This window comes from Felis catus, chromosome F2, assembly GCF_018350175.1.
Source record: "Felis catus isolate Fca126 chromosome F2, F.catus_Fca126_mat1.0, whole genome shotgun sequence".
In the NCBI taxonomy this organism is placed as follows: Eukaryota; Metazoa; Chordata; class Mammalia; order Carnivora; family Felidae; genus Felis; species Felis catus.
This window is the reverse complement of record NC_058385.1, coordinates 46,928,778-47,068,632: the sequence shown is the minus strand read 5'-3', so window position 1 is coordinate 47,068,632 and position 139,855 is coordinate 46,928,778. Positions and strand designations below refer to the sequence as shown.

Here is a 139,855-nt window from a genome sequence, read left to right as displayed (position 1 = left end):
CCGCCATGGCCTCAGATGTCTACCCTCCTATCATAGTCTCGATAGAAAAAAAAAGAAGCAATTAACAAAGCATCTTTCAGTATCTGCATTCTGCATGTCAGAGGGTTTGTCCTGCTTCATCCGTCTCCTGCTGGTCCTCTTCTTCCTTTCTTTTTATTTATTTATTTATTTATTTATTTATTTATTTATTTTTGAGAGAGAGAAAGATCAGGGGAACGGCAGAGGGAGGGAGGGAGAGACAGAGAGAGAGAGACAGAGAGAAGATCTCCAGCTGTCAGCTCAGAGCCCAATTCCAGGCTCGAACTCACAAAATGTGAGATCATGACCTGAGCCGACCTTGGCTGAAAACAAGAGTCCGATGATTAAGCGACGGAGCCACCCAGGCGCCCCCTCACCCCTATCCCTGCTCGTCCTTCTTATTCTGATCACTGTTGCGGAGGGCTGGGGTACAAGCCACTCCAGTGACCGGGAGTCTTGATCGACAACACACCAGACGCATTTGGGATGAGACAGCAATTCCCTCAAAGATCTAAGAGGATCGACCAGGGGAAAATTGTATGTATCATCTAATTAAATCAAACTGGTTACACGTCATCTTGGTTGATACAATTAATTGTCAGCATGTTTTCTTCAGCCATTTTCCCTAATGGATAGGATTTGGGCTTGATGGGGTCTTTTCTTCAGGTGTCTTAGCCACCGCAAGTGACAGGTTATTGCATCGCTGGGACAATGCCTGGCTGGTCTCTTGGCTGCCTGGACGGGGATTACAGGTTCTTCATTCCCCGGAGCTGCTTATTCACTGACTCCTTGTCCCGCCCACAGATGACTGATCTCATGGGTCACCTCTTGAATTCACTCCAGGATGATCTTCTAGCAACACTGTCACCCATAGGTACTGACTACACGGTATTTCGATTCAAACTGAAACCCAAATTTCCATTTCCTCCAACTTTTGACCTCTCTTTTCCTTTACTCACTTATCTTCAGGTTGAGGAGCTCTTGTGGGAAGGCACTTTTTTTTTTAATTTAAAAAGAAATTATTTTTAAATGTTTTATTTATTTTTGAGACAGGGACAGACAGAGCATGAGCAGGGGAGGAGCAGAGAGAAGAGAGAGAGACACACAGAATCCGAAGCAGGCTCCAGGCTCTGAGCTGTCAGCACAGAGCCCGACGCGGGGCCCGAACTCACAAACCGTGAGATCATGACCTGAGCCGAAGTCGGACGCTTAACCGACTGAGCCACCCAGGCGCCCCCACTTTTTTTTTTTTTAAACGAAAGATGATTGGAGGGACACATGGAATCCTCACTGGTGCTTATCCACTTGTTCTGAATAGCACTTACCATATTCCCTTTTCTAAACTGGACATCATTGGGAACAACAGGACACGTTCCCAGCCTTCCAGAAAGCGGAGGATTTTTTTTTTTTTTAATCAGCCTGGGTGTGGTGTATCTGAGGAGAGAAAGCACAGTAAATACCTGCACATAATTAGCATCAGTGCCGACCTAATCAAACATCCCCAGCCATGCCTATCTGCATCCCCGAGGGTCTCCAGCGACTGTGGTTGATTTCTGCCGCCCTGCTGTTGCACATTTGCCGAATTCAGCTTTCCTTTAGGTTTCACAAGGTTTTGGTTACACACCGAGCTGTTAATTTTGATAGCCGTGTTTCCCAACCAGCTAAAGTCATTGCTGCAACGTGACAGATGGACGACGGAGAAGTGGCTGCAAGGTGGATGCAAGGGGAGTGATGGACAGAGGGCCTCTGCCATTGTGCGCTGCCTCTGGGGGCTTTTCTTATAAAGGAAATCTTGATCTCTTGACACCTCACTACTTAGTATGTAGATACGTGTTACGAAACCGTTCTCTTCCTGTTCTCACTGGCAGAGTTTCAGATGAAGTGAAAAGGGCCCCCCAAAGGGCTTGGCTCCACCACTAGATGGAGGAGCACCTTCACCCCTGCAGCCCTGGAGACAAGGGCCCAGGGAACAGGAAAAAGATCTGCTGCTACCCTCCCCCCACCCTCCTGGGTTCCTCCCAGCACCGGGCAGGAAGCCACCTGCTGCAGCAGCAACGGTCACCGGTGGGGTCACACTCATCGTGCGCTTTACATTTTGAGATCTGATTCCTGCGTGAAGCCACAGCATCCTCTTTGGTGTTCTTTGAAAGTTCTGTGTTTTTCCAGCTGTTCCACAAACCTTTGTCGGCCAGGACGGCCTTGCACATGGCTTTCCAAAATTACCAAGGCCATCGACATTCTTTCCACCCACAGTATCCGCACTGACCCCTCCACCATTTGTTCATGCAAATCCTTCCCCTTCGAACCAGTGTTGTCTCACTTCCGCGTATCACAAAGGCTGTGCGCACCACTCAGAGCACGAGTGGCACTGGAAAGGGGTCACCGGGCGCAGCCAGGATTAGTTTTCTCTATTCTTGAGTTTCATATAAATAGAATCACACAATATGTCCTTTTTTTGTGTGTGGCTGCTTTTGATCAATACGTCGTCGGTGAGATTCAGCCATGTTAAGCCGAATCCTATCCCATTATATAAATAGACCACAATTTGTCAGTTCCCTTCTTGATGGACATTTGGGTTATTTCCGGTTTTTGACTATTATAAATAGGCTGCTATGAACATTTTTGTCCAAGGCGATTTATGGATGTATGTACTGTACTCCTTTCTCTTGTATATATACACAGGGGTAGATTTGCTGGTCCTTGTAAGTGTGTGCTTAGCTTCATTAGAGACCTCCAGCTTTCCAAAGAGGTTGTTTTCTTAGGTTTAATCTTTGCAACAACCGTAAGTGTTCGTCAGTCAGTACACCGTTGCTTATTGAGCACCTACTACGTGGCAAGCACTGCTCTAGATGCTGGGATATAGCTACGAGTGGATACACAAGGTCTCTGTCATTGAGGCACGTTCTCGCGGGGTGGGGGGTAGTCAGGCAATGTAACAGAAAAAAAACCAAAAAAGGGTAATGTGCTGCAGGCAGTGTTCTAGGCCCTCGAAATGTAGCAGTGACCAAAATAGATGAACAGACTGCTGTCACAGAACAAGAAGAAAAGGGCAACCAGGAGGGTCTGGAGGAGAAAGCAGAGGCCAGGTTAAGGAGGACCGGATAGATCATGGAAATGATTTTATCCCGAAGCAGTGGAAAGTCGCACAAGGGCTGTAAGCAGAGACGTGAAATGATCTAATTGACAGGGATGGGGTCGAGGAGATTCACTAGAAGGCTGTGTGATCCAGGCAGACTCTGGGCCAAAACTCTGTCTGCGACGGTGGAAGCCGTGACAATGACCAGAGTTCAGGATATACTTGGGAGGTTGTGCCGATAGAACTTAATGAACGATTCGTTATGGGGTGAGCGAAAAGAGGAATACAATTTAGATTCTAGATTCTAGCCTGAGAAATGGGGTGGGTGGTGGTACCATGCCCCGGGACTGGGAGGACCAGGGAAGGAAGGAACTTGACGAAGAAAAGCAAGAGTTCCATTTTGCTAAATTCGAGATGCAGACGAACGTTCGAGTGGAAACGTTCAAGAGGCAGGAGTTCGCGGGAAATAGTCTGAAGACCTACCTTTGAGAACCATCAATGTGTAGATGACTTTCAAAGGCCCAAGGCTGAATGACAGCACCTGGGAGGAGAGTATAGGCCACGAAGGAGCCGGCGGAAGAGTCTTGGAATATACTGAGAATGTCCAGTTCCATTTTACAGATGGGGAAACCGAGGCTCAGAGGAGAGAAGCAAATTGCTCGAGGTCACACGGTGTGACAAAGTTGGTCTTATTTTAGAGTCTGCGTACTTACCCACTTCCCTTTAATGCCTGAGGTTTCTCACTTCTGCCGCTTAGATGCCACATGACCTAACGTGAATTAGCCTTTCAGCGCGCCCCCCCCCCCCCGTTAGCTCATCTACAAGGTGGGGATAACAATAATTATGCATACCACATAGGGCGGTGTGAGTATGCAATAAATGAATATCATGAAAGCGCTCAGAACGGCGTTGGCACACATTGGCATCCGCTTGTGTCGTTCCGCGAGCCACCGCTAAGCACACGCAGGCCTCAGAGGCGAGAAGAGGTAACACGTTCCGAATCTGCACGGCCAAGGGGCGCCGGCTCAAGGTGCCGGGGCCAGGAAGGTGTCGGGCTGGGTCTGAGGAAGGTAGGGACTCTTTTATACTTGTTCCAACAATCGGTCCCAGGGGCGAGGGTGGCCCCGGGCCGTCTCCCTGGTGCGGGTGAACCGTGCGACTTTGGGATCAGGTCAGTAACTGCGTGAGGGCGGGGCTGCAGGCAGAGGTCACGGTGATGGCCGCAAGGAGCGAAACCAAGCCTTGGGAATAGCCTTAGCCCCGAAAATGCACAGAAGTGTAGGCAGGAGGCCGGCTTAATGCCTTCTGTTTTATCCTTGCTAGCATCTGATGCCTAACCATGTGGGGTGTAATAAATACATTTCGTCTTTGTCCCCAGTTCTTGGCACAAAGATCTTTAAGACTCTTGGGATTTCCTGAGTGACAGGAGTATCTTTGGGGGCCCCCGGGGAGTATACCTGAGGTTATGCTAATGAGGTGATTCAGCTTGGGAATGCCAGGTCGCCTCGGGATGGGGCTGGCCACCAGCAAGGTCCAGCGGTTAGAATGTTGGACCTTCCAGCCCCACCCGTGACCTTTGGGAAAGGGAGGGAAGGGGGTGTTGGTGGCTGCAGGTTAAACTCTATTCAAGCTCTCGAGTAACGAGATTTGACAAGCTTCTAGTGGGTAAACACATCCAGGTGCCAGGTGGGTGGCACACCCCACTTCCATGGGGACAGAAGCTCCTGCGCTCCAGACCCTTCCAGGCCTCACCCTATGGACCTCTCATCTGGCTGTTTATTTATCTCCTTTATAATAAGCTGGTAAATGTAAGTAAATGTTTCTCTGAGTCCTGTGAGCCACTCTAGCAAATTAATCAAACCTGAGGAGGGTGTTGTGGGGGCCCCCCAATTTATGGCCAGTCAGAAGCCCAGGTGACAGCTTGGACTGGCAAGTGACATCTGGCGTGGAGGGTAGTCTTGTGGGAGGGAGCCCTTCACCTGTGGGATCTGATGCCATCTCCGGGGAGTGTCAGAATTGAGCTGAGTTGTAGGCACCCACTCAGTGTCCGCTGAGGATTGTAGAATTGCCTGGTAGTGTGGGAAAACATGCATCAGACCATGACTCAGGGTTCCTCCAATTAGCACCTAGGCTGTAAAAGTTGAATCTGAAGGCAAGGCAAAGGAAGAAAAAGATCTGGTGAATGTTGAATGTGTTTTTTGCACATGGTGCAAACACCTGTTTGTGTGTGTGTGTGTGTGTGTGTGTGTGTGTGTGTGTGTGTGAACAGCGTCCCTTGCCCCTGCTCTTGGTAATGGCAGCCCTCTCTTCCTTGGAGTTACCGTCCCATCCCCCACCCAGTGTCATTCGTGGATCCCATCCCCCTGTCCTCGGTGGTTGCCTAAAGGTGGATGCGTGATCCCAGCCACACCAAATCAGGACAGGGTCCTTTGGCTTTACAGATATTGGGAGAATAACCTTTCTTTCTCGGGGGGGTTGCTGAGCTGCGATGACAGAAGAATGGAACTGTCTGCATCCATACCTCCCTTTGCCTATCAGCCATTAGGAGAGAACACAACCAGAAGAGAGAGAGTTTTTGTGGCTTTAACGGAGCCTCTGGCTCAGGGATGGGAGTCCGTGCGTGAGCTGCTGTTTGCTTAAGCCAGTCGGGGTTCCTCACAACCATAAAGGACCAACTAATTCATGTTAAGTTCCACTGGTGCTAATTTTCACAGTCTTAGCTGAGACCCTCCTGAAAGTAATTCAGCATTGTCATTTGGTTTCATGAATGATGAACCTAGAAGGTCGAAAGTTCCAGCCCAAGGTCTTATGGCATTAAACAAACTGACTTTTGGCACACCTGGGTGGCTCAGTCGGTTAAACATCGGACTTCAGCTCAGGTCATGATCTCATGGTTTGTGAACGCAAGTCCCGTGTCAGCTCTGACAGCATAGAGCCTGCTTCAGATCCTCTGTCTCCCTCTCTCTCTCTCTCTCTCTACCCCTCCCCAGCTTTGTATGCGCACGTGCACGCGCTCTCTCTCTCTCAAATAAACATTTAAAAAAAATCATTTTTAAAAAAGTCCTGTGACTTGGAGTGTATCTAATCTAGTTTTAGTTTATCACCTTCCCTGTAGACCTACCCATTTGCCCATATGAATTCTGAAGTCCTCGGGGGATGTCCATAGGAAAGGAGTGTGATCAGAGTATTTGGGGAAAAGAGGACACCAAATAGGCAATATACATTGCTTAGGGACCTGGGACGTCTGTAGACAAGGCGATTGGGGTAAAGGAGTCAAGTAACTCTGCGTTGAAATCCTACTGGATGGGATCAAAGCAAACCTTTGGATTTGGGTTTCTACAGTTCTGGCCCCAGTAAAAGGGTCCAGTGAATGATGGGTCCCTGAAGGGTTTAGCAGATTTCCAGACTCTTATGGATTCCAATCTTCCTGGAGAGAGTAGACCATTGGGTGGTATTTGCTTCGTTCATACATATTTGTATGTATACATGTATGTGTGAGCATCTGCACGTGTGTATGTATGTATGTGTGTACACACACACACACACACACACACTCACACAGGTTCCAGCCTCACACATTTCCCCAGAAAGGGGGATTTAAGGAAATGGTAAGAAACATCAGAATTCCTTAAAGCCTTCTGGGGAATCATCTTCTGGACTTGGCCCCCTTTCCTGTGAGATTTTCCTTTCAAAGCTCAAAATTCTTTTCACAGCTCCGGAATAGGTGAAAGCCACTGGAAGAACAGTCTTGTATTGTCTTGCTTTCCTTTGGGAGGCAAGGTGGGAGGATTGAGGAGCTGGGAAGGTGGGGGAGGGGTCCATTCCCCCCCCCCCCCCCCCCCCCGGCACCTCCAATCTGGCAGGCCCGGGTTTAAAAAGCTCCAGAAAATGTAGCATTTGAAAATGTAGCCAGGAGGCGAGTAGACCCAGGAGGCCCAGAACTAGAAGCAAATGTGGGTTTTCGGTGTTATTCTTGTCTTTGCTAGGCCAATCACTCCTCCTCCTTGTTCTTGCTGCCTGGAGCAGAGATTTTAAAGGGTAACTCTCTCCTTGCTGAAGCTTTTGTCTGCCCGGGGACTTCCTGCGCGAGGGAGGGAATCGGGAGAGAGGACCACGTTCCCATCCAGCCACCTCCCTACCAGAGCAGAGTCAGGTGGAGTTTGTGCCCTGCGGGTGAGTGGCCCTTTCTCCACCACTGTTTCGCTGGTGGCACAATCAGCCTCTCAGGAGATGCTAATGAGATTCTGGTAGAGAGCTACAGAATCATCTGTGGCAGATGGTAGAAGGTTAGGTTCTGATTTCTCTTGTTCTTGTTGTTTTCCTCTAAAAATGTGCTAACCAATGTGCAGCTTCCTTGGGCTTGATTTTGACAAAGCCACAAATTAATTTTTTCTTCCCTTTCATCCGTCCTTCCTCTAATCCTAAATATCTTTTTAGAAATGAAAGCAAATCATTCCGTTTCTTCCTGCTGCCCTTCCCCTGCAGTCTGCATTTTTTCTTTTTTTTTTTACACCAAAGAAATCACTTAAATTCTCTCTGAACCTACGACGATAATATGCACCCGTGCTATGGATGCCCCCTGGTAATACGTAATTTCATTTTCTCATTGACTGGGGCAAGGTTAGGTTATCGTGTTTTGGTTATTTTACACTTCCTCAATGGAAAGATATAAAAACAAAACAAAACAAAATACCGTAAGAGCCAGCAAAGGGAATGCTACCGTTTATTGAATACCTTCAACATTCCGGGCACCGTGCTGGGTAGTATATGGGCAATATTTTAGCTACTCCTCGCATTAATCCTATACGGAGGCACTATTCTTATCCCCATTTTACGGGAGAGGAGACTGAGACTTGGAGAAAGAGACTTGTCCAAGATGGGGGCCCAGGAAATGGCAGAACTGGAAGCCGAAGCTAGGAAGCCTCACTCCAAAGCCAGTGCTCTCACTACATTCTTGCGTTTTCCTTGATGAATTTCAGTTGCACCAGTGCTGGTGGTCTTTCGGACTCAGGGGCACTTCTCCTGATTTCAACCCTCGTTTGGAGACCGGATGTCAGGAGGTTTATTTACAGTGAGAGAGTCTGACGCTGCTTACGGGGGCATTGGCTCGGCCTCCAAGATGGAAGGCGGACCCACCATTTCGCCAATGAGGAAATGAAGGTCCAGAGAGTATAATGTCTCCGTTATCTATTGCTATGTGACAAACCGCTCTAAAACTGAGCAGTTTAAACCACGAAACGATTTTATTGCTCCCAATTCTGTGGGCCAGGACTTTGGGCAGAGCTCATCTGTGCCGTCTCGGGACTGTCCCATGTGGTGTCAGCCAGGTGGGGCAGACACCCTAGGGGCCTTGAGGCTGACTGCTGGCTCTCTGCCCAGCAGAATAGCCCGCACCTTACCTGGTGGCTCAGGCTCAGGGAACACAAGGCCTCGGCCCAGAACCAGAACAGTATCCCTTCTATCTCCTTCCATTGGTCACAGCCAGTCCCAGGGCCAGCACAGATTCAAGGGGGAGGGCATCACCTCTACCTTTTGATGAGAGGACCAGCACATGCAAATAGAGATGGCCTGTGCGTGGTCGCCTTTACGGACAGCCCCACACATGCTGACTCATCAGTGGCAAATATCCAAGCGTGAGGCCAACATTATGGAAACATCGCACTGTGGCAGCTTTCCTGGAGGGGAAAAGATTCCCTTCAGAATCCGCATTCTACTTGGACTCCTCCAGCCCCAACAGGTAAACGTGGAAGTTATTTTAGAGGGGACGGGGGTGGTGACGCTCATCGAATCCTGTGGGTGGTGATATTCTTGTGGGCCCGTGCTGAGTCCGGTGACCCCATCATGCACTGGGGGGAAGGGAGTGGCACCTCCCCTGATCTGGGCGAAGGAAAGGGGGTGCAGATGTGTATCCTGCCAAGGCCACAGAAGTGATGTGTCCAAAGATGTTGCAGAGGCTGCCAACATGATCAGAGAAGAGAAAGCCCAGAATGATCAGCCCAGTGAGCCTCTAACAAAAAACAGATGGGGGCCCCTGGGTGGCTCAGTCGGTTAAGCGGCCAACTCTTGATTTTGGCTCAGGTCATGATCTCGCAGTTTGTGGGATCGAGCCCCTCGTTGGGCTCTTTGCTGACAGCCCAGAGCCTGCCTGGGATTCTCTCTCTCCCTCTCCCTCTCTCTCTCTCTCTCTCTCTGCCCCTCCCCTGCTTTCACACACACACACACACACACACACACACACACACACCCCTCTTTCAAAATAAACATTAAAAAACAAACAAATAGATGGATGGCCTAACCAAGAAGAACTGATTGAGAAAATAAAGGAATTTCAGGCCTTAACGGGCAGGGCATTTGTAATCATTTTCTAAAGCTCACCCACCAATTTGAGTAAGGAGAAAACACAAAATCAGGGTCAAAGGTAGGAATATGTACCTGGGAAGGAAAAATAAAGTGGATTATGACCGGGTGAAGAAGAATTCAAATTTAGCGGCTGTTAAGAGCAAGAGGGAGCCTAAGAGATCAAAGTTAGTCCAAACCCCATTTTATGCATGAAAAACTTGAGGCCCAGGAGAAACCGAAGTGAAGGGCCTGCCCCAGCTCCAGCAGCTCAGTTATTCGTGCATTGTTAATGAGCACTTAGCAAGCACTGATTAAATGGCAGGCATTTTGCTGGGTGATGGAAGCTCTCACAAAACTGTCCAGGGGAGGAGAAAAGGTCGTGAAAGGCAATGATCACAGAATAATGCAGGGAACACGGCACCAGCAGGGCTCAGGGTGGACCCTGGGTGTCCCACACCTCAGCTCTAGGCTCGTTGCTTGCTTGATGCCCGTGAGCTCTGGGTAGAAGAAAGCTTGTTTTTAAAAATCCGGCCTACTGAGCTGCCCATTGGAGCTACATCAGATCAGAGGCCTGCGCTTTCAAAGAGACTGCAGTTTTCCAATCTCATGTGCATTTAGAAGAGAACATCCTAAATGTGCCTTGTGCTCGGGCAGGTCCTAAGAGAGCATTCGCACGTCTCGGGACTAGCACAACGTCACTGCCCGTGGACGCCACCACCAGTCCCGAGGGAGGCAGTGAGATTTACTCCGGAGCTTCTGACTTCCAACCCCTTTGCTGGACTACCACCTGAGACATATTCTGGCTGGAGTCCACCACAAGCAGGCATGGTGGGCCCTTCACCAAGTCATAAAGTCGGTTCGAAAGGGGTGTTTGACCGAATGGGAGCCCAAGAGGTTTGGGAGGAAATGGCAAGTTGCTGGTGGCTTCTACCCGACCCCCCCCAACCCCCAACCCCCCCCCCCCAGACTTCAGCATCCTCTCCCTTCTACCAGTGGTTCTCAAAGGTCACTGCCCCTTGGAATCGTCTAGGGAGCTTAAAAAATCCCTGTGTGATTTTTTTCCACCTATATGATGGAGCGAGGGGAGCACAGACCTGGGTGTTCCTGGGGAGCAAGCCTCCGGCTGCTCATCTCTCCAAAGGGAGAAATACCAAACACCCTCGGAGGACTGGCTGTGTGTCAGTCGCTAATAAGAGGGCTTTACAGGATCGCCTTTCTTAGTTCTGACAACAATCCTTTGAGTTAGTGATTACAGCTCCATTTTACAGATGAAGAAACTGAGGCTGGAGAGCCTAAGTCACGGTGCCCAAGGTCACATGACTAGCAACAGGCTACAGCCTCGCACAGCCTCCAGGGAAAGCCTGCACACTTAACTCCTCCAAGGGGCAATGGGACAGACAGGCAGCTTCCCAGGTATAGTCATCTTCTCTCCTGGGACCATCCCCTTCCTGTTCTCTCTGTCTCCGGGGATCCTGACCCTTGATGGCCACTGCTCTCCAGCCTTCCGTGACTCACCACCTGCTCAGGTCACTCTTCCTGCTACCATTGCTGTCTGCCTCCAGCGGGACTGTTCTCCCAGGGCCTCAGGCCTCCTCAGGGCTCTCTCATGGGGACCCTCCTTATCCTTCATCCCTCCAACTCAGCCGGCTTCCTTTTCTGCTCCCCATCCCCACCCGACAGTGGAGTTTTGGCTTCAGCCCAGCAGTCGTCCTATGAGGGCAGAGAGCAGGGAAGAGGGAGCCTGGAAGGTTCCTTCCTCTACGTATCATTTCCTGGCTGATTCTGCCATGAGGGCCGATAGAGAGCTTAGCCATCCTCAGAGAGCTGATATTCACTGACAGCTCACTGAGTGCCAGGTGCCTTCCATACATCATCTCATATGAAACTTGCCAGAAACTTGCAAGGTCACTATCACACCCCAATCTTACGCAGAAAGAACTGGGGTCTGTCTTCCTTCACCAAGCTAGGAGAGTGGCAGAGGTGAGATTCCAACCCCTGGCCATCTGCTCCACGGCCCACATCTTCTCCATGACATCACAAGAGAAAGGTAAAGGGACAAGGAGCACTTACAGAAGTGTCCCTCAGCCCTAGATGTACCCCCAGACCAGCAGCCTCAGCATCACTGGGGAGCCTGTTAGAAACGCAGGCTCGCAGGCCCCGCCCCACACCTACTGAATCGAAACCTGCATTTGAACAAGATCCCAGGTGATTTCAATGCCTATTAAAATTTGAGAAGCCTGGGTCTGGGTCCGTGGTCCGCCCTCCGCAGCCCTGGCTGAACACTGGAATCACCTGGGGAACTTTGCAAACACCCACCCGTGGTTCAGACTTCAGGGGGCTGGGGGCAACCTAGGCATCAGAGGGGTTTGCTTCTGTTATGTTTCGCGTTTTAGCTCCCCAGGTGATTCTAAGGGGCAGCAACCTCTGAGACCCCTGTCGGGAAGAAGGGACAGGCTGAAGGCTGTGGAAGGTAGAAGCCACCAGCGACTTGCCGTCCCCTCCCAAAGCACAGCGACGCAGTCGGGGGTGGGAGGCCGGGGAGACCCGGCGCCGGGGCAGTGCCCAGCCGGGTCTCCTTCCCGCCGGTGCGTGCGGCTGGGCAGAGACCGGCTGCGGAAGGACGAGGGCTGGGAGCCTCCTTCTCAAGAACCCCGACTGTCTGGACGCTGGGAGGCCGCTTCGGGTGAGTTCGCGGGGTGCCGGTCTGCACCGAGAGCCCGGCGGGCGCCGGGCGAGCGGGGCGCCGCGAGCAGCGCGCGCAGGCGCAGAGCCGCGAGGCGCGGGACGGGGCGGCGGCTCCGGCCGGGAGGGGGGCGGCTCGGAGGGCGGGGGACGGGGTGCGGCCGGGAGAGCCCGCGGGCCTCCGCGGAGGGCCCCGCCCGCCCGGCAACAGCCGCCCGCCGAGGCCGCCTCCGGGAGGGGGGCGGCGGCAGCCCGGCAGGTGCGGCGCGGCCCCGGGAGGGCGCGTTCGAGCGGTTCTTTGTTTCCTGTCCGGCTCAGCCCCAGGCCCGGGCGCCAGCCGGCCAAAGCTGAGTCACGGCTGACTGCTGGGCGTGTGGCCACACGGCCCCCTCCCGGAAGAATGCGTTTCTTTCCTGAAGCCGGCTCCTCTAATGAGCTAGCAGGGACAAAAGCCAGAGAGGTGGCTTCTCTCCTACAAAGCCCTGCACTCACCCTGGGCAAGTCCAGGACCAAGGTCACCCCCACCCAGCCCCCCACCCTCGCAGCTCTCACACGGCCCTGAGCAGGAGCTGCCGTCCCCGAGGATGCCACCTCCAAGGGGATCATGATCTGGGGGCTCAAGGCAAAGCTTCGCGACAGATCCGCAGCGTCCGTGGTTCGGGCAGGTTTCTCTGGGGCTGCTACACCTGCCCGGGGTGTGGGGTACAGGCTGAATGGGTTGGCTTGGGATCACCTGGAGGACTTGTCAGAAATGCACTTTCCCCCAGCCTTGTTCGCAGAGGATAAGATGAGTAGAACCGGGGGAAGGCGTGGAATCTGCATTTTAACAAGTACCCTAAGTTTTTTTAAAGCACGTGGTCGGTACACTTCACTTGTGAGTCGCTGATTATGTAGAAGTTCCCGGCACCACGGATGCGTCAACCACAAATGGGCGTCGCTGAATAACAAAGTTGAGTTGGCCTGGGGAGATAGAATTAGCAGATAACAATACATTTGGCAGAGGTGGGAGTCAGGCCAGGGTCCCCAGGCCCCCAAGCTTGTCTTTAGTTTATAAGCCCAGGTCAAACTGCCCTGCAGGGATTCCCAGGGAGCTTCTCCAGAACCTCCTTTCTACTTTTGTGGTATTGAATACCACCTGAAATAAAGTGTCAGCTGGCACTTTTACGCCTCTTAGTATTATCGGGATGTCTTTCCAGTTTGGTATGTGGATTTGGGTAGACTGGAGCTTAAGCCCCTATCAGCCACTAACGGTCATTAACCCCAGAAGAATCTGTTCTGTCTAGATAGATGTCAGCTCAGGTGGATTTTTAGATGATCTCTACTTTAAAGCTGCTAGCCTATCACAAAAAGACAAAGAAAAAATTTACTGAAAATTAGGCTTAGGAATACATTTATCCCTTTGGTGGGCAAATGTTATCCTGTTAACAGCCCATAATAGAAAAAAAAATGAACATGTTGTATTTTCTACAATGAAGGCAGATGACCTTGGCTCACATCTCAGCTTTCCCACGTATTGGCTGGTAGCCTTGAGTAAGTTTCTAACTTCTTTGTGCCTCAGTTTCCTTATCTGCAAAATGTAGTTGTGAATATTTATTGCTTCCAGATATAAGCTTTGCAAGTGTCGTTTTGTGTAATTCCTATTTTCCAAATGAGGAAACAGGCTCAGAAAGGGTAGATACCAAAGTCACCCCACCTCGGCATACACCTGTTCCCTCCCCCACTGACCACATCTCTTCACTGCCTCCTCGCTCCTGACTGGCTGTCAGACAATAACTGTGCATATTCTCATGAGTGCACACTAATGGCTAACATTTTTTTTTTAAGCAGTTACTATGTTCCTTAAACTAGTGTAAACACTTAAATTCTTGCCACCCTTCCATGAGATGAGAATTGTCATCATCTCCCTCTCTCAGGACAGGAAACAGAGATATTTGAGATCGCACTGCCAGGAAGGGGCAAAGCCAGAACTTCCGTGCGGCACTCTGGCTTCTGGGCCTGGGTACTAAACTGCTATACTGTGTTGTCAGTTACATGTATTACGTAAGAGGGGAGGGAGGCTCCCCACTCTCCTGATCCACCAATGCAGCAATGCTGAGACTTTTTCCTTCCCACTAGCACTGCACTTCTGGGTGCAAAGACTCCTTCTACCGGAACGCTTGTAACTCTGCTGGGCCTTTGAAAATTGGTGTTTATGTAGGACAGCTTAGAGGGGCTTTGGAAGAGACTTGCGTATAGGCCAGCATTGAACCCCCTGATTGCCTGCAGGCAGGCTTCCACAGAGGCCCACCCAGAGCAAGGGATGGACGCTGATGTGGCTCCCTGCTGAGGGGCTGGTAGTGTTGTCTCAATGCTGATGTGGCTCCCTGCTGAGGGGCTGGTAGTGTTGTCTCAATGCGGGAATATGGTTTGCAGGCTCAGCCTCCACCCATCAGCTGGTCTCCTGCACGGCAGCCAGCCTGACCCTCCCCTATGTGGTCACTCTTATAACACTGAATTTTGGGGTGCGTGCTAGGATGTGGACATTAGGGGCGACTCTGGTGAGGTTTCAGATGTAAATAAGGAACATGTTATTGGGAACTGAAGAAAAGGTGATCCATTTTTTTTTTAAACTGTTTTTATTATTTTTGAAAGAGAGAGAGCATGAGCAGAGGAGGGGCAGAGAGAAAGGGAGACACAGAACCTGAAGCAAGCTCTAGGCTCTGAGCTGTCAGCATAGAGCCTGATGCGGGGCTCGAACTCATAAACTGCTAGATCATGACCTGAGCCGAAGTCGGACGCCTACCCGACTGAGCCACCCAGGTGCCCCAAGGTGATCCTTGTTATAAAGTGTTTTGGGGAAGGTGAAAGTTGTGAACTGTGAAGTTGAACATGCAGCTGAGGAGATCTCTGAGCAAAGTGGTGAGGGAGACGCTTGGTATTACCTGAACCCTCATAGAAAAAGGCAGAAGGGGAGACATGAATTAAAGAAGGAATCGTTAAGCAAAATGGAGCCAGAGCTTGGAGTCTTAGAAAATGTTCAGTCTGCATAACTGCAAAAAAAAAAATGAGAAAGAAAGGTATGGCTGAACAGCCACTTAATAACGCGGGTGTGAGCACAGATCTAATCAGCCGGCTCAGTGGCGGCCGGGAAAATGATGGGGTTATACCAGCAAAGACACGGCCAGTTTGAACCGAAGGGAGCAAGAGAAAGCAGGACAGAGTGAACCTTCTTGTATGCCACAGGACCGGCGTCTGTCAATGTGCACTGTTCTTCAAGGAAAAAGAAGGGCCCTAAAGGCAGTTGAGAGGTGATTAGGCCATCACTTTGCAGGCCAGAAAGTCTTCTTGAGGGAGCCTCCCTCCCCGACGGGACAAAACTGGCAGAGGTGGGACCATTGTCGCAGGGGGTCGGGAAGGCAGAGCACTGAACCCAAGACCTTATTCTCCAGCCTTAAGATCTAGTGGAATTTGCCTTGTTAACCTGTGGGCTTGCCTGAGATCCACTGCCCCTTGCTTCTTTCCTGCTTCTTCCTTTTGAAACGGGAATGCCTATCCTGTGTCTGTCCTACGGGTGTATTTTGGGAGTATGTAACTTCAATGGTTTCGCAGGCTCACAGCTGGAGAAGAATGTGGCCTCAGAATGAACCATACCTTGAGTTGCCTGCATCGATTTAGATGGTATTTCGATGAGACTTGAAACTGGAGATTTTAGAGTCGCTGCTGGAATGAGGCAAGACTGGGATAGAATGGACGTATTTTGCATGAGAGGACACAAATGCTATGGACCGAGTCGCGCCCCTCACCCACCCCGGGCCCCTGTGACAGTAGTTGGAGGTGGGGGCCTTTGGGAGGTAGGTAGGGTTAGACGAGATTCCTGTCCTCGGCCTACTCACCCTGTCTCTGCCGTGTGCGGGCACAACACGCGTGCCGTCTGCAAGGCAGGAAGAGGGTTCTCACCAGACGCTGGCCCCGCCGGCACCCTGATGTTGGGCTCCCAGCCTCCAGAACTGGAAGAAAATAAATCCCTGCTGCTCAAGTCACCCAGTCTACAAGATTTCGCGATGGCAGCCCAACTAAGCCTGCTAAGACAATTCTCGAAGGCCTGTTCTGAACGTTTAAAAACCTTGACTTCTCGAGGCGGCAAGGATGCCTCTAACAGACTTGGGAGAAGCTCTGCGCAAATTGCTGGGGGCAGGGGTGGGGTGTGAAAAGGGAAGAAACAAAGAATACTGTTTCACGGCAGGGCTTGGTCAGGCACTATGCTGAGCTCCACTCTGGGGTAACACCCCCTCTGGCCCACAAACACCTGGGGAGAGCTGTTATTTCTGGCTGGCTGTTGACCAACCAGCTCTCCGGGCAGCTCGGTACTCTATGCTTCTCAAACGTCCCTCCTAGGACACCTCATAAAGCACGATCCAGTGCCCCGCGAGCTGGGAGGACGCCTGTGGCTCAGGACCCACCGTGTGCCTTTGCTTGGGTCTCTGCCGCCTGAGCTCTCCAGCATGAAGCAGACCTACCCGGCCTAAACTCCAGTCGTCCCTCAAGGCTTCTCCCTGCCCATTCCCAAAGTCCGTCCAGCCTCCAGGCAGTGTCGTCAATAAGAGAGAGAACTGATCTGAGTTTTACTTCTTGTGGATAAACAGAAAAATGGCCCAAAGCTGGGCAGCAGCTGGGGGAGGAGGAAGGGAAGGTAACCAACATTCCTGAAGCTTCTGATAGACGCCAGTTGTTCTACCCTCAGGCCGCGGGGACCCCCATGGCACCCTGGGCAAACAGGCAGGGAGAGGTGGAGCCGCTTGCCCAAGATCACCCAGCTAGAAAGGGGCAGAGGCGGGGGTGAGGGGAGCCGCAGTCCATCCTAAACGTACCCCTGTCCCCAACACTACCCTGCCCCCAAGGACCTAGACCGCCAGCATCCACTGCGGGTACCCAGCCACTCGGCGCTCTCCTCCCTGCTGCACCTGCAATGGTCTGGGAGCTCTAGAAGAAACACTGGATGCCCGGGTCTATCCCCCCAGTTCCTCATTTTGCGGTCTGGAGTTCAGCCCGGGATTGGGCTTTTAAAGATTTCCAGTGATTCTAACATGCAGCCAGGACTGAACTCCGCTCTCCTCAGGGAGCCACATTCCCTCCCTCTGTAAAATGGGGCAAATGGTCCCTTCCGAACACGGGGTTGTAAGGCTGAACTGAGAGGCCTAGGCGGGGAGTCCTGGGGAGGGACGGGACACCCTTGACAAGGGCTACGGGAGCCCCTGTCCTGTGCCCCGCGTTATGCCACGGATGGGTTTCCCTGCACATCGACTCAGCTGCCTCCCCTGAATGGATGGTGCGCCACCCTCCTTGCATCCACCCAGCTCCTTACAGCCGGTGGAACCCTTCGCTCCGTGAGACCGTGAGACCGTGAGACCGTGAGACTGAGGCTGCCACATCGTGGTCCTCAACAAAAGCCTGTTAAACAGGCGGATGGATGATGTCCTTTGACCTTCACAACAACTTTGAGAAGTAAACCGGGGAGAGTTCCTTACCTCCCCTGATCACCTACAGGACGTGGGGAATCCAAAGTCAAGTCAAGGCTCTGGCACCGGCTGTATGTCCCAGGGACGCAGTTCAGAGAACTTCTCAAAGCTTTTGTTTCTTGATTTTGTAAACTAGGAATGTCTAATAATTCCTTGGTCGTAAGTCTATTCTGAAGAGCTGCTGAGACAGTATATGGGGAAAACTTTTATATAAACTGTTATTTGATGAGGGAATTGAGGTTTGGGGAGGCTAAGTGATTTGCCCACGGTCACACAGCTAGTAAATAGTGAAGCCAGAACTTGAACCCAGGACCAAAGAATTTCTGGGCTTTTCTCATTCCCCGTATAGAAACACAGGCCCACGTGTACTTTAAAAACAAAAACGAACACTCCAATAAGTACCTGGTCGTAGAGAGAGATCCAAATATTTGGAGTCTTAGGAGGCTCTGGGGATTTGGGGCTCCCAAGTTGCCGTGTTGCAGTGAATTTTGCAGAAAGGCAGGGCTGGGCCTTGGGTAAAGGTTTTTGTTTGTTTGTTTTGAATGTTTTATTCCTTTTTTTTTTTTTTTTTTTTTTTTGAGAGAGAGAAAGAGAGTGAGATAGAGTGAGAGCCGAGGAGGGGCAGAGTGAGAGGGAGGCACAGAACCCAAAGCAGGCTCCAGGCTCCGAGCTGTCAGCACAGAGCCCGACGTGGGACTCGAACCTGTGAACCGTGAGATCATGACCTGAGCTGAAGTTGGACGCTTAGCCGAGGCACCTGGGGTAAAGGGTTTTTTTTTTATAGGAGGACCAGCCTGGAAGAAAATTCAGAGAAATGAGTAAGCAAAGGACTTTGTCCGAGGTGGAGAAGCTGAGAGGAAACCACGGAGAGGAAGAGGCAGGCGTGTGGGGAAAAGCCTTCACCCCCTCGAGGGGGCCTTGCACCCGGAAGAGGGGCTCTAAGCAGCTCGGGGCAGAGCCCCCAGCTCACAGCCCAGGCCCGGCTGAGGAAGGGGATTAGAAGATCTCCCCCATGCCTGGGGGGCTATGGGCCGGTGTTAGCTCACCTGAGTGCAAGCTACTGCCTTGAAATCACACTAGAGAAGGAAGGAACCCGGCCTTACTGACCACCCGTCCTGTCACCTGTGATCACAGTATGGTTAGGTTAGGACCTCATGCCTCTCAGTGAGAGAGGCCTCCTTTACCCCGTGACACAGGTGAGGCTCAGACACACTAGGTCACTGGCTACTTCCCAGGGCCCCTCCGTCCCCACGTGCCCCGGCCACCCCTCTCATGCAAGCCCAGAATCCACGTGTCTGCTCTCCCCTGGGCTCCCAGTGAAGTCTGGGACAGACTGTGCAGGGCAGCCCAGCAGGCAGGCTGGCATTACCTAATTGCTGGCCGGCTTCTTTTGTCACCTCGTTTTTCCAAGCTGCCTGGCTCTGAAAGCCTCCACCTCAGACAGACAAATGAGACTCGAGCCTTGTTCTGCCGGAGCTCCAGCAAAAGGAAGAGATCAGAAGCTGTCGCCTTGATGGAGCAGCAGCCAAGGCGCGTACAAAGCACTGGGGGCAGCGGATGTCTTTAGCAGGCGACAAAGCCCAGGCCAGTGCCCTACTTAACGGCTGTGACTTCCCTTATTGGGCTCTGCCTTCCGCTGTGAGGTGCCTGGGGTCAGCATTCTGGGCTTTGGGACTTGATCTTCATCAGCCAGCCTCCCTAGGGAGAGAGCCCTTGTTCGAGCCGGCCCCTAGCATCCTAAAAGCCTCTCTTACCTCAGCCAGGCAGATGTTTCTGGGGTCAGGGAAGAAGAAAGCAATCAAAGGAATGCACTCAGTTGCACAGCCTCAAACAGGCAGGCCTTCGTGCCTGGGGGGGTTGAAGCCAACTCCCGAAGCTGGTACAGGGTACCCGGCTCAGAAGCACATCGCGCCCCCTCTGGGCTCTGGCCTGAGGCTGCAGCATCTGCCTTGGAGAGGAAAGTCACGGGAGAGGCGGAGGGTAATCGGGCCTCACCCTGTCCTTGTCCTGGCCGGTAGGTGGGGTGGACAGACAGCCCTGCTGCCCTCCCTGGACTTGGGCATCTCAAGGGTAGAAGCCGGGCCCACTGAGCTGGGGGTCTCCCAGCACAGGTTAGCCAAGTACTGTTCTGAGTGCCTTAGGTAATTAGCCCAGTAACCGTCGCGTCGACCCTAGGAGGTTTGATTCCCGTTTTCCAGGTGGAGAAACTGCCAGAGAGATGAGGCTCCTGAAGCTCATAAATCGGGAGTCAGGATTTGAATTCAGGCAGCGGAACTCCAGAGTCTGTGTTCCTAACCGTTACGCGACAGTGACCCTCAGTGAACAAAGAAAGATGAGCGAGTGAGTGAAGCAACCCGTTCGTGGCTGTGCGGAGAGAATGACCAAAAAGCCTTCCGTTCAAAATTGTCTCCTCCACGAGCCGCTGCAGGGCCTGAATCTGCCGTTGAAATACGTTAACTTTTGAGCTTTAGCCTACGATCGTCTTCAAAACCTGGTCCTAAGAAATTGAGGTGATGGCAGTATTGGCCACCGGGAAGTCTAGGCCCGGGAAGAAGTCAACCGAATGTGTGGGGAGAGACACAGGGAGGTGGGGGGTTTCCGCGAAAACACTGTGACATTGTCCGTGTTGTGGTGCAGAGGCCGGCGCATGGGCCGCAAAGCCTTGGAACTGGGTTCAAGTGGCTGTGCCGTCTACTGGCTGTGTGGCCCCCGCCAGGTCCGTGGCCTCTGCGAGCCCCAGTCTGCTCGTCTGTCAGTGGGGTTACCGATACCCGTCTCACGGCTTATGACGAAATAAGTGACTGTAGGTAAGACGGTCAACGAGTGGGAGCTGTTACACAGGTTATAGCTAACAAATGTTAGTAACGATGACTGACCCGTTGGTCACCTGTTCTTCCCTCCCAAACTGGTTTCTCCCCTCCCTGCCCTCTGCCCCGGCCTGGGCCGCCCCCCCCCCCCCCCGCTCCCTGTCACCCGTCCTCACCACAGGATGGGTGGACGAGGCTGTTGGAACGCCCGCCTTTCCCAGTTTCCCCCAGTTTCCCCCTATTTGTCTAGTTCCAGCTCTTTGCCAGTTGGGGTCCCCAGCTGGTCTTCACGCCCCACCCCTTTTTCCTCACTGTCTTCTTGCTGCCCACTCCCTGGCTGGCTCCCTTTCGCTCCGGCTAAGCCCTAATTAGCTTATGCACCAGCGGTAGGTGCATGCCGCTCCTTCTAAGTGTTCATCAAAGTCTTGTGCACAACAGACCCCAGACACGGGACAGAGGGGCCTGGTCCCTGGGCAGCGGGCGGCGGGGGCGGGGAGGGTGTCGTCAGGGCAGGGCAGCAAGAGGATTCCTGACACCAGAGAGGGAGGGTCAGCGGTCTTCTGTGTGTCCTGGGGTAATTCATTTGTCTGTCTGTCCCGCCAGGACAGAAGTCCCCCGCTCTGAACACACAGGAGTGGAGGAGGGCAGTGAGGGTAGCAGATACTTAATGAAGATGCCCGCGAAAGTGCTGGTAACCATCACTCCGCTAAGGACTAATGATGATAACTAGTAATAGGGAAAGAGTCATCGTTGACAAAGCCTCTCCCATAAGCTCTGTCACTTGAACCTCACCGCCACCCCGTGACGTAATGGGTAAACCCATTTTACAGATGAGGAAACTGAGGCCTGGAGAGTTTAAGTGATTTTCCCAGGGCCTCGGCCGCCGGCCTGATGACCTGAAACACTTTCCTATCACTTAGTCCTCGTCCTTTCGCATCCCTCCATCACCGACCCACCAGTTCGTCCTGGCTGGCCCGAGGTACCGAGCATTTTGGAGGAAATCACGCAGCCACGGGGACTGTGGCCAAGGACAGACCCAGCCTCCAACCTCACCCAAGCTCTCGACGCACTCCTTTTCCGGGAGTTGGCCTGCCCTCTCTATGTCCTCCTTAAAAACAGTTCCAGACCGTCCCTTCCCTCCTTCCTCGTCCCCTTCACACTCAGTGGGTGACCTCGTTTCCTGTTACTCCAGAAGGTCATGGCCCTGGGGCAGGAATAACCCTTAGTTCCAGCCCCACGCCTGCCTCTACCCCAGCTTTGTTTTCTCCTCTTAGTCTTAGGGCCACAGATACTCTTCCTGGTTGAGGCCTCCCCTCAGTCAACCCTTGACCCACCTTCCTAGCTCTGTGGCATCCTTCTCCATCAGCAACCAAACTTCCCTTCCGAATTCCTACCCCCTTCCTCTGGACCCATGTCCCTGGCCTAGGAACATGCACCCCTGCATTTCTCACTCTACTTCCCCGTCCCAACTAATTTCGTGAAAGGATAGTCTACACCGGGTCCGTCCACCTCAGCACTACCGACGTTGTGGACCAGATCACTGTGGTGGGGACTGTCCCGTGCAGTTGCTTGGGTTTGCTTGGACTGTAGACTTGGGAGGCTGAAACCTGGAGGTGTATTTCCCCCACTTCCGGAGGCGGGAAGGCTGAGCTCGAGGTCTGGCGGAGTTCGGTTTCTAGTGTGGGCTCTCTCCCTCGCCCACAGATAGCCGTCCATCACCGCATCCTCGGTAGCCCGTCCTCAGAGTGCTCAGAGCGAGGCTACTGGCTCTGGGGTCTCTTCTTATAAGGACACTAGTCCCAACGTGAGGGCCCAGCCCTCCTGAGCTCATCTAACCCTAACTGCCTCCCGATGCCTCCTTTCCAAACTCTACCACTTTGGGGTCAGAGCTTCAACCTGAGGATTTGGGGGGGGGGGACACAAGCACTCAGCCTCTAGCAGCACGGGGGGACACTTAGCAGCATCTACCCACAAGACACGCTTTCCGTTCAGTTTGGGAAGGATGCAAGGACCCCAGCTGCCAGCAGTTGATGATTGTGATGGCGTCCAATTGTGACAGCTGTGAAGAAGCCCCGCTGTGACAACTGAAAGGGTTTCCAGACCTTACCAAACATTTCCTAGAGGAAAAAAGCCTGTCTCCCTGTCCCCTGTTGGGAACTACTGGTCTACACTATCTATTCCCCTTTCTTATCCTCATTCACTTCTCAATTCGCTTGCAATTCCGTTTCTACTTCTCTGCCATCCTACTGAACCTGCTTTCGGAAGCACTCCCTATACCCTGCACGGTGCCATCGCTCGTGTCCGTTGTGCTGGGCTACGTCACTCCACTGGAAACCACCTCTCCTTGCTTCTGAAAGTCTCTACTCTATGGGCTCCAGAGGAAGCCCCTGGTAGTCGCCCTCCTGACTGCCAGCCTTTCTCCGCCCTTCTTGCAGCAAGAGCTCCGCCTCTCCCACGAGACTGCGATGCTAGTTACTCACTATCCAGCCTTTTTCGCGGCTGGGACTGGTTAATGGGGTGTGAGGGAGAGTCTACGTGGGAGAGCTTCACAGGGAACATTTACTTTCTGATACAAGGGGAGGAGGGACACAGAGAGAAAGCCACATTGTTGGCAAAAAAAAAAAAAAAAAAAGAGATGTCTGGAGTTGCTGCAGCCATTTTGCCAACATGAGGGAAAGCCCCAAAAGGCCTGACTTAGCCACGGAACCAGCCTTGGAATTGCCCGCTTACAGACCTCTTGTGAGAGAATGCGCGTTCCTATTACCTGATTCTTCCGCTTTTTTATTCATTCAGTGATTTGATTACTTGCAGCCACAAGTCCCCTGACCGGTCCAGCTCCTGAGACTCTACCCGGGCCTCGTTCTCATACTTCTCTGGCCGATCCTTTGCCACCTCCTCTTAGGTTTCCTCCTCCACCCTCTCCCCAACACGGTGCTGTTTCCAAGGCTCCTGGTCCTCACTCCATCCTCACTCTGTCGCGTTGAGGACATCCTAGGTGCTGATGACCCAAATCTGAGCCTGGTGCTATCTCTTAAGCTTGAAACGCTGATGTCCAGCTGCCCGCTAACGTATCGTCGCTTTGTCGTTTCCTTCTAGCTCTCTTATCTCTGTCCCCCTCTCAATGTTGGGGCTCCCCAGGCCTCATTCCAGTGTCCTTTCCCCTTTTCTAGCTATACTTTCCGCCCAGGTTACCTCATCCGTTCACGCCCCTTTAGATGACATTTGCACATTGCAAACCCTAGGTTATGTCTCGAGCACAGACAGAGCTCTCTGTTGAGGTCTGGATTTGACAGGAATGGCCCACGAAGCTGTCACACCCACATGCCGGGTACTCAGTTCATCCTCCTGAGAAGCTGCTCCTCCACGGTGCGTTCCAGCTCAGTGACGCCCACCTCTGTCCTCCCAGACCGGAACCAGCGGGTTCTCTCATCTTGCAGATTCCAAGAACTGCCAAGTCCCTCTGATTTTACCTCCGAAATCCCCCTCTGCTCCACCCCTTCTGTCCCGGGCTGCCTGATTCTGGCCGCAGGCCAGGCCACAGGTCGTACTGCAGTCCCCTCCCCGTGACCTACCGCCTCCGCCCCGCTTCTCTGCAATCCGGCCTCGGGCCTGCAAGCGGAGCAATAGTTCCAACATGCAAATCTTGCTCTGTCACTTTTCTGCTCAGAATTCTTCAGTAACTCACCATTCCCTTCTTTTTTTTTTTTTTTCCCCCAACGTTTTTTTTATTTATTTTTGGGACAGACAGAGACAGAGCAAGAACGGGGGAGGGGCAGAGAGAGAGGGAGACACAGAATCGGAAACAGGCTCCAGGCTCCGAGCCGTCAGCCCAGAGCCCGACGCGGGGCTCGAACTCACGGACCGCGAGATCGCGACCCGGCTGAAGTCGGACGCTTAACCGACTGCGCCACCCAGGCGCCCCTCACCATTCCCTTCTAGTAGTGATTTTCAAACCATTTTCAGCGGAAGGACTCCAATATACAATAAAGTAAAGCAGAAGAGTAGCAGTTGAAGTTAGGGAGGGACATCTGGAGGCCCTCCTGGCTACTCAGCCTCCCCATCCCTTCCCCCAGTCCAAACCCACACACGCGTGCACGTGTGCACATGCGTGCACGCACACACACCGATTCCTGTGTCACTTTCGTGCCATCCAGTCTGCCTTCCCCGGATGCACAGGAAGCACCACACCACATCCCTGGTAGCATCTAGCATCCGTTGGATACTCTTGAATAATATGCCGCCCCCTACTTTGCATGATCCATTTCAGAACCGTACTTTGAAGCGTCACCAAAGAAAGTCACCCATTTTTGTGACTGGGTGCAATGCAGGGGCCTGTATTCTCTGGCACTTGGTGCAGCGAGGGCTGGTCTCACCTGACTCTGGAGGACTTGGGCTTCCTACTCCAACTCATCCTTGGCTGTAAGCACAAAAGAAACGCTTCCGAGCCCTCATTTGCATCACCCTGACGGTGCTGCCTCAGCGATCAGTTGCTGGAACACGTTTAGCCAGTTGGGACTGAACTGCTGGACGGCGGGACCAGACTAATACGAACAATGGAAACCAGGCCTCTTTTCAGGCTCCTGCTCACTCAGGGGCCCAGGCCGCTCCGCCCCTGTGGAAGGGGTGACACTGGCAGGAGCGCTCCAGGTCCAAACCCCAGCTCATGCCTCTTAAGAGGCATGTACCTGGGCTGGGTAACCACTCCAAGCCTCAGTTTCCATATCTGTGACATGACTGTCATTAGGATGAGGACAATGTCCGTCAAATGCCAAATGTGGTTTCTCAACAAGTGATGGTTTTTAGGGGGCACCATACAACGGTCCTTTCCCATTCCTACGTGGGCTCAGAGGTCGGCGCTTCTGGATTTTCTGAATGACCGACTTCACCCCTTCTTCCTGCTCTGTAAGGTGGGGGTGAGTTTGTGCATTCTTGGTATAGCCCCGCCTGGGCCCTTATTTTAGACACCCACACCCTTGAGGTCAGCTGCCCGGGCAGCCACAGCCTCCACAAGGGAAGGGAGCTCTGCCATTTGGGGGGCAGTTCACTTGGGGCAGGAAGGATTAAGAAACCTCTTGCGGCCGATACGTGTAAGCGCTCGATCCAGAGAAATGTATCTTGTTTGCATCCTGACACCCAGTAATGGCTTTTAGAAAGGCGAGTTCAAGCAACAGGTGAGAGTGTGTACAAAGCCAACGTCAGGCATCCCTGTGGTTCTGAGAACCTTCGATGCTGAGTGTGGTCCTTGTGACATCAGAAGGGCAGGGTTCTGGCGGGCCCACTTGAGCACCTAGGTGGTTGAGAACCGCCACTCACTCTATCGCAAAGGAGCAGGGGGGGGGACCTGAAATGGGCCGAGGACAAAATCGGGCCCTGGCTTCCTCCTGGAAATGCCGTGGGGCCCTGTAGAAGAGGCAGTCAATTCATGTAGAGTACTTCATACACAGCCTGGCACCCGAGTAAGTAAATGCTGGCCTTTGAAGCTCGGTGGAACTTTTCTTGCAAAGAAAAAGGGGATTGTAAGTAGAGCTGAAGCCAACACAAAACATAAATCTGGTCACGGCGTCCCCGTTGCCAGTCCCTTCGGCGTCCTCCAGTGAGGACAGGCCTCGTGCATAGCCCGCAAGCCCGCAGACGCTGGCTCACCTGCCGTCACCCTTGGCCCCTGCTGTCACCCTTGCTTGCTCATGCCAGCCACAGAGCCTCATTTCAGTTCTTCAGGGAAGTGACCTCTGACCTTTCCTGGTTCCCAGATGCTTATTCCCCCTGCACCTGCCTCCCAAGGCCAAAGACAGCAGCCCCCCAACAGGCAGCCCTCCAGGCAGCCTTGCCCCTGGGATTGTCGCTCTCTGGGTAGAGATACTCCGGGAAAGCAGCCCCTGGGAAGAGGAGAAGCCTTAGGAAGGGACAGGGTCTTGCTTGCTTTCCTTGCTCCTGTGTGCCCACACCTACATCCTCAGGGCTCCCTGTGCCCTGTGACCACCTGCCGGAGGGGGAGGGCAGGGGGCCGTGAGGCACAGTACCCTTCCCCGGAGAGGAAAGAGGAGTTGCTCTTTTAAGCCGGACAGCTGCACGGGTGCTCAAGTGTCAGCAGGAGAGGTTAGGCAGCACAGGCACACGCGTCCGAGATTTATGCCTCGCGAGGCCAGAGCTGGTACCCGAGTGGCCTGCCTTTGTGACTCGTCTGTGCCCCCTACACCCGGCGACACGGCTCCGTTTGTTAACTCGGTGTTACTCAGGCTGAGAAGGAGCTGTAGAAACCGTGGGGGGGGGCGAGGGCTGCTGTTGAATGAGACAACCCCTGAGAACGGCTTTGGAAACGGCGTATCAGGGAAGTGCAGTCCCGCTGTCATTGCCACAAAGAGCCGGAAAGAGTGCCCTGGGACTTACAGGTGGACCGGGGAGAAAGGAAACGGCCTGGAGTAGCGCTGCTCACCTGCTCATTTGCAGAAGCCGTGAGGTGAGTGTCTTGAATGATCCCCAGGCTTTCGCCACCTGCAAGATTGGGCAGGAGATAAGAGTGTTTTCTTCGAGAAATAATCATTAGTATCGATGGCAGGGCTGACTTGCTCAGTATTGTGCCAACCACTTCACGTGCCTGACCTCTATAATGCTCACTGCAGCGCCGAGAGAGAGAGGGACCATTATGTAGATAAAGAAACTGAGGTCCAGGGATGCTTCGATAACCTGCCCAAGGTCACACACAGCCAGGATGCAAACCTGGGTCATCTGACTCCTGAGCACGTGTCTCCTGTGTGCCGAAGGACTTGTCCAAAGACAACTTTTCAAGAAGGGGTTGACTCAGCAACCAGGTTCCGTTAACCCTGAGCAACCTTAGTTGTGCTGTACCATCAGGAGGTAAATAGAATAACCAGGCCCCATCTCAGACCCGTGGAGTCAGAATCCTGGGGAGGGGTGGGGTCTAGGTATAAACGTCTTTTTGTTGTTGTTGTTGTTGGTTTTGTTTTTTAACTTTTTTTTAAGTCTATTTATTTTGAGAGAGAGAGAGAAAGGTGGGGAGGGGCAGAGAGAGAGGGAGACAGAATCTCACGCAGGCTCCACACTGTCAGCACGGAGCGGGATGCAGGGCTCAAACTCAGGAACCGGGAGATCATGACCTGAGCCAAAGTCGAGAGTCGACGCTTAACCTACTGAGCCACCCAGACGCCTCTGGGCATGAACGTTTTCTAAAAGCATCTCAGGTGGTTCTAGGATGGCCAAGGTTGGTCAGGAAGGGCACTTCAAGCAAATGGGGGCAAAGGGCTGTCCATTCGGCCCTGCTCCGTCCCTGCCTCTCTGCGCCAGCCCCCTCCTCCCCCAGGACTGCTGAGCACAAGCCAGGAAGTCTGACTTTCGCCCTGACCTTGGCACAGCACTGCCCCTTGGGACTGCTCTGAGGGTCCCTCCCGCCTGCTCTATGATTGACACAATCTACCTGGAGCTGTCCTTAACTAGCACAACCGGTGGGCCCAAGAGGGAAAGGAGCAAAAAGGCTTTTTTTTTTTTTTTTTTTTTTTTTTAATTGGGTCAAGAGAAAACCAGAATTATAAAAAATGCAAGTCACGGTTAGAACACCAGTCGTTTTTCAGGCCGCTGCTGTGCTCTGCACCTCCTACGTGGGAGAGCCGGTGCCCAGGTGAGGGGGGGGTGGCCAGTGTGCGATGCGCGAGCCAGCCACCCTGCTGGCCGTGTCTGTGCCTGATCCTGGCCCGGCCCGGCCCCGAAGACACCCCACGAAGGAGACACTGTTAGGGTCCTATGACGAACGAAGAGGCCGAAGTTCGCTGTGACCAGGTAGCACCGGAGGAGAAGGCAGCCCGGCACCATTTTTCCGGGGCCAGCCTAAATGGCTCCCCTTGGTGGTGTCTCCTGGGGGGTGAGGGGGCCGCCGGGTCCCCCCTGCTCCACTCGCCTCTTTTGTCTCCTCTCCATGGACTCCACAGGCTCATAACATGGGCTCAGGTGACCCCAGACCTACAGATCTGGGGCCATCAGTCAACACTGGCCACCCACAGAGCCACTCCCCATCAAGGCCACCTTGACTGCGGGTTTGCTCTGTGTTCTTGAGAAATCAGGAGAGGACACTCAGCCTCCCGGGCCCTCGCGCAGTGGGTATGAAGTCCCAGGGCCTGGGAGGGATGGTGTGTGAATTCTCTGAGAGTCCTCCATGTGCCAGACACAGCTGGAGCTCAGACTGTCCCCACCCCCCCCCACACACACACACACAGATGACCCCTACGGAGAACTCCCTGTCCTGTCTGGCTCTCTGACCCCACTCTCCCACCAGCCTTCCCACGCCCCCCTCATGCAGACAGGGTGGGAAACGGAGGCCCGCTTCGGGGCTGGGGAGAAATACTTGCAATGTCACACACTGTGCCCGAGTCGTCATTGTCCTTCTTGCAGTAAAGAATATTCGCTCTTCCATTCAGCTCACATTCTTGAGCCCCTCAGCTAAGTTAGGGGCCGGGCCTGCCAAGAGATACAGCCCAGAGCTGGGGGCACTCGCAGTTTTGTGGCGTAAACAGAGAGTTTAGCCCAAGTTGTTGAGCTATGGGATGGTTGCAGTCCCAGAAGCATATCCAAAATCCAGCGTTAGCCCAGAGGAAGGCGTGGGTAACTTTTGAGGGGAGACGTGCCGAGTCAGGGGAGTCCAGAAAGATAGCTTTGAGCGACACATGACCTCTGAGCACACAGGCCAAGGTCTACCTCCTCCCTGGAGTCTGATCTGACCGTTTCGCCATCCCTGGTCTCCCCTTCCGGGAACCAAACAGCACGTCTTTATGTTTTCTTGCCTTTCACAGATAACCTCTTAATTCCACCTTGTTCACGATGGGTTTTGTTTTGTTTTGTTTTGTTTTCTTTTGTTTTCTTTTGTTTTGTTTTGTTTTTGTCCAGGGCCCCCTGTCTCAACTGGGTTTCAAGTTCCTTAGGGCATAGACCATTTCTGGTATTTTCTCTCCTCCAGAGGGTTAAGACAATGCTGGGTACCCTTGAATGCTTAAGAAACATTGATTGAACAGGGTGCCTGGGTGGCTCCGTCCATTAAGCGTCCGACTTCAGCTCAGGTCATGACCTCACGGTTTGTGGGGCTCAGGTCATGATCTCGCGGTCTGTGGGTTCGAGCCCTGCGTCGGGCTCTGTGCTGACAGCTCAGAGCCCGGAGCCTGCTTCGGATTCTATCTCCCTCTCTCTCGGCCCCTCCCCCGCTCACACTCTGTCTCTCCCTCCTTCAAAAATAAATAAAGATTAAAAAAAGAAACATTGATTGAGCTGGTGACTGAATGGCTGTTGGAAAAGTTTCGGAATTTGATAGCCAGTTCCAGGCGAAGTGTGGGAACACAAATGGGGGCACGATCGGCGAGAGGGACTGTGTTGCTGTGATGGGTACTTTCCATCAGAGAACCCGTGAAGCAGACCTTTACTCTGGATCAAGGGCAGGTGGGGAAGGTGGGCAGCTTTTAAATTTCTCGTAAGCTGCCTTTCCATAACGTAATCTATGACCTAAGTGTAGTCAAACAGAGCTGTAAAATTAATTTCAAAGTCAAATATTGGGTCGAGGATTATGGGCTCTTTAGGGGTGATTAAAACTGCTGTTCTGGGGCGCCTGGGTGGCGCAGTCGGTTAAGCGTCCGACTTCAGCCAGGTCACGATCTCGCGGTCCGTGAGTTCAAGCCCCGCGTCGGGCTCTGGGTTGATGGCTCAGAGCCTGGAGCCTGTTTGCGATTCTGTGTCTCCCTCTCTCTCTGCCCCTCCCCCGTTCATGCTCTGTCTCTCTCTGTCCCAAAAATAAATAAACGTTGAAAAAAAAAATTTTAAAACTGCTGTTCTGCTTCATAATAAATAATAGAGGAGAGGAAGGAGTAAGACAGCATATTCTGTTCAAAGAACAAAAAGGCCCAAAGAAGTGATATTTTCCCCACTACGGTTTCTAGTTTTAAGAGGAAAAAGAAAAGGCAAGTAAATAAGCTGATACTGAAATTACCTTTTAACATTAATTTTGATCATGGTAACAAATATACCTTATTTAAGCATACAAAGGTATCGCAGTAGTATTTTTTTTTTTATAATAAAAAGCAGAGGCTCCCTTACCCTCAGCATGTTGCTTCCCTGAGTCCCAGTTTTCAGAGACAGGCATTTTGGACTCTTTCAGACATTTTCTGGTATTTTCCTCCGTAGTTTCAAGTAATATATTTCTTGACTTTTCCCCATTTTAGACCTATATTAACTTCCCACTATAGTAGAGGAGAATTTAATTTTTACATTTTATACACACTTGCACGCATTCACAATCATTCTCCAATATAATATTTCACCTCTTTGGGATTCTTTAATACTCAGAATTTATGTTGATATGCCCCAGTCAATATTGTTAACTGTTATTCACAGATAAGCCTCAGAGTCTGCTATAATTACCTTTCCTTTCATGTACAGTGTTTTCTTTTTCCCCGGAGTTAATCACCCGGGTACATTAGCTCTGATTTTCAGGTGCCTCTCACCAAGTCCTCTGACTCCTTGTTAAACTCTTCCCAATGGAGGCAAGTACGTTAAAAGGCTATCAGATCATTTGTCCTTGTGGTGGCATGAACACAGGTATTCAGTGTCCTCCAACCTGTGGCCCCACCGTGAACTGAGAGCTCTCCAGACCTACTGAACCATGTTGCCCTGGACATGATTGCCTTGGATTAGATGTTACCCGGGTCGCTTTTTTTGGTTTACTCTCTCGTTTTGTTGAAGTACATCCTTGAAGTAGCTTCATGAGAAAGGGTCCATGGAAAATGAATTTGTTGAGATTTTGCCTATCTGAAAAAAAATGTCTTTGGCTTAGCCTCACATCCACACGGAAGTCATTTTCCTTCAGAATTTTAAAAGCATTGCTCCACAGACTTCTAGTTTCTAATGGGATTGGTGAGAAATCGGAATACCATTCTGATTCCTAATTTTTCATATTTTCTAGAAGCCTTTATGATCATCTCTTTGTCCCTGATTTTGTCAAATTTCACCATAACTTATCTATTTTTTTTATTCAGATATTCTGGGCAGTCGGTCTACATTTTTTTGGTGTCTTTTTAAATAATTTCCTCCTCTCCATTTTTTGCTCTGCTTTCTTTCTGGAATGCCAATAAATTTGGTGTTGCATCTCTGGTTCTATCTTTCCTCTCCTATTCTTTTTGTCTTGTTCTATTTCCTGGGAGGCTCCTTCAACCTCACTGTTCAAGCCTTCTATTGAAATATTCATTTCTGTTATAAATGTCTTAATTTCTAGAAGCGTTTCCCTACTCTCCGAATGTTTCTTTTTTATCTGGTCCTCGATCCATGGATGCAACATCTTCTCATTGTTCGAGTTTATAAACTTTAGTTCGAAGCTGGCTTCTGTTTTCTGCATTATTGCAGCTTTAGGACTTTCTGCATTTTTTCCCCTTTTATCTGTTTGCTTAATTAGATCTCTGGCATTTGGGTTAGAGGCTTTCCTCAAAAGTCGAAGCCACTTGTCTTTCTCTTCATATTTAAGAACGGTGACATTTAAAGCTACTTGGGTGCTCTGGGTACATATTTATTATAATTCTTCCTTTTTTTAACTTTGCTTATTTTTGAGAGAGAGAAGGGAGAGAGAGAGGGGGGCAGAGAGAGAGAGGGGGGCAGAAGATTCAAAACTGTCTTCGCACTGACAGCTGCGAGCCTGATGTGGGGCTTGAACCCGTGAACTGGAAGATCATGCCCCGAGCTAAAGTCCGATGCTCAACCAACTGAGTCACCCAGGCGCCCCTTGGTTATAACTCTTAAGAGCTGGGGTTCTGGACTTATGTAAACCTGTGTTCAAATGTTCTTTCTTCTTTAGCTCTGTGACGTTGGGCAACTGCCCTACCATCTGTCCATTTCCTTCTGTGTTAGAGATGGAAATCGCCGTAATGCTCAGGCTAGTGCACCGTGAGGCATTCTCGGGGGTCGGCCTGCCCTTTCGGGACTCTAAAAGTGAGCGCCTCCTTAATTCTTGTGCCCTAGGGTCCCGCTTGCCTCCGCCTTGTCCCAGCCCTCCTGAGGATCCCACAACCTCATGTGGTAGCTTTGAGGATTCAGGCAGGATGTAATGCATCCCATCCTGGGAGGTTGGCCCAGAGCTGGCCTGTGGCAAATGCTCAGCAACTGTGAGCCGTTACTCCACATCAAGCGGTGTAAGATTTCTTGATATGAAACATTTATTCAATAGCCACTGAGCATTTGGTGCTACGGCTGTGAAGTCAGAAGATTACAAGAGAGAAGAAAAAAGGAGAGAGGATTGAGCGAAATGAGGTGAAGAAAGCATTATGATGAGAAAAGCAGAGAAAACAAAAGGAGAATCATCACAACCTAACCAAGAAGGGCTAACCTAGCGGACAGAAAACTGCGGAAAGCAAATTACACAGACGCTGAAGCTTCAGGGGGCAGGGTTTCCAGGGGAAGAGAAATACCTTCATCATAATGAGGAATGAGTTAATAAGAAAAATCTGGGGGCGCCTGGGTGGCGCAGTCGGTTAAGCGTCCGACTTCAGCCAGGTCACGATCTCGCGGTCCGTGAGTTCGAGCCCCGCGTCGGGCTCTGGGCTGATGGCTCGGAGCCTGGAACCTGTTTCCGATTCTGTGTCTCCCTCTCTCTCTGCCCCTCCCCCGTTCATGCTCTGTCTCTCTCTGTCCCCAAAAAATAAATAAAACGTTGAAAAAAAAAAAAGAAAGAAAAATCTGGAATCCCCGTCCCTTCTGAAACACAGAAGTGATTGCTTCTTCAAGGCCTTCCCGAAGGAAGAGAAAGCAGCCTCCGGCCCGGGAGAAGATGATCTTTTACGATTTGTGTCCCCTTGATTTGAATACATGCCACTCACTGCTGCTACTTTTCTGCTTTAATTGATCGTCACGCTTCTGGGCCTCTCGGTGATCTGAGTCAGGGGCAGGGCGAGTGTATAGGTCTGACAAACAAATAAGCAAGCACTGCCGATTCCTTCCCTCCTTGAGAGTGTGGGAAGTAAAATCTTTATGAAATAAAAACCTCTCTCTCCCCCTGCCCCATCCCTGGGCTCCCCCTCTCCCTCCCTCCCTCTCTTTCTCTCTCCAGACACCAGCATGCAGTAGAAAACTAGGGGAAACTTAGAAAAATATGAAAGAGCCCGTGGGTGTTGTTTTCCCCTCCAGACTCTTTGCTCTCCCCCGTTTAAGAACTCTGTGCTACTTGGACTCAGTTTGGCCTGCATGCCTAAGGTGATTATCCGTAAACTTCTGTGGTTGTCCCAGCCCGATACTCCCCCTTGGGCCTAAATGCGGGGGGTGTGGCCTCCCTGGACACGGCTGTGGAACAGAAGCCAGGGGCGCAGGAAAGCCGAGGCATGGTGGAGAGAGGGAGAGACCGGCCACCTCCCAGGCCCGCCTCAGGAAGAACCTGGGAGAAGGGAGAAGGGATGGCCTCAGCACTTCCATCACCAAACACAAAGGAGACGTTTGATCGCAAACCGTTTGACCTTTCTGGAATCCCGTTGTTTCTTTGTGCTTTGCTGGCATCTAGGGAAGGGACTGAAACACCAAATCTTTTTTTTTTTTTTTTAAGTCTATTTATTTTTCAGAGAGAGCGAGAGAGAGGGAGGGAGCGTGCCTGCACGTGTGGGGGAGGGGCAGAGAGAGAGGGAGAAAGAGAATCCCGAGCAGGCTCCGTGCTGTCTATGCAGAGCCCAACATGGGGCTTGATCCCATGAACCTTGGGATCATGACCTGAGCCGAAATCAAGAGTTGGACACTCAACCCATGGAGCCACCCAGGCAATCCCCTGCTCCCACCCCCCCCCACCCCCCGCCCGGCCACATCTACTTTATTTATTTATTTATTTATTTATTTATTTATTTATTTATTCTTTTTCAACGTTTTTATTTATTTTTGGGACAAAGAGAGAGACAGAGCATGAACGGGGGAGGGGCAGAGAGAGAGGGAGACACAGAATCGGAAACAGGCTCCAGGCTCTGAGCCATCAGCCCAGAGCCCGACGCGGGGCCCGAACTCCCGGACCGCGAGATCGTGACCTGGCTGAAGTCGGACGCCCAACCGACTGCGCCCCCCAGGCGCCCCCCACATCTACTTTAAAATAAAAGCCCTACTCTAGGGGGTGAGGGAGGGTTTGTCTGCCCCTCAAACCTTTCCTGAGGGGCTCAGGCATCCTGGGAGGGGCTAGCACTGCTAAGCCTGCGTGCCAGGAGGCGAGTGGGCCCTGTGCCCCGAATGAGGGGGCCCTAATCCGATACGAATGATGTCCTTATAAGACAAGGAAGCGATGCCAACAATGGGAGCACGTAGAGGAAAGGCCATGGAAGACTCAGGGAGAAGGCGGCCATCTATAAGCCAAGGAGAGACGCCTCGGGAGAAACCAACTCTGTCCACGCCTTCATCTCGGGACTCGCGGCCTCCGGAACTGTGGGAAAATCAATGGTGGTTCAGCCACCCCGTCTGTGGTATCCGGTCACGGCCGCCCCCGCACGCCAACACGGAGGGGATGAGAGGAGTCTCCTTAAACGCCCTTCTCATTTCACGATTTCCCAAGTGAAGTCGGAAGCAACGTCGTCAACTGAGACGGAGACGTGGGGGACCGGAGAGCGAGGGGAACGCGTGGAGCTGGGGACGTGGCTGGGTTTTCAGAAAGCACGAAGGGCTCCCTCATATTTGAAGTAACACCAACCGGCCTGCTCCTCATCTTTTTGACTGTTCATGCTCAGTGTTGGGGGGAGGGGGCGGGGGTGGGGGTGGGGTGGGGGCCGGTGTGGCGTTGACAGAAGGCTGAGCTCCACTGGGGCTGTTGGGTGAGTACCACGGTGCAAGGCAGGGGGCTGATGTGCACGTGCGGAGTTACGACCGGCCGTGGAGTTTAAGCTGGGTGAGGGGAACTCGAGAAGATGACGGAGGGGAGGGACACTTGGGATGTGGTGAGATCAGTGTCTTCATAGGCCCTGGTCCGGTTGTGAAGAGGTGGGAATTGGGGTTCTGGAAGAAACGCGCAGAGCTGGGCGACTGGCAGGTGGTTGAAGACGCGGTCACAGAGGCCTTGCAATTCTTGGTTGTTTGTTTTTTGTGTTTTTTTAACATTTATTTTTGAGGCGGGGAGGGGCACAGAGAGAGGGAGGGAGACAGGGGATCCGAATCGGGCTCTGTGCTGAGAGCACAGAGCCCAACGTGGGGCTCGAACTCACGAGCCTGGAGATTATGACCTGAGCTGAAGTCAGACGCTTCACCAGCTGAACCACCCAGGCGCCCCGAGGCTTTGTAATTCTTTTTTTTTTTTTTTAATTTTTTTTTTAATGTTTTTATTTATTTCAGAGACAGAGAGCGACAGAGCATGAGCAGGGGAGGGGCAGAGAGAGAGGGAGACACAGAATCCAAAACAGGCTCCAGGCTCTGAGCTGTCAGCCCAGAGCCTGATGCGGGGCTCGAACTCACAGACCACGAGATCATGACCTGAGCCGAAGTCGGACGCTCTATCGACTGAGCCACCCAGGCGCCCCGGCTTTGCAATTCTTAATGACGGGAAGGTCCAGCAGCTGCGAGGGAGAGGAAATCAAGGGACGAGAAGGGGGGTTAGAAGGACCAAGTCTGTGGAGACTGAAATCAAGGACTGTCATTGAGGAGGCTGAGTGACAGAAGCAGGTGCTGAATGGGAAGAAGTGAGGGGAGTGACCCTAGGCTCGGTGGATGGCCACACCTAGGCGTGGTTCGATGACATCAGCTTCAACTCCTGGGGGGGGGGGGGGGGTCTAAGACCAATAAGTCTCCCAGATGACCCTGATGGGCGTAGCCCGGGGGTCAGAAAGCTCGCGGGTGACTGGCCAGAGTCACACAGCTGCCCCCAAAGCTGGCTGTGGCCCCGGGCATCCACACACTCGCCGCTCATCCAGTCCTTCTCTGAGCCACTCCACCAGCACCTCCTGAGGGTCCAGGACGTGCCCTGCACAGTGCTGGACCCTCTGGAAGGTCGGAGACAGAGATGAAGACGGGGCCCGGAGGAGCGGGGAAGAGGCCGAGCCCTTGCCGCCCACCAGGGCGCTGCCCCCGAGGGATGAGCTGCCTCCCCATCTGGGAAGGCGGGTGTTAAGGAGCCTCTCTCCCCGACCCCGCACGCAAGCGCCTGCTCCCTCTGTCACTGCGTTCCGGCACCCTAGTAAGAGAAGTCTGTTTAGGTTTTGCCCTTGATACTTCCTGGCTTTCAGGAATATGCAGTTGATTTTCCCTTCCACCGTAGGCTTTTGATGACGTGAGTAGAGGGTGCCTGTCACTAAACATCCAACAAAAACTTCATCTGATTGAAACACGAAGAACCCGCCAGCACGCTGACATGTTACAACCTGAGTCAAAGCAGTTGAGGCACACCTATGCCCTTCCCCCCGTCACCTTCCAGACCACCCTGCCGGGATTCTGAGAACCAAGTTCAGCTCCTGGTCCAGCTTCCAAATGTGGCCAGTACCCAGAAGAAGCAGTACCTTTGAGTAAGAAAAGCATAAGGCCATCTCCCTGTCCCAGAGCCACTTGACATGCTCTTTTCTGTGCATTTTCTGCCATCCAGAGACCTCAGCAGGGAGCCTTTCTGCCATCCTGCCCGATCCACTGTCAGTCACACACACACACACACACACACACACACACACACACACACACACCCCTTGCTTCTGCTACCTGGCTTCTTGACATTAGGTGCCTGGCCAACTTGCGGAAGGCCTCACACAATCCCTGACTTCAGGACGGGGCCCAAGGTACAGTGCAGCGTGGCTCTGTGACTCAGAGGGTGGCAGGCCCTCCAGAGCCGAGGCCTCGTCGTGTTAGACATTCTGTGTGTGGCAGCCAGGCTCTCGCTGGGGTGGGCTGCTGCATGAACAGTGACCAGCCACTTAGCAAAGGACTTTCCCAGTCCCAAAGCTTCAGAGGAAGTGCCGCGGAACCCTAACCTTGGATTTAGCCCGCGTTATCTCTGAGAACAAGGCTTGTCACCATGTTATTATGGGGAAAGTCCTCAGTAATGGCTCTAGATTTGGCCGTAGAGTCCTCTTACGCACGGCAGCCTCGACTGCAGCCAGATGCCTCCTGTGACCCAGCGACAGGCCTCCAGAGTTCCCGAGAGGCCCTGGTCACTTCCTGCCAGTTTAGGGCCCCGTGAGAATAGAAAGGTGAGGACAGAAGCGAGATAGTTTGATGGCAGGAGTTTTAGGGTTTGATGATGGATCCCACGTGGGGGAGGGGGCCCATGGGGAGATAGAGTCAAAGTTGGTGACGATAGAGTAAGAGCCCCCCAAAGTTCCCAGGACAGGGCTGCAGTGCGGTGTGGTAAGACACAGGCTGGGAGAAAAGTCTTCTTACCACACAGGACCCGTCTCTAGGAACCGAGTCAAGCTTAGGTTGATTAAGGATTGCCTCCCCCTTCCGCCTCCCACACTTGCTCTCGGGAAATGGCCCCACCACCCCTGCAGTCACTCAGGCCAGAAGGCTGGGAGTTATTCTCAGCTCCTCCACCCTCCCCACCCCCACATCCCATCCACACCCTACCCTCTTCTCCATCGCCGTCGGCCCCAAGCTCGTTCAGCTCCTTTATTCCAGCAATAACTTGCCGGTTGGCTCCATTTTACCTCCCTCTGATCTGTCTGTCTTGTTCCCATCAGAGGGACTTCTACAATGCAAGTCATGCCCTGCCATTCCCGGGCTTACCTCTCCTGTGGCATGTCAATCAAGTGCGGTCTGCCACACCTCAGCACTCCCCTCTCCCCTCCCAGGAATGCTCTCGCCTCCTCTCGTCACCCCCCGAACAGCCAGCTGTCTGTTACAGACACTGGCAGTGTTCTTGGGTGGAGGTGTGGGGAGGGACCGAGCAGGACGTCTAAACTCGGGCCTCAGTACTGGGGCTTCCGTACAATATCTCCGCTTAGGTGATTGCTGGCACGTCGGACTTAGCGTGCCCCAAACCTCACCCTCAGTTCTGTCCTGCACCCCACCCCAAGCCTGCCCTTCCTCTAGGTCAACGGCACCTCCGCTAGGAGGTCACGCGAGAAACCTGGCTGGCTGTCCCTCGTGCTCATTTCTGTCTTCACACCCCGACATCCCGTCCGGCTTTCCTGCCGCACATTTGCCCACTTGTCCCCATCTCCGCGCACTGTCCCCAGCATCCAGGCCAGGGCCTCCAGCCTGGGCACCCGGGTGGCTTCTGGACACTCCCCCCCCCCACTTTCATCTTCCCCCACTCTGACACGGTGGCCAAGGTCTTTTGTTTCTTTACAGCTTTCATTACTCCTCTCCTGAAGGACCCAAACACACACACACACGTCTTTTTCTTAAATGATATATATACTCTACACACGGCTCTGGAATTTCCTCCTCCTCCTCCTCCTCCTCCTCCTCCTCCTCCTCCTCCTCCTCTTCTTCTTCTTCTTCTTCTTCTTCTTCTTCTTCTTCTTCTTGATTTATAGTTGGCATACAATGCGTGAAACTTGCTTTTTAAAATGGACTATCTGTATATTTCAGAAACTGGCCCCCATCAGTACATAAAGAGGTCCCTGATCCCTACAGTTGTCCAGCATTATGCCGTGTGAATGACCACCATTTGCTCAGCCAAGCCCTTATTTGTTGATATTGATGGGTTATCAGTCACTTACCGATATCTAGGGTCTTTTTTTTATCTTTTGTAGTCATACGATGCCAAAACTGAATAATCTAGTATATGATGATTTTCAAGCATTACATATACAGGATAAATTCATGGAAACAAAGTCGCTGAGTCAAAGTAGTGCATTTTTGATTTTGATAAATATTGCCAAGTTGCTCCTCTACAAACGTATAACTCCACCAGCAAGCTATGAGATTGTCTGTTTCCTCACACCTTTGCCAACCCCATGTGTTTTCAAACCTTAATCTTTGCCAATCTGAGAGAATGATTTAAAAAACAAAGAAATCAAATCATCTCACTCTTTTTTTATTTTTATTTTTTTTTAATGTTTATTTATCTTGAGAGAGAGAGAGAGACAGAGTGCGAGCAGGGGAGGGGCAGAGAGAGAGGGAGACACAGAATCCAAAGCAGGCTCCAGGCTCTGAGCTGTCAGCACAGGGCCCGACGTGGGGCTCGAACTCATGAACCATGAGATCATGACCTGAGTCGAAGTCAGATGCTTAACCAACTGAGCCACCCAGGACGCCCCTAGAATTTTTTTTAATGTTTATTGATTTTTGAGAGAGACACAGACAGAATGCGAGTGGGTTAGGGGCAGAGAGAGAGGGAGGCACAGAATCCGAAGCAGGCTCCAGGCTCTGAGCTGTCAGCACAGAGCCCGACGCGGGGCTTGAACCCACGAGCTGTGAGATCATGACCTGAGCCGAAGTCGGACACTCAACAGACTGGGCCACCCAGGCACCCCTCTCACTCTCTTACTTAAAACTCCGTGGTGGCTTTGCACAGTGTCTGTGTGAAATCCCATCCCGGTCCTGGCCCACACCCTACTCTCCAGCCTCATCTCTTGCCTCTGCCGGAGGCATATCTTTGTTCCAGGGCACATCTGCTTCTTTTCAGTTCCTGAAAAGTTCCAAGTCCATCAGCAACTCAGGCCCTTTGCACAAGCTGTTCCTGCATCCTTGCCTGAATCTTCCAGGTCTCCATGGCTACCCCCTTACGGGGGCTCTTTGGCCACCGTTAAAAGTCGACGTCCTTGCTGTTCCTTACTATTGCACACTGTTTCCTCCATGTTATTTATCGCAGTCAGAATTGCTTGTATGTTTACTTTTCTTCCCCACCGGATTTTGAATTTCACAGCGCCTGGCTCATACTGGGTGCTTGCTCACTGAGAACATGTTGAAGGAACGTATGAATAAATAGATGACTGAACGTTTCTCCCTGACTTGCAGTGACACCAGGCTTTCCCCATATTCTGTCTCGTCCCATTGTGTGTCTTAAAGACTTTGTGCTTCTAAAGCTGGAAGGCTCCCCATGCTCAGGTGGCTGTACTTCCCAGGTGTCTTCAGCCAGCTAACTTCATTCTTTCAGAGCCTTCTGAAGGCAAAACGTGACTCACACCTAGGTCACACCTGTCACAGGTGTGCCACGGAAGCAGATTAGAGGCCCCGTCAAAGACTTTCTGTAGTTGCCGCAGCGGCTCTCAGGCCGCAACACGTTCTCTCAGGAAGAGAGACAGATCCCGGGCTCGGGCGGGCTGATCAGATATTTTCAAGTGAAAAATCTGCCTTGTACAGTGTGAGGCCAAGAGTCAAAGCGAGACGCAAACTTCGGAAATCCAAAGTGACACTTTACATGAGAAACAGAAAGCATGTGACATGCAACTTTTGTATGGGGTGAGTTGTACCCCACCCTCAAATCCGTATGCTGAAGTCCCAGCCCCAGAATGCGAAATAGAGTTCTTCCAGAAGTAAGTTGAGGTTATACTAATGCAGCGTGGGCTCCAATCCAGTGTGACTGGTGTCCTTACAAAAAGGGGAAATTTGGAGACAGATGCAGGCAGGTACAATGCCATTGTGAAGACGAAGACGGAGGAACGCAAAAGATGGCGGGCAAGCCGCCAGAAGCTAGAGGAGGATATGACGCAGAGTTTCTTGTGCATCCCCCAGAAGGAACCAACCCTGCCGACGCCTTGATCGCGAACTTCCAGGCCCCAGGACAGTGAAACAATGCATTTCTGTTAAGTCGCTCAGGTTGTGGTACTTTGTTACAGCAGCCCCTGGAAAACTTGTCCAACCGGCGGTCATGTGAGGCTAACTTGGACAGCTGTATTCTGTGTGCCCAAAGTAAATTTATCCACTTCGCCATCTAAATAACCTCAATCACAAGCATTTCCTTGTCTGAGTGGTAGGAAGAGCATGCGGCTTGGGGGTGGGGGGGGGAGGTCCTGGGGTATAGTCCCGGTGCACATTCCCCATTCTGGCTTCAGTAGACGGTAAGGTGAGTGGCTGCACTAAATGATCTCTCCCTTCCCTCCCAGATGAATGCTCCATGGTTCTGTACCTCCCACACCCTTTCCCCCTGTGGGCATGGTTACCACCAAACAGTTTGCAAGGCTTAGGGAGCTCAGGCCAAAAAACCAGCAACTTAGATGTCAGAGGTAGGGCCATGGAGACTCTGCAGTTGGACTGTGGGAGCTATTATCCCGCACGCTTTCCCTTTCTGTCCGTTCCCACTGACAGAAGTGACTTCTCTTTTCCATTTGTGTGGAATTCAGCTTTAAACCATCTCAAGGTGGCTCTGTCTACCTGGAGATCTCACCTGGGGATGTTATTCTTAGGAGCCCCTTGGGAAACTGTGAAGGCATTCTTTGTTATCACCATGACATTGGGGGAGGGGTATCAGATTCATGGACAAAAGCCAGGGGTGCTAAGGGCCCACAGTGTGCAGGGAAAACTTAAAAAATTCTTACAAAAAAATTCTCCCACCCAAATTTCAATGTCTCTGCTGAGAAATGCCCATAGGGTGGTATCCAGGAAAGAATAAGGACCTTGGTGTTAAGCAATGTTTCAGTGACCTATTGCCATGTAACAGATCACCCTAAAACTTCATGACATCACATAATAGTCTTAATTATTCTCTTTCACAGTTCCATGGGTTGACATGCCAGCTGGGTGGTTTCACTTGGCATCTCTCATGCAGTTGTAGTCAGATAGTGACCTGGAGTCAGATGAAGGTTCACATGGGCTGGAGGTCCAAGATGGCAGCTCACTCACACGGTTGGCAGTTGATGGCAGTTGAAGTGCCCACATGGCCTCTCCATGTGGCTTAGGCTTCTCCTAGGATGAGGCTGCTTTCCAAGAGAGAGTGTGCCGGAGGGAATATCCCACAAGACCAAAGCAAGAGCTGCAAATCTTCTAATGATCTAGACTGAGAAGTCACCCAAACTCACTCACGGCATTATATAGGTCAAAGCTGATGCAAGACCTGCCCAGTCTCAAGGGGGTGGAGAAATAGACTCCATCTTTTGGTGGAGGAGTGGAAGAAGAGCATGAGGGATTAGTCCATCTTTGAAAATATAATCCACCACAGAGGACTTGGCTTCAGGTCCTGCCTCTACCACTTACTGTATCAATGACTTCCATTAAATCCTGAGTTTCAGTGTTTTCCTTGAAAGCATAGGATAACATGGTAGCAAACTTGCTAAGGTGTCTTGAAAGCCTATGGACACGATCGCTAGTTGTTACTGTTGGTGTTTTCATATTAGTAGGAATAAACGGTCCCAGTTCCAGAAATTCTCCTAACGCAATGCATATACCTGACACTTTGTCTTTGCTGACTTTATCACTGAGGGATTTGAAGGTGTGCGTTTGTAAAGCCATCATTGGACCAACACAGGTCCAGTCTTCTTTCCTTTTTTGGATTTTTAATTTTTATTTATATTTTATCAAAATACACCATCTGTGAAAGTCCCTTGACCTCCTTCCTATCTCATCTTTCTTTTGTTCCCCAGAGGCAACCACTTGCAACATTCATAGCTTTTTTTTTTTCTTCCTTTTTTGGTATTTACATTCATGTTTTTGGATAACAGGCACACGTAGTTCTCTCTCTCTTGAGTCATTTATTTTAAATATTTTCCACTATAGTAAGTGAACGTTTTAAATCATTCACCCCTCCCCTTCCTGTGCTTTCTCTCCTCCCAACATAATTGTTTATTACTTTTTGGTTCAATCCACACACAGTGTTTTCATTATTATGATTATGTAAAATAAACATTGTTCATTACTGAGCCAAGTAGTGAACGGAGATTTTGTTTTGTTTTTCTCAACGTTTTCTTCTTTCTGGAGTTGATAATTCCTTTTATTTTGCATTTGTTTTGTTTCCTTAAATATCTAAGTCTTTCCATAGTTCCAACAGCTCTGCAAACTGATTCATTATACAAGCCTTTTTAGATCTCAAATCTATCAATAATCAGAATTTCCTAGAGAAATTTTTGTTGGAGTTCTCAATGTTCTTCTCTAATCTAAACTGGTTGGTTCCTAGGCCTGCCCCACCACTGTCATTCTGGGACTTTCCTTCACCCGCATCTTGGAAATTCCCTTTCCCCTCTGCATTGTTGGATCACAAGCCTTCTTCCTCTTTCTTGGTTACTCCCTCATCATGGAGCACCTTTCATTGGCTTCCCAAGAAAGGGTACATCAGATGTAAACTTATTTGTATTTTGCGTGTTTGAAAATGTCCTTGTTTTGTCCTCATACTTATTCAATAGTGTGGCTGGGAATAGAAATCTAGGCTGAAAATAATTTTCCCTTGGGATAACGAAAGTATTTTTCCAATGTCTTCTTACTTCCAATGCTACTATTGAGAAGTCCAATCCTGTTCTGACCCTTGATCTTTTATATGTAACTTTTTAGTTTTCTCTTTGAAAACTCTTAAGGCCTTTTTATCCCTAGATAAATCAAATGCAAAATATAAAGGAATTATCAACCCTAGAGTTCTGCGGTGTCACAATGGGGTATCTTGGTCTAGGTCCGTTTTCAACTCCTGTGCTAGGCGTGTTAGACAAGACTCGTGTCCTTCAGTTCCAGAGCATCTTTTTGTATTATTTCCTTGATAATTTCCTTACCATCACTTTTCTCCATCCTCTTTCTGAAACTACTTTTACTGGGTGTCGACCCTTCTGAATTACTCCTCTAATTCTCTTTCTTACTCATATTACTGTTCTTTTGTTTGCTTTCAGGGAAATTTCTGTAGCTCTATCTTCCAATGCTGGTGCAGAATTTTTGAAATTTTCATTTCGTATTTCTGATTTCCAAACACTCTTTCTTGCTTTGATTATCCCTTTTTCATCACATCCTATGGATGCAGCATTTTCTCCTCTGCCTCTAAAGATATCAAATAGACTTTATTTTCAGTGTCTGCTGCTCATTCATCATTTCTGCTTCCTTCATAGATCCTTTTGTCTTCCTGTTTGATTGTTGTATTCTCTGTCACGTTGGATGCTTTCCTCTGTGGTGATTGTTGACTGCCGCTCGGACTGGATCTAAGGAAGAGGCCCTAAAGAGCTGATGGAAGTTCTGTATACATGGATGGGATTTATTGTAGGGTGCTCAGGTAGGCAATGACTTTTTCACCAGGAGCCTCCAAATGTCAACATGTATAGGTCTTTTTCCTGGGTTGGGTTGGTTTCTGCAGGAAAGAATCTTTCAATCTCCTGCCCTTGTCGGTCTTAGGCAAGGAGGGGGAAGAGGCAGGGGAGAAGGGCTCACTTAGTATGCAAACTTTCACCTGACCCCAGCTTCCCTCTGTATCTGATGTCGGTAGCACAAAGTCTCTCTGATTCAGTTTTTCTGGAAAATAACTCTCCTGTCCCAGGCAGGAGGGGGAGTCGGGGTTGGGACCTGCAAGTCTATCTGTCTCTTACAAATATTTCTAAATAATCTCTCTCTTTTCAGGCCCCACACCATCCCCTTTTATAGGCTTGTCAAGGTTCTATGGAACAGTAGAAACTTACCCCTCTTTGAGCTGTGTTACCCTGCCCCCCGGCACTCCGTTTGGACTTTCCTCCTTCCTGCCAATTCCTTCACCGGTCCAATGTCTTTATACACTGCAGTTCAAGGTTACATTATGTCTCCCATCATGTAAGAAACCTTTTTTTTATATATATATGAAATTTATTGACAAATTGGTTTCCATACAACACCCAGTGCTCATCCCAAAAGGTGCCCTCCTCAATACCCATCACCCACCCTCTCCTCCCTCCCACCCCTCATCAACCCTCAGTTTGTTCTCAGTTTTTAAGAGTCTCTTATGCTTTGGCTCTCTCCCACTCTAACCTGTTTTTTTTTTCCTTCCCCTCCCCCATGGGTTCCTGTTAAGTTTCTCAGGGTCCACATAAGAGTGAAACCATATGGTATCTGTCTTTCTCTGTATGGCTTATTTCACTTAGCATCACACTCTCCAGTTCCATCCACGTTGCTACAAAAGGCCATATTTCATTTTTTCTCATTGCCACCTAATATTCCATTGTGTATATAAACCACAATTTCTTTATCCATTCATCAGTTGATGGACATTTAGGCTCTTTCCATAATTTGGCTATTGTTGAGAGTGCTGCTATGAACATTGCAACCTTTGAGGAGAGGTCGGAACTTGCTCTACCCACCATCTTGAAACTGATGGTCCTGGCAGCCCAGAAGTCACTGCTGGGAAAACCTGCCTTTTGTGTCAATCTCAAATCAACAAGCCTCTGTGCAGCATCTGGAAGGGCTCGAAACTCTAAGGATAGTAACAGCCGCAACAACAACGGCCATTTTTCGTAGGGCTATGTGCCACTTTGCATAACTTACCTTTAATCCTCACTACAACCTACAAAGTGAGTGTGATTATCCCCCATTTACCCAAGAGGAAACTGAGGCCCGGCAAGCTTCAGTAACTTGGCCCATTGTATCCCTTCGATAAGTGGCAGGGTGAGGATTTGAATCCAGTCTGGGTGGCCCCCAGTTGCCTCTCACAACCAAAGCCTTACGAGTCCACCTCAAGTCACCCAGCGAGTGGCCCTTAAATCTTGGGTATCAGCCCCGACCCGCACACTAGTATGCTTCAGCGCTTAAAAGCTGGGGTGCATCGTCTCCTGGTGCAAACAAGTCCCCATGGAATACATGTTCCGTTCAGCCGTTCGCCTCTTGTGTTTGAGGTGAGCCCTTCAGGTGAGCAGACCTTGGATCTGCCGCGTGCAGCCGGGAGCTGATTTGAAAAGCACCCAGTTCAGGGGCGCCTGGGTGGCGCAGTCGGTTAAGCGTCCGACTTCAGCCAGGTCACGATCTCGCGGTCCGTGAGTTCGAGCCCCGCATCAGGCTCTGGGCTGATGGCTCAGAGCCTGGAGCCTGTTTCCGATTCTGTGTCTCCCTCTCTCTCTGCCCCTCCCCCCTTCATGCTCTGTCTCTCTCTGTCCCAAAAATAAATAAACGTTGAAAAAAAAATTAAAAAAAAAAAAAAAAAAAAAGAAAAGCACCCAGTTCAATAGGACGACTAATGAGACCAGCCGCCCTCCCCCTGCTTCGACTCCCGCGGATCTGATCTGATCGCGGAGTTGCCTCGGGAGCTGGCGTCACCATGGTGACGGTGGCGGGTAGCCGGTGGCGGAGGGAGGTGGGCGTGGGGGAGAGGGAGCTGGGAAGAAGCCTCCTGCAGCGGATGGGACCGAAGGGTTCCTCTGAAGAGCTGGGGTGGGGGTGCGGCCGTGGGGGCGGGGCTGCGCCCACCTGCCTCGCCAGCCTCCCCGGGGCTCACGGTCCCACCTCTACCCCTGACTCACCACGCAGGTGACTCACAGCACCTGGGGTGTAAGCCAGGCAGAGGAGGCGCGCAGACGCCCAGGGTGCGCACTGAGCTCCAGGGGGTGGGGGAAGGGCAGCATCTGGAGGAGACCACCCCCAGAGGGACCTGAGCTTCGCTTGGCCAGGGTTGGGAAGGTGACACTGAGCGCCCACTCTGCTGGCCTCCGACCCCACCCTACCTTCGACTCCACCATGTCCTCCCTGGTCCCCGAGCCTGGGGACACTCATACCCACTGACACTGCTTGAACCAGAGGGTGAAGAGGCCTCTGGGCTCTTGGCTTTCCCTGGGCTGGGTGCCCACATACATAGCCAGTGTCCCCTGAACGCCAGTCCCTTCTACGGTCCCTCTACAGGCTTCCCCGCCACCTGCAGCACAAAGACAAGACTGAAAGAGGCTGACACACACAACCTTCCCCTGCAGCCCTGAATCCTGCCTCTGTCCCCCCCACCCCCGCCCTCCACACTCCGCCCTGGGCCACACGGGGCCCCCTTCCATTCCCTGCAGTTTCCTCATCACGCCCTGCCCTCTGTCCGGCCAGACACCCCCCTCCCTGCTTGTGCCCCTTCTGGAGTCCTCTCAAACACCACTTCCTCAGGAACGCCTGGCTTGGCCTCTCAGATCGGTCACTCCTCCCCTGAGGCTCCCGCGAACCTCTTCTTTGCAGCGATGGTCACAGCTGCCATGTCTTCATGGGATGTCTCCCCCTTCCTGCTGGACTGGAAGGGCCAGGGAAGAGCTAACGTTTCCCGCAGGAAAGGAAGCTCTCCTTGAGTACCCGGCCTCAGGGTGGGGTACCCGCCATTCGCCTCACGTTTCGGAGCATTTGCCTTCTTTCCCACAGCCATCAGCCCTGGTTCCTATGTCACTCAGGATCCTGTGCCCCTATGTCACTCAGGATCAAGGGCCCCCCCCCCCCCCCCCCCCCCGCTTGCAAGGGTTTTGTGAGAAAGGCCAGGAGTGGCGTCTGGGGCCAAGCTCCCCTACATGCGGGTGGCAGGGCTCCCAGCTGGGGCAGATGGAGAAGAGTGGAGGTTTAAGAGGCCCTTCTCCGAAGTGGGCAGAGAGGCTGGTACCTCTCAGCCCTGCAGCCCCAGCCCAGATCCGTGCAAAGGGCTCCAGGGAGTGAGTCACTTCTGATAAACCCAGGCAAGAGGGATTTTGATAAGACAGAAGGAAGGGTGTTTACACGTGGCCCTTTGATATCAGGCGAGTCTGTGGTGTGGGAGGCCAAAGAACATCCTTTAGAAAGTGGGAGAAGTCCTGCTAGGAAAGAGAGGGAAGGCAGAGTAACTGGCTGCCTCCAACCCATATGTCCTTGAACTGATTCTAAAAGGGTTCTGAGTCAGTCCTCCTAGAGAAAGGTGTCTGACTGCATAATGTGAATCAAATGCATTCTCAAGCTGTATGACTTTGAGCAAATCATTTTACTTCTCTGCTTGATAAACTGCCTGAAAGCCAACTCAGATGATGATCCACTGAGGACCTTTTGACTCTAATAAATATTTATGGATTCTTTAGCGTCTCCTTTGGCATGTACTTGAATTTGAGCCTCAAGTCTAGCATCCCCTGGTTTTCCACCTCTGTAAAACGGAGCCTAATCACAGGGCTGTGCAGGCCTCCAGCCTGGTGCCCTAATCCTGGGAGGAAGGGGCTGGCTATTTTTTCGTTACTGTTCCTCCCTTTCCTCACCTCCCAAGGAGTGGGGAATGAGCCGCCGCAGGTGTTTGGAGACCGTACGTGACGTTTCTGAAAGGAAGCTCCCGCCTTGTTAAGAATGTTCCAGTGGGGCACCTGGGTGGCTCAGTCGGTTGAGCGTCCGACTTCGCTCAGGTCACGATCTCACGGTCCGTGAGTTCGAGCCCCACGTCAGGCTCTGTGCTGACAGCTCAGAGCCTGGAGCCTGCTTCAGATTCTGTGTCTCCCTCTCTCTCTGGCCCTCCCCCCATTCATGCTCTGTCTCTCTCTCAAAAATAAATGTTAAAAAAAAAAAATTTTAAGAATGTTCCAGAGAGCCAAAAGATTGCTCCTATACTCTTCTGTGAGACCTTGTTCCGGACAAACGGGTACTACTTCGAGAGCCAGCGGAACTGGGGAGCCCATCTGAGCAGAGGAAAGGGAGACAGAGTGGGGGCGGGGTGCCCTGTTCAGAGGCCAGCCCATAAAACCTTCTAGAAGACTAGAAGAGATCTTGGAGGTGGCCTGCCCCACCCTCCTGGTGTGGCATACAAGGAAACAGGTTCACAGAGGTGAGGTGAACCCCCCAGGATCCTCTGGAAAACAGGTGGTAGAGCTGGGTTGAGAGCCCAGTTCTCCTGCCACCGGGGAGAGATTGCCTTTGGACTTTAGTTACCCATTGTAAGTTCTTTTGAAGCCTAGGGCCCTGCTTTCCATCAAGGATTAACAGGGAACTAAGGTATAAAGTCCAGGGGGTTGGAGGTAATTTTCTGAGCAGTGGCTTCCTTTGAGCTTATGAACTGATACACAGAGTACAGCAAAACGTAGTAGCAGATCAACAGTGAAGACTGGCTTATCAGTCATGAAAGGTCATTCCTAACTCTTAAGTTTCTGTTTGATTAGTTGGTTTGTTTTTCATATTAGCCAAAGGTAATCATTCATCTGTGGACCTCTTGAGACTCAGTGTATCAAAGAGCTCACTAAATTGGCAATAGATACCGTGATGAGAAGGAATAGCGTGGTTACTCAGGACCCAGGATGGGGCAGCCCACACATCTGCATCACTGCCTCCCTGCAAAGGCCCAGGGAGAGACCACCACATGTGACTGACGAGGAGTGTTGAGTATAAATCTCCTAGGAACACCCTGAAATAAACCAGTGTCCAATGAAACCGTGGAGGAAGCAGAGTTAGACGGGGCAGAGTTTCTACTTGTTTACCAGAGACTAGAGAAGGACCCGCAGGGTTAGAGTCCTCATCTTCTGGAGTAGGAGCAGGACTCTCTGGGTCTTTCTCGCCCTGTGATAGAAGGAAGTGGAAAAGTTGTATTTGTCGGGTCCTGAAGAATATGATATGGTCTCCCGGGAAACAACCTCCAGCCCAGGGCAGGAGAAAGGGGCCCACTATGCCACCCAACGGTAGCCCTACAGGCTTTGACTTCCAAAACCACAGGTGGTGCCCAGGGCAAGGAGTGGCAAGGAGATAAGGAGGAAGAAGATGGGGTCCTGGGGGCTGGGAGGTCACTGCTGTCATAATGGTTGGAGCTGCAAGTACCTGGCACAGCCTGTCAGAGACAACTGGACATAGGGAGATTCTGTTCAAAAAACTCCAGAGAAAGTCCCAAGTTTCCTTCCAGGCTCTGACGAGGCACGAGGACCATGTTGCCAACAGACCTTGGGGGACGTGGAGCGAAGAGGGAGTGAACCAAACTGTAGAATATAGAGTGTCCAAGTTAAGAGGACACACCCAGGAATAAGGCAGCCCGGTTTGAGTCTCAGCTTGTGCACTTACTAGATGTGTAACAGGCATTGGGTAGATGTCTAAAGCTTGGTTTTCTCAACTGGAAAAAATTGGGACGAGGATACTCACCTAATGTTGATTAAATGGTGGCAGACATAGGAAGTACGTATCACAGCATCTGGTACATTAGAGTAAGTGCTTGTATTGGTTATCTGTTGCTGCATAACAAATTACCCCCAGACTTAGTTACTTCAAACAACAAACATTTTCCTTATTTTATTTTATTTTATTTTATTATTTTAATATTTATTTATTTTTGAGAGAGAAAGAGAAAGAGCACGAGCAGGGGAGGGCCAGAGAGAGAGGGAGACACAGAATCTGAAGCAGGCTCCAGGCTCTGAGCTGTCAGCACAGAGCCTGACTCGGGGCTCGAACTCATGAACCGTGAGATCATGACCTGAGCTGAGGTTGGACGCTTGACTGACGGAGCCACCCAGGCACCCCACAATAAACATTTTCTACCCACAGCTTCTGTGGGTCAGGAAACTGGGCAGAGCTTAGCTGGATGCTTTTGCCTCAGGGTCACTCAAGAGATTATAGTCAAGCGGTTGGCAAAGAGGTCTCATCTGCAGGCTGGGCCGCAGCAGGGAAGGGACACACCCAAGCTCACTAACATGGTCGTTAGCAGGCCTCGGTCCCTCAGCACGTGGTCCTCTACACGGGACTGCCTCATGACATAGCAGCTGGCTTTCTTCGGGCCACCCAACCCAAGAGAAAGCAACAGCAAAGGAGAAAGTGTTCAAGAAAAAAGCCACGGTCTTTGAATAGTCTAATCTCAGAAGGTACCCCATTACTTCAGAGACATTCTACTCATTCTATTCATTAGGTCAATAGATCCAATCCATACTCAAGGAGAGAAGTCGCACAGAGCATAAAGATCAGAAGGCGGAGACTAAAGACCGTCTTAGGAAATGTCTAGCACAGTGTTTAATATTACCTATTTTTATTATTCCTTCTGTATAGCTTAGTCTCCCAATAATTCTCCAGCAATGCCACTACAAGTTTCCACTTCTATGTTTTGTCGCTGCTGTTCTTTCCACCAGAAAGGCCTGCTTCCAAATCTTTACATTTTCCAATCCTACCCATCTTTTAAGGCCAGACTCCAATGGTACTTCCCGGACGCCTTGATTACCGCCACCTTGTCGGAAGTAGTTGTTTTCTTCTCTGAAGTGCGGGGGGGGGGGGGGGAGAGTTTTATGGGAGAAAGTGACAAAGTACAGCTCTTTTGTGCTCCAGATAAATGCAATGACACCTAAATGAGAAGGACCAAGGTAACTCAAACACATTCCGTGTACTTCTCAACAACAGGCCATTGGTTTTGGCATTCTGGGTCAACAAGGCTACCGGCTCTGTTAGACTCTGGCAGAAACTGCTTTCATATTTCTGCTTGTTCTGGGCTGGCTGAGCTCCTACCCGTTTGCTGACCTTTAGGACTAGGCTTTGCTAATAAAGGTGACGTGGGTCAAAAAAAAAATAAAGGGCCTTCTGTAGGTAGGCTCCAGCACTCCAAGCAACATACAAACACAGAGCCTGCTGCCTACCATGGAGATAAATCATTTGGCAAATAAATTGAACCGTGGTGGTCTGTTCTTCTGTGATTTCCCGTGTAGGGTTGAAAACTCCATCTCCCAACAAGGTTCTATTAGGCCTGAACAGAGCCTTATCCCACACCAAAATACTCTTCTCTGATGATCCAGGCATCGCAAAACAGGAGGAGCTGCCATAGGGTTTCCTTGGGGGTCACGGGCTGCTAAGAAAGAGACAAAACCAGTGCAGCGAATGTGGCTTATGTGGAGTCAAGGATCCAAATGGAGCCAAGTCAGCCACAGCCTGGAAAAGAGGGACATCAGGTCAACTCAGGAAAAGGGAAGGAAATTCACATGTATTATCCAACTGTTGTATGCCAGACCGGGCAGTTAATATTCATGGCCTTATTGAATCGTCAGGAAAGCCTGGGGAGGGAGGGGGGTATTTCTCCCCCACTTTACAGGTAAGGAAACTGAGGTTCAGTGAGGTGAATTGGCCCACCCCAGTTTATATCGCCGGTAGAACCCAAGACTGCTGGACTCAATGCCTGTGTTTGTTCCATGATCCCCTCGTACAAATGACAGTGGAAGGACAAAGGGAAAGGCAGGGCTTTAAGACAAGCTAACTAAAGTAACTCTAAAAATAGCTATTATAGACCAAACATAAAGCTGCATTTAGTTCTCCAACCTCCCAAATCAAATTGTAGCAAGGCTTCCCTTGCTCTTCCTGAGTTGGAAAAAAAGCTGTCTTCTCCAGTGACAACCTGGGGGAGAGGGCAGGAAAGAACGCTTAGTATGATTATTAACATTAACCCCCCCCCAGTCCTCTGCCCCCCATTACCAGCCCATCTTTATCAGAAGATACGTATTAAAAGTGATGACACAACCAGAGAGTTAGCAGGATGGAAAATCTAGATCTAATTATCAGCTTGCATTCTTGTGTGAACCCTTCCCTTCTCCCCTTACTCTTTCTTACTCCTACTTTCTGTCCTTTTAAGATTGGGCCCACTGTCCTGTCCCAAAGGAGATGCCTGCCAAAAGGAAGTAGAAGGCTCAAGTCAAGAGAAGACACAGGACTGATTCAAGGCTGTGGGGTAAGAGCAGCCCCAAATGGTTGGTGCCAATCCCTTTCTGCTCACCTCAGCTTGATGACATGGAAAGGTTTAAACGTCTGTTGAGTCTTTCGCGGGATGTGGTTATTGAGAGACTGGGAGCTCTAAAGAGCCCACTCAAGACAAAGAGCATGGGTCCTGTGATCTTCTCAATAAATTAGCACCAATTCTCTGCCAAGCACTGGGCTAATAGGTACAGTGGAACTCAACTGTGTGGAGACTCAGACCCTGTCCTCCAAAGATCTAGAATTCTGCAAGAGAGGTATAATGTGCAAATGTTGCTTAAAAATAAGGCCGCGTGTCATAAATGCCATTAGAAAAATAGAATCAAATTAATATTCCTGAAAAATGAAGGAGATCCGGATACATGCAACTAACTTGAATGAGCCTTAAGGACATTATTCTAAGTGAAATAAGCTAATCGCAAAAAGACAAATACTGTATGATTTCACATATGATTTTCACTTATTTGACTACCTAAAGTAGTCAGATTCATTGAGATGAAAAGTAGAATGGTGGTGGTCAGTGGAACGGGGTGGTGATGCTTAATGGGTACCGAGTTCCAGTTTTGCAAGATGAAAAAGTTCTGGAGATTGGCTGCACACCAATGTAACTACACTTAACAGTATTGAACTGTATGCTGAAAAATGTTTAAGATGGTAAAATTTATGTTATGTGTATTTTGCCATGACTAGATATAAAAAAAAAATAATGGAAAAAAACTGCTAGGGACCTACAGAAAACGAAGCAACTGTATATGTAACTAGAGATACCCAGGAAGTCTTCATGGAGGAGGAGGCATTTGAACTGAGCCCCTTTTAGAACAGAGAGGCTAAAAGCTGGACAGGAATAGGGCATTCCAGGTGAACAGAGCAGCAGGGGCAAAGGCCCACCTTTAAAAAAAATAATAAATCCAGAAATTTCTCTCTTCCATTGCATCCACTCTTAACAGACATTTTTCCAGTGATCAAACTGCTGGAGCCTGTATCTGTGACTCTCTCCTGTGACATCTCAGCAAGGCCAGGCTCTCTTGCTTCTCCCTCCCTTCATCTCTCTCCCTCTTTCTGTGCATGCCTCTTCCTGCCTCTTGTTCTCCCTCTCTCCCTGGTGTCTTTTGAAGCTTCTAAAATGAAATCCTCGACAAAGGTTTGCTTTCAGCCCAGAATTAACCTTCCTTGAGGTCTCTCGACTAACAGAAAATACCCAGAGACTCTCACACCTTTATTAACAGACCTTGTTTTGTTGTTCCTTTTTCTCCCTGGATACCAGAAGCTTGAGAAGAAATTACCTCACCTCCTACAACAGGCTAGGTCTCAATCGTAAGAAGGGTCTTTCTGACAGACATTTCCATTGTCAATTCTCCCTGATTAACGGCAGTTTTATAGAACAGCACTCTGACGGAGGAAAAGGGAAAGATACAGATTTATACTTAATTCGCGAACAGAGTCAAGAGAAGGGTGGGTTCCACCACGAATTTCTTCATCTTTGGAAGGATTATTAAAATCACAGCTTATTATATTCCCCATGTTCATCATGGAGATCTATGGCCGGCATCCTTTCGTGATGAGAATGGTAACCGGGCCCAGGGAAGGCATCGAAGGCTCCGGAAAGAAAGCCCCCCTGCACAGGCCTGGGGATTCAGGACGGGCAGGCAAGAAGGTTCCTTTGCTCGGGGAAGAGTCGTGGAGCTCAGTCTCCCCGTCCCCAAAGGGCAGACTCATGTAGTGGGAGTGCGCAAAACGTGCCTGTGAGAGCGAATCTAGCTGACCTGAAGTGAAACCCCGCTTCACTCTGCCCACTGTGATTTGGAGAAGCTGCCAGGTCTCTGGTTAGAAAACTGCTTGTTTTCGGTTTTCTGTCTTTTCACCCGGTCCCTCATTTTCGATCGTTACCTTTCGTTCTGGTTGAGGAGGACGCGTGCCTTTTTTGGGGGGGTGAATCGAGCCACGGCCTGGGCATATCAGAGGAAGCATCATCGCAGGCCCTGTCTCCTCTCCACGGTGTCTCCACTCTAGAGAATTCACGTTGCGCTTTTTCTCACCCCTTCGGCTCAGTCTAGACAGATGGTTAAGTCATCCAATGCTGGAGAGGGAGCAGAGATCAGTGTGAACATTTACTTTGTGGTGCTTGATCGCTTTGGAGTTGAGGGGGGAAATCCAAGTTAGGGACCACAGTCTTTCCTCGGTGTCTATTCAGTTCCATTAAAAATTATCACAAGCATGGGGCGCCTGGGTGGCGCAGTCGGTTAAGCGTCCGACTTCAGCCAGGTCACGATCTCGCGGTCCGTGAGCTCGAGCCCCGCGTCGGGCTCTGGGCTGACGGCTCAGAGCCTGGAGCCTGTTTCCGATTCTGTGTCTCCCTCTCTCTCTGACCCTCCCTCATTCATGCTCTGTCTCTCTCTGTCCCAAAAATAAATAAACGTTGAAAAAAAAATTATCACAAGCAAATCATGGACTCTCGGCATTGGGTGGAACCTCGGGTATTACCTTAGCCAAGCCACGCATGATGCAAGAATCCTCCGGAAGCATCCTAGCTGGCTGTTGCTGGTTCAAGCAGTCACGCCTTTTCCCTCATGGAGGGCGAGCTCCTTTTAGTCGTGAATTGACTGTTGGAAAACTCTTCCTTAGACTAAGTGAAAACTATAATCTGCTTATTTAATGGCGTCCACCCCCAGACACTAGCACCTGGTATATATGTGTGTGGACTGACCGACGGACAGGCTGACTGACTGAGTCAGTGATTCCACAGGGTAAACTGGCAGCAAGGTGGAGAACAAGGTCAGGAGAGAAGACAATTGCAGTGGTGAGAAGTCACGGGCTGAGTAGAAAAACGAGGAGAAGAGAACGTTCTTCTCTAAGGATTTGTTTTCTCCCTGGCGAGGAACAGAGGAGAAATGATTGTCCCAGCAAATGTTTCCGCTCCCTCGCATCTTCTAAACAAACCAACAGGAAAGCCCCAAGAATCTAATTCATAAGTAAATCACCTTTCACATTTGTGGAGTGAATGAAAGTACTTTTGATTAGTGAAAAGTTGCTCAAGACAAGTATCGCCGGTTTCCCTAAGTTACTTTCTCGTGACTTCTCTCCCTCCCTCTTTCTCTATTTCTCTCTCTCTGTCTCTCTCTCTCTCACACACACACAATGCCATGTGCGTGCGCGCGCGCGCACACGCACACACACGCGCACGCACACACACACACACACACACACACCAGAACTTACAGATCATGGCCTCCCGGCCTCCTCAGAGCAAGCTGGCTAGATAAAGCAGCTAACAGTGACCTTTGCTTTAGCTCTGTCACCCTCCCCCTCTGTCTCTCCTCCTTAAACAGCGGCCTGCCCCTCTGCCTATTAGGAGGGCCGTCCACGGCTCCATGTTCTTGCAGGGCTCTCAGCTAGAGCGGGAGCCTCCTCCCCTGGCAGCAGCCAGGCAGCAAACACGCAATGCATCTTTCCTGCCGCTGTGTGGGAGGGTTGGGGAGAATTCCCAGGGTGCAGGCTGCAAGCGCTCCCCTGAATCTCCAAATGAAGACGGCTCACCCAGGCTCGCACGGCTTCACGTGGTCGTCCTGAACTTGGCCTCCGATAATCTGACATTTTCCCAGCCCGTTTTCCTTCCCACCCCGTCGCATACCCTAGGATTCCCCCTCTCCGGGCACCACACCTCTTCCCTGTAAATGGGAGAGACGTCTTCCTTTGCCAAGATGTCTCCCTACAGGAACCCATCCTCCAGTGTGGTCCCTTCCGGAGGTCGCCGGAATACAGCGCATGGCAGCAAAGGCCGTAGAGGCTGGTACTAAAGCCGCCACTTGTGTTCTGGCTCCTTCCTGGAGAGGTAACCTCCCTTACTGCAGGTCTCTCGCCGTCTGGTATCTGGGATTGGGATGCCGTGGCCATCACAGCCAAGTGAGATGGACGGGAGGCAACCGTACGCCCTTCTCTGGCAGCAAGGACGGCCAATCGGGATAAAACCAGGCAGATCCGGATCCTCCCAGTGTTTGGTGATTGAGCTACAAATAGACCCTCGGCTTTTTGCCTTTCATTTTGCAGATAACTGTAGTTATAACTCATCAAAGGTCTACAAGACAGTCTCTGTGCACTAGTGCTTACAGAATTCTCAATGTGGAAAAGATCCTAGATGTGAATCAAGGTTAGGGAGCTCCTCCTATGCTTCTGACCTTCTGCTGGCAGGTTTACTTCCGTTCACCCAATACAGGATGTCTTTTTCAACCCTTTGAATTGAAATTGGTCATTGCTCTCTGCCCTCTATCGGCACTTTGGTAGACCAGATACTCTAGGAGAAGCTTCATGTGGCCCTGTCCGCAGTTAGTGGGTGAGTGGGTGCCCTGCCTGTCTCTCTACTCAGACTGGGGGCTCCGGGAGGGCGGGTCGCACTCTTCCTGAATCCCTCCTGGCTCCTAGCACAGACTCTCGTACACAGGAGTTTAAAAAGGGCCCATGGAGTAGAGTTCCCATCTTCTGCTTTCCCTTCTCCTGAGCCAAGAAATAGCGACCTATCCTAAGCAATGGGACTCTGGCCTCCATGAGAATGGCTCCCATGTATAGAGGGGTTTTTATTCAAGAATCTGGGGGCACCCTGGGTGGCTCAGTTGGTTAAGCTCTGACCCTTGATCTCAGCTCAGGCCTTGATCTCGGGGTGGTGAGTTGAAGCCCTGTGCTGGGCACGAAGCCTACTTAAAAAAGAAAAGGTGGGGGCGCCTGGGTGGCTCGTGCGGTTAAGCGTCTGACTTCAGCTCAGGTCATGATCTCAACAGTTCGTGGGGGGGAGCCCCGCATCGGGCTCTGTGCTGACAGCTCAGAGCCTGGAGCCTGCTTCGAATTCTGTCTCCCTCTCTCTCTGCCCCTCCCCTGCTTTCTCTCCCTCTCTCTCTCTCTCAAAGATAAATAAACATTAAAGAAAAAAAAGAATCTGGTGAGACCAGAGAGAAGAGTTAGAATGTGCTCCAGATGTCCTGCTAGAATGAGCCCCAACAATATGTAGGGGCCTAAGTAAGCCCAAGTCTTACAGGCTTGTCCTCCTCTGTATGACCTTGGCTTAATGACAGGAGGCCACACGCTTCCTTTGGCCTATGATGCCCCAGAGCAGCGTCTGTCCTCCCATTAAGTGTTGTCAGGATGGTAGCTAAGCCTCTCTGATTTTGCTGGATAATTTCCACTTCAAGTGTTCTGTCCCATCGTTCCCATCCATTCCCGTGTATGCGTCAGACTGTGCCATTTCCGGTTAAGAAAGCAGAGTTTGGACTCCCGCTCTCCAAGAATCCTTCTTTTGGCTCTTCATACATCCACTCTGATCGTTTGGGTTCCCCCTAAAGCGGACACAGGCAAGACACTGAGACAAGAACTCAATCGCAGTGTATTTGGGAGGTGCCAAAAAGAAAAAAAAAAACAAACCGGAAACGGGAAAAAGACAAGAAAAGGAAGGCAGCTCATAAAGGATCTGCGATCTAGCCAGCTACCAGCGTGGGGTCACTTAATCCCGTCAGGGAAACTCTGGGGCTGGTGTCAAATGCAGTGTTGAGAGGTAGCTCGCCTCAAAGGGGTGGAGACCAGGGGGTCCTTCCCCGGTGCTCATCAGTCACTGGTTGCAGGATGCTGCCTTGGGGCTGCTCTCAACCTTCCATCTGTTAGCAGGTGGCGCTCCAGGGCGAGCGGACGTCCCCAGGCAGCAAGAAGATACCGGTGCTGGCGGGTGGAAGCTGGAGGGGTGTGTGGGGATTGCGAATGGCCAGGAGGCATTGTGGGGCACTGGCCAAGTGCGCCTCACCTCCCCCTTCTAGGAGACACAGCTGTAATCCCCCTTGAGGGGCTGTGGCTTGTCATGCGGAGAGCAAAGCCCCTTGAGAACAGGACCCAGGATGTAAATCGGTGGCCAAAGAGACTGAAGAAAAAGACACCGAAAAATGTGGTGGGTAGGCACTAAGGCCGACTCTTCAGGCCTCCCGACTCCGCGTGGTCCAGTCTGGTTAGTCACGTAGGGACTGGAGGCAGAGCACAGAGCTGTTTCTAACAGGTGGGTGGGTGAGCCTGACCCCAGCCAGAGGCCCGAGGGTGTCCGGTTTCACGGGGACTTTAGCAGGAGAAAACAGGAGGAATAAGCAGGGGTGGGACACGTCGGGGACTCATAGCTACTGGGGACCAAATGCCTGCTACAGGGCAGCCCTTCCCATCCATTGGCTTATTCCAGCCTCACAACACCCCCTCCAGATCAGCACATGACCGCTGAGATGGCCACCGGGGGTTGTGCCCGCTCAAAATGGCTTCCTCTTCTTCTGGGCGGGTCTGATTTAGACCACGAGGTAGGGCGAGGGCTGCCAGTCATGGTCTTCCATCGATCTGGCCACAGAGGCTGCTCCAGTTACCGTTCACCCTGGTTTTCTGGATAAGTATGCTAAAGCTCAGAAAGGTTAGGTCACATGCCAGAGCCACATATCTCCCCGGTGCTAGGGCCGGGAGACCCTCCGTGGATGTCTGGCTCCGAGGCCATTGCACTGGGTCCTCAGGTCAGTTTCAGCAACAGCATGTGGGCTAGTGCCAATGGGGAGCCAGAGCTGGCTTTTATTCGCAAGAGACCATCATCCATATTCTGTAATTCTGCAAGCCAGTTACCGTCGTGTTGTTAGCTTGGGGGTATTTACACCACAGAAATTGGCAAATGATACAAAACCGGGGCTTCCTCCCACCTGTTGTTAAATATTAAACACACGCATCTTGGAAATTCATGTCTTCCCTGGGCCCCCAAGGGACATTCTCAATGTCCCTTTGATGTCCCACCAGATGCCTAGTGCCCACCCGATGTCTGAGTCTGGTAAGAAATGTCCCCAGCCGGGGGTGCCTGGGCGGCTCAGTCGGTTGAGCGTTCGACTTCGGCTCCGGTCATGATCTCGCGGCCCGTGGGTTCCAGCCCCGCGTCGGGCTCTGTGCCGATAGCTCGGAGCCTGGAGCCCGCTTCGGATTCTGTGTCTCCTCTCTCTGCCCCTCCCCCACTTGCACTCTGTCTCTGTTTCTCTCTCAAAAATAAATAAACATTAAAAAGTATTAAAGAAAAAAAAAAAGAGATGTCCCCAAAGAGTCATAGGTACCTGGTTGGGCCTTCCCCAGCCTGCCATCAGGGGCAAGTGCAAAGCTTCTTCTGCCTTTGATCTTACACAGTTCAGCTCAGCTTGAGGCTCCCATAGAGTGTGCTGCGGGACTTGGCAATGACGTAATCCCTGCATCCAGGCCTGCCTCACCCGGGAAAGGGAAGAGTTTTAGGGGAGCTCAAGCATGATCACCCCCAGCTTGCTTGTGGAGTCTTCCACAGAGAAAGGAGGAGAGAAGTTTCTTCCTGTGAGATGAGTGGGGAACCCAGAGTGTCATGGGCATGAGCACACCTTCCTCTGGTTTGTCTTCATCACTCTTGGGCTGAGGTAGTCACAGCCCTTATTTCTAAGATCAGACCTTCTTGGGTCAGTTTCGGCTCTGGTCATTGAAAACAGAAGTCAATGACACAGTTTTAGGGAACAGACTATCCTCAAAGATACATCCCAAAATAGATACTCTACCTTGTGTGTGTGTGTGTGTGTGTGTGTGTGTGTGTGTCTAGTTGAGTTTTGAGTTTTGTTTGTTGTTTTTCCCAGACTTGGGAGAGAGCCCTCCAGAAAAGCAAAAGTAGGAGACTTCTGTGGGCTTTGACTAGAAACCAGGATAAAACAAGTCAGAGGGGGCAAAGAGGTCTCCAGTTCCAAAGAGGAAACTGGGGGAGACGGGTTAATTCCTCCGGGTCACGAGGGTCCTTGCAGAAGGAACAATTTCCAAAGCTAACAACATTCCTCTAAATGCCTGCCTGACAGCTTGGCCGAAATCCAGCTCAAAAATGCATTTGAAAATTTTAAGGCAACAACTTAGATAATTGTATTCAGAACTGGAAATAAGTGACCTTGGGCTAAAACTTCTCCAACCCAGTGGAACGATTTAAATGCACGTGTTAGTGCTGATATTTAATCCTCTACCAGCACCCAAGACAGCAGAACAATCCTTCCTTTCAAACTTTTTCAGCCTCCTCCCCTCACAGAACCTTCCAGGGCTAAGCAATTTGGACTTTAAAATGCTAGCTGTTCTTGCTTATTATCTCCCAGTAAAGTGCTACAAGGGTCTGAGTCCCATCTCCTGCCTTCTGCCCTAGCTGCTGCAGATCATGTGGATGACATCAATGTGGCAGGGACTGTATAAGCCCCCCGTGTTAAAATCTAATGTTAAATGGCTGAGCACCACCCTGCCTTTTGACTCAGCTCAAAGAATAGGAGCCTGATGCTTTCTTTAATTTGCAGGCACACTCAGGCTGCAAGGCACCTCTAGAGGAAGGAGCTTCCCCAGGTGTCAGACCTCAGGTACATGAAAACCCCTTGAAATGATGCCACATGGTGGCTCTTGGTCACATCTGAGCCATGGCTCTCCAGCTCTGGGAGGGCTTTCCTCCCTCATCTTTCCTCCCTCATCTGTCCCCAAAATGTGCTTTCCCCTCATCTGTCCAACCACCTGACACTTGGGCCCAGTCTGTCCTCACGACACATGCTAGGGTGATAAACCATCTACTCTGGGGGGACGTAGTCAATATCTGTTACATTTCTCAACCTTTCCTTTGGTTCTGAGTTTTCAGAGGTGTCGTCTGATTTCGTCACAGATGTGAATGCAAAGTTGACACCTTCCAAGCTGACTTCTCACCCTCTGCAACATCTCCATCACGTTTCTTAAGGGGCATTGTTGAGAACCTTTGGACTTTTGAAGTCTTTTACCAAGATAGTTTTTTATAAAAAAAAAAAAATTTCTGTTTCTCATTGCCAACTTGAATAAGTAACACCATTATTTTTACTTTGAATTTTTACTCTATATACAATACATACATATTTTGCTATAAATGTATGTTCCTGCCTAATTTAAGCCTTTAAAAACTCAAATCAAGTCAACTGCTTATTAGTATGTATGATGTGTTCAGGCTATGGACTAGCTAGGGAATTAAAGAAAATATAAGCTCTGTTATTTGGGCTCAAGGAACATAACATCTTGTTGGGGGAATAACAGAGGAGAGTGTAGATACAGCACTGGGGTACATGGACCATAACAGACAGGAACCATCAGCCCAGGCACTAGTTTATAAGCCTGACATCTCCAGAAAAACAGGATCTCCACCACAACACTGGCCCAACATAGAGGATGGGTGACAGCCAGATTCTTAACTAGCGACTCTTTCACAAACAGAACGGGAATGGCCTCTAGAAGGACAAGTGAAAAACCGATAAAGAACCTTGTGGAAAGCATGAACTCATCCTTTTACCGGATCCTACCTGGAGAAACTCTGGCCCCTGCATTTCCAGGATGAGATGAAGGGAGACCCATGTGGCTCACAGAAAAAGCAGAGACTTTACCCATCTTGCGTGTATCCTATCCCCATGGCAGTAAGGCTTTGAACGTCCCTCACCTACGTCAAAGGGGTTCATTTGACCAAAGCTTGCTCAATTCATAAGAAGGTATCAGCTCGCCCCATTCTCGTCCCAATACCACACCAGTCCACATCTGATAGCTGACGGGCAATTACCAGGGAGAGAGGGAAGAGCAAGTTTTGTCCCCAGTTGCAGCTTTCCCTTGGGTCTTCCCCTGTGACCAGAGTCAGTCAATCAGGTGAATCCCAAGTTATACAAATCCAGCTGATGCAATTTAGAGGGAGAGAAAAAGCAAAAACACTTTATGGTAAAGGAGAGAATGTGTTTATCATCTTCCTTAATATATGATAACATTTAGAGTATCTGATGCTGGAAAAAACAGAGGCTTTCAAAATAATTTTGAAGCCCTATCCTTTCCTCTAAATAAGGAGTCCTGAATAAGTCCCTTGTTTTTATCTGAGGTCAACCCCAACCTGGGGCGCCTGGGTGGCTTAGTCGGTTAGGCGTCCGACTGCAGCTCAAGTCATGATTTCACAGTTCGTGAGTCTGAGCCCCCTGTCCGGCTCTGTGCTCAAGCTCAGAGCCTGGAGCCTGCTTCGGATTCTGTGTCTCCCTCTCTCTCTGCCCACCCCCCACTCACACTCTCTCTCTCTCTCTTTCAAAAATAAATGTTTAAAAAAAATTGAAGTCACCCCCAACTTGCTGATTTATGCATCATCTTGATCAGTTGTCTGTTCAGAGTTCTAGTAGTTCTGTCTCTAAACTGCAATGACTTTGGCCAAATTGCTTGACCTCTGTGGTATTGTTTTCTTACCCTAAAAATGAAGCTGTGATCTCTAGGTTCCCTTCTAGTTCTTAAAGTCTACAATTCTGTGACTGGGCTGCACGGAGATAGACTTGCCCTCAAAGAAGTGTTCTTTATTTAGGGAATCATTTCTGTGGGTATTAATCTTCAGCAACCCAAGAAATGCACGGCGCCACAAATAGGCTGGGACAGAATACTTTCCCAGGAAACCTAGAATTTTCCAGAATGACCAGGGTGATCCACTCCCAGCAGCCTTTTCAGTCACACTTGGCCCAGAAAGAACCACACCATCTGCAGGGATGAGTAACTCTAAGAAAGTAGGGCAGTGATGAAAAGTAGGTGCAGCTGGATGGAATTTCAAGAAGCAAAGGCCTGACAAGCCGACAGTACATTACCATGCTATCAGCACGTGATTCTTGCACTGATCGGGTCTCTGGACGCCAATTGTTCTCCACACCTAGGCTTGCCCCTAGCCCGTGAAGAGTTTAAAGATGAGGCTGGGAGGGGAAGCAGAGCGAAGGGAGGGCGAGGTGCATTAACGTGTCACCTCGACACTCACCTGAGCCCTGAATGAGGCGTGGTTCGTGCAAACGTTAACCGGCGCTTCTCCCGTGTGTCACGTACAGTATGGGCTTCCCCCGCCCTGCCCGCTGGGCCCGCAGGGTGCGTCAGATAGCTTGAAACAACTCTGGGATCCGGAAGATGGCTCGCCACCCATCGAACACTGTACCCAGACACTGCCTTGGCCTCAGGCACCGTGGGGGTTCTGCTGTGTCAGGGACCCAGGGCTACAGTCGTTTTGTCTTTCAAATGAGAGACGACAGGCAGCCCAAGAAGGGACAGTGTAGCGTGGGACTGGGGAGGGCTAGACGGCTCCATGGGGAGCCTGTATCCGTGAGGCTGGAAAGTAGAAGATGCCGGCAGCTCTGGGAGTTCCGGCTTGGTGACCTGGCCTCCCTCACGGGCACTTTCATGACTTGCTCTGTCGACATTTCCTAGTCCAGAAGGCAAAGGGAACTTTCTCCATTCAACAGGAGAAACAGGCACTGCTCACCTTGGATGTGGAGATTCTGTCCTGTTGCATGCATTAGAAGATAGTGGCACCTAGGGGATCATACACACACACACACACACACACACGCATATACACACATACACACACACAGACACACACACATATACACACACACACATACACACACACATATGCACTCACACACACAGACACACAGACACACAGGAGTGCCCACTCTGGAGCCAGGCTCCGGCTGTGACTGTGGAGCCCCAGGCTTTCCAGCCCACTGGCGAAACCACACTCTGCTTTCTGTCCTGGGCAACGAGGGGTGGAACCAGAGGGACCAAGTACTGAAGAAAAGGTCCCGGTTTGGCAGGAAAGTCGCTGAAGTTGCTGCTGTACCCACATAGGGGACTTCGGCCTCTGCCAGGGCAGTCGGAGCTCGAAACCCACTCCAGCATCCAAACCCTGTGGGGTCTCTGGGCACGAGTCCCCGGTAACTCCACACCACCCCAGACATTCCTGAACAGGAATGAACTCCATGCCTGTCCTCGGGCTACAGTTGCCCCTGCAGGGAAAGGCAGGTTGGGTGGGGCCCTTGGAGGAGGCTCCCAAAGAACACCTGCTCTGAGAAATGCTGTGAATGACTCACCACATGACGCTCGTCCCTCGAATTCAGCCCAGATTCTGTGCCCAGCCTGCCGGCAGGGCTTGGAGCAGTTGTAGAGTCATAAACCAAGAGGTGAGTCATAAACCAAGAGGCTGACCGTCTACACTCCTGAGGGACCCAAGACTTACTCATAAAAAGGCAGGCAGAACTCAGTTCTATTCACCTTCTCTCCTGCTGGCCTCTCTTGGCCCACGGTGATGATGGCAAGTGCCACGGTACGTGTGAATATGCTTTTCCACTGCTTCCAAACTGTTGTGGAAAATTTCTAGACCACGTTAAGCAAAAAGAGTTAACTTGAGAAGGCTACACGGTCTATCAGCGTAGGTGATCAAATTACGCAGCCAATAATCTAAATCTGCACATTCAATATGGTGGCCACTGGCTACACGCGACAAGTTAAATAAAATGAATTAAAATTTAGAATTCAGTCTCCCAGTTACACCAGCCACGTCTCAAGTGCTCCGCAGCTACTTGTGAGTGCAATAATGAACAGCTCCGTTATATATTCCATCGTCACAGAATTTGTATTGGACAGAGCTGATCTAAATACATAACAAGTATTAGAAATCCACTTAGCCATGCACTTATTTGTTTACTAAGCAAACAGATGGAGGGTCAGCCATAGGTAAGCACCTGTGGGGGGAACAAAGATGAAAAACAGGTGGTCCCTGCACCCCAGGAGTTTGCAACTGATTGGGAATCCATACGTGTAACCAAGCCACAGACTTTTCCATCCAGGGAATGAAACTACGCAGGAGTGAACAGAATTCTTACAAAGAGCCAGCTTTAGGGAGGAAAAGCAGAAGAATGAGTCAACCTGGTTGGACCTGAGCTTATAAATACTTCATCGGCATCTGCAGCAGATATGGGCGCAGTGAGTTAGCTTGGACCTGAGTGAAGGTGTCACAGTCAGAGCAATTAAGCCAAGAAAAGGGAAGCTCAGACCCAACCCCCAGAGCCTTCTGATTCTGCCCTGGAAAGAGGGCAATTTTGCGAATACAGCTGGTCCAAAAGAGGGCCATTTTCTCAGGCACTCACATCCCAACCAAAGGGCTTGTGTAGGTTAATTTTGCCCTTCGCCTCCTGGAATTCTTGAACACTGTGCTTCCCACCACACTTCTGAGAAAGTGGTGAGCAACCAGCTGGCTCTTTCTCCAGCCCAGCTGTTCCTTGTTTGAAGGATTTTCACTGAGTGATTTTTAAATGTGTTTACAAGGTGTTCAAATTGGGCAGCCGCATTTGATATGCATCAAGTAGAGAGTCTGGACAAGCAATCACCAAGCCCCAAGAGTGACCAGTTCTCAAGAACTTCTCAGCAAGGTCATCTTTGGGAGGGAATGCCCAAGGAAGAAAAACATCAGAAAACAAAGGGCAGACACTGGCTTTGTTAAGTAGAGATACTATCTGAAAATGACCATTTGAGTGGGAAGGAAGCACATGGGGAGATGCAGAAACCCAAATCCAAGCCCCCAGAAGGATGGGGGGCGTGGGGTATTTTCAATCTCGAGGGAGTTCTAATAACTTACAGCTGGGTGATGCGGTACCCCTGTCCTCTAAAGACATGTATGAATTTGCTTGGGGGGAATATTTCTTAACATTGAGGGTTCACTGGAGATGGTGTGAGTCATCAGACCAGGCTACAGAAGTCTTCTGAAAGAAAGACTACGGAAACGGGAAACTTATCTTTTTGTAATATTTTGAATAGGGTACACATTCGCAGGATTCAAAATTCAAAAAATATAAAACGGTTCACAGTGAAAAGTCTCCTTTTCACACCTTCCCCCATCTGCCTGGTTTCCAAACCTCTCTCTCTCACCTCTACCTGGGCAAACATTTTGCACCTCACCTAATTCCTTTATGTTTTTACAAGAGAACACAAATACATATTCTCATTTCTCCTCCCCCGTGTTATACACAAAATGCACCAACTATTTATGCAGGCCTACCTTTTTCTTAACTGTCTTGTAGCTATCTTGGATATCTTGGACCCCTTCCCTGTCACGAGCACATCTCTTTCTTTTTCTCAGTTGCATGATATTCTATTGTACGGAATCTGTCATCACCATCTACCCAATGGTACCCGATTGATGGGCACTTAGCGGCTCCCTATATGTCACCATTACAACAGTGCTCTAATTAATAACCCTGAATATGCATTATGTCACATGTGTACAAGTATGTCTCTATAGTCAAATCCCAGAAGTGAAGCTCAAGGTATAAGCGGTTACAAGCTGGGTAGATATCGTCAAATCGCCTTTCACTGAGTTGTGCTAATTTACCTTCTACCAGCAGTGGTTGGTATTGCGACCAGACTGTGTTATCAAATTCTGGGATTTTTGCCCACATAATAGGTAAAAATGGGATCTGTGTAGAGAATTAATTTGCATTTCTCTTATGATGAGTGAGATTGAACATCTTTTGTATGTTAAAGAGCCATTTGTATTTCCTTTTCTGTGAACCAGCTAATCATATCTCTTGCACCTTCTTCTCTGGAGTTATTGGCTATGTTTAAAAGTCAGTTTATTGATTTTTAAAATCAACTTTCTTTATCAATTTCAAGCTCTTTATTTATCAAGGACACTAGCCCTTGGTAACACGAGGAACAGTGAATATAAACACAACTAATCAAGAACTCTCTTGCTGAAAGATGTTTTCATGAGTTCCCATAAAATTCTTGACAAGGCAAGGCGTTCCATCCCCACTCCTCATGCTCTCCCCCAGCCCACCTTATGCATCACCTCAGGTCACCCCAGGTTTCTAGTTGTGCCTCTCTCACTTGATTTTCTTTCTTCTTTGTATTAGTTTTTTCCTCTTCCTGGGATGAAATTTCCCCTTTGTCCTCCTGGTAACTTCCTGCTAAACTTCTCAAGGCCTGTGGCACTTCTCATTGGAAAGAGCAGGTGGAGGGGGAGGCTCCTGGGTGGCCCAGTTGGTTGAGCTTCTGACTCTTAATTTCAGCTCAGGTCATGGTCTTACGTTTCATGGGATCGAGCCCTGGGTTGAGCTCTGTGCTGACAGTGTGGAGCCCACTTGGGATTTCCTCTCTCTCCCTCTTTCTCTGCCTCTTTCTCTCTGTCCCTCCTTCTCTCTCTCTCTGTCTCTCAATATAAATAAATAAACTTTTTTTTTTTTTAAAGAGCAAGTGGGGACAAAAAGGAGTGACGACTTGAAACCGTGAGACTCTTTCCCCAAATCTTAGTGAATTGAGGGGAGAACCAGGCTGGGCAATAGACCACGAAGCAGTGGTAAGTCAGGAAGTGGCAGTCAGTCGGAGACCCTGAGAGAGGCAGAGCAGTGTGAGGCCCAGGGATGGGTGTGGCACAGTCCGCTAAGCGTCCGACTCTTGATATTGGCACAGGTCATGAGCTCACGGTTCGTGAGTTCAAGCCCCACATCGGTCTCTGTGTTGATGGCGTGGAGCCTGCTTGGGATTCTGTCTCTCCTTCTCTCTGCCCCTCCCCTGCTTGTGTGCTCTTTTTCTCTCTCTCAAAATAAACAAATAAACTTAAAAAAATAAAGAACTCAGAGGTACCTTCTGGTAGGGACCTGCCCTAGGAGCAGCAGTTCAGCATATCCCACTCTGAGGCTCCCCCAAACACTCTTTTTCTTATGTTCACTCAATACATGGTTTTTTTTGACACCTACCATGTCCTAGGCACTTTGCTATGAATTGTAATGGTGATTACAACACCAGCCTGTCCCAGTCACTGTAGTCTACCAGGAGAGATGGACACATACAGAAGCCAATGTCATATGTGCTTTGATGGAAGTGACCTCTGGGGTTTGAGGCAGCGCAGAGAGGGGGCTTGGCCCAGGTTTGGGGGTGTCATGAAGGCTTCCTAGCAAAAACGACTCCTACGTCCATTGGGACCCCTCAAAGAATGGCATCCCCATGGGAGGCCCCTGAGAGCATCTGTCCCGGGATAGGGCAGTGAGCTCTCCTGGGGCTTAGAAGGAGCCTCAAAGTGACATACTTGACTTCCAGGTAAAGGAGGAGACTTTAGAGAATCAAACTGAGAGATGCCTGCTTTCTTCCTTCTGATCATTCTGACCCAGACAGTCAAATTCCCGCACAACTTAACGCCTCAAGAAGTAATGTCTATGCAAATTCTAAGCCAAGAACAGAAGCTGTGCTTGTAGAACCCATTCTGCCTCGTTTGTGGCTGACTTTTGTATTCGTTCTTAGCATTTCCTGACGCCATCTTCTGCACGGATCGCCTCCCCCACCCTCCTCCAACTCTTTTAAGGGTCTCAGATCTTCCCAGCAGTCTGACTGAGTATTTATGTAGTCTGGACACGGCGAGGCTACGTTGACCGGCAGTGAGGACTACAGACCATGGGTGCTTGGCTCTCAGGGCTTTCTCTTGGTTGCTGGTCCCCAAATTTGCCCCTCCCCCATGGGTCCTCAGGAGCCCTTGGGGTTGGGGGGGGGAAGGGAAAACTCTTCATTCAGAGTCTTCACTTCCACTGGGCACTAGTACAGACCTGCGAATTTCCTATGCGGCAGAGAAAAGAGCTGTGCTGAGTATGTTCGCTAATTCTTATTTAAAGCCCAGAGAGTCGGTCTTCATCCTCTATTGTGACCAGTTAGCGGAAGCAAGAAGTCAACAAGCCCGTAGGGCCAGTGCATGTAACAGGAAAGTGGATGCGAGTGGCAACTTCTCTTTTTCCCCTTGCAACTTAGAATCCCCAAGGCCTGGCTGCCTGTTTTCTTTCATCAGAGGAAGCAACGACACGGGGGGACCTGTGTGGCTCGTTCTTGCTCTGACAAGCCCACACCTCCACCAGGGTGCTAAATAAGGAAAGCCCCCTTGGACTTGCTTTCGGGACCTTCAATGAGAAATGAAGGCCAGGCCAGAAATCTGTATTGACTTACCTCCAGCACAGAGAGTCTGGGGTAATAGGAAGCTGATTGCTGTGCTGTTGTTTTATCTTCTCAGCCTAGCTACAAAAAGAATGCCGCTACCGTGGCTGCATCCGGACGGAACCTTCTAGGTCAGCTAGCTGTGGGGCAGCATCAGGCAACTTGGTCTTCCTAAAAGGACGAGAGGCTTTTGGCCGCAGAAGCTCCTGTGTCTCTAACATCTTAGAGAAGCAATAGACCAGCATCAAGGGTATAGGTCAGAGTTGATAAATATAGCATAGCTAAACTTCTCTCTCCTTCTTTCTGTCCCTCTCTCCCAAGAGACATTAGAACTAATCAATCACAGGACTTCTTTTCTTCTGAAAGCATGCACCATGCTGAGAGCCATAGTTGCTGATACAGATTCTTGGGCTGCAGAGAAAGTGAAGAGAGGAGTATTGATCTCCTTTCCCGAGAAGGTTAAGTTTTATAGTTAACGGAGTCTAAAGGGATCCTTTGCTGACACTTTATAATTAGGAGCCCAAGTGGATTCTTTTTTTTTTTTTTCTCTTGGGGAGAAAAGCCCTGAGCTACTGGTTCACTGGGAGCATCCTGACAGACAAGAGCAGGGGTGGGCCCAGGAGACCCTTTCGTGTCCCAGGAAGAGCCTACAAGACTGCACTGAGCATGTTGGAGATAGGAATGTAGAGCGGATACATGGTCTCCGAAGTCAATCCCCACCTCCCCCGGCGGCTGGGAGCCAAAAACCGGGGCTGCAGCCCGGCAGAAGGACACAGACGATCCACTGCCCAGGCGTGAAGTTTCTGGTGATTCCTGATACCCAGGAAGGCTGGAGAAGAAAATAACTCCCACCAGCCTCCTCTTACATGGCTTCATTCATTCATTTGTTTATTCACTGAGTCACCGACATTTCCTGTGGCTCTATCTTTGGCCAGGCAGTAGGACTTAGCTGTGGGGGTATTAGCACAGATTCCTGCTTCTGAATCTTCTAACCTTCCCCAGCCATCTCCCCCTCAGTCCTCGGGCATGCATTGCTTTGGGTGTGGACTGATAGAAAGACAGACAACACCACTGAGATTGAAAACCAAGGCCAGGCTTTCCATCTGCCAGAGCCTGGGATGTCAACAACCGAGGTCCTAGCAGGGACTTTTTGGGGTGACGGGTCATTTCTACGTCTCGGTTGTGGGGGTCTTAACATGGTCACATGCTTTGTCAAAACACACAGAAGTGGACCCTAAAAAGAAGGCATTTTGCTTTATGTAAATTGCTACCTTAAGAATAAAGAAAGTATTAATATGCAGTGGAAAAAAGAAAAATGCGTACAATATGACACTCTTTATGTAAAAATCTGTAAATGCATGTAACACTAGAATATACTTTTTACATTTTTATTTTTAGAGAGGGAGAGAGAGAGAGTGCCCGAGTGGAGAGGGGCGCGGGGGGGGGGGGGGAGGGAGAGAATCCTAAGCAGACTCCACCCTCAGCACGGAGCCCACCTGGGATTTGATCCCGCGACTGACGGTGAGATCATAACCTGAGCTGAAATCAAGAGTCGGACGCTCAGCCCACGGAGCCACCCAGGCGCCCCTAGAATATACGTTTTAAGTGCACAAACAAGTTATAACAAAACAGAAATCTCTGAGGGACTGAGGAGCACTAGCTCTGGCATTGTCATTACTTGCAGAAGCTGGGGATAGCGGAGGTATTGGGCTCTATCTATAGCGATGGATTTATTTTGTTTTTAAAAAAGAGGAGGATCTGAAGCAAATATGACAAAATGCTAAGGTCGGTTTGATCTTGGTAGTGGGTACAGAGGTCTCATATTATTTTCTGATCTTTCTGTAGGTTAAAACGCTTTATAAAAAAACTGGAGAGATTTCAGCCACACGCGCGCGCGCGCGCGCGCGCGCGCGCGCGGCCCTAAATGTCTCCGGTTCTAAACAAGAGATTTGGAAGCTAGAGGCAAATAAATAACAGTGAAAATGAAAGCAAGAGAGTTCGTGAGTGGGGTAAATCCTGCGTTAGCAGGCAGTGGTTGTAGGAAGAGACGTGGAGCAAGGGGTATCTGAGCCTCCTTTCCAGGGAAGAAGCCCAGAAGTGGCAAACCTTATAGTCCCCAGGGTCCTTGGAGGACCCGCGAACAGCTGGCAGAATTTCCCACATCCTGCAGCAGAGACAACACAGTACTTCCCACACCCCAACAGGGGCGTGGAAGGAGCTGAGACAAACAAGATCTGAGAGGAAGAGGGTCCCCAGAAGCGGCTGTGTATGCTACCCCCGGAACAGACGCCAAAAATAAATATTTGGGTGAGTTGTAGAAAAATACAGAATTTTTTGGTGACTGGCCCCTTTAAGCTTGTATCCTTAGAACTTGGCTACATTTAGGATGGGTCAGCCGAGCCCCTGCTCTCAGGGGCCCGCAGTCTGTCTGGGAGACAGAGAAGCAAGGAAACCATATCTACTGGGGATATGATGCCTTCGGGGGAAAGGGGTAATGAGTGATACGGAAGCTCCTGGCCCCGAAAACCGTTTTTGTGCGACTCCACGGTCCCTCTCTCCAGTCCCACCTTTGGGATATATATGAGTTACTATTGCTAGGCAACAAATCGCCTCGAAACTAAATGGCTTCAGATAATCAACACTTATCATGTCACAAAGTTGGTGTGGGCTAGGAATTTGGGAATGGCTTGGCCAGGTGGTTTTGGCTCAGGGTCTCTCAGAAGGATGCAGTCAGGACATGATCAGGGCTGCAGTCACTTGAAGGTTTGACTGGGGTGGGAGGGTCCACCGCCACCACAGCTCACTCAGATGCTCCTTGTTGGCAGGCCTTAGTTCCTTACCACGTGATCCTCCCCACGGGGTGCTTGAGCGTCCTCACAGCATGGCGGCCGGCTTCCCCCAGAGTAAGCGATCCAAGAGAAAGAGCAAGGAAGACTACCTCCTGATCCAAAGAAGCTCAGCCCACACTCTAGGGGAGAGAACTAAGCTCCACCTCCAGAAGTGGGGGTGGGGCGAGTATCAAATTATTTATGGACTTAGTTTAAAACCACCAAAGGGCAGGAAGGAAGTCAGATTTCCTGAATTGCCCCACTGTCCCGATCCCCAAAACGTGATGGATTTTACGTGCGTCTAGTGGTAATAACATGAGGAAGCCCACGTGACAAGACTGGAATTGGGGCTCAGACACAGTTGGGAAAGGTTAGGGGTCTAAATACAAGAGCATAGTCAAAACGATCACTGCTGGGATAGGGCTCTCAGGAAGCCAGCACGGGGTGGGGGGCGGGGAGTAGAAGTCAGGCGTGAGCGCCGTCAGCCAAGGTCTGAGCCACAGGATGATAGGATCAAGGAGGCATGGGGCAGAGCCCGAGAGGGACCCAGGAGGGGGCCCCAGGTCCCAGGCCCAGGGCCGGACTGCCCAGTGGGCCCCCTAAACATGAGCTTTGAGACCCTCAGCGAACAAGATTCTTCAGCGAACGAGAATGTTGCAATCTAAATATCCCGAGTAAGTTCGTTATAATTTCAACACTTGTGTAAGTTTGTGAGTCAGTATTGTTGTGAGCTTGTGTTTTATGAGCCAGTATTGTTTTTATTTTAAATTTGATTCTGAATTACATAATGGGGATGGGGGGGGGGGGATCGAGAATCTCTGAAGCGGAATTTGCCGATTGGCGTATCGTAGCGCACCGATAAACTGCTCGTGGGGAGGGCCTCCTCCAGAGCCGTGAAGCTAGTGGCCAGTACAGAGAACCTGCCATAAGGGGTAGCGGTGGGGGCTGACCTCCAGCCTGTGTCCTGTCCACCACGCCTGGCATCCTGGTGCAGGGACGAGCCAGCCTGCAGGGAAGGACACATTTTTGTTATTGCCAGTTTCCGCTAGCTGCTGGCTCGGCCAGTAGGTTATAGACCTGTTGAAATACGGATGCCTTTGGCCCTTGGGGAAGGAGGCCAGGCAGGCTAAGAGAGCACCCTGGAGCACCCAGGCCAGATCCCTTCTACAAGGAGAAGACTGCCCAGTGTCCAAACAGGAAGGAAGGAAGGAAGGAAGGAAGGAAGGAAGGAAGGAAGGAAGGAAGGAAGGAAGGAAGAAGGAAGGAAGAAGGAAGGAAGAAGGAAGGAAGGAAGGAGGAAGGAAGGAGGAAGGAAGGAGGAAGGAAGGAAGGAAGGAAGGAGGGAGGAAGGAAGGAGGAAGGAAGGAAGGAAGGAAGGAAGGAAGGAGGAAGGAAGGAAGGAAGGAAGGAAGGAAGGAAGGAAGGAAGGAAGGAAGGAAGGAGGAAGGAAGGAAGGAGGAAGGAAGGAAGGAAGGAAGGGGGAGAGAAGAAGGAAGGTAGGAAGGGAGGGAGGGAGGGAGGAAGGAAGGCCACCTGAATCCAGTCCTAACTAGGCTACTAACCACTCAAGCATCGGCGCAGTCCCTTGGGCACGGCTGTGCATGCCAGGTGAAGGTTTCCTTACAGTCTCCTGCTAAGTCATCGATCCCCAAGTATGGGTAGCACAGGAGGCCAGAGCGAATCAAGGACGCATGGAAGCAGAGACTGAGAGAAGCAAAGACTCGGGTAGCTACCACCCAGGGTTCGGCCCCCGTGGCCGGCTGGGGAGCGGCGTGCCGAGAAGGCGGAACGGGCGCATTCTCCCAGAGCTTTGGAAGCCGACCGCTGGTGGCAGAATGTCAGCAGCGCTCAGGCCACTCTGCTCCACTCCCTGATCCTTGTGGGGCCGTGCCCGAACCCCCCTCTGAAGTGCCCTTCCCTTTAGAGAGCTCCATTCCGCCAGAGGGGCTCTGAGTCGGTCCAGAGCAGTGAAGGGATCTGCGGCCAGACCCTCTAGCATAATAAAGCCTGAATCTGATAGGAAGAGGTCGTTTGGGACAGCTTTCTTTGTCCGCGGGATTTGGAGTCAGGGGCCTGCGGGCTGGGGTGTGCTGAAGGAAGTGACATATGCAAATGAGTCACATGCCTGCCCTGCGGAGACTGACAGCTTTATCACGAAGTACCCAAATCTCCCAGGGCCCGTGTATAAAGAGGCCTGGAGCCTTCTCTTGTCTTTGGGCAACGAGCCAGCTTGCTCAGGCATGACTTCGCACAGAAATCGGGTTTGGCTTTAAAAACGCTCCTTGTGATGGGAGCTCCGCAGCCAAGACAGGCTCTGTGCTGAATTATTGAGCGGGGCGCCTGCTTGCCTGCCTCGGCCAGAGCCTTTCTTCTCTGTAGCTCCGTGGCCTGACAAGTCAGTTTCAATACGCAGCGACGCAAGGCCCTGTGCTCGCTCGGCCTGATGCTGGGCCAGATTCCAGACGTGCTTGTACAGCCGCCAACACACCCCGGGCACCAGGCTTTACTCCAGGGTCACGGGCCCTACAGATTCAGACAAACGGATATCTCGATGGTCTCCAAGCTATCGTCCTGTAGGAATCCTGTATCAACATATTCTAACACCAATATCGCGAATCAACGCCCCAACCAGCTTCTTCACCTGTTTTCTCTATTTTGATGAACGGTGCCACCATCCACCCAGGTGCCTGAGCCCGGGTCTCGGCTTCACTCTTCATTCCTATCGCCTCCCGTCTCTGCAACATGGCATTGGTCTCCGAGTTTGTCTATGCAGCCTCTCACATATTCCTCAGTGGGGCGCCTGGGTGGCTCCGTTGGTTGAGCGTCCGACTTCGGCTCAGGTCGTGATCTCACGGTCCGTGAGTTCGAGCCCCGCGTCGGGCTCTGTGCCGACAGCTCAGAGCCTGGAGGCTGCTTCAGACTCTGTGTCTCCTTCTCTCTCTGCCCCTCCCCTGCTTGTGCTCTGTCTCTTCCTGTCTCTCTCAAAAATAAATACACATTAAAAAAAAAAAATTAAATATTTTTCAGCGCCTGGGTGGCTCCGTCAGTTGAGTGTCCGACTTCAGCTCAGGTCATGATCTCACGGTCCGCGGGTTCGAGCCCCGCATCCGGCTCTGCACTGACAGTTTAGGGCCTGAGGCCTGCTTTGGATCCTGTGTCTCCCTCTCTCTCTGCCCCTCCCCCCGCTTGTGCTCTGTCTCTCTCACTCTCAAAAACAAACATAACATTTTTTTTTAATTAAAAATAAAAAACAAAATTCTCAAATGTGTTCAATCGTCCCCATTCTCACCACTCCTGACTTGTGGCTGCTATCTCTCCTCTGGGCTCCTGACCTACTCAAGCTCCCCTTCTCCCATCCTTCGGCAACACCATCTAATCCTATCGTTGTCCAACCTTCGTTGGTTCTTATCCATTGCAGGATAAAGTCTAAAGCGCGGTCGTCAGAGAGAGCTCACTTTGAATGTGTTCTGCCACTTGCAACATATGACATTGGTCAAGTCAGCCTGTGAAATGAGAGTAATAGCAATGGTGAGGATTGAGGTAATGTGACATAGTTCAGGATCCAGTGTCTAGAAAGTACCAGAAATGCTAACCTTTGTTGCTATTCACATCCTGGCTTCCCCTGCCCTGTCCCTCTTTATCTCCTGACCAGAGGATCATATCCTACCCAACCACACGCATTCCCTGAGCGTGCCCTGCCATCTCATGTGTTTGCACTTCGGGTATACCATTCTCCTGCCTGGAATGACCTCTATCTCCTTATTTAGCCAACGACTTGCTACTCATTCTTAAAGGCCCATCTCAAATATTACCTTCCTCGAGACGGTCCTGATGCTCCCACCTCAGCATTTTCTTAACTTTTGTGACTCTCTTACAACCTGTTACCTTGAAATAGTCTCATGCGCGCCTGTCTTAGCGCACAGTGAGCGCTCTAGGAACAGAGACAATTATCCATTCAAACGTTCATTCGCCAACAGGCGTGTGGTATTTCTCACGGGCCAGGCATAGTGCTGGGTGCTGCGGACACAAAATGGCATTAAACACTATCTCTATTAATCAGGGCGCTTAATTGCCAACAATAGCATCCACTATTTTATTGTGGAAAGAGTTTTATTCCAGAGAATCGTGTCGCTCACAGAATCGTGGCAAGGGCCAGGGCCGGGCTTGGTGTCTATACAAGTGCCAGCAATGAAGCTGGGAACTGCAGACTAAGAAAAAGCACCAACTCCATTAAGGCAATGTTCTAGTCGGAAACACCATAATTATAGCCATCCTGTGCCGGGGGCCGGATTTTAGAAACTCACCTGTACCTGCCCCCAAAGGATCAGATATCACCACCAAGGTTGCCAGAAGGTCTCTTCGGTTTTTGCTTCTATTTAAAGTCTCATACAGGGGCATCTGGGTGGCTCAGTCGGTTAAGCATCCAACTTCGGCTCAAGTCATGACCTCTCGGTCTGTGGGTTCGAGCCCCGCGCCGGGCTCTGTGCGAACAGCTCAGAGCCTGGAGCCTGCTTCGGATCCCGTGCCTCCGTCTTTCTCTGCCCCTCCCCCACGCTCGCCGTCTGTCGCTCTCTCTCAAAAATGAACAAACGTTTAAAAAAAATAAAGTCTCGTACAGGTATACCTGCTCGGTGGAACTTACATTACCTTTCTATATCCCCGCTGCCAGGCGGTCTCGTAAATGCAATTTTTAGCTTTCTAGCTCCAACAGGAAAATGCGCCACGAAGGGTTTGCAGTGAGCCGGAGTGAGCCAAACTACAATATCCTGGCTCTTAAAGCGCTCTGGCTCGGGGGGGGAGAGTCAGGCAAACCGACAGATGGTACAATGTTATCAGTGTAGCAGGGGGCTGGGCACCAGAACAGCAGTCCCCAAGCCAGGTGAGGGGTTCCGTGTGCAAGAGAAAGCTGCGTATGCCAAGTTTTAAAAGCTTGCATTTTACGCTGAAGGCATGGGGTAGTCACCGAGTGATGGGGTCCTACTTTAGTCCGGGAATGATGAACCTGGATTGGAGAGGAGCAAGTCTAGAGTGAAAAGGCCAGTTAGGAGAGCACCGCAGGCATCTGGGTAAAGTGATGATGATCTGAGCCGAAGAGGCAGCAATAGGGCTGGAGAAGAAGGACAGGGATGGAAAATAGTTTAGCCCCAGCGACAGACTGACCACGAAGGAAGGCCTGGAAGTCGGTGGCCAAATCGCGGTTCGGGTGGTTGGGTAGATTATGGTACCTCTGCTTTTCTTCTGGTCCTTCCTACTAATCTCGTTTTAGGGAAACTCTCCTTTCAGGAAACCATGGGGTCGTGAGGACCTGACCTCCTCACCCCTTACAAGGAGACATTTAGCCAGGCTGTCCGATCAGAGCCCCCCACCCTCAACCACAGGGATGGGTGCAGGTGTGGTCACGTGACCCAACCTGTGCCAGTCAATTAGGAATATACCCAGGCTTGGCCGGACCCATCACAGAGAAGCTGGTGTGTTTCCCTGAGGCTGACGAGTTGATGCATGACACTCTAGAGTGTCCAGGAGCCGTTTTCCCATCAGGTATCTCCAATCGAATACCAAGGTGCAGGATGTTACCGGGAGGTTGACTGGCTAAGGAAGAGGGGACGAGAGTCACCCAGAGTGATGTAATTTGCACCTCCTGCACCAACAGCAACACCTACATGTAGTGAGTGCTCAGTTACGTTTAATGAGTGAGGAAATGAATGAAGCCTTTAAAATGTGTATTTATAAATACAGAATGGTACTCCTGTCACGTCATTTAAAAAGTCAAACCTTGAGGGGCGCCTGGGTGGCTCAGTTGATTAAGCATCTGACTTTGGCTCAGGTCACCGTTGGTGCATTCAAGCCCCGCATCAGGCCCTGTGCTGACAGAAGGGAGCCTGCTTTGGATACCCATCCCCCTCTCTCTGCCCCTCACCCACATATTCTCTCTCTTCTTCAAAAATAAATATTTATTTAAAAAAAAAAAAGTCGAGCGCCTGGGTGGCTCAGTCTGTTGGGCGTCCGACTTCAGCTCAGGTCATGATCTCACAGTTTGTGAGTTTGAGTCCCGCGTCGGGCTCTGTGCTGACAGCTCAGAGCCTGGAGCCCGCTTCCGATTCTGTGTCTCCCTCCCTCTCTGCCCCTCCCCTACTCACTCTCTCTCTCTCTCTCTCTCTCTCTCAAAAATAAATAAACATTAAACAAATTTAAAAAATAAAAAAATAAAAAGTCAAACCTTGAGATTAAAAAAAATCTATCAAATGGATTTATTGGACATGCAGAAATTTAAAAACAGGTAGATTCCTTGTTTTCTTGGGGGCAGGAGGCGAGGATTACACTGGGCATATTGTTTTGTATTGCACGTGATTTCCCTCGAATGGTTGAAGATATAGATGAATAATATTAAACATATCGCATTACTAAATACTGTATTCAACTAGATCCCCAATTCTTTTCCTTTAAATGGTTGATGCCGTAAAAAATAATCCGTGTAACATCAGGACTCACTTTCAAAGTCTTGGAAACCTGTTTTCTAGGGGCTGGTGCACCCAGACAGCGGGTCTTATTGAGTTACAAAAAAAACAAAGGCGATATAAGTTAAATTGCTATTTTAATCAAGTAGGGATCGAACATACGATAAGATATGTAATACATTTTGCTTCACATCGTGTACCGTGATTCATCCACAACTTTTGGTTTGCATGTGTGCTACTGAGCCCAATTAAACATCTAGCCACGGTCCTTCCTCGTCACTCCTTCCTCTGGCTAACAAAGGATACGAGAAATCGGGAGAACTTGCAGACCTGGCCATGGTTAATTCATTTTCTTTCCATTTCTCCACTTATACCAGGAACCAACACATGTTTTGAGCTTTAATTAAACAAATTGCCCGGAAGGTATCAGCAACACGTTTCTCTCAGGCTGGGAATCTGCGGGCGCGGCTGGTAGTTGGGAGTCTGTCCTGGGCTGTTGGGCAATCGAGGGAGAGGAACCCTGAAGAGAGAGGAGAAGAAGGAAAGTGGCACAGCGCTTGCACGTGTCTCCTCCCTAAGTTGTGGCAATAAACAAGCCAGGCAGGAAGGCACCCCTCCCCCGCCCCCCCCCCCATCTCTCTGTGTCCTTTTCTTTGCCTCCAAACAGTCTCTGGCTGTGTTCTTCTTACCAGGGTCACATCTCCCTCGTCCCCTGAGCCTGACGGAGGGAGTGTTTGCAGAAAGGAAGCCCGAGAACTTGGGAGTATGGGAGCACGTCTTCTATCAAAGGATGAAAAAAATAGTCACACACATGCGAGCAGGCAATTTGCAAATCCCCTGGGAAATTCCGCCCGGGGTTATTCAGCTACCCCCCACCCCCCATCGCCTTTGTCTGCAAGGCAGAGTTACCACAGGGGTAATTCGCAGCATCAGGGGCTTGGGCAGAGAGGGGTACCCCGTGGCAGCGGGTATTCTGCTAACCAGATGTCACCGCTCTCTACTCCCCCATCTCCTTTCTGGCCCTGTCTGCTTTCCTCCTCTCAGACACCCTCTTGGTCACACAGTCCTCTGGCTAGCTCATATACCCTTTCCCCCTTGTTCGGGAGAAAACGCTGTATTATTTTATAGTGCCCTTTCCAAGAGCAGACACAAAGGAGGTAAGAACGGGTGTAAGAAAGGACTAGCATACCAGCCAGAACAGGTGCTGAGTTAACATTTGTTGACTGGCTGATACACAGAAAAGCATCTAGATAACTCCTAGAACCAAAGAAGCTTTGAAAGTAATACAGAAAAAAAACCCAGATCGTTCTTTCCCCACTCTTCCATCCGACGCTACCCTGCCACCGGCTTCTCTGGAGTTCCCCCTCCACACAGACATTGTGGACCTCAACATGCTGCCTTAACCTAGCTAAGCCCCCAGATGATTAAATAAACCACGTATCTGGAGGAGTGGAGGGGCCAGTTTAGTAGGTGAGAACCCCGGACCATGTTGAGGTCTGGAGAGCCCCATTATATCTAACAGCACATAAACCACAGCTTATAAGGCTAAAAACGTCCCCACATGGTCTGATCCTTTTTGGTCAACTCAGACTAGAGGTAGCTGTTAGTACTAAAATGAATAATAATGCTATTATCTTTGAGCGGACCTATCATTTGTCAAGCATGTCCTCAAATTCTTTTATTCAATTATACATAACTTTAGTTCTGTCACCCCACCTCACAGCTGGGCACACTGAGGTTCAGGACGATTAGAGGACTCATCTAGATGACACATGGAACACCAGCCGTGCCACGATTTGAACCCGGATCTGTCTCCTTCCCTACGGGGCACTGTGATAAGCCACATGAAGAAGAGAGCACGTTCATGTGCATTGCCTGTCAACAAAGGGTACCAGGTATTCGACTACTGCATTTAAAATTTTTTTTTCAACGTTTTTTATTTATTTTTGGGACAGAGAGAGACAGAGCATGAACGGGGGAGGGGCAGAGAGAGGGGAGACACAGAATCGGAAACAGGCTCCAGGCTCCGAGCCATCAGCCCAGAGCCTGACGCGGGGCTCGAACTCCCGGACCGCGAGATCGTGACGTGGCTGAAGTCGGACGCTTAACCGACTGCGCCACCCAGGCGCCCCTCAACTACTGCATTTTAGAAGTCAAAGCTGACTTTCCTACAGGCCGGCTTTCTTCTTAGGAGAGTCCCATTTTGCCTGTGATGGAGACAGATGTCCCCACAGAAAACCCTGGTGACCCATTAAAATGTTATGAAAACTGCCTCTGGCCAGACCGGTAGGAGCCAAGACGAGAACACAAAGCACATCCTCTGGTGATTTAAGGAGGCGTTGGCCTCACCACCTAGTGGGGCTAATACAGGTGCAAATGCTATTAGGCAAAGCCACAGAAATAACAGACTGAATTAAGCTTTAATCTCTGAACCATTGTAAGGATAATGAGTGCACTTTACAATAATTGCCAGAAGTGAGAGCAGGGAAGAAAACATTGGAAAAGGCCGCGGCTTCAGTCTCTTCCTTTGCAAACCGGGAGTGTAGTACCAGCCAAGCTCCTGAGCCCACAGAAGGCTAGAATAAAAATGCTCCGCGATTAACGAAGAGGAAACAGATTTAGAAAGAGGCCCGCTTTACCAATGGGTCTGCCAGCCTCCAGCTCCTAGCTGACCGTTGACCATGATGACCACAAGCCTGCCCTGAGGCAGGCTCTCCTGTGCATTTTCCCCGTAGGCTGGAAATCCAGCTCGCTTATATAACAGGCTTCGAGGCAGCACTCGTCTTTAAGCAGGAGGGACCCCGGGTTACTCCCCCATTTCTGTGGCTTCCAGGGCAGGCATTCCCAGCTTCCTGGGAATTTGGTGAACCACCCGAATGTGTCTGCCAAGCCTCTCTCTTCTGGGTGTATTTGATTCATTGTTGTCCAGAACCCCCAGTGGGTAACATTCGCCCGTCACGCTGGGTTGTTGTGCCCGGGGAAGCAGAGCACCAATGGGGGTAACTGAGTACGGCTTCTGTCTTTCTCTTGTTTCTGTCCTCACTGTTGCTTTTTCTCAGAGGAAGAGACATTTACCTGTAGAACCACAAGAAAGCCCGCAGAGGGTTCCCAGGAAGACCTAACTGTTCCAGCCGCCGTCAACATTTGTGTACAAATACCTGTTTGGGTATCTGTTTTCAGTTCTTTGGGGTATAGATCCAGGAGTGGAAATTGCGGAGTCTTATGGTTGATTTCCACGTATGCGTTAATGTCCAGAATAAGGAAAAGCATAGAGATAGCAAGCAGATTGATGGTTTCCGAGGGCTGGGAGGGACAGGGCAGTAGGGAATGACTGTTAATGGCTACGGGGTTCCTTTTGAGGGGACACACATGTTTGGGAACTTCACAGAGGTGAGAGTGGCACAACACTGTGAATGTACTAAATGCCCTTCAACCGTACATTTTTAAGATGGCTATAAATTTGTTATGCGAATTTCACCTCAAGAATTATTTATTTATTTATTTTTTAATGTTTCGTTATTTTTGAGAGAGAGAGAGAGAGAGACTGCAAGCAGGGGAGGGGCGGAGAGAGAGGGAAGCACAGAATCTGAAGCGGGCTCCAGGCTCCGAGCTGTCAGCACAGAGCCTGACACTGGTCTCAAACTCAGAGACCAGTTAAGCGTCCGACTTCGGCTCCGGTCATGATCTCGCGGTTCATGAGTTCGAGCCCCATATAGGGCTCTGTGCTGACAGCTCGGAGCCTGGAACCCGCTTCAGGTTCTGTGTCTCCCTCTCTCTCTGCTCCTCTCCTGCTCTCACTCTGTGTGTCTGTCTCTCTCTCAAAAATAAAAATAAACATAAAAAATAATTAAAAAAAGAAAAAAAAGCACCTCCAATACCCGAGACCTGCCTTCCCAGGGAAGTACAATAGGAGAGAAACACAACTGAGAGCTTAGGAGCCTCAGACACCTTGATGCAGTTGTGGTGCAGCCGTGTTTTATGGGGGAAAGGAGTGGTCTGGTAGCTTCAGATTCATGAAAGACAAAAATCTTCATATTGTCATTATTACCATAGGCGTTTCTTAAGATACGGTAAGCTCTTTCCATTGCTTTCGTAAGTAGTATTCATAGTCCTAGCGACAACATTCCAGACGGTTCTTCTTATGAACCTCAAGGCTGAGAACCACTGGCCTAGACTGAAAGAAGGGAAAAAGGCAGGTGTACGATGCACATCTTTGGTCCTTCCAAATATGGCGTCTTGAAGATAAAGAGGGGGAGGGATCAGGCATGGCGACTCATGTTAATAACACCGTATTGCATATTGAAAGCTGCTAAGAGCAAATCTCCGAAGTTCTCGTCTCGTCTCGTCTCGTCACAAGAAAAAAAAAATTCTGTAACTCTGTGCAGTGATGCAATTTAACTAGATTTACTATGGTGATCATTTCACAACATATACAAATACGGAATCATTATGTCGTACACCTGAAACGAATATGTTATACGTCAATTATATCTCAATAAGGAAATGAGCAAAACATTCCAAAAATACACAGCAGAACACATCAACAAATGGGAAAACATACCATCTTTTCTGACAAGATGACACAATGTCATTTTCCTCTCTTGCATCGAGATCCGCTGATCTTCTTAATTCGATTTTTAAATCCAGCATAATGTCAATAAACCGGTGCATAATTTAAAAAAAAGGGTAGGGGGGCGCCTGGGTGGCGCAGTCGGTTAAGCGTCCGACTTCAGCCAGGTCACGATCTCGCGGTCCGGGAGTTCGAGCCCCGCATCGGGCTCTGGGCTGATGGCTCAGAGCCTGGAGCCTGTTTCTGATTCTGTGTCTCCCTCTCTCTCTGCCCCTCCCCCGTTCATGCTCTGTTTCTCTGTCCCAAAAATAAATAAACGTTGAAAAACAAAAAATTTTAAAAAAAGGGTAGGAAATTTTGAGAATGTTCCTACTCGTTTGTAGGGTTTAGTTCCATTCTGTGTACATATTAAAACTCTAGAGTGTTAATACATGTTAATAGATTTTGTGTTATGATGTCATCTCATTTGGGGGAGAGTTGAGAGAGGTTGGGCTCCATTAAAGCATAATTATTTTTAATTAAAGAGGTAAAATCATGATTCTCATATAGATATAGAATGATCGCATGTCAAGGATTTTATTCCACTCATTAATTGACAAGGGAGAACTTGATTAGCTGCCACCCAGGCCATAGTCTCTATTCTTTCACATGGGTGCTGTCCTTCTCCACTCAGCTCAGCCTGGCAGACCCTTCCAGACCCCAGCTGGGCCGGGACCGTTGTTCCTTTTCTGACATTTCTTAGCCTCAGATGCTTCCTCTCCATGAACCCTACTGGGCTGGTGGATGGGATGGCCCCTGAATGGGGTGAAATTACAATCATCAGTTTGAAACAAAGAGAATGATACTACAGACCCAATAGGACCTATCGGTCTCCATGCTAAAAGGCAGCTTTTCTCTGAGCTGGAAAGTTCGAGGTCTGGAGGGAGATCAAAGGGAGAGAGAAGGAGCATGGGGCTGAACACCCCCACCCTTGAGAAGGCTGCTATCCAGGCTGGGAAAGTGGAGGCCACTCTGTATTAGTCAGGAATCTCCAGAGAAACAGAATCAATAGAACATGCACATATATAGAAAGAGAGATTTATTTTAAGAAATTAGCTCATATGATTACGGATGCTTGGCAAGTCCAGAATCTGCAGGATGGGCCAGCAGGCTGGAGACATAGGGGTGAGTCAATGTTGTGGTTCAAGTCCAAAGGCCATCTGCTGCAGAATTTACTCTTGCTCAGGGGAGGCCAGCCTTTTGTTCCATTCAGGCCTCCACCTGATTGCATGAGGCCTACCCACATATGAGGAGCAATCTGCCTTATTCAAAAATCCACTAATGTAAATATAAAGTTCATCTCAAAACAGCCCCGTAGACACATCTACAGCGATGTTAGACTAAATATCTGGTCACCCTAGCAGAAAGTTGACACGAGCTGACACGCAAAGACCATTACACATTCCCAGGACCGTAGCCTGGGTCTTTGGAGCCCATGGGTCAGTGGTCCGGGTGCTGAAGACTGCTGAAGAACAAGGCAGGTGCTAGGAGAAGGGGAAGGGAAATATGGCTTCAGAGTGGCCAAACAGAAGGAGGTTAGGAAAAACCCAGCCCAACCTTATTACTCCCCTGTCCAGCCCTCTACCTCCTGCCCCCTGTCCCCTAGAGAAGATTTGCTACCTGTCCAACCTCCAGGCTTATCAAGGCATTTCTACTGAGCTCGTGAAATGAGCCACGATCGCTCGTCATGGCCTCGTTCAGCTGGACCATTCTTGTGAAGGCCCAGCAAGCAGCCTGGGAAATATGAACATTCTTCACTTAATTCCTGGGGTGCCCTGTGATGGCTTCACAGATTTACGGTCACCCGTGGTTGCAGGGGGGGGAGTGCTGGGACCTGGCAGTAACCTGCTGTGTGACACCATAGAGGAAGATTAGCCACCCTGGAACCAATGGTTTCTCTTGATCTCTGTTGAGGCTTTGGGCCCTTGACAGTGTGTTGAATAATGCCCCCCCTGCCCTGCCCCCCAAAGGTATGCTCATGCCCTAATCCCTGGAACCTTTGAATATGACCTTATGTGGAAAAGGGGCCTTTTGGGTTATAATTAACTTTAGGATCTTGGGATGAGATCATCTTGATTGTGTAGGCGGGCCTAGTTCCAATAACAGTTTTCCTTGTAAGAGAAGGGCAGGGGGGCACTGGAGTTCGAGAAAGAGGCCACACGAAGACGAAGGCAGAGACTGGTATTGGGGGTCACAGGCCAGGGTGTGCCTGGAACCACGGGAAGCCGGAAGAGGACAAGAAGGTTACTCCCCCAGAGCCTTCAGACACCTGTGTCAATTTTCTGGCCTCTAGAACTGGGAGAGAATTAATTGCTGCCGTTTTAAACTGCCACGTTTGTGGTGACTTGTGATAGATTAGCCCCAGGAAACTAATAGACCCTCTTGGTGGCCCTTAGAAGTTGTCTGAGGCACTGTGGATCCAGATAACAAACACTGGCAGGCTGCCTGAGATGAGGCAGAGGAAGTGTCCTGGCCACAGAGAAGCTGTGATAACATGCACGTGTGTGAATTCACCCCCCATCCCCCCTTCCCGGCCCCCCCCCCCGGCCTTAAGATCTCTTTATCGAGAACCAACCACATGGTAGGCATCATGTTGGGTACTGATGATCAGGGGATAATCAAAACATCTTGGGAGGGGCAGCTTCACAGCTGATCGCCTCCCTCGTCCCTTGCTCAGACCAGTTCTTTTTTAGAAACTATTTTTTTTTTAATGTTTACTTATTTTTGAGAGAGAGAGACAGACAGCGCAAGTGGTGGGGGGTGGGGGTGGGCAGAGATGGAGGGAGACACAGAATCTGAAGCAGACTCCAAGTTCCAAGCCGTCAGCACAGAGCCCAACATGGGGCTCGAACTCCCGAATCGCGAGGTCATGACCTGAGATGAAGTCGGACGCTTAACCGACTGAGCCACCCAGGCGCCCCCAACAATAAAGCATTTTTTAATTAAGGTATCTACATTGTTTTTAGACGTCATGCTCTTGCACACTTACTAAACCACAGTGCAGTGTAGATGTAACTTTTATATGCACTGGAAAACCAAAAAATTCATTTGACCCCCTTTATTGCAGCGCTCGCTTTATTGCAGTGGTCTGGAGCCAAACCCACAATATCTCCGAGATAACGCTTGTATTTGCATTGGCCTCAGCCGTGCTTGAATTAACATCAATTTCCTCATCTGTAAAATGGGGGTGATGGCTCGTAGGGCTGCTGAATGGATCGGATGCTCAATACTCAATAAACAGCAGCGGTCACTATTTTTACAGAACTGGTCCCTTTGCAGAGTTGTCCTCTGGCTCTCATTCGGAGGCCTGGGGTCCCTTCTGGTCTAACCCGGAAAGTTTTGTTTTTCTGCTAGCGCCAGGAAGGCACCTTTCAGAAGGTGCAAGGACAACTGGCAATGAAGAGAAAAACCGGGCAGAGAGCACCCGGCAAAGCACACGTGGGCCTTCAGTATGACTCGACCGCGTGCCTGCCTGGATTTTCAAAGAAAGGAAATGGCAGCGGTGAAGACAGATGTCAGGGCCCGTGACTCTACCAGCCTCCTTCACGCTCAGAGCCACTCTGCGACACAGACACTCTGCGACAACACTGGTGGATGTAGCAGCCCCTTCCCGGCAACCTGTCCTCTGACGTGGGGAAGAATGAGAATTTGGACTTTCAGACGCTAATTCCTCCTCACCTGAGTCCTGAGTTTTATATATTCATTAAAATGGCAGTGGGTGTGCAAACAAGTTCTTGTACGTACGTGTTCATAGCATCACCGTTCACGACAGCCAAAGGTGGAGACAACCCAAATGACCTTCAGCGGATGGATGGATAAACAAATTGGGGCGTATGCATTTACTGGAATGCGATTCCGCCACGGAGAGGAGTGAAGCACTGGCACATGCCACAGCTTGGATGAAACTCAAAAACATTATGCTAAATGAAAGAAGCCAGGGGGCCCCTGGGCGGCTCGGTGGGTTGAGTCTCCGACTTCGGCTCGGGTCATGATCTCGTGGTTCCCGGGTTCGAGCCCCGCATCGGGCTTTCTGCTGTCGGCACAGAGCCCGTTTTGGATCCTCTGTCTCCCTCTCTCTCTCTGCCCCTCCCCTGCTTGTGTGCTTGCTCTTTCTCTCGCACGCGCGCGCGCGCAAAATTAAATAAACATTAAAAAAAGAAAGAAAGAAGGGGTGCCTGGATGGCTCAGTGAGTTAAGTGTCTGATTTCGGCTCAGGTCATTCATTATCTCATAATTCGTGGGTTCAGGCCCCACGCGGGGCTATTCGCTGACGGCGCTGATGGCGTGGAGCCAGCTTCCATCTTCTGTCCCCCTGCCTCTCTGCCCCTCCCACACACTCTCTCTCTCTCAAAAATAAACATTAAAAAAAAATCAATAATAAAAATAGAAGCCAGACACCCAGGATCACATACTGTATGAGTCCATGTATGTGAAACACCCAAAACAGGTATTTCCATAGAGATGAAAAGCAGATTGGTGGTTGCCAGGGGCCCGAAAGGGGAGAATGAGGAGTAACTGCTTACGGGGTACAGGGTTTCCTTTTGGGATGATGAAAACGCGTTGAACTTTTCTAGCTAGTTGCACAACATGGTGAATATACTAAATGCCCCTCAGTTATTCACTTTAAAATGGTTAGTTTGGGGGGCACCTGGGTGACTCGGTCTGTCATGTGTCCAACTTCAGCTCTGGTCATGATCTCACAGTTCATGAGTTCAAGCCCTGCTGACAGCACAGAGCCTGCTTTGGATCCTCTGTCCCCCTTCTCTCTCTACCCCTCCTCTGCTCTCTCTCTCTCTCTCTCTCTCTCTCTCACACACACACACACACACACACACACACGCACACGCACATACAATAAAAAAAAATGAAATAGTTTTTGTTGTGTGAATTTCACCTTTTTTTTTTTTTTTTAATGACACTTCACCTTCCAACATGAAAGAATCCTGAACGATTCTCAAAGAGCCTGATCTCAAAGATAGCCTCAGGGCTATCTTCTCCCCAAGTCTGGTTCTAGGATCTTTGTTTATTGCCGTACTGGGAAAGAGAAAGATGCTGCAGATCTGGAGCCAGTGCAACAACTCGCCCTTCAGTGGGGATTATTTTGAAAAGAGACAACCAAAAAGACAGGTCCAGTCCTCTCCACAAGACGTATTTGATCTCAAAGGCAGTTTGTCCTAGGTTGTGATATCTTTACTGCATGCAATTCATGCTTCCATTCCAGAAATATTAGTGTTTTTTAATACCTCCCCCACACCAACTGTAAGATCTTACGGCAGCTTTCTGGATTTGCAGCGAGTCTCATATTCCTTCCGAACATGGTTGGCCAGAAACTTGGGTGTCCCTGCCTAACATATGGAGAGAAAAACCGATCCTCTCACTGTGTTTTCGGTTCTCTGAACGGCCTTCCCAAAAGATACTCTTAGTAGCAATTATGCAGATGTGTGGACAAGGTGAGGCTACTTTTGGAGGATCTACTGCTACCACAGAGGAACAAATGCCAGAATCTCCAAACAGCGCTATGGATGCCCAAGAGCAGAAGACGCCCCTGTGGCTCTCAGTTGGAATCCTCCCTCTCATTTATCAATCACTGTTGGTGCTCCAGGGTTGGGACGGCAGTTTGTCGATGTTGCGAGTCTAGACTCTTTCTAGATTCTGTGTGCTAACTTTAGGATGTTGTCCTTCTCTACAATGTCCAAAATGGTTCAACAGCACACCCACACTCCTGGAGGAGAAGGGATATAGGAGCAATGGAGGACAAACTCATTTCCTTTCAGGAACATGGCCTGGAAATTTCACACATCACTGCTGCTGATATCCCATTAGCCAGAATCTAGTGGCCCCGTCACACCTAGCTGCAAGGAAGGCTGGTCTTGTGCCCAGGTTAACCTTCCATCCGAACAGAAAAAGGGGAGAATGGATACTGAGAGAGACAACTAGGACTCAGGCCCACCATCCAACTAATGTTCCTTCCTTCACTCATATCTCCAGTGCCTTTGCTGCCATTTAAAACAGGGGGTTTGTGGGGCTCCTGGGTGGCTCAGCCAGTTAAGCGTCTGACTTCTTCTCAGGTTATGGTCTCGTGCTTCGTGAGCTCGAGCCCCGCGTTGGGCTCCGTGCTGACAGCTCAAGCCTGGAGCTTGCTTTGGAGTCTGCGTCTCCTTCTCTCTCTACCCCTCCCCTGTCCATGCTCTGTTTCTCTCTCTCTCAAAAAGTAAATAAACATTAAAAAAATAATAAAACAATAAAACATTGAGTTCGTGCCCCACCTCTGAGCCTTTACTCATGGTCTTCCCTAACGTGGAAGGGTCTGTCCACTTCTCCACATCCATATTGCCTTCACTGCCCCCTCTGCCTCGTCTCCTCCCTTCCTGACAACCTTCCCTGACAATCCCAGCCCTCAGTGACTTCCCAAGGCGTCCCTTGACCTTTATGTTTTCATTGTACATGATGTCCTATATAGCTAAGGTTTAATTTCAGAACCAGACAGCACATTTCTTGGGAACAGGGTCCTCATCATATATTTTTCTTGTATCCTTCATGGTCTCCAGCTCAGTGCTGAGCACACATATGTATTTAACAATTACTCTCTGAAATGAATTGAAGTTGATTAGAATGACATGCTCAACAATCTTGGACAATATTTTTATTCTTCTTTGATTATAGTATTTTTTTTGCCTAAGTGGTCTGCACGTAATTATATATATACAGGTTTATATAAATACATACACATATTAATTTACTTATATAAGTATATATAAAGAGTTTAATCTCTATAATAGAAAAAATTTATATGTGCATACATATATGCACACATTTGCAACTCAAGAAACCAGGTTTATTCTTATTTAGTTTTCTTATCCTCTTGCTTACTGGGCAACTTTTCATCAACGTTACCTGCACTGTTTCAAAACTTAAATAGGGTAAGCAGAACCTGAGCATTTAGCACAGCACTGGCACACAGCCAGCACTAAATAAATGCTAAGATTAAAAAAAAAAAAGGCATTGGGGCACTTGGGTGGCTCAGTCGGTTAAGCGTCCGATTTCGACTCAGGTCACGATCTCGCAGTCCGTGAGTTTGAGCCCCGCGTCGGGTTCTGTGCTGACAGCTTGGAGCCTGGAGCCTGCTTCTGATTCTGTGTCCCTCTCTCTCTGCCCTTCCCCCGTTCATGCTCTGTCTCTCTCTGTCTCAAAAATAAATAAACGTTAAAAAAAAAAAAAGGCAAGGGCAAAGTATAAATGTAAACTGAGTTAGAACTTACTACAAGAGCAAGGATTCTGGTATTAGACCCTGGTCTGAACTTGGTTTCTTCTATTTATTCACAGTTTTGTAGAGTATTAAGTGAATTGACTCATCGTGCTCGTCAATGATCTCTCAGTTCCATGCACACCCTTTATACTTTGATCTGTAAGGCTATGGGCTTAGATTCTGAAAATGAGATTTCCCAGATTCCCTTGCGAGCTGATTTCCACGTAGGGTCTGCAATTGGGAGGCACAACTGGGAGACTGGGAGGCAGGAGGAGAGAGGAAGGGACTTCCTTCCTCTTTCCACCTTCTTTAGACAGCTACCACTCTAACAACTTTAGACCAGAATCTTGCCACTTCCTACAGGCCCTGCCACCAGCCACCCAGCGCCCTTTGGCAATCTTAGTGCCAAGTACATGATGGTTCTACAGCAGCCCAACAACAAAGATGGTGGCTCTTCCTCTACATTCCTAGGTTATACCTCTTTCCTTTTGTTCCCCCCAGCCCTAAGTTGCTCCCTGTATTTACCGACTTCACTGCTTTCTTTTGGATATTCCAACACACGTGAAATCCATTCACTATATTAAATACCCCCTGGTTAAAATACCTGTTATAATTTCTGTTTTCCTGATGGCATTTTGATTGATACGGCATGCAATGCGCTTAAGGCCTTTCATCTTCTCAACAAATGTTAGTTCTCCCCTCGGTGATTATATCTGCTGTGTTAAAAGAAAATGCATGACAGAAGCGAAGATATATTCACTGTATTTTTTACATTACCATTTCTTTTCAGAGTTCTTGAGCTTTCTCCATGGGCTCCCATTTCAGATGTGAGGGTTAGTGCAAACTCCCATGGATGGTAAGTGAGAATCAGGGCTTGGCCTTGGTTGAAACTGGGGGGAGAGCCAAAGAAAATTAACTTTCCAACAACTAGGCTTATACCACTGGGATATGACTGAAGCCCAGGATGGGGGATCCTAAAAGAGAACAAAAGAGAATGCCACAAATATCTATCACATCATCTGTTCTCTTGGCTACTCTTACCTCTTCCTTCTCCATTATGCGTTTACACTGACCTGATCTGAGAAACATCTCCCACCCATAAAAACATTGCTTCTTTAAGCCCATGTTTCTCTCACTCATTACCCACACCAGTTTTCCTAGATTCAAATCAGAAGCCCATGAAGAACCCCTTGGGTGAGAAGTGATCCCATGAATGTTGAAGGAAGCTTTGCCCTCACTGGAGAATCAAGGCACTAGGTTATCATGAAATCCAGTCCTTTGCAATTATTATTGTATCAAGTGAGATGTCGTCTCACTGATGGGCTTCCGAATTCCATCTCAATGGAGAAATCCACAGCAACCAACAAAGTGTAAGGAGAGAAAGCAGAGCCAGGGAGGGGTTAGTGTAACAAGCTGCTGACTGCAAATAATATGACTTTATTTATTATTTTAACAAATAAATCAGAGCTTATATTTCCAAATAGCAAAAATTTTTTTTTCTAACCGTGCTACCGTGGCTCACTGTATTTTAAAATTATCCCTAGAGCCTGCTGCAGAATTTTATAAAAAATTCTCAAATCTTCCTGGCCTCAAATCATCCTCCGTGAGTGGCTTTGGTGATTTGGAAACAATTGAAGTCATTTGGAAGTAAATCTGGTGACCAAGGTATGTGAACAAGATGGGAAACACCATTATTTGGTCAAATTTGGCTGTAACCAAAAGAAACCAGGACTGGGGGGGTGGGGGTGGGGGTGGGGAATGTAAACTAAATGTGAGTAGAGGTTTCAAAGAGAAATTGCAAGCATTTTAGATAGTGTCTGGAAGAAGTAATAGTCTTCCAAAGATGACTTCAAAGATGACTATATATATATATATATATTAATGTTTATTCATTTTTGAGAGAGAAAGAGAGAGACAGAGCGTGAGCAGGGAAGGGGCAAAAAGAGAGGGAGACACAGAATCTGAAGCAGGCTCCAGGCTCTGAGCTGTCAGCACAGAACCTGATGCAGGGCTCAAACCCGCAAACCACAGGATCTTGACCTGAGCTGGAGTCATACGCTTAACCAACTGAGCCACCCAGGTGCCCCGTGGATGACTAATTTAAAGGATGGTGCTCATCATGACTAACTGGATCACGTGTGTGTGTGTGTGTGTGTGTGTGTGTGTGTGTGTGTGTGTGTGTAATCAACCTAACTTTACAATATTATATTTATAGAAGTTGTTCTCAGTTTTCTCTCTACATATGAAGATGCCCCGTCCAGGGTATTCTTCCCTGCCTATCGTGACCTCAGGCAAGGAGTTTGTCTCAGAAAAACATGGATTTTGGAAAAAGATTAGTATGCAAATCTGTGCCTAAACGACTTACTGTGTCTGTAATCTTAAGCAAGTTGCTTGAGCTAATTTCACTTTAGTTTTCTGATGTATATAATGGGCAAAATACAATGGAGTGATTAAGAGGCTTAAGAAACTATGTATGCAAGTGCCTAGCTGAGTGCCTTGGCCCAGAGCAGACACTCAATGAATGGTTACTATTATTGGTGCAAACATAATTGTTTTCAGTTTATATTTTAATTCCAGTTACTTAGATACAGTGTTATATTTCACGTATACGATATAGTGATTCAAAAATTCCATATATCCCTCGGTGCTCATCACGACAAGTGCACTCCTTAATCCCCATCAGCCATTTCACCGTCCTCCACCCACTTCCCCTCTGGTAGCCATCATTTTGTTCTCTATAGTTAAAATCTGCTTCTTGGTTTGTCTCTCTCTCTCTCTCTCTCTCTTTTGCATGTTAGTTTTGTTTCTTAAATTCTACATATGAGTGCGATCACATGGTATGTCTCTGACTGACTTATTTCTGTTAGCGTTATACTCTCTAGCTCCATCCATGTTGTTGCAAATGGCAAGATTTCATCCTTTTCTGTGGTTGAATAATATGTGTATACATAAAACTTCCTCTTGGTCTATTCATTAATCAACAGGCACTTGGGCTGCTTCCATATCTTGGCTATTATAAATAATGGTGCTATAAATACAGGGGGTGTATGAATCCCTTTGAATTAGTGTTTTCGTATTCTTTGGGTAAATACCCAGTAATGCACTTGCTGGATTGTAGGGTAGTTCTATGTTTAACTTTTTGGGGATGATCCATAATATTTTCCACAGTGGTAGCACCAGTTTGCATATCCACGAACACTGCAAGAGGGTTCCCCTTTCTCCACGTCCCTGCCAACACCCATTGTTGATTCTAGCCATTCTGACAGGTGTGAGGTGATATCTCATTGTAGTTTTGATTTGCATTGTTCTAATGATATCTCATTGTAGTTTTGATTTACATTGTTCTAATGCTTATCTAAAAGATAAACATCTTTTCATGTGTTTGTTGGCTGTCTGTATGTCTTCTTTGGAGAAATGTCTGTTCATATCTTTTGCCCATTTTTACATTGGATTACTTGTTTTTGGGGTATGCAAACATAATTATTATCATCAGTGTATAGCTGTGGCATCGAGACCCTCATCAATCATTTCTGAGAGAGAGAGACCGATGTAGAGAGACCGATATGTCTATTTATATGAACCAGACAGCCAAGCCTAGAGAAGCCCATGGTGAATTCTACGTAGAGGAGGGAGGAGCCAATGATAGCACAATGGAATAGTTCCTTCTTCTTTTCTTCCACTTATAGGATACTGCAAAATGGGAAAATTGTGTCATCTCAATGTACATCTGTGTTAGAATGTTAACACAAAAATATTTAACCAATAGTGTTAGGAATGCCTGCAGTCTTTTGCACACTCCACATAGTTGAGGTTTTCCTCTTTGAGAACCAACACTTTTCCCAAAATAGTAATTGTTTGGCAGAAAAGCATTCAAAAACTCACCATTCACCCCTCTACCTTTTAAAGCAAAGGACAGGATTTAACTTTTTTGTTATAAGCCAGGACGATCATCATGAACATCTGTTGCAGTGTGGACGAGTAGCTCAGGGCTGGGCCTACTTTGGTTTTTTCTGCCCTCTCCTGCCTTGGTGTCAGGCATTGCCTGGATATGACAGGCTTGAGATGCAACACATCTACCAACCTTGGAAACAGGCAGATACTCAGAAACCAGCAATGTTCAGGACAGTGACCACATACTACTTAGGGACATAGATTCGTTCATAGGCAGACCTGAAATGAGACCCTCCTTCAGCCAGGTAATCTTGAGCAAATTACTGCACTGAACCTCAGTTTCTTCATCCGTTCAATGAGGATAAAAATAGTACCTAGCTCATAGGCGAGTCATGAGTCTCCAGTAGGAAAATAGACATAAAGTGTTTAGCATGGCACTGGGCAGATATCAGATGCTCAATAAACATTCCCTCCTACCATAATTATTACTACTAGCAAGCAAGGTCTTCCAGACACTCTGACTTCCCTACTGCGATACTCATAAACACTCAGCCTTTGGTTTTTTTCCTTCCATCTGTCAACTAGGACTGATAAAAGGTAGTCTGAACAGCCAGTGACCAAAGCCCCCTTGAATTTTTCCCCCCTAATCTGGTGAAACTCCCAGATAAGAGAATTTCAGCCAAAGGAGAACGTCAATAATTCTGTGAAAAGCCAATCATTCTCATAAGGGCCAACTTTCTCACACGGCCTGAATGGCCCCCCCAGACCGGCTGTATCTGCCCCTCTGAGCTGTGCAGTCAGACACGCCAAGAGCAGGAGTGCGCTCCGGGGACCAAACACCAAGTCACCAGGTCATGGCTGGTGATCCCTGGTGGCAGAAGCGGGGAGGCAGGCAGGAAGCCCCCAGAGTCTCTCGTCTGGCACTATTCACGGCACTGAGAGAAAGGTCCTCCAGAGCACTGGCAGGTGCCTATCTGGTGAGGATTCGGTACGTTGCAGCTCTCCAAGCGGTTATTTTCTATCTTCTGTATCCCGCAAGGGCTAATTCACGTCCTCAGCGGTGTACTATTCTGGCTATTCCACCACTGGGGAATATAATTTAAGGTCGCTCTGGAGTTACAGGAAGGTAACAACAACAGCTTCAGTCTTTGTGCAGTCCAGATCGGGAGCTGTTGGGCAGGTCCCAGCCTGCACCTCACCACGTGCCAGCACCGTGAGGAAACCAACAACCGGTGCTGGAATAAGCCGACAAGTGTTTTCACCCAGCACGTGCCACTGGGTTAGGGCTCCAGTCTCTGTACCAACTTCCTGGCAAACACTCACTTCTCCCAGGGACGCACTGCCTTAAAATGATATTCCCAGGATAAGTACCAGATTGGAGACCATCTGACACTGTTTTATATTTCATATCCCCAAGCCTGTTCTCTCTCCATCACATCTCCACGACCTCCATTTACGTATCAGGACGTGGACCTCACTTCATACAGCATTGCTTCCTTGCAAAGTTGGGGGTATATGTAATGCAAGTCATATTTTACACGCACGAGGTGACCTTGAAATTGTGTTAGGTCGCTATCGCTGTGTAACAAATTATCCCCCCCAACATGTGGGATAACACAATACTAAATATTTATTATCCTCACGATATCCGTGGGTCGGGAATTCAGGCGTGCCTTAGCCGGGCGCTTCTGACTTGGGTTCTCTCCCGAGGTTAGAGTCATGATGTTGGCTCCGGCCGCTGTCTCCTGGAGAGCCTGCTTCCAAGATGGCTGGCTCACACTGCCAGCCGGTTGGTGCTGTCGTTGGTGGAGGCCTCGCTTTCTCCCCACATGGGCCTCTCAGGCTATTTGAATGTCTTCACAAGGCCGCTAACTTCCCCTAGAGTGAGTGACCCATGAGGGAGAGCCAGGTGAAAGCTATCCTTTTTATGACCGTCTTAGAAGTCACATCTTATTCATTGGAAGGGAGTCCATCACTCAACTAGGGAGGGAATTCACTTGACTTTTGAAGTGAGCATCGTCACAGTATTAGCGAACACATTTGAAAGCCACCAGAAACATTTAGGAATGAATCACTCATTCATTTAACAAATATTTGTTGAGTACCTACGACGTGCCCACACCGTTCTAGAAGGTTGGGACACATCCTGGACAAAACAGACCAAAGTCCCTGCCTGACCTTGTCAGACTAAATTCTAGAGGAGAGAGACAAAATAAACAAGAAGCCTCACAATTGCGTTTTGTGTAGTGGGCTGCAGATTTAAGTGCTCTGGCGAAAAAGAGATCTAGGGAAGAGAGATCCAGAATCCTAGAGTCAGGTTACATTGTTTTAAAACTTTATTTTGAGAGAGCTAGAAGGAGGGGCAGAGAGTGGAAAAGAGAGAGAATCGCAAGCAGGATTCGCACTGTCAACACAGAGCCTGATGTGGGGCTCCAACTCACAAACCGTGAGATCATGACCTGAGCTGAACTCTGGAGTCGGTCGCTCAACCGACTGAGCCACCCAGGTGCCCCAAGTCAGTTACATTTTAAATAGAGTCATCAGACCTGTTCTCGCTGAGAAGACAGCGTGGGGAAGGCAGTGACTGGAGAAGTAATGGGACCGTGTGCATAGCCTCATGGCCCACCATCTGACCACAGAACCCACGCATCCTGGTGGTTGTCACCCTGCTCCCTCACGGGTACATGGATGGGGAGAGAAGTTTCTCTGCACCTCATGAGAACCGCCAGCATTCCCTTCCCCTAGATTACATAGGAAAAGGTGTTCTTGTGGCCATCCCCAGCTGCAGGTGACCTTCATGGCCATTCAGAGGGAGCTTCCGTGCCACCCTGGGACAAGCTGGAGGCAGCATGGGCATATAACACCGTGCATCCAAGGGGGAAAGACAAGTGAGTCACTCGGTCCTAAAGAGATCGCATTTGGAAGAGCAGCACTTTTGCAGGGCGGAATGTGTGCCTTCAGTGCTTCCACTGATCACGGTGTTTCTACCACTGAAGGCAAGCTCCAGACCACACCCAACAGAAGCCGCCCAGCCCTGGGAATGGCAGAATTTTGAAGTTGGCTGAATCATGAAGGGAGGGAACAGGAAGGAGAAGACATTCCTGGCTTGCGTGTGGCCCAAAAGGGGTCAGCACCCTGCTGGCCGTATAGGGTCTCTCAGGAGACCCTTGCCGACAGAGTGCCTCGGGCTGGCGGAGCTAGGGATGAAGTAGGGCAGGGCGGGTACCAGAGGATTCAAGGAGAGCACCCGGTTCTAATTCAGCCATCCAGGCAGGCAAGAGGAGGCTCAGGGCAGGGGGAGGGGCAGGGGGTATTTGAACAGCGATGTGTGAGCCCTATTCGGGGGGGCAGTTATGATCTCGAGAGTGTGGCGACTAACACCCTGGGACATAGGCGGCCCCCCAGTCTCCCATGCAACAGACCCCATGAAGAGGGACCCTATCTCAAGCGTAGACAGAGGTGCACAAGAGGGCATCGGTTCAGGGTCCGAGGGAGACCTGTACATGTAGCAAGAGATGGTTCCCTAACAGGATCATCAATCCAGCCCAGATGACCTCACCCAAAGATGGCTGTGAGGAAAGAACGAAGGAGAAAGCTCAGCCCCTGGAGGTGCCATAGACAGCCGGTGCTCACCACGTCAGTAGGTAACAAGCGCTAGGGTAAGTGACGAGGACACGAAGGAGCCCCCTGGGTGTCAGAACAGTCATCGATAGCCATGTCTGAAGCCCATAGAGGCTGACAGGGGACATAGGGTGCACATGTTGAGTTCCACATTTATTCTTTCTCCAAGGGAAATCCTTGAATGGCTAAAAGGCAGAGACGGGGTCGGGGTCGACACAGCCAGGTATGTATCCTGGTGATGCCATTTACTGTGTCAGAGAAGTCCCTTTGTTTCTCGGTAGCCCCGGTTTCCTCACCTGTCAACCTCACACAGCTGGTGAGAGATAAATGACAAACTGCTTCACATGATTCCCAGACTATAGAAGTAGTCCACAAATAGCTGCTATTTTTATTGTCACTATTTTTACAAATGTTGTGGACAGCCACTGTGGGGGCTTTGTTTGGTTTTGTTACCCAACACCTCTTCCTTTGGAGAGATTGCCCCATCCCACCCCCACGCACTTGGGGGTGGTGTGCAGCTAATCTTAGGACTCGGACAGGGATGGACAAGTGACCAATCAAATTCTCTCTCCAAGGGATTGGAACCCTAAGTGCCTTCAGGCAGGAAGGCAGTCAGAGCTGAGTCATCCTGTGACAGGGAATTTCCTGGAGTGGCTCCTGCTATCATCCCTCCCAGGGTCTGAAATCCAACTCGTCCTTCCGGTGTCTGAGCTTGGCCAGCCTCCCCGTAGTGACCCCCTCTTGCAGCCGAGAATCCCTTCTGACAAAGCAGCCACAGGGTGGGACATCTCTACATAGATGGCCATCAGAATGGCCGTGTGGGGACACCGAGGCTGGGAAAGAGGATGTGACCGTCTCACTTCCTCCCTTCCCTTTTCAGTTCAGGCTATCTCTGCCCCCTGCCCTCTCTTTGTTTGGTTTACTTTTTTTTTTTTTTTTTAATCAGGGTAATATAGGTACTTAAATGTGATCAAATAGTGAATAGAGTTGGGACAACTGGGTAGCCATCTGGAAAAGATGAAGCTGGGGCGCCTGGGTGGTGCAGTCGGTTAAGCGTCCGACTTCAGCCAGGTCACGATCTCGCGGTCCGTGAGTTCGAGCTCCGCGTCGGGCTCTGGGCTGATGGCTCGGAGCCTGGAGCCTGTTTCCAATTCTGTGTCTCCCTCTCTCTCTGTCCCTCCCCCGTTCATGCTCTGTCTCTCTCTCTGTCCCAAAAATAAATAAATGTTGAAAAAAAAATTAAAAAAAAAAAAAAAGAAAAGATGAAGCTGGTTCAATATATGAGGGTAAATTCAAAATGGACCAAAGATTTAAATGTAGAAAAATTTTAAAATACTTAAAGTCACTAGGAGATAGCATTGACGAATTGCTACGTAATCTTTTTGTGTGGAGGACCCTGCTAATTATGACTCAACATCCAGAGTCTATCAAAGAAAATATTTCTAATTTTTTAAAACGTTTATTTATTTTTCAGAAAGAGAGTGGGAGCAGGGGAGGGACAGAGAGGGGAACAGAGGATCTGAAGCAGGCTCCCAACTGATAGCAGCAAGCCCACGGCAAGGCTCGAACCCACAAACCATGAGATTGTGACCTGAGCCCAAGTCAGGTGCTCAACTGACTGAGCCACCTAGGTGCCCCTATCAAAGAAAATATTTCTAAATATTACTCCATATTAGTCAAAAACTTAGCATAAAATAATAACAAACTCCGTTAACAAACTGAAAAATCAAATTGCAGTGAAAAGGATTAATTTCCCTAAAATGTAAAGAACTCCTAGAAATCAAGAAGAAAAAGATACAAAAAAAAAATTGAAATTTGGGCAAAGGACATAATTAGAGTATTCAGGAAAAAAAAGAATTATAAATGGCTCTTGAACATTTAAAGATTCTTTTTTTTTTTAATTTTTTTTTAATGTTTATTTATTTTTGAGACAGAGAGAGACAGAGTATGAACAGGGGAGGGTCAGAGAGAGAGGGAGACACAGAATCCGAAACAGGCTGCAGGCTCTGAGCTGTCAGCACAGAGCCCGACGCGGGGCTCGAACTCACTGACCGCGAGATCATGACCTGAGCCGAAGTCGGACACTCAACCGACTGAGCCACCCAGGTGCCCCTAAAAGATTCTTAACCTTACTCGTAATTAGAGCAGGTTGACACCCATCAGATTGAGAAAAAACTCAAAAGTTCGACAACACATTCTTCTAACGAGACTGGGAAAATAACCACTTTCACAGGATTCGGGTGAGACAATAAGATGCTACAAAGCCTTTGGAGAGCAATTAGGCATTATCTATCAATAGCACAAATACATTTGCCCTCTGACCTCTGGAAAGTCATCTCACAGCTTCTCTGCACACAAATGAAATAACGTATGTATAAGATTATTCATTTCAGCATTGTTGGTAATAGCAGAACATTGGAAACACCCCCAGTGACTAGTTTTTTAAAAAGCCAAAAGCTTGCTTTAAAAAATCCATCCGGGGGGCGCCTGGGTGGCGCAGTCGGTTAAGCGTCCGACTTCAGCCAGGTCACGATCTCGCGGTCCGGGAGTTCGAGCCCCGCGTCAGGCTCTGGGCTGATGGCTCAGAGCCTGGAGCCTGTTTCCGATTCTGTGTCTCCCTCTCTCTCTGCCCCTCCCCCGTTCATGCTCTGTCTCTCTCTGTCCCAAAAATAAATAAACGTTGAAAATAAAATAAAATAAAATAAAATAAAATAAAAAATCCATCTGGGGCATGTGGGTGGGTCAGTTGGTTAGGCATCCAACTTTGGCTCAGGTCATGATCCCACGGTTCATGGGTTTGAGCCCCCAGTCGGGCTGTATGCTGACAGCTCAGAGCTTGGACCAGCTTCAGATTCTGTGTCTCCCTCTCCCTCTGCCCCTCCCCCACTCATGCTCTGTGTCTCTCTGTCTCTCAAAAATAAACACAGGTTAAAAAAAAATTTTTTTTTTCTAAATCCATTCCATGGTCCACCCTAGCCCCATCCCTAATTCTGTTTCCAGAAGCTTTAAAACCTGTTAATTGATTTTTCAGATATTCATCTGTAAACTTCTCTTTTAAAATGCTTATATTATTGGGGCACCTGGGTGGCTCAGTCAACTGGTCATCTGACTCTTCATTTCAGCTCAGGTCATGATCTCATGGTCATGAGATCAAGACCCATGTTGGACTCTGCACTGAAAATGGAGCCTGGTTGAGATTCTCTATCTCCCTCTCTCTCTCTGCCCCTCCCCTGATTACATGCATGCATGTGCACACACTCTCTCTCTCCCTCAAAAATAAATAATGTTTAAAATGTTTACATTATTTCTCAATTCTCAATTTAAGCGTGATCTACTCATTTTCTACTATAGAAGAGAACTATTTAGCTCTATTATATATCCTCCACCCCTCATGCACACACAGAGCTATTCACCATTCACCTTCATTTTTCCAAATGGTTACATTACAATTTTTTGTTAAATTCATACTTAAGAGTTGAGTATTATGACGATGCAAATATCGTTTACAATTGAAACATAGGTTTAGAATCATTAACATTCCTTTCTTGAATATTTAAAATTTTTCCCTGGAGTTCATAATTGCCTTGTTTTTCATTTGACCATTTCATTTTTGTTTGACCATTTTTAGTGTATTTATCAACAATTTCTTCCCCAAATATTCTATGCACCATATACGAGATCCTCTATCAGTTCCAATTTTTTCCTAGAACTTTTCCATTCATTCTTTGTTCTCTGCATTTGTTTCCCTCTAGTCCTGCTTCATAGCAGCCATCTTAAAACCTGTCTTTACTCTCACCCTGAGAATTTCCTTTGCTCCCTCTGTCTCATGTGTTGGATCCATTCATCCATGGGGTCTGGATCCCAAGCCCCCTAGATTTGATCACTCATTTCAGTAAAATACATTCTCTAGTAAATCCTCAAGAAAAAGTACCTAGAAAAAAAATTGAGATCCTGGATGTCTGAAAATGTTTTCATTATACCTTCACATTTGGTATTAGTTTGGCTTTACAGATCAGTTCACAAATACTTTTTCCAAATGTTCCATTTCCTTCCAGCATCCAGTGTTACTGTTGAGAAGTCTGATGTCATCCTGTTTCCAGTCCTTTGTTGTGGTTTATTTCTGCTCTCAGGAAACCTCTCTGAAATCTTCTCTTAATCTGGTGTCCTGAAATTTCATGATGATGTTCCTTGATATGAGGTTTTATTTTACAATTATTTTCTATTGTGTTCGGGCAACCCATGGGATTTCTTGTATGATTTCTCTGGACAGTTTCTTTCCTCAGTTTTCTCTGTTCTCTCTCTGAATATGCTATCAGTTGAATGTGGAACTCTTGAATCAATACGCTCAATTTCATATTGTTTTTCTCCTACTTTCCAAATATGTATCTTCTATTTCCTTTCTATGATGTTTCGTTAATTTCATCCACTAGCCTTTCAACTGAATGTTACTCTATCATTGCACTTCTAATTTCTGAGTGCCCTTTCTTATTCTCTGATTTGTACAGGGTTCTGTTCTTATTTCATAAATTGACAGTGCTTTTGATTACTTCGATTCCCTGATGTTTTCCCTGCTTCCTTCAAGTTCCTTTTTTTCCATTGGTTTCTGTCTTTCAATCTATCTTCCATGTTAAACGTAAGTCTCTAGTCATTCCAACTCCTAAATCCAGTCTCTCTTTTCAGGCTGTTTTTCAGACTGTTGATTTTAAAATAACTACATATGCAATATATAAATGTATTCTCATTATCAAAAATTCAAACAGTATAAAAGTATACTGAGAAAAAATGTAAAAGTCCCCATACACTCTCACTCCTGCTCCTAAAAATATCCACTAACAATCGTTTGGTGTGCCAAGATATTTTCTACCATAGAGTCTAGATAGGGTGTTGGGGGGGGGGATATTTTGATTCTTCCTTTGGGATACAAGTTACTTAATTTTTGAATTGACTACCCAACATTTGAATATTAGGAGATCATATAAAAATTCAGATTCCTAAACTCTCCCTAAAAAAATGAGAATTCTGGCAACACTGGACCCACATACCATATTAAGAACGGCCATCTTTTCTTCAGTTCTGTGAGTCCCCGTTTGACCTGTGCCCACTCATATTACTTGCCTGGCTCCTTTAAGCATTGGGGTTAGTGGCGCCTCAGTTAAGTGATGCCTAAATTGTTGGTGTCTACTCTGGAAGTAGTAACACATCCATCAAGTAACAGAGTAGTCTACCACATCATAGGACGATCTGTCAGATAGGAAAACATAGAGAGGAAACGCCTCCTCTTAGAATGGCATGGAAAAGAATGGGCTGGAGTGGACTGGACACCAGGTCAGTGGTACTGTTGGACACAGAAAGTAGGATGGCTCATTAACCGCTGATCCCTGAGTATTTCTTCCAATTATCTTCCCCAGTATAGATTCCATGGCTGCAAAATACATTTTCTGACTTCTGTGTAGAAGAATAGGTACAAACTGGAGGGCAGACGAGGCAGGAAACATCAGACATGTCGATCTGCCCAGAGAAGAGGACCCTCAGAATGAACTGTCTGCCCCCATGGCTGTTGCGTCATGAATGGCTGCCATTTACCCTCACGTAGGTGTTTACCAAGGCTAACTCCTCACCCTTTGTCCAGTCAGGGAGTGGACCCACCGTGCCATTTTTCCCTGAGCAGCATCCCTGTGCATCAAGTACAAGGAGGCTTTTTGCACACGTAGCTCAGATCTCTCTACCCAGTCCTATCGATTTAACCCGTACATAGCCACACACCCACGCATCCAAGGCAAATCATGATTTAATCCCAGACAAATGGTAAAGAATACAGATTTTTATGAACCCTTTTATATTAAAAAGGGTTAAAGAGAATCTAGTAAACTCATTTCTGTGGGCAGATACTTAGCTATAAGAATATATTACGTCTTTGTCAGCAGAAGGAAACATCTCTGGCCCATTTTAATTCACTGCTATACAGATAAGTTTTGATGTTCCTTCTTTAAATTTCACAAATGCACGGGATGGTTTGGGGGGAAAGAGATTGGCCAGACCTCATCATTTGTCTACAGAACACAGAGCAAAGGGCCTTGAGTTCTGCCAGTCTCCAGTCTAGTGAAGGTCTCATGGGACATTTTTCACAGAAGGGCACTCCGACCCCTGTTTCTGCCGCTGTCATCTCCTTACCCCACCTCCAACCTTTCTTCCTCTTTTCCACCAGCCTCACTCCCAAGGGTCCTATAAGCATTCCCCAGTAAGCCCTTGCTCTGAAACCTGCACAGAGATCATAGAAACATTGTTATACCCACAGTTAATGTTTATTTTCTTGCTTCCAATGAGATACACCCTTTCCTCCACTAAATTGTTTCACTATACTGTACTTGAGAAATGACAGGGTCATCTTTGGTCAAATGTTCACCCTCAGCAGAAATAAAGGGGCATTTAACGGGGAATACAGATGGAATGATCCAGGCTCCCTCCGTAGACACTATTTTAGGAGTCAGCCAGGGAGAAAAGACAGAGAGAGGAGTAAGGAAGCAAATTATATGATATTTCTCTTTCTACTCTCCCAAATTAAATGTATTCCTGCCTTTGCTTTCATCTAACACTGCCACCACAATTTCTCTTGGATACTTCCCATTATCGCATAGCAAAACAGAATTCTGCACCACGATTGAATCTAAATACTAAAATCATTTAAGATACACCGCTCCTGGGACATACAGCAAAATGTAATAAGTTTCTCAAAATGTGACCTAATTATAACTGTCCTTTTAAGTTTTATTTCCCACTGGGACCAAATGTCTGCAGTTAAAAATAATTCTTGAAACAGGTCCATGTTGCCACAAAACTTTTCAGAGTCACTTAAATGTTATCCATGTACCCAATTTATTTTTCTCCTCTGTTCCTATGTGATAAAAGCCAAACATCCAGGAGAGACAGGAGGCCAAGCCGGCAGAGAACGTGCTGGGCCAGAATTCTCACAATGGAAGCCTTCCCATGTGACCGGATGGGGAGTCAGGTTACCACTGTCTCACTGACACCCCATGTGCCCCAGTGACCCCGTATCATGGGGCCGTGAATGCCAACAGTCGGCCCTTCTTTTCCCATGCCCTCATGAATACCAGGCTCCTACGCTTTGAGCTTCATTCTCATTTGCTGCCCCAATGGTCTTTGAGATGCTCAGGCCTTGATTCCCCTCCATCCCCTTGGTCCAAAGTGTTCACTCTCTCCTTCCAAAGTCCATTCAGTAAACCTCCATGTAGAGGCAATCCTGTCTTCTGGAACAGCACAAGCCCACTCTCTGGCTGGCCAGAATCCCACTGCTTTATTTGCACTGACTCTGATAGACCTGGCTCCTACCAGTGGGGTTTTCTAAGGACACTTTCAGAAGCTGTTGCTTTTTCAGTGTCTCCATTTAACTCTCTCTCGAAAGGAACAAAAGACATTTAAAAACGTCTGATCTAAGGCCACACACCTGGAAGGTTCAACACACGTGTTCTGAAGTCAGACGGACCTAGGCTTGACTTTTAGCTCGTCCACCCATGTGGCTCCACACATGTGCTTGAACTCCCCACGTCTCTGCTTCCTCATCTGTGAAGCGAGGACGATAAAGGAATGACTTTGTAAGGTCGTTGTGAGTATTAAAATTGATGAAGAATGCTAAACAGTTATCACAGAGCCTAACGTGTGGCAAACACTCAGCAGATATGAGCTATTATTATTAGAGCATTTGAAAAAAAAAATCACTTCTTCCAGCTAAGATAATGCCATTAGTACAGATACTCTTTCTGCTTGTCAGAGGTTGCCAGAAAAATCCAAGCCAAAGATGGCTAGAAACTAAATTACCTTAGTCTCTGGATGCTCTTCTGTCCTGATTCCAGCTCATAGGAGAGGTAAACAGCCAAGCAGAGGAACACCAGCCAGGATCATACCCAGGACGCCGTGGTGAGAACCCACAAGCACAGACATGCCATTTCCAGGAGCTTTCCCAACCTGAGAAGGCGCAGCCGAGCTTTAATAGGACCAGATACATTTTAATTTTTTTAACATTTGTGTATTTTTGAGAGAGAGGGAGACAGAGTGTGAGCAGGGGGAGGGGCAGAGAGAGAGGGAGACACAGGATCCCAAACAGGCTCCAGGCTCTGAGCTGTCAGCACAGAGCCCGACGCGGGGCTCGAACCCACAAGATCATGACCTGAGCCGAAGGCGGCCGCTTAATCCACCGAGCCACCCAGGTGCCCTGAATTTTTAATTTCGGGTATGTACATTTATTCTGTGTTAAACGGTACCCTGGAGTCCTCATTGGGGAGGGCGGCGGGGGGCGGGGGGGGGGGCTGTTGACCAGTTGACTGGTGAGCAAAGCTGAATATAAAATGCCACGTCTGATGCTGGGAGCTTTATAAAATGATACAGACAGTCACTGAGAGCTCCCCACCCAGTCGTGGCCAAACGCACGGCAGGCTTCTACCGAGGGAAAGTAGAAGAAAAGAAACAAAAAAAGAACATTGCCGGCTGGGAGCAACAAAGAACAGGCAGGCAAAAAACGAAAGCTGCGGGAGGCACTGCTCGGCAGTGACTCCAACTGGGACCAGGAGGCGGGAGGAGTAACGGGGAAGGGGGAGGGGGGAGAAACCCAGCCGTTCATCTGCTGTGTTTCCACGCTAAAGCTGGGTGCTGGGAGGGCCGAAGTCAGGAGATCCAGTCTCCACACAAAGCACCCGGCAGCATTTCTGGCATACGTACAAGGAGATGGCTGATTCAGTGTGTGATTATAGAGCTCACATGTAAGACAAATGTAATGGGAAACAGGAGAACCTTCCATTAAATAGTAATAAACAATATTAATAATATTGAGTTACCCTCAATCAGCAAGCAGTGGCTGGTGGATATCCAAACCTCCTTATCCCTTCTTCACTGGTTCTCCAAAGGTCCCGCAGGGCGGAAACGCACTCCTTCGCATTCCCTGTATTGGCTTGCCCCCCTTCCCCGTCTCCCTTCCTCCCTTCTTCACGTATGATCACCTGCTGTATTCATTTACTAGGCTGTCGTAACAAATTACAACAAACTCAGTGGCTTAAAATGGCAGAAATTCACTTTCTCCCTCTTCTAGAGTCCACAGTCTAGGTGTGGACTGGACTCCCTCTGAAGGTTCTAGAGGAGAATCCTCCTTGGCGTCTTCCAGCGTCTGGTGGCTCCAGGTGTTCCTTGACTGATGGCTGTGTCACTCCAGTCTCTGCCTCTGTCTCCATGTGGCTTTCTCCCCCTCCACGTTTTCTCCTCTTCTGTCTCTTCGGAAGATGCTGGTCATTGGATTTAGGACTCACCCAAGTAATCTGGGATGATCTCCCAGCTTGAGATCTTTAAGTTAATCACATCTGCAAAGACTCTTTTTTCCAAATGTCACGTTCATAGTTTGTGAGGCACAGGACACCGACGTATCTTTTTGAGGCCACCATGTTACCACCACACCTGCCCAATAAACAACTCACATTCATCCTAATCTTTGCTTTTGGTAGAACTCAAACAAAGCAAGCAGCCTAAGAAAGGCAGACTTTCTAGTCCATACCTCTACTCCCAGGCAGGTCTCATAGAAAACATAGCGAACAAACAGCTCATAAAGCTTATCAGGCTTCAAAATCGTACCCCCAGGTTTTTACACACGGTACGTGGCCCATAGTAGGACTCAAAAAATATCTGTTGGATGAATGATAAAGTCTCACCATCAGATTCCCAGGTAGAGAATGAACTCTGGGGGTTTTCTTAACTCTTTTTCAACACCTTTATTGAAGCATAACTTATATACCACGAAATTTACCCACTGCAAGTTTCCAGTGTGATAATTTTTTGTCAAATTATAGAGTTGTGCAGTCATCACCACACCCCCCTTTTAGAACGTTTTCATCACTCCAGAAAGTTCTCTCAGACTTGTTTGCAGTCAGTCCCCACTTTCACCCCAGCCCCAGGCAACCACTGATCTGCGTTTTCTTTTCTCTTTGGGGATGTTTCATGTAAAGGAAATTATATAATATGTAGTCTCGGGCTTCTAGTTTCCTTCGCAGAGCACAATGGTTTTTGAGACTGATCTGGCTAGTAACATATATCAGTAGTTCAGTCTTTGTTGCTGAGTTGTATTCCACTGAATGGATATGCCACATTTTGTTTAACCCTTAACAGTCGGTCGACATTTGGATCGGTTCCATTTTGGAACTACTATAAATGATGTTGCCATAAACATTCTCACACGAATCTAAGTGTAGTCATATGTTTTCATTTCTCTTGGGTAAATAAGAGTGAAATCGAACCTTTTATTCCGAAACTTTCCAAATCCATAGAAAAGTTGCAAGAACGGTACGTTCTAGTGCATTCTTTAGCTCGATTCGCGATTGGCAACATCATGCCATATTTGCTTTATCTCCGTAAGATATTTTCAAGCACTCTTTGGCAAAAAGTTGCAGACATCATGACATATTACCCCTGAATACTTTGCCTCCTAATAATAAAGCCATTCTCCTACATAACCACAATACCATTGTCACAGCTAAGACTTTTTTCCCCAACTGTTTTCAATTTTTCAAAACTACGAAAAAAGTTGAAAGAATAATACGCTGAAGTGAACTTGGACTTTGCCACTGCTTCCCATATTGTACCTGAAATATTTGTACTTGGGCCATTCTTGGTGCATGGCCATGGGATACTCCCAACTTGTCACACTCTTACTCCATTGTTTATTCCCGGGGGTTTGGGGGGCTGGTTTCACAAGACTCCAAGGTGCCTCTAGTGTCTTTTCCTGGGGGATATTGCAAAATTCCCTCGTCCCCTCCTAGGCTTGGCTCAGATGTCAGTTTCTCAGTGAAGCCCATCATTCCCACTGCTATTAAAATTCTCAACCCATCTTTTCCCTTCACCAGTACTCCCTACCCCTACTTACTCTGTTGTAACTCTTCCCCCAAAGTACGTGTCACCTTTTAACATAATGTAGAATTCATGTTTTTGTTCTGTTTATCCATTGCCTCCCTCCACTACAACACAAGCTCTATGAGGGCAGAGATGATCTTTTATTGTTCACTGCTGTATCCCGAGGCCCAATTGTACTTCCTGGCACATTGAGAGATCAATCGGTCCACATGGAAGGACTGGCTGGATGATGCATGTGCACGTATGCACAGCTCCATCAGGAGGAGCAGGGACCAAATGACCCCGAGCCAATCACCCCCCGCAGGCAGCGAGGGTGGGAAAGGATCCTGAGTTTAGTCTCAACGAAGGCTTCGGAAAACCACCAACCCTTTAAAAACTGCAAAATCAATAACCCACCCCCCCGCCCGCCGCCGCCCTTCAGTAGAACGGACCAGACCTTTCCAAATAGGAAGTCTCCCAATGCTTTTCTGAAGAAAGATATTTTTTGCCTCAGAAAGCCACTCTCCAGGGACCACAGAAGCTGGAATTCAGCCAGCCCTGGATTTCCTGGAGGAGGCAAATACCATGACCCGCCCCCCCACACACACCCTTAAAAGGCCCTTCCTAGAGCACAACGTGCACCTGCCCCCGGCAGTCACGTCCGACCTCCTGGCCATCGCCATATCTATCCTCTCCCGGGGGCACACCTGACCCGAGGGAAGAAAGGCCGAGTGACCAGTTCGGTCTGGTGAGGGAAGCCAGTCCAGATGGGAACCAGAGGGGCCCTGCTATCAGGGAAGGGATCCTGGAAGGAAGCTGACACAGGCTGTGGGGCAGAGGCGGTGCTGGGGAGGCTGTGAACAAGCGGAAGTTAGGAGGAAGCCCAGGACGGCAAAAGCTGTGAGGTAGAAGAAAGCCCTTCAAAGAATAGCACGAGGGTGACGAATTCCACAAATCCCCGCCCCTGAGGTCCCTCCAGCTGACCCAGTTTCCCCACGATATCGGGTTCCGGTCTCTTCGAGGCCTGGCTAGTCCGCAGATCCTGTGTTCCAGAAGTCTCCATCACCCTCACTGTTTTTGCAATGCCTTCACCACACACCTGAGCACTTGAACTAGGTTGAGTGACCCTTTATTCCTTGCAACCCCGAGAATCTAAGTAAAATGGAAAGACGCGAGTGCCTGTCGTGCACAAGAGACCCCGGGGCAAAGGCAAAACTCCCGGACATTCTCTTGCAGTGCTTTATAGCCTCGCCACTAAAAGTGTTGTCCAAACCCCACCTGCACGGAGCTCGCTTGGGAGATGGCTAAAAAGGCAGAACCCAGGGGCTCCTGGGTGGCTCAGTCGATTGAGCGTCAGACTTGAGCTGAGGTCGTGATCTCACAGTTTGTGAGTTCGAGCCCCGTTCTCAGTGCAGAGCACTCTTTGGATCCTCTGTCTCGCTCTCATTCTGCCCCTCCCCCTCATACTTGCTCTTTCCACCCCCCGCCTCTCAAAAATAAATAAAACATTAAAAAAAAAAAAAAAAAAAGGCAGAATCCAGGCCCCTAGCCAGACCTACTCAACCGGTAAGTTGTGAAAACACTGAAATTTGAGGAACACTGCTTCCCCCAACTAATAGTCCCAAACCCATTGTCCCAGTCGCCTTTCTGCTTCTGGGCTTCTATCAGCCACTGATTTGACAGCCACCATCAATAATTCTCTGGGTATCAGAGCTATTGTTAAAGGTCTGCCTGTAAAACACAGGCTTCTTCAAGCCGTTTCTTTGCCTGTTTCCTTCAGCTGTCTTTCATTAGATTTTTGTCTGCATGGCATTATAAAGGCTTATCTTTTTTTCAGAGGTTCATCCTGTCTTGGTAAAATCCTGTTGGGTAAATTCAAGGAGTGGGGGAGTCTGTTCCTCTACCCTGTTCCTTACAACGGTAGATGATCCCTAACGAGCATTTTAACTACATTCTTTCAACATACCGTCATCCTTGAGAAGTATCTACAGTTCAAGTTACAGAAGGTTTTCATCCCAGAACCCTGGAGAAAGAGAAAAACCTTGTCAAGCGGTGAAACACCAAGAAATGAAATGAGACCATTTTTTCTCCCAGGAGCGATTGATGTTTCAGGTTTCTCAACCAGATGTCCTCGAGGGTCGGCCCCCCGGGTCAGGTACTGGGGTGGGTCACCCACCATTGTGAGGCTGCCCGCGGTTTTCAGAAAGGCGATCCGGAGCAGGACCAGGCTTTGTGTGCACCCCTATTCTCCTGTGTGCCCTTTATTAATCTTTTCTTCCTCCCAAAACGATGCACTGAGGGCTGACAAGGGGCCACTCACTGCGCTGGATACTGGAGACGCAGCCATAAGGAAGACAGAGATGCCACCCCGGCCCAGCTCGTGGAGTGTTCTAGCAGGGAGGAAGGCACAATCAGTCATCAATAACTCACTTCAATTATGAGTGCTGTGTAGCAGAATCACGGGGTGATAGGGGAGTGAATGAGGGCACTTGACCCTGCACGGGGGACTGCCTTGGGAAAGTGAGGTCTGAGCCCAGGCCGATAGGGTACCCAATGGGGAGCCAGGTAAAGAAAGAAGAGAGGTCTCCCTCTTCCCCAGTTGGCCTCTTCACCCCTTCTGTCGGCCAACCAAGTACCCCTGTTCCCGTTGGCATCTCGGGCTGTTGACGCCACCCTGACCTTGCCCGATGCCCTGTGGTGCTGACAGCTCCACAGCCCAAGCCCAGGCTTGGACACTTGCCTCTGTTCTTGTCTGTGTCTGCCCTTGGCCTGGGTCATTCTCCATCCCCCTTCTCCAGTGCGGGTGCTAACCTCCCCCTACAGGGTAGGAAGTATGTGACGGCATCACTTTCCTAAGGTTATTAGGAAGCACTTCTTTCCAAACAATTCTGTTGTGCTCTCAGGGCAAGAACGCAGGGCTCGATGCAGGGTATCCGTTTGTGATATTGTCAGTAGTCATACAGGAAAGCATTTCTAGCACAGCTGCATCTTCTTCGTGCCAAGCACACCCCCTTGGGGCTCAGCGGCCTGGTGAGCGGGACCCCCGCTTGCTGGGTCAGGGTCAAGTTGCTGATGCCCTCATTCAGGCCGACGGAGACTGGAGCGAGTGATTCTACATGCTTCTCTCCAGGTAGACAAGCAGCTGCTGGATCCCTCTGTCACTCTGAATAAATTCAGTTGTTTTGCTAACCGGCCGACAGCTTTTTCCAGAATGTGACGGGGATATTTGGGGGCTTCTGTGAACAGATGCTGCAGGAAGCACAATGCATTTGTTTATTAGGATGTAACCCTGTGTTTGGGGGGAACAATCTGAAAAGGGAAAATGACCAATCCAAGGCCTTTTGCAAATTTTCATCAGGCTCTACGCCGTGAACAACTGCTATTACCTTTCGTTTACAGAATCCCCATCTGGTTAGGTACTTTGATTTCTGTTGGCCGTAATCCAGAACGGCTGATTTCGTTTATTTTCAGGGGTTTTATTTTAAGAACCTTTTGACATTTAAGAGTTTAATGGGAACAATCTGTACCCAGAAATTTTCAAATGCAATCTAGGATTAAAAGATGTTCTTCAGAGTCTGTAGGCTTGTAGAAGAAAGCAGGGCTTTCTTACTTCAGGGCTTTGTACTTCAGGAGTTCGTTCAAGACGTGGCAGGAGATGGGGCACCTGGCTGGCTCAGTCCGTGGAGCATGTGGTTGATCTCGGGGTTGTGAGTTCAAGCCCTAAGTTGGGTGTGGCGCCTGCTTGAGAAAAAACTTTAGAAGGAAAAAAAAAAAAAAGAGAGAGAGAGAGATGAAGCCTCAGGTTGGGACTTTCACCAGTGCTGAGAAGGGACAGAAGAGCTACTTCCAAAACATACTATTTGGACCCTCGAACCCATTCTTTAAGCTCCACTAATTAGGTTCAGACCGTCTGCCACAGGCCAGTTACAGAAAGACGAAGGGCACGTTTTTCCTCCCTTCGCCTAGATGTCACCAGGTGGTCAAGCCTCACTGGGACGGGTTCAGGAAATCCGCCTCGTTCTCTTAACCAAAGGTCGGGCTCTCCTGGTTCTGAGAGGCAGAGAGACTTCGTTCCGAGCTTTCCCACTGACAACTGAAGTCGTGGCTGAAAGTTCGAGAGCTTGGTGGGGTTAGATACTCCCAAGAAGCATTCTAGCTTCCAGAGGTGGGCCTAAATCTCCAGGGACATTAGGTACAGGCCCCGGAATCCTGAGTGCTCCTGGGGAGCTAATGTTGATTTGGGATCCCTAAAATTGCAACAGATTAGAGTGAAGAGCCTCCCAGCTTCCGAGAGGAGAAGGAGAAAGGGAGAAACCAGGGCCCTTCCCTGCTGACAGATCCAAGGAAATGGAAGGGAGGGGTGGCTCAGTCAGCTAAGCATCCGACTCTTGATTTCAGCTCAGGTCATGATCTCATGGTTCACGGGATTGAGCCCCGTGTTGGGCTCTGTGCCGATAGCATGGAGCCTGATTGGGATTCTCTCTCTCCCTCCCTCTCTCTCTCTCTCTCTCTCTCTCTCTCTCTATCTGCCCCTCCCTCACTTTCTTTTTCTCGAAATAAATAATTAACATAAAAAAAAAAAAAAGAAAAGAAATGGAAGAGAGGTTTCTGTTCACCAAGCCCTGGGTGGTGGCTTCCCAACCATACCTCCAGCCCCTGGTTCTCTCCCAAATTCCACTTGTGCTGCCAGGTCTCCCCTCATTCTATGCTCCCCACTTCTGCAGATTGTACCTCCGTTCTCCTAGTCACCATCCCAGAGTCATTATCCACCTCACTTTCCTGCCGTAAGACGCAGTGATTAATTGTGATTCTTGTCCAGCTTCTGAATCTCTCTGATCCTCAGTCACATCATTTAAAGTTTATTTACTCTGGGGCGCCTGGGTGGCGCAGTCGGTTAAGCGGCCGACTTCGGCTCAGGTCACGATCTCGCGGTCCGTGAGTTCGGGCCCCACGTCGGGCTCTGGGCTGACGGCTCGGAGCCTGGAGCCTGCTTCCGATTCTGTGTCTCCCTCTCTCTCTGCCCCTCCCCCATTCATGCTCTCTCTGTCTCAAAAATAAATAAATGTTAAAAAAAAATTTAAAAAAAGATAAAGTTTATTTACTTTGAGAGAGAGAGAGAGAGAACGGGGAGGGGCAGCGAGAGAGGGAGAGAGAGAGAATCCCGAGCAGGCTCTGAACCATCATCATGGAGCTCAACGAGGGGCTCAAACTCACAAACTGTGAGATCATGACCTGAGCTGAAATCAAGAACTGGACGCTTAACCTACTGAGCCACCCTGGCGCCCCCTCAGTCTCATCATTTAAAAAAAATACCTACCTCATAGGGTTTTTAGAGAGCCTTAGATGTCAAAAGTTTGAACTTTATTGGAGAAAGAAAAGGGGGGAAAAGACGTTAACTTTAAAAAAAGGTGCTAGCTTTTTAAAGCACCTACTATGTGTCAGACTCTATTAGACATTTTACATGGAAGCTTTAGACTTGATATAGTCCTCCCTCAGCTTTTGAGTTGTGACTCCTACTCTTCTCCTATATGCATCTTACTCCAGGCAAACTAGACGATTGTTTCTTTCTTGAGCAAACTTGAATTCTCTTCCAATTCTTTGCCTTTGATCGTACTCTTCCTTCTACCTGGCACATCCCGCCTCTTCAGGGGGAAATCCTAGGCATCTTTTAAGATCCATCGGTGATGTGCTCGTAAATTGTTAACAACCAGTTCTGCGAACAGAAAGAGCTTGGATTTGTAGTGTTTGCCAATTTTCATAGCTCAATACTCCCACCAAGGCCAATTTCAAGCTACCAACTTGACTTCGCTTGGCTCACAACATTTCTGGAAATTTAGCTATCAGTCCTCAGAGACCAGAATGAGCTGGTTCCAGCACACCCCTGAGCCTACCGTGTCACCTTTCTTGGTACCCTCCCCACCCCCCCACCCCCCCCCCCCCCCGTCTGTAGTATACCCTCCTTGCTCTGACCTTCATTAGTAACTTGCACTCTCTCACAAAAGGTGTTCTTCATTATATTATGGTTATAATGAATCCCTGTGTTCATTAACTTTTCAAGGACATGAACTGTGTCTTACTCATCCGTGTGTTCATAGTGGTGACTAACACAATGGTGTTCAATAAATATTTGCTGCCTTAGACCCGATGATGAAGATTATCACTAGGGCCTGACCACAGCTGTGGGAAGGATACAATGACATCATGCATGTAAAGCACTAACCAGAGTGCATGGCCCAGGGAGTGCTCAGTTAGTGACAGCTAATTTTACTACCGATGGTGGCTTCTTGAATTGAAGGAGCACAAACTGTAAGTTCTAACAACTCTGCCAGACCCAAATGCACACACATTATAATCACCCGAGGAACGTGAACAAATCCCAATGCCCAGACCAGTACATCAGACATCAGTATTTTCAAATTTCCCCGAGTAATTCTGTCGTACACCAGTTTGGAGAATCATTATTCTCTACGCTTCTAGTCCTCTCCCCGGCCGATGAGTCAAGAGTGTCCAAAAAGAAAGAGAACCAGCTAGTCCTTTAAAAATCCTCCTGTTCACTCACTAATTCCAGTAAATAGAAGGAAAACTCACTTGGAGGATTGCCTTATTTGGCGATCATGTTGGGCGGAGTCACCTGGGAGGGGAAAGGCCGAGAATGAGTAATGTAGCCTTCTGTAGAGGCAGGAGACAAATACCTCTTTGTCAGCAAACTCCTGGAAGTGAAGTTTTTCTAGCTGAAGAATTTCGGAGGCATCTCATTTAAACTAGACTCGGTCCTTGGGATCAATTCATGTAGTTGAAACGGAAGTAAAGTTTATTTCGGTGAGCCTCAGGCTATTTGCCCCAGTTCTTCTGTTCACTTGATTTTTATTGTATGAAAAGGGCTGAGGTATTAAGGCTCAAAATGATTCTCATCCTCACATTGGTGGCCATGAGGGCGGACTTCCTTTACGTCAAGACAATAATACATTTCTGGCTTCGAGAAACAGGGATTGCTTTCCCCTCAGAGCTAGAAAAGAGCTCTCAGAGCTAGCTCTCAGAGCTAGAGCAAGGATGAAATCTGATGGGTTCAAAGTGACAGAGGAGGAAATAGGAACCCAAAGATTCCTGTCCTAACCACCTGACACACTTCATCTTTTATGGATCCTGAGTTATTGTGGTTTTGTCATTTCTCATGTTAAAGGTATTCACCAAAAAAAGAAAAGTGCTTCAAAAGGATTTGATCTGAAAAGTAAAGCGACTGTACTTTAATGGGTTTCTCCTTTTGTTTTTCAGATAAGAGTGATAGCCTGGTAGTTCGCTTTAACGGAGGGGGTAGGGGAAGAGAGGAGAGCGTGAGTGTGTGAGTGTGTGTGTGTGTGTGTGTGTGTGTGTGTGTCTGAGTGTGTGTGTGTGTGTGTGCGTGTGTGTGTTACAGAGTCCGATTTTAGAGGTCTAATATTTCCTTCGTGCCTCACTATGAATGAGCCTTTTAAAAATGAGTTTTAAATGTATTTTTGTGGCATTAAAGAAAACGTGTATGAAAGTGGGAGGTGGCCACGGAAATTGCTCCAAGCAGCACTATTGGCTCTGTCGGACCACACCAGATGCTTTTGCAAAAGCCATGTTTATTTCTACTCTGAGTCCAACTTGGAACTTTCTTCTCGAGACTCTGGATTGTCTTTGAAATAAACATTTGTAGCTATGCATGAACAGGGGAGGGGCAGAGAGAGAGGGAGACACAGAATCGGAAACAGGCTCCAGGCTCCGAGCCATCAGCCCAGAGCCCGACGCGGGGCTCGAACTCACGGACTGCGAGATCGTGACCTGGCTGAAGTCGGACGCTTAACCGACTGCGCCACCCAGGCGCCCCATAAAATGAGATTTTAAAAGAAATCTTGGCAGAACCTCAGATTTTAGATCGAGACTCTATAATACCATAAACCTTTCAAATTCATGTCATCATCAGAATTCTGGCTGCTATGTGAATCAGCCCCAAAACGACGACTCGCCTTTCTATTACTCTTTCTCTGTGCTAATGGCATAAATTTACGAAGGACATGAAATTCATTCCCAAGTATTGCCACCAGGGACCCCTGAATAACGCTATGAGTAGAGCTCTGAACCCGGAATCAAGAAGTCTACTGTTATCCTCAAACATCACAGCGATTTCAAGATATGAGATAAAGTTGCAGTAGAGTAGAATCAGACTGACCAGAAGATCTAGCAGATTCCGCTTCTTGCTGCAAAGCTGAACGGAGACAATAGCCGTAGAAATAGAAAAGTTCCATCTTCAGGCCTTACACAGCATGCTCTGTTCTTTGCACAAGGGCTCTGAGATCATCTTTCTGCCAGGCTGGTTGTACAACCGTGCAGGAAGCATCTCAGACTCCCCTTTTCTTGAGACAAGGGGAAGGGTTGCACAAGTTCCCCGAACGCTTTAACATCTAGGCCCTGCCCAGAATCATAGTCACTGCAAGCCCCATTGTATGGCAGTTAAATGGTAAAACGGATGATAAACCAAGGTCCGGTTTGGTCCCAGGGGTGAATTGGGACTAGGAAAAGACGGAGGGGACTATCGTTATCGCGAAAATTGTCTGAAGGGGAGAAGAGAAATGGATGGCTCCAATTCTCTGAGTGCCTGAGTCAGGAATCTTTGGAAGTCTCATTAACTGGGGCTAAGGAAGGCAGCATTTAACACACTAAAACAGCAATTTGCTTGCAAATATACCCCTTTTAAAGAAATTTTTTAAATTTTTACTTATTTTGACAGAGAGAGAGAGAGAAAGAGACACCGAGCGTGGGAGGGACAGAGAGAAAGATAGAGAATCCCAAGCAGGCTTCGCACCGTCAGTGCAGAGCCCAGTGCGGGGCTTGATCTCGTGAACCGTGAGATCCTGACCTGAACCGACATCAAGGGTCAGACACTTAACCAACCGAGCCACCAGGCAGCCCACAAATATTCCCCATCTTAAGCCTGGAAATACCTAGACAGAAATAGGCCCGTTTTTAGGTGTGCACCTATTATGAAAGATGTCAAGATGCTGAAATTCTAATTTCGGAAGATCTAACATCCTCTCAGGTTTACGGCAAATAAAGGCAGGATACCCAATGTCCACATGTGAGAGAAAGACACTGCTTATCAAGTGAGATTGGTTTCAATGGCCTCTAACAAACAAATGACGCTGACTTAAAGAAGACAGAAGTTTCCTTCTCTCTCGTCCTATAAAAGAACAATTCTAGGGCTGCTATGGCAATGGCATGGTCTTAGGGCCCCAGGCTACACCGTCCTGGGCACATGGTTTCCACCTCACAATTCAAGATGGCTGTTTGAGATCCACCTACAGAAAGGAGGAAGGGAAGAAGGAGGAGATGGAGAAGCTAAGGGCACGTATCAGCTGTCTTTTTGGCAAGTTTTCCAGAAACTGCCTTCCATTCCTATTACTTAGACATAAGTGAGCCCAGTTAACCATATATATATATATATATATATATATATATATATATGTGCAAGGGAACCTGGAAGATATGGTGTTTTCAGCAGGAGGTCACGGCCAGGTAAAAACTGGGAGTTCTGCCCTAAGCAAGAAGAGAACAGATACTGAGGTAAGAACTCAGCAGAGTCTGCCACAATCTGAGTAATGTCAGGGCCGATATTCAGGGTCAAGATGCTGCCACAATTAAATCGAAAGCCTAGAGTTCAGGAGGCCTAGGTCCTATCTCACTTCTCCCCAAGTATCCAAGTGACCTTAGTAATCTCATCTTTAAAATAATAGGTATGAAGGGACGCCTGGGTGGCTCAGTCAGCTAAGCACCTGACTCTTGGTTTCAGCTCAGGTCATGATCTCACGGTTCATGAGTTCAAGCCCCACGTCAGGCTCCATGCTGTCATGCTTGGGATTCTTTCTCTCCCTCTCTCTCTGCCCCTCCCCTGCTTGTGCTCTTCCTCTCTCTCTCCCAAAACAAATAAGCTTAGAAAAAATAATAGATAAGGCATGACTAAAAATTAAATGGTGTAACACAGAATATTATAAGCATATAAGATAGCTATTAGTTTAAATGCTGAATTAATTACCTGATCTAAAGCACGTAACTTATGAAATTCAGACACACCGACAGGAGAAAATAGAATGGCCAAATCTCTGAGTTGAAAGGGGCGTTCAAAGGTGTCTAATTCAACCTCTCTCCCGGTATAAGAACCTCTGCCACAGTAACCCTAACAGATGGTCCCCCGTCTTATGCTTCATCGCTTCTAGAATGTGTTTTTGCAGTTCCACTGATGGACAGCTCCGATTGTCAGATAGTTTATCTGAGTAGTGATCTAAAAGCTCCCTCCCCTGAACCTGTGTCTCCTGAAATAACAGAGAACAAAGCCGTTCTTTCCTCCTCATGACAGTCCTTCAACTATTGGAAGACAGTTCTTATGTCATCCTATGGTCTTCTCCCCTTCAAGCTAAACATTCCCGATTGTTGCAACTGTTTCTTAAATAACCAGGTGTCCATCCCTCTCACCATCTGGACATGTTTCTCTAGATCACTGTTTCTGGAACTCTGCTGACTATGACCCACAGAAAGAAATCCATTTTATATATCATCAGTATGCACATTCATGCATGTAAGCCGAAGCACAAGTTCCAGAAAACAATAAGTAGCCTTATTAGCTGCCACGAACTTTTATTTTTCTATTCAACTCTATGGTGTTCTATTTCATTTTTTGGAAAGGCTGGTTTGCTATCCACTCAGTGGATTTTATGCTCGTAAGTGACAACCCATGGTTTGAAAATCACTACTCCAGGGTGCCTGGCTGGCTCAATCAATTGGTAAGCATGCGACTCTTGATCTCAGGGTAGTGAGTTCAAGCCCCATGTTGGGCATAGAGCTTACTCAAAAAAAGAAAATCGCTACTCCAGATATGCTCTGGCCTGTAGATATTCTTAGAAGGGGGTACCTTGATATAGCAGACTGATTTGAGTGAGCAAAAGGAGCCTCCACATCCTGAGTCCAAACCTTGGTGTCTTTAAGGTAATCTAAACGCATTAATTTTCAGAGTAACACCATCACACCATTGGCTGAACATTTGAGTCAGTTATAATTGACTTTCTCCATATGAGCAGCTTCCAAGCCTGCTTTCTCCCACCCTCTGCTTGTGTAATTGATTTTTTTTTTAATCTACATGCAGAGCTTTAATTTAATCCTGTCAAACCTTGTCTTTTTTGGTTTCAACTTTTTTGAATGTTTCAAAAACTTTTTGGATAATTTTCATCATCAATCCTTCCAACTTTATAGCATAGGCATGTTATATAAGTAAACTTTCCATAGAATAAGAAGGTTTTTTTTTTATGGTTTTGCTCTCAAAGATGACTGTTTACCTAAAACTTTGCCTCTCTTATAGCCATTCATAAACAAACAGTTGAAACATAAGCCCAAAAGACAGAGATCAATGGTACTGGACAAGAAAATAACATTTCTGAGAGGTGGAACTTGAGATTATTATTTATCATATAGGTTTTCTACTTAAACTCCATTTAGATAATGTCTTCCCATCATGTGGCAAGAGAATGCCCACATTCTTCAACTTGGTGGGCGCTCCATTTATGAAGATCAAACATATACGGGCTATACTGTTAAGGTCTAGGAGAATCCTTCCCCACCCCTGAAACCCAGCAGAGACAGAGATCTCCAGATATAGTGGCTAGGAGGTAAAGTTAGGACAAGTGTGAAGGATTTTCATTCGTTCATCTATTCATCTATTTATTCTATAGATGTTTGCTGTGGCAGACAGCAAGGAGGAAAAACAAGAGTCCTAGATTAGGCTGTGAGGTGTGGAGGACAGAAGAAATGCAAGGCAGTGAGGTCAAAGGCAACCACCTTCTACTTAGGGCCTGTACTAATCAGGCACTAAGTCTCAAAGAGCTCCAGAAATAAGGCCTTAAGGGTTGGTAAGAGTTAGCCCAGACAAGGAGAGGCCACATGCTTGAAGGCTTAGAGGTAAGAAAAACGTGGGGACTTAATGGATGGCAAAAGACAAGCACGCTCCTAGAGTATTTACTTACCACATGTCCAGGCTAAGGCTGCAATGAAGACACCAGAGGAGACGGCCTCCGTCCATGCTGTGGAGGACACCGGGGGTCTACTGAGGCCCCTGCAGAGTGTAGGGGCAGCTTGGGGACACTTAATGCATTTGCTACTTATGAGTTCTACATTCTTATCCGATCGATAGGAGCTAAAAGCTGTTGGCCAGAGAGAGAGAGAAAGGGGAGAGATGAAGAGAGAGAGAGAGAGAGAGAAGGGGAGGATGGGAGGGGCAGAGAGAGAGGGAGACTCAGAATCCGAAGCAGGCTCCAGGCTCTGAGCTGTCAGCACAGAGCCCAACGTGGGGCTCGAACTCACAAACCACAAGATCACGACCTGAGCCGAAGTCAGACGCATAACCAGCTGAGCCACCCAGGCCCCCAACAGATAGTATTTGCTTTTTCCTTTTACAAAATTGACCAAACCAAAAGGGGGAAAACGTCTGTAGGTGGAAGGAAAGAGACTAGTCTTCAAGGAATAAGAAAACTCATGAATATCAAGAAGACAGGGAAAAACATTTTTTAATACATATATATCTATTCACACACACACCCTCCCCCAACATCACCGTTTCTATATCTCAACTTCTCAGGAATAACCAAGAATGTGTAGAGCAAAAAGTATAAAAGGAAATATTGCTGGCTCTTCTTCAAGATGTTTACTAAAATCCTTGCATTATAAAAATGCTTGCAATTTTTTGCTGTCAAATAGAAGAAACATGATAAAAGAACACTGAGTAGAGTTATACTTTGTACTTAAAATATTACGCAAGCTTGAGGATTCAGAAAGCTACACATGATTCTGTACGCAACCTTCAGAAATATTAACAATCTGTACTGACAAACAGGGCCCTCTAATTTCCTCTTTTATGCTACCAGATTGATGTAGAAACTGGGAAAAGAATGTTCAGGCTGACATGAATAGAGAGAACATTATTAAATGAGTAACAGGATAATTAAAGCATGAAGTCTTCTATATCTTGAGATAATGGTAACAGTAAGTGTAGTTTTAGTTCATTAATTGGTTACGAACAATTTACCTTTGTGACTATCATATATTTGAATATGGAATACTTTATGCTTTGCTAGAAACTGAGAATGGAATTATCATGGAGCCTGTAAAACCAATAGGTTTTGGCCACCAAAAAAGTGTAATTACAAGTCAGAAAACCCAGAATAAGTCGGTCTGACAGAGATAATTTTCCCCTCCACACAATAGAATTTGTCAAGATTTATGGAGAGAGGGTAACTCTCCCTTCTACTAAAAGGTTTCCATTTCAAAACCTTTTTACCACACGAGAAAATGTTTCATGACACTTGGGACGTGATGCGTTTGTAACCAAAAGCAATATTGCCCAGGTTGTGGGGTCACATACCTTACTCATCAGACCCAAGCTCTGACAATTTTTGGCAGTTTCCAAATATCAAACTCACCCTCAAAGTGGGAAAACTTGTCAATGTGATAATATTCAAAAGAAAGTGCCAGAGGCTTAGAAAGTAATTCCAGAGGAGAAATCCCAGAAGCGTTGTAAGTTAAGTCAGCAGCATTAGAATAAATGTGTGGTGGTATTATGTCCCTATCTCCCCAGATACCTTGAAGGGGATTTGCCCATTTAGATGGTTACGTTCTGAGAGATTTGCTAAAAAACCTTCATCTTACCTTTAGTCATACCTTACAGACTTACTGCAGAGGAAATCGAATGTTCTGGACTCAGAGAATGATGACAAGAAGCACATCGAAGAACTGTCTTGCAGCTTGAAATTGATTTTCAAATTAATTTCCGAATCGAATCATAACTATGTATACAAAGAATGCATAAGAATGAAAATGGTGGGAAATTTACCAAACCTTAAAATGGATGAGATTATAGGGGATTTTATCCTCTATTCCTTTAAAGTTTACTTCCTGCATTTCCCACAATGATTATTCAATACTTTGGTAATCAAGATCAAAGAGAAGGTTGAAACTGGAAACACTACTTGTTCTATCTGCATAGGTATTCCTTTTCCCCTGTGTGGTAGGATATCATCCCAAATATTTGAGCTGGTTCAAGTTCCATTTATTGTTCTCAACAGCAATTTCCTAGGTAGACTAGGAAACAAAATGAGAAATGGAAACTAAAATACAAATCACCTTTTTGCAACATAGATTTCCTTCCGCCTCTACTGCAGAGCAATCTAAATACACTTTTACTCTCAGGGGCAGAGAACCCAGGTGCTTCTTTGGTGTTTTCACTAAGAGGGAAACGGTAGATGGGGAGCCACTGTCCTTTTAGTAACCCTCCCTCCCCTTACCTTCCCCCGCCCCCAGGTAATTCAGTCTCCTTCCATTATATACTGGATATTTAGAGCTCCAAATGGTCCTCTGCCTGATAGCCAGGGCAGTCATTTCTACATTTTTCACCAATCCCGCTAGCCCTTCAAGATAAACAGCTATTTTAGAAGTTGCTTCCAAGGAACCTGGAGCCTCCTTGGCTGTCACTTCTGGGCCCCAGAGAATTTCTTCAGGGGCTCTTCAAAACTGAAGAGGAAGGGGCCAACTTTGGTGAGCCATAGCTCCAGCTAGCCCTCTTTCCTCAAAGAAGAGGAAAATGACTCCTCGGCTAGGTTAAAAGGGCATCTGTGTTCATAACCGAGATGCGTGGTGACCTTCTCCCAAGGTCTGCTATGGAAGAGAAAGTCCCAGGATCCCTTCCTCCTTCTCCAAATCCAGTAGACCCAGTGCCAGGAAGTGACCTTGAAAAGTCTCTGTTCCACCTGTTGCGGGGGGAGTTGACTGGCTAATCACGAATACCTCAGAAAGGTAGTGATTCGAATCCAGTTTATCTTAATGTACTTCAGGATATAATGGGACACACGGGAGAACCTTCTCTCTGGCCTCCTTAGTAAGGAGAGTTGTGCTTTTCCAGGCTAGGTCTGTTTTTTATCTGGGAATGATGAATCTTGTAACAGTTCATGCTTCCTGTTTGGAGGCTTGGCAAATGTGTAGCCTCCTTGAAGCAAATATCTAGGGCTTATCGGGTGTACTTTGTCCACTAATCTCGCTCTAGTTCCCAACTTACTTTGCGACGTTTATTTCCTTCTTGGTCGTTTTTCTTACCTTGTTTTTAGAGTATTGTCCTTACTTGTTTTATTCTGTTATATTGTATGTCCCTTTAAAAACTTCTTAACATCTTTCCGGGGACAAAGTGGGATATAAATAAAGCCAAATTGATTTTTTTAAATATATATGGTAGGGGTGTTCATTTTTCTGCTATTTCTGTCTCCTCATCGCAGTTTCCCCCTAAATCCAAAAGTAGATCCCAGCTCTACAATTCTGATTATGCAAATACGTCAAACTTCAAAAATGTGGCAGGATGAAATTCTAAATCTTTTGTAAGCAGGGATCAGGTCTGATTAGGCGCAATGCAACTGCAGAGGGTGAAGCAACCCGGGCTGGGAATTCTGCTTCCAGCTCTGCTGAGAACTAGGTGTGTGACCTTGGGCAGGGTGCCTTTCTCTGGATCTCAACTTCCTTGTTTATAAAATGAAGGGGTTGGACCAGGTCACCGTTCAAATCCCTTCCAGCTCTGAAATTCATTGACTCTCTGACCCACTGGGGCGCTTAATAAATAACAAGCACGCTTTCAGAGAACCTCAAGAATGACTTGTGTTTGGGATACTTTGCTCAACAGATATTTATTTACTTGGCATCCACCTGGAATGTGGCTGTGGTGAGGGACAAATCAGAGATGGTCCCCTGTGGGTCCTGCGGAGGCCCCAGACCTAACGGGGAGACTTAGACACTTTGTCCCCACTGCCTGGGGGTTCCAAGTTTTTACAAGATCACTAGAAGCTGAAACTCCTTGCCAACAAAAAGAACCAAAGGCCTGGGGGTGGGGGGGAGGGGAGAAGCATGGCATTCATGAGAAAGGGAGTTCATCTATTTTTAGAGGGAGAAAATTGTGTAGTCCTTTAGAGTAGGGGGGGGGGTAGAGGATTTTGTTTTAATTAAACAAGGTCAAGGGCTAAGTTTAATACTCTATAAGTCAATGAGCACCTGGTTATTCTGTGCAGTTTAGTTTTGCTACGAAATTGTTATGTTTGGTGTATTTTCCCTTTAAAATTAACCATTGTTAATTATAAATGTGCTGATTGATTTTTGTTCTAAATTGTTTGCACTTTTCAACACACACGGAATTCTAAGCTGCTGATGGCGTCTTTTAGGGTTTGCCAGTTTATGAGGAATGAAGCCAAGTTAAGAATAAGCCATCAATACTGCAAAAAAGCTCGTGTGTCCATTAAACGTCCCGTAATTACAAGAAGCATCCACCCACTTTCAGAAAAAGGCTGAGAAAGAAAGGAGGAGAAATTCTTGCCAGATACAATTTTTTGCCACACACACATAAGTAACCTCATATTCCTTATTTTTGCAAACCATTCCAGGAAGAGTCCTTAGACTTACTCTTGAATTATAATCATCTCAGGATCTTGAAATACTGAGGATTTCTCTTGGGACAACACATCCTTACCTTTCTAAAGGCCGTATTGTTGAATTTTTCATCATAAGTATTAACAGACGGAGGCAGGTTTCTGCTCATGTTTTAGAGGGTAGATGTGTCAGAGACAGAGCTGGGCAAAGGTCGTGCCATCTGGAGGAGGAGGGACGTGCTCACAGAACCCCAGACCAAACATCTGGACAAACACCTGAAAATCTTTTCCTGTCCTGCAAAATTTAAAACCATATCCCCAACATCAGTGGCCACGTGTGCTTTGTAATTTCAACAAATTCCGGAGCACCATAATTCATGCTTATGCCTTCTGGCCCGGGAGCTGTATAGCACTCTGACTACTTCCTGCTTCTCGACAAGCATTTCGATTTCCTTCCATCCTTCCAAATGGAAATGAACTTGAAGTCTTTTTTTTTTTTCTTAATTGTATCTCTCAAAATCTTTGCCTGAGCGATAGCTGGCAAAGGAGGACTTGGCTTTAGACAAGACCCCTGGGAGATGAAAATAGGCTGGAGTCACTTCCATTCTTTGAAGGTCCTGGTCTAATATTCTTGTAATGGAGACGTTCAAATAGGGTCAAAATATTTGGTGTTTTTTTTTTTTTTAAATGCTTAGTTTTCATAAGCTGAAACTCTTAATGTGCACACGCGAAAATACAATGCAATAAGAAATAATAATGTGACTAGTAAAAATAATAATGCAATAAAATAAGGCTAGACAGTTGCAGAATTTATTAAAATATTAACTGATAGTACATAACCATTGGTGTGGCTTGTCATGGGGCTAAGTTAAAGTTGTATGAAGATCATTTCATTTTAATCCCATCCGTGTGTTTAACTTCAACTGAAGAGAAAAGTAAAGCTCTTCCAAATAAACCTGAGGTCTCAGAGCAGTGCTCCCCTCCTCCAACCTTGGAGTTGTGACATAAGACGGACTTCAAAGTCTTCAGGTTACTTGTAGACACCACCCTCATCAGGTACAGTTATCTTAAAACTGAGGAACTAAAAAGTGGTCACACCTTTCCTATCCATTTGCTGGAGTTTCAAATGACATTGTTTTATCCTACGCATTCTTTTCTTTTGAAGACAGCAGCTCTCCTATGAATAGCTTTTTATATTCCTTATCCCTTTCTTGGATCTCTCGTAGCTCTGGAGAGCACCCAACTCGATGATGTCACGAGGAGGCAAGTTCGGGCCTCGCATGGAGCGTCCTATTGGTGGTCATTGGCAGGCCTCCTCTCCCGTCTTCTCGACTGTACCCCTGTTCCGTTCAGTCAGCAAACCAGTCGCCCCTCCCTGTCTTTTGTGGGGCCTCCCACATTGATAACTAACATCCACAATCTTTCTGTTGTCTTCGACTCTCCGCGAGAGAAGCGAACAGAAAAATACGTTGGGGTGTCGGTACCACAGAAACTGTGACCTCTCTATCTGTTAATCTGTAAATATTTTGAAAGATAATGCTTGACTGAGTGCTACTTAAGCAGATTCCCTTCCCCACTCTGACTCTAAGGGAGACTTTTCTCAGAGCCTGTCTGCAAGGCAAACAATATGCTGATCTTAATAATTAAAGCACTTCCTGCCAGGATGCATTTTCAGTTGGAGGCTGTAAGTGCTCCAGAAAATATAAATTGGTCTAGTCATTACCCTTCCCCCAATGCCTGGATCGGTGATGAAGCCAGGAACCTTTTTTATATAATAGCTTCAAATATTTGATTTCTTGAGACTCATGATTGGATGCTCCTTGCCATGATGCATTGACAAAAAAAAAAGGCAACAGTGGGAGTTCTAGATTGAGAAGTACACATGGAAGAGATAAACGGATGACTGTAGGATATCATTCACTGTAAGGATCTCCTAATCAGTTAAACATTTTTTATTTTGTTGAAGATACAGCTGAAAAGCCTTATGAACGTCTCATCTTAAATTGTATTTAATCTTTTTTTAAATATGCCAACACAAAACATTTTTTTTTTCATTTGGGGGAAGAGGTTTCAGAAGAAAAAAATGAGAGAAAAGACAATAAATGGCTCCCTTTTATATCCTCAGGTCTCCTACGTGCTGTTAGCGCTCCGCAGCTCCCCTCCTGTGAATACCAGGCAGGAGCAGGCAGAGGGAGTGAGAAGCACTCCAACAAGTCAGGGCTACGTTCAAATTCTGACTCCAGCAATGACCAGTCAGTGAGACCCGGAGTACATTACTTGACCACTCTGTGCCTCCATGTACTCCTAGAGCGTTTCTGAGAATGAAAAGGAAGAACATACCTGGTTTTCCTGAAATAAATTTGTGGTAGACCGTGCTAATCCCCATTCCTCTGAGACGGGGAAGGTTCTGGAAAATGTGAAGAGCTTCTCTCATGGTCTCAGTTTGATAATGTCTTCAGAAGAAATAGTACCACCATGAGGAGGAGTCTTGACATTTTGTGGCGGGGCAATATGGAGCACTTACCAGTGCCCACCTATTCCCGCTTCCTCGACCTGGCCGCCGACTGCCACCCACTTGCGGCCACTTGAGTTATAGTCATCGACATCTCTTTGCCTTTCCTTCTCCCGGGTCAGCAAGCAGTCAAAAAGCAGGTGTGGTTGGTGCCACAAGGTAGACAAGAATCCTCAACCCTATGAGACAGACGCTGAGCGCATCCAAATTATCATGAAGGGGTCGTTAAAGAGATCTCACTTCTGGCTTCTGACTATTTTTGAAGAGACTTATTAATTGGCGTGAGTAATGCTTTCCTTATAGATCTCATAACATTTTACATTTGTCTGTCTGTGTTTTCCACTGCTAAGTTTCGGGAGCCAGGACTTGTGTTGACCCCGTTCAGGACCCACGGCACCAACCCTGCATTCACTGTGCTTCCTGATCCATCTGTCACACAAAAAGGCTTGTCTCCTGGGTGCTCCTTTCCAAAGTTTCTCCTCCCGATGTCAAGGACCGTGAAGATGACTTAGGATAGTTGTATCAGGTGGGAGGAGATATAAGCTCTTACTAGACATTTAGGAATAGTTAACGATCAGTCAAAAATCGAAATAAATTAGGATTCTCTGCCTTGGGTTTACTAGTGGAGGCTTCCTCTTCTCCCTGCTCCATGGTCCTCTCTCGAATTCTCTAAGCTGAATTAGAGTTAGGGTTTGTGGGTTTCTCCTATCGGGGCTGAGGCTTTTTCTACCAACTCACTCTCTTCTACGTCCTTCTCTGCTGTTTCTTCCTTGCTTCTGTTCATCGCTTTTTCTTGTCTCCTTTTCTGACACCGGCCTTCTTTCTTGCCTTTTAATTTCTCATTTCTCATCTTTCCCATAAAAGGACTAAGCTTCATCGTTGCTGACCAAGTCTATTTTTTGTTCTCTGTGGGCTTATGCTGGAACTCTATTCAAAAACTGCCAGCATGCACTGGGTCCTGATAAAACCATAGAAAGCAGAGAACCCACCCCAAAAATAAATAGTCACTTCCTTCTTGGAAAGGCCTTTAGTAGTACAACCAATACATCCTTCACCAAAAGCTGTGAAAAGCAAACTATTTCCATACCAAATGAGCTCCCTGAAACGTGCATCCTGTGCGTGCAATCAACAAATATTTCCGGAGCCTCACGAGGTCAGGCAGTAAGAAAGGTGGTAAGTTCCAGAAGTTCAACTAGTGTCTGTCCTTGAGAAGGTGAGTAAGCCAAAAGGCCCAACAATGGCAGCTTTTCTCCCACCCCTCCTTCCTTTTTCCCTGCATGATCTTCCTCCATATCACTTATCACCAACTGACCTGCCCTACATTTCCCCATTTTATCTTCAGTTTCCCCCAACTAGAATGCGAGCTCGAGCTCGGTGAGGGAGGGACTTTTGCATCTTGATTCGTGGCTGAATCCCTAGTACCCGAACACCGCCTGGCATTTCAAGGTCTCAAACATGTATGCTGAACAAATGAAATGCAGCATGATGCATGCACCATCAGAAATGTGGATGAGGTGCTATGGAATTCTAGGAATCCACTTGAAACTGAGAATCATCGTGTGTGTGTGTGTGTGTGTGTGTGTGTGTGTGTGTGTAAAAATCAACATTCAAAGAGAAATTTGATGCTTTGGAGTGACGTAAGTGAAATATCGGAGTTTAGAAGAGCCGTGGTCATCTAGAACAGCACAGGAGGGGAAAATGTGACATTTTCTACCCCTAAAGCTTATTAAGGTGTGTGTCCTTTCATTGAATTGTGTTAGAAATGCCTACCTTTCATTTGGAAAGAGGGGAATGGGAAACATTCTCAGAGATTCCTTAGAACACAAAAGGCAACCTAGGTCACAGCTGTCACAGGCACATGGGAAGAGCCTAAGAACTCAGCTATGGGGAGTCCCGGTGTCTTTCTGGTCTCTGCTATGTGAGCTTGAGCGCGTTACTTTACCTCTCTGAGCCCTGCTTCCTCAGAATATCCATATTCTAATATAGATATATATCACCTCTATCTAATATAGATATATATCACCTCTATAGCTGGAGGTAGCCTAAAGATTAAATGAGATAATGGATGTAGTTTTTAACACGGCACCTGCCTTTAAGCCCACAATTAAAAAGGTAGCTATTCTTCTAGTCATTACGCTCATAAGAGCAAAACACAGAGCTCATACCCTTGTGGTGTCCACATCACTGAGGAGTGGGGACACCACATTGCTAAGGGTATATATGTAGTTTCAAGCAAGCTCTAAACCAGTCCCCTGGCTCCAGTTCTTTATTCCTATGTAAGGTGACTGGATGCAACATAAATTAGGTACCAAAAAATATTAATATCCCAGGCTTTCCCAAACCTGGTCGGAAACTGAGAACAGAGAGATCACGCTCCTCTCCTTTTTCTCTTGCTACTGAGTGGCTAGGATGGTTTTCTTTCACCCGGAGTATGGTTATCTGGGTGACGGCATCATTATACTGCTCATCCCTTCACATGCACCCCTTTCCGCCCTCCATTACTGAAAGCGCTTTCAGCAGAGAAACTTAATCCACAATTTTATAAGCCACTATAGCCACGTATTTAAAAAAAATTTTTTTTCTTTCCTGCGTAAATACAAAACACATTTTTTGATATCCTGAAGAAAACACATCTTGGGCAGAAGAAGGGAATTTTAAAAAGCACACAATAAAAGAAGCAAGGTGCTGGAAAATAGGAAAGCCAGGAGTCTACTGGGCCTCACAGAACTCCCTGGCCATTGAGTTTCTTGGGTTGAGTGGCCTTGTAAATTGGTGTTTGGCCTCTGAAAAAAATGGGGTCCCAAGGTCAGACTTGGCCTCTGGGTCTTACTTTCCCTGTTTGGACTACTTGGGCACTGGATGAAATGTTGGCCCCGTAAGATAAACCTTCCCTCTCTCCTGTAAGTTTTGGTTTAAGCTTGTTATCCTAGAGCAGGGCTTCTCAACCTTGGCACTGTTGATATTTGGAACCAGATAATTGCTGTTTGGGGAGCAGTCCTGTTCACCGCTATAAGACCATTAGCCGAATCCCCAGTCTTCATCCATTAGAGGCCGGCAGCAACTTCCCCTCCAATGCGGTTGTCACAACTAGAAATGCCTCCAGACATTACCAGATGTGCCCTGGGGTGCAAAATTGCCCCCATGCAAGAAGCACTGCCCTAAAGTTATCATTGAAGAGAGGTTAGAAGGACGCACGATGCTTGTTGGGTTCAGAGCTGGTACAAAATTGCATAATGTTTTAAAACAATTTGCTTATGAAAATATAATCAACACATATCTTACCCTTCCCCTCCCCCCAAACCCACCACCAAAAAAAGTGCTTAGTTAAGCAAAGTACACTTATATATTAAACAATCCTTTCTTAGGGAGCCTGGCTGGCTCAGTTGGTGAGTATGACTCTTGATCTCGGAGTCATGAGTTCAAGTCTCACATTCATCATAAAGCTTACTTTAAAAAGTAATCCTTTCCAAAAAAAAAAAAAAAAGTAATCCTTTCCTATAAGTAAATGGCCCAATTAATACCTATTGTTGCTAGGTTTGAAACAAAGACACCGTGACCAACTCAAGTTCAGCCTTAGGATTTAAACTTTTTTTAATGTTTTTTTTTTTTTAATTTATTTTTGAGAGAGAGAGAGAGAGAGAGAGAGAGAGAGACGAGCAGGGGAGGGGCAGAGAGAGAGGGAGACACAATCCATGAATCAGGCTCCAAGCTCTGAGCTGTCAGCACAGAGCCCCATGCAGAGCTCGAACCCACGAACCTGACCTGAGCAGAACCTGACCCATGACCTGAGCAGAAGTTGGAAGCTTAACCGACTGAACCACCCAGGCACCCCCAACCTTAGGATTTAAATAAAATATTGAAAAGGTGCTTTCTCCCACGAGCCTCCCTTTGGAAGAGGAACAGAAGTTGCTCTTCGGGTAGAGCAGTCCGAGAAACAAGTCTTCCTAGAATGTCTTTGCATTTCCTTTTCCTTCTAGCCAGTAAGCTTTCTCCAAAGAGCCGTATGTCTTGCTTGCTTACTTTGTTCACGTATCTGTTTCAATATCTCCTTATCAGAAAGGCCTTGCGAGCCCAATCTTCACAAACAGCACCTTCCCCAATCTGGTGCTCCTTATCCTGGATAGCGCTTCTCACCATCAGACATGCTTTATATTCTACTTTTCCTTGTTTTCTGCCCTCTACACCCCTAAGGTGTCAGTTCCAGACGATCCGGGTTTCTGTTTTATTGTCTGCTGTATCCTTACACCTGTGAGTAGTGCCTAGCACTAGATAGGTCTCAGTAAATATTTGTTGAATGAGCCAATGAACGGAGGTGGTGAGTGCTGGGCAAGGAGGTGTCTCTCAAACGCCAAGGAAGGTTCAAGTTCCCCTGGGATGGGGTGGGAGGGAGACTTTTTTCCCTGCATCTTGGATAGCACCTTTTGAGTTGTGAATCGTGTGAAAATAATAGCTACTTAAAACAATGAAAACGTAGGAGAAAACCATGGTCTGTTTCTTCCTTTCACCAAATGGGGCAAAATAGTACCTGCTCTATCATGTCCGCGTTACCGTACTTGAGAATCATAGTCCAAAGGTGTTTTCACCATGTCTCGTTTACCCTTAGTGTGAAAGTGGCTTGCGTTTATGGTTGGCGTGACATAAAGTGGCAGATTATTTTAGATCCTCAGTCCTCATTTTGAGAGCCTCTTGGCCTCTTTTAAGTCATGCGTCCGTGTTTCTTCAGTTTTTTCAAGTATTTTTAGCCATATAAAAGCAAAAAAAAAAAAAAAAAGCGAAGCTATCGCTATGTGTCGTCTACAATTATGAAGAGCAGTTATTTCAAGCATATTATATCTACTTAACTTGATCACTACTTTTTGAGGACAATGAAGTGTAAATTCAAATTGGGTACATCAAAGAGTTTAAATGTAGACATGGAGACATTCTAAGATGATCCTGTGGTGAATATTTTTATTTTTTAAAAAATGGAAACAAAAGTCCTGCTACGAAGCAAGTAATTCGTCCTGTGATATTGTGATTTATAATATGAAATATACATTTGGTCTTTGTCCCTCACATTTCTGGCTCCTAAAACCCTTGGAATTTCCAAAGTGAGGAGGGTGACAAAGGTGTCTTTTGTTATGTTAATAAGGCGACTTTTGGATTGCGCCTAAGGATGGGGGCCGGTTGCCGGGAGAACCAACCTAGTGATAAAAGAGTTGGAACTTTCAGTCCCATCCCCTGCATTTCTGGGGAAAGGAGAGGGGATGGACGTTGAATCATTGGCCATTGGTGATCAATGGCCAATGACCTAATCAGTCTTGCAGTAATGTAGTAGTAATCAGTAATGCAGCCTCCATAAAAACCCAAACGGACAAGATTCAGAAAACACATGGTGAACACATGGAGATTTGGGGACAGTGGCACACTCCCAGAGGTAGTGGAAGCTCCTGATCTCTTCCCTATGCTCTGCCCTATGAATTTCTGCCATCTGGCTATTCCCGAGTTACCTGCTTTTATAAACACAGTGGTGATGTGGTAAGAGAAAGTTTCTCTAAGTTCTTTGAGCCATTCCAGCAAATTAATTGAACCCAAGAAGGGTGTCATGGAACCTCTGATCTACAGCCCATTGGTCAGAAGTGCAATTGACAACCTGGGCTGATGGCTGGAGTCTGAAGATTGGGGGAGGGAGCCGTCTTGGAGTACTGAGCCCTTAACATATGGAAGCTGATGCTTTCTTCCAGTACATAGTGTCCGAATTCAGTTGAATCATAAGACACCCAGCTGGTGTCTGAGAATTGCTTGGTGGTGTGGGGTGGAAATCTCTGTACACATTGGAAGTGGGTGCAGAACTGTAATCCCTTATTCTAACCAGGCCTCTCCTTAGCCTATCCAAGCTACACACAAACATCACATCTGGCTTCTTGAGTGACATGATTAAAATTACAAAGAACAGGATAGAATTACAAAGACCCTAAAATATATCTGCCCACTCAATGCATTTGAACTCGGTTGGGCAGGATACGTGCAATGGTGGTCGTGGGGGTGTAGGGGGTGCAAAAACGAATAAACATGTAAATGAATGAGTGAAAACACAGATGGTAGGACTATTTTATGGCAAAGCAAAAGTAGAAGTTTATTGCACAAGTCACTCCATCTTTCTGGAACTCAGTGCGAGGGAGCAAAATAGTGTAGAAAAATATTATGCAGAAAATAATCACTTTAGGCAACTTTGGGGTAGCCTGATTGTTTTTTGGAATGCCATCAAAGTGCAGCCTGACATTCAAAATGTAGTGACCTCTCCTGCTCTGGGCACAATAACCTTGGGAGGTGAGGAGACAAGCTGGATACGTCCAAAGTGTACAACTTTGCTCAAACCAAGAACTAAGGGACAGTTCTTAGAGGCTCAGGACCAAGCTTCATTTTTTTCACCCACTTTTACAAAGAAGAAATAACCATCAGCACTCTCATTTTGGAACTCAAAAACACTCTTTAAAGGAAGTGATATGCCCAGATCACCTGTGATGATCGGGATTTACTACAAGGATATTGGGTAGCAAAGGACGTGTTGCTTCTTTTGGGCTTCTAGATTCCTCATGTCTCTGGGCTACTCAGTGCATCAGGAGAAAAGAACAATAGCTTAGTGTCCTTTAGCATAAAGCCTGACCACCTGCTTCAAGCTCTCCTTGGACACTTAACATTTGAGCCTTCCAAAACGAGAGTGTTGAGTTGTTTTGTCCCCATTCAGAATGGGCAGTTTCCCATCAAGCCATCTTCAGCCTACATATGGCTGCCATGGGCTGTGGATCAATCCCCTGGCCAGCCCTATCAGTCACAGCAAAAGAGCACGGTTAGTCACTCAACATAGAAGGCACAAGCCGTGGCAACTTATGCAGAAAATAATTAGGCTACTTTCAGTAAAAGGCAGCTGTGGGTACATTGGGAAGAGGCTGTTTTCCTAACCAAGCTATGTCTATGGATGGCAGTGCTGTCCTAGTAATCAAGGTTACCTGTAACCTCTCGCCTGTATAACTGACCATTCATCAAGACTTGTCAAGACTTCTCTGTCAGATTCTTCCATCCCTCCCCCTCCCATCCCCCCACCGCCCTTCCGGGACAGGCAGAATGTGCTGCTCACTTCAGAAATGACTCGCTGCCCAGCTGTGGGGAGTGTCACTGTCTGATCCCCTCTAGCTCTCGGCAACTTCAGGCTCTGCCTCAGCTTTTCAAGACAAGATCACCCTCTTGGGGGCCGGGGGGAATCCCCCAGCCAATAACTGAACAAGATAATGGTGCAAAGGTCTGGCCATTTCCCCTCAGTGCAAGACTCCTTGAGCAGCAGTCTCTGTGCTGCCCTCCTCATGGGGCTAGCCAACTTGGTCCAGTCTGATGGCCTTCTGACTGCTCTGCCCTCCAGGTTCTGCTTCCTCCCCTTTTCTTCGGTGGAAGACTCCTCCCTCTCAATACGCACGTCTCTTTCTCAGCCTCAACTTTCAATACGCACGTCTCTTTCTCAGCCTCAACTTCCTAGAGAACCTCGCTGCTGCAGGGGCTCTCTTCCCTTAGCCCTGAGGATTTGTCAGATGCCAGTCCAGGATGTGTGCTGTCGTGTGAAAGTCTCCCAAGAAACTGCCCCCGTCCCAGTGATTCTCGTGTTCCCAGAGGAGAGGTGTAAAGGAAAACACAAATGATGTGTGAAAACGTGAATAATCATCATGTGGGGACAAAAATGAAAAATGGGTACAAATCACCAGGTTTGGGTTCAATGTTGGATTTTTTTTCTTTTTCTTTTCTTTCTTGGTTCTTTCAAGGGGCGCCTGGGTGGCTCAGTCTGTGAAGTGTCCAACTTTGGCCCAAGTCATGATCTCACGGTTCGTGGGTTCAAGCCCCGCATTGAACTGTGCTGACAGCTCGGAGCCTGGGGCCTACTTAGGATTCTGTGTCTGTCTCTCTCTCTGCCCCTGCCCCACTTGCACTCTGCCTCTCTCCCTCTTTCTCTCTCTCTCTCTCTCTCACAAAAATAAATATTGAAAAAAAATTAAAAGCAAATAAGTTAAAAAAATTTTTTAAATAATAATTAGAAGTATTCAACACAAGTAGAATTAGTTGCTGCCTGAGATGGGAAACTCCTATCACTGGGCTATTCAAAAGGCCATATTTATTGAGTGAGAAATTGGGCCACGTGAATTCTCAAGTCCAGGTTCTATGATTTAACGAGAATTCAATATTCTTCACCCGCAGCAGGCGATACAAAGAAGAAAACCATCCTTGGCTCTAATGGTTCACAATCTAATTAAAAGGACCCTGTTTCGTTTAAAGTTATTCTATATAAATAGAACTGTTTACAGTACCATCCGTTTGATGCCAAATCTGTGCACTCCCCCATACGTAAAAATCTTAAAAGCATACTCAAAAACTAGAATTGAGCTGCGCACACACACACACACACACACACACACAGAGCTTAGAAGCAGGGAGCCCTTGCTCCTGTAATTTCTTCCCTCTCTTACAGGGTGACTTCTTTGACTTCTTTGACCTTCAGGTCATGCAATAAGAAACATCGATTTCCTTGAGCTTTCCCCAGGTAGGAGCCAGATTACAATGGAAAAAGAGAATCACTTAAGAGGTTGTGTTGCTGGGGATTTTAATTTTTGAAACACAATCTAAATTGTAGTTTGAAAATTAACATTTTAAAAAGCTCAAAGGTGAAGAAGGAGTGCCTGAGTGGCTCAGTGGGTTAAGTGTCCGACTCTCGGTTTCAGCTCAGGTCATGATCTCGTAGTTTGCGAGATCGAGCCCCACATGGGGCTCTGCACTGAAGGTGTGGAAGCTGCTTGGGATTCTCTCCCTCCCTCTCTCTGCCCCTTCCCTCCATTCCCTCTCTCTCTCTCTCTCTCTCTCTCTCAAAATACATAAACATTAAAAAAAAGTTCAAAGGTGAAAAAGAAAAGAAATAAGAAAAAGTTATAAAGATAATATTCAAACTTGTTTGTTTCTTTTCAATATGTTAATTAAAAATCAACATTAGCAAATGCCAATGTTCATTGTCGCACTGATCCTTGGGGGAATTTTTTGATATTTTTTTATATCTATATTTGTTGAATGGAATACCAGTTGGAAGAAACCAGTTTCTAGGTCTTCGGCCTATAGGGTAGAAAACGTGGGTAGGCTAAAGAGATCACATATTGTTCAAGTTTATACATGGTAGGCTCCAATACGTTTATAAAATGATATCTGCGGTGATACCTGCAAACACAGCGGAGGGCAAGTTTAAGGCCAGGCGAGTTTTGGATTAGTTCAAGCTTAGAATGCAAGTGAAATAAGGAAGGCAGGCAGGGGACAGTAGCAGTTAAAATACCAATGTCAGGATTTGACTTTGGATTCCATCTCTGCCTCTTACTAACTGATGAATTTGGAGCAAGTTGCTTCACTTTTATGTGTCTCTCCTTTCTGTGAAATAAGGATAAAGAAACCTACTTCCTATTAGTTTTGTGAGAATTCATATGTAAAGCACTTAGCACACAGCTTGGCACGTGATAAGTGGCCAATTATTGAAAACGACCCATAACAAAATGTAACCTTGAAATAAAAACCTACCACTGGGGTGCACGGCTGGCTCAGCCAGTTGAGTTTTCAGTCCTTGGTTTCTGCTCAGGTCACGATCTTAGAGCTTGTGAGTTCGAGCCCCGCATCGGGCTCTGCAAGTTGTGGAGACTGCTTGGGATTCTCTCTCCCTCTCTCCCTGCCCCTTCCCTGCTCGCCTGCTCGCTCTCTCGCTCTCTCACTCTCTCTCTCTCTCAAAATAAATAAATAAACTTTAAAGTAAAAATAAAAACCTATCACAATGATCACTTCTAATGTTTAAGTGGTTAACTTAAGCTATAGACAAGGAAGACTGAAATATGAGAATAAGAATTCTTATTTATTGACCCTCTACTATGAGCCAAGCATATTGGCAGACATTTTATTCACAAAACACTAATTCTCATGTTCTACCTCGTACCATTATCGCCATTTTGAAGCTGAGGATCGGAAGGTCAGACTCTCTAACCCAGTCTCTTTACTAGGCCAACTGCCTCTGGGCATTGCAATTCGATCAAATTAATTAGTAAATAAAATTAAGATACTAAACAATGCAACTGATTGCTGACTTCCACATCACTCCTGTCAGATGTCACGCACCATATGGCGGAATATTTCCAACGATGGGGAGCTTACCCTCTCTGAGGCAGCACATTTCACTGCCAAAGAACTGATGCTTACCGAACTCTCTTCTATTTTGGTAAAATATGCTTTAAAAAGGAATGAAAGTGGAGGAATGAGGAATTGCCCTCTGTGTTAGTAGGTTAACACCTTTGACAGCGTGATTAACTTGTACTCCTGGGTTGGCATCATAGGTCTTACAGTGCCTGGTGGACCCTGGTCTCAAATCTACCACCGGTCTTTAAACTACTGGATAGAAATGAAAAGCAAGGGGCGCCTGGGTGGCTCAGTCAAGTGTCTGACTCTTGTTTTCAGCTCAGGTCATGATCTCATGGTTCGTGAGTTTGAACCGTGCATCAGGCTCCGCATCAGTGTGGAGCCTGCTTGAGACTCTCTCTCTCTCCCTCTCTGTCCCTCCCCAACTTGCTCTCTCTTTCTCTGTCAAAATAAATAACTAAACATTAAAAAAAAAAAAAGCAAGAAATGAAAAGCAAGACAGAATATTCCACTGCCTTCCATCCCTCTCTAGGGCCATTACCTTCTGGATTTGTGGCACTTATTTCTAAAAAAGGCGTGTCCCGAGATGCATCTTTTGCAGCACAGATAGGCTTTTCAAAGTTAGAAGAAGGAATGATTACCTTTGGGAGGAGTCAGAAAAATTACCTAGAAGAGTTATTCACTAAAATGCTAAAACCCTGACTTGAAGAAGTTAAATCCTTCAACATGCAGTTAGCACTATGACCACCAAAATATCACGTTCACTTTAAGTCACCAGAGAATGAATAGTAAGCACTGTTTTTTCAGTTAATTAGTTACATATCGGTCTTTAAACAACTAAGCATGTACATGGAAATCCAAATATATACACACACCAGATAAATTACAAAGTTCTCTCTCTCTCTCTCTTTTTAAATGAGGAGCAACTTTTGTTCTCTTAAAGCTCTAAGGTCCTTTGAGCCTGGGAAGAACTACTTCGAGATCCCTTTGACAGTAAGCTCCCTCAAAATACTTATCTGGTGTTGTTTAGACACATAATTAGTAAGACCAAAAGTAAAATTAAAAATGAGAAAAAGATAAGATGCACAAATGGTGACTAAGCACACGAAACAATATCCAACATCATTTGTCATTAGGGAAATGCATTTTTAAGTTTATTTATTTTTGAGACAGACAGAGACTGCTTGAGCTGGGGAGGAGGAGGAGGAGGAGAGAGAGAGAGAGAGAGAGAGAGAGAGAGCATTCCAAGCAGGCTCTGTGCTATCAGACTCACAAAACCACAACATCATGACCTGAGCCCAAACCAAGGGTGGGATGCTTAACCAACTGAGCCACCCAGGCATCCCAGGGAAATGGATTTTAAAACCACAATGAGATAGCACTACATACCCACTAGAGTGGCTATAATCAAAGAGACTGACAATACTAAGTGTTGACAAGGATATAGAACAATTGGAACTCTCACATATTGCTTGTGCAGATGTAAAATAGTGTAGCCACTTTGGAAAACAGTTTGGCAATTTCTTATAAAGTTAAACACATACTTACCATACAATCCCTCACTCCTACTCCTAGATATTTATCCAAGAGAAACAAAA

General features: G+C 48.1%; 2 long non-coding RNA genes across 4 annotated transcripts; one reads left to right on the top strand and one right to left on the bottom strand.

The window, feature by feature from the left end:
• The first annotated feature begins 25,688 nt into the window (after positions 1 to 25,688).
• On the top strand, positions 25,689 to 129,678 carry LOC123383211. 2 transcript variants are annotated; one of them, XR_006592716.1, is made up of 5 exons: positions 25,689 to 25,873; positions 52,675 to 52,770; positions 91,507 to 91,572; positions 92,261 to 92,381; positions 127,692 to 129,678. It is a non-coding gene; the product is annotated as an uncharacterized LOC123383211 (long non-coding RNA). The 2 variants fall into 2 exon arrangements; XR_006592717.1 differs by lacking the exon at positions 127,692 to 129,678 and adding an exon at positions 98,138 to 99,293.
• LOC109496130 lies at positions 52,763 to 56,189 on the bottom strand. 2 transcript variants are annotated; one of them, XR_002739631.2, is made up of 4 exons: positions 56,010 to 56,189; positions 55,275 to 55,660; positions 54,681 to 54,870; positions 52,763 to 54,182 (listed from the first exon to the last, which is right to left on the bottom strand). It is a non-coding gene; the product is annotated as an uncharacterized LOC109496130 (long non-coding RNA). The 2 variants fall into 2 exon arrangements; XR_006592718.1 differs by having other exon boundaries at positions 52,763 to 53,039.
• Positions 129,679 to 139,855: the final 10,177 nt, after the last annotated feature.